Raw genomic sequence first — 144,179 nt, 5'->3', positions numbered from 1 at the left:
CTACCCCAAATGTTCACAAATTAACCTCTTGTGGTTTGAAAGTTGAGTGTAAAAATACCTAGAACCTGTTTATGGGGGTTCTAATTTAGTAGATCAAGGGGAAGGCACCAAAGCAATACTTTTTAAAAACATCCCAATATACTTGACCTAAATGTCCTTTTGGAGATGACATTAATTTCAGGCAAGTCCTTAATTTAAACTTTTTATAACTTCTTATTTTCACCCTGCACTATAACAATGAACTCCGAAAAAAGACTTGGAAAAAAATGAACCAAATATAAGATGGTTCTTCTTTAGAGGAAAACATAAAATTCACCCTTTACCTTCTGCCTAGCTTGCATCCTTATGAATTCTGTGCAAGCTCACTTTTACTTCTTGCCAGTTATTTTCCAGGAATACAATTTTTATTCCCACATATTTTTTTTTTGGACTAGAAGGATATCCACTAATTCTATCCCTTATAATAGGGTCTCTGAGTCCAGCCAATAATGAGAAGTCATTACCACTCCTAGAGTGAAAAGGACAAGGAGAAGAAATAGTGTGAACAAGGAGAATCAGAACATCTCTCCTCCATAAGTCTCTGCTTTTACCTGGGGCATGACATCAGGGCAGGTGTAGGGGGTTAAATTGTAGCCCCCAAAAGATATTTCCAAGTCCTAATCCTTTGTACCTAAAAATGTGACCTTATTTGGAAATAAGGGTCTTTCAAGGATCTCAAATGTTTTCAAGTATCTCAAATATTTTCAAGGATCTCACAATGAGATCATTCTGGATTTAGGATGGACACCAGTGACCAGTGTCCTAATAACAGATAAGAGAGGGAGATTTGAAACACAGAAATACACAGAGGAAAGAGCCATGTGAAAATGGAGGCAGAGACATTTGCAGGGACATGGATGGACCTGGAGGTTATCCTACTAAGTGAAGTCAGTCAGACAGAGAAAGACAAATAACATGTGATATCACTCATATGCAGAATCTAAAAAAATTATACAAGTGGACTTATTTACAAAATAGAAACAGACTCACAGACTTAGAGAATGAACTGATGGTTACCGGGGGGAAGGGTGGGAGGGAGACATAGTTTGGGAGTTTAAGATTGACGTGTACACCCTACTGTATTTAAAATAGATAACCAACAAGGACCTACTGTATAGCACAGGGAACTCTGCTCACTATTCTGTAATAGCCTAAATGGGAAAAGAATCTGAAAAAGAATAGATACATGTATATGTATAACTGAATCACTTAACTGTACACCTGAAACTAACACAACATTGTTAATCAGCTATGTTCCAATATAAAATTTAAAAAAAGAAAAGAAAATGGAGGCAGAGATTGGAGTGATGCTTCTACAGGCCAAGGAATGCCAAGGATCACCAGCAGCCACCAGGAGCCAGGAGAAAAGCATGAAACACATTCTCCCCAAGAGCCTCAGAAAGAACTAACCCTGTTGACACCTTAATTTCAGACATCTGTCCTCCAGAGCTGTGAGAGGGAATAAATTTCTAATGTTTTAAGCCACACAGTTTGTGGTAATTTGTTTTGAGAACCTTAGGAAACTAAGATATCAGAGAAGGAATGGGGAAGAAATATCCTGATCTCTTCCTTCTCCTGCTCTCTGATCTTGGTCACTGCAAAGCACTGGCCAAACTCAAATGGCAAGGGAGCCACAGAAGACACAGTCTGCAGAAAAGGGCATAAAGAGTCCTTTAATCTAGGGTGGGGTGTGGGTGAGGGCAAACTGAGAATATGAGCACCATACTTGAAATGAAGGTTATTATCAAGTTGACAAAAGGAAATATAGCAAGGGTAGCTGATAAATTGTTTCAGAGAAGACATAGACCATGAAGGCTAAACGTACTTACTTTGCTGTTGGGCTGTACTAAATCACTAAGGTAAAAGAGAGCTTTGGGCTCATCCAACCCAAGGGTGTGCCTGTTCTATGCTCAAAGAACCAGGCTCACAAATGTGTCCACCTTCACACAGTCAGTAAGTGAAAGAGTTGGGCCTGAAACTAGGTCAGCCAGATCCTAGTCAGTTTCCCATTTTCTGGTGTAATATTTTCCTCATCTAGAGAGTTTTCTTTCAGTTAAGAAGGCCAACCTGGTGCTTTAACTTTCTCTGTTTTTGAGATATTTTCAGAAATAGCAGCTTTTTTCAGATGGCCTCTCAAGCAGAACTCAACACAGTACCGCCAGAAACAGTTGCCTCGTTTTCTCAGGAGAGAGTGTTGCTGATTCAGAGGCTGCTTTCCCAGAGGGCTGTGTTGTGAGGCGTCCAGAGCTACGGCTTCAGTCAAGCGTGTTTTAGGGCAGCTCCGTAGCTGCCCATACTCTCTGATTCATTGCACACGTGCATTAAGCATCTAATAGATACCAGGCAATGGGGATGCAACACTGAATCAAACACAGTTCCTGCCCTCAAGGGTCTTGCAGTCTAGAGAGGAGATGAGCAAGTAAAGGCATGGGGTGGGGGTGGTCCATGGAGTGAGTACCTACCTCACCCAGCATGAGATTCAGGAGGGCTTCTGAGCCTTGAAGAGTGTAGAAGGCTGCTTTTTCCTCAAGCACCATAGAAGCTCATGGACAGAATTTTCCTCATTCTACAGTGTTTGTTTGTTTAACAGACTTTACTTTTAGAGCAGTTTTAGGTTCACAGCAAAACTGGGCAGAAAGTACAAAGAGTTCCCACATATCCCTTGCCCCCATACATACACAACCTACCCCACTATCAACATCCAGCCTTAGAGTGGTACATTAGTTACAATCCAAGAACCTACACTGACTCGTTCCTATCACTCAAAGTTCATAGTTTACATTAGGGTTCACTCTTGGTGTACATTCTATGGGGTTTGACCAATACATAAGGACATGCTTCCATCATTATAGTATCATACAGAATAATTTCACTGCCTTAAACATCCTCCATGCTCTGCCCATTCACTCCTCCCTCACTCCTCCCTATGCCCCAGCCCCTGGCAACCACTGATCTCTTTACTGTCTCTACAGTTTTACCTTTCCCAGAATGTTATATGTTTGGAATCATGCAATATGTAGCCTTTTCAGATTGGCTTCTTTCACTTAGTAATATGCATTTAATATCCCTACATGTCTTTTCACGGCTTGATAGCTCATTTCTTGTTAGTGCTGAATAATATTCCATTGTATGGATATGCCACAGTTTATTTATCCAGTCACCTACTGAACAGCATCCTGGTTGTCTCAAGGTTTTGGCAATTAAGAATAAAATTGCAACAAGGATCCGTGTGCAGATTTTTGTGTGCGCATAAGTTTTAAACTCCTTTGGATAAATACCAAGGAGTGTGATTACTGGAATGTGTGGTCAGACTGTTTAGTTTTATAAGAAACTACCAAACTTCAAAATCAGCTATCCTATGGTATATTTTTTAAATGACTTAATCTTTTTTTTATTTTTTTATTTTTTTAAACATCTTTATTGGAGTATAATTGCTTTACAAGGGTGTGTTAGTTTCTGCTTTATAACAAAGTGAGTCAGCTATACATATACATATATCCCCACATCTCCTCCCTCTTGCATCTCCCTCCCACCCTGCCTATCCCACTCCTCTAGGTGGGCACACAGCACCGAGCTGATCTCCCTGTGCTATGCGGCTGCTTCCCACTAGCTGTCTATTTTACATTTGGTAGTACATATAAGACTTAATCTTGAATCAAGCAGTACCTATATGAGGTGCACTCTCAGAAACTCCAGAAAACTTCCCTGATCAGCCTCTAGTTGGAAGATGCCTCTCCTTCCAAGCTTGTTTCATCTTTTTAGTCTGAGTCTTTGAACTCTGTCAAAATTGCAAACCTTTGTACAATTGGTAACAATTTTCATTGTCATCAATTATGTATAACTTGAATAGGAAAAAATGTTCTAAGAGTGCTTTGATTAAGCAAAATGCAGTGAAGTTTAAGGGGAAGAACAACAGTATATATAACTAACTGGTCTACATACTACTGCCCCAGGAGTATTTGCCATAACCAGGGAGAGAGATCTGTCCTGTTTAATCTAATAAGTGGGGAAGGAGCCAACATTTGGCAGGCACTGAACTAGAACTGGTGAGGGGGAGCAGTCTGTCCCCTTGAAGAGCTAACCACCCAGGCGTGTACAAACAAAATTTCAATATAACATAAGTACTATAATCCCAAAAAACATTTATCCTTGATTTTCAAATAGTCTGTTTAGTTTTCAGTTGATGTATCAAATCATGTGTTACAATCTTTGATGCAGAAAATATGGTTTGCTTGAATAGAGGCTTTAAAGCACCACAGAAGCTCAGTGGTGAGCATGACGGACTCAGCCTGGAGGGTCTGAGAAGTCTTCACAGAGGAGGCAAAATTGGGGTTTAATACTCAACAGTATATGTGACATTTCCTGGCACAGGGGAGAGACAGAGGTTTTAAGGCAGACAAGTCAGACAGATCAGACAGGTCAGCGTGTGCAAAGGTGTGAAGTGGGAAAGAGCTTGGTCGGTTTTGGGGTGCTGATTCGATGTGGCCAGAGGAAAAGGTACCCGAGCTGGGGGCAGGAGGGGTGGGTGGGAAGAGACAGGATGAAAGGCAGGCATGAGGCAGCACGTGAAGGGCTTTTACAACATGGGCAGGAAGCTGACCAGTAGGATAGCCACGAACCATATATGGCTCTTGAGTATGTGAAATATGGCCAGTGCAACTAAAGGGCAGAATTTTTTGTTTTATTCATTTTATTTACGTAAATTTAAAAATGGAAGTAGTCTAAAATAGATAGATAGGTAGATAGATAGATAGATTACATGTGAAATGATAATATTTTATATGTGTTGGTTAAATAAAATATATTACTAAAATTAACTTCACCTGTTTCTTTTCACTTTTTAAAAATGAGACTACCAGAACCTTTAATGTGTTAAGCTCACATTATATTTCTGTTGGGCTGTGCTGCTGTAAGCAGTTGGGAGCCATTGAGAGTTTTTGTGCAGGAAAAGAATGTGATTGGGTTGAGGTTTTATAATTACAGTTCTGATATTAGAGCAAAGGATGGCTTGGTGGGAGAGTGTACCTTGCAGTAAGGTGACCAGTTAGAAGGCTCTTGCTATAGTCCACATGAAAGCCGATAAGGACCTCAAAGAGGCAGTAAAGATGGAATGGGGGAGCTGAATTGAAAAGATATGTAGGAGGGGAAATTGGTATGGCTTAGTAATGGATTGGCTGTGGGGGTGTGTTGTACAGTGAAGAATTTGACTTTTGTCCTTGGTTTCCAAGAGGTAACCTTGAAGTCTTTGGACTTTCCCAAGTGTCTTTTTATTCATGATGGGCCCCTTGGATCACAACTGAGTTTATGCTAATACGGTGACTCATGGTGGGCCACTGAGTTTCGGGATAGGGACTGGCCATGCCAACCATGGTCACATGAAAGACCAATCACGTGATTAGGAGGTTGGGGCTTTGAGCCAAGTGATATCAGCTAGACCTCTGAACTTTGGGGACAGGAAGAGAGATTAGAGTGATTTCAGTCACACGGCCAATGATTCCAGCAATCATGCCTCTGTAACGAAACCCTAATAAAAACTCTGGACACTGAGGCTTGAGTGAGCTTCATGGTTGGTGATGCACATTGATGTGCTGGGAGGGCGATGCATCCTGAGGACACAGAAACTTCACATTTGGGACCTTGTCCTGTGGTTTCTTCTTTGAGCTGGTCCTGATTTTTATCCTTTTATCATGAACTATAATCAGAAGTACAACACTTTCCTGAGTTCTGTGAGTTGTTCTAGTAAACAATCAAACCTGAAGCGGTCATGGGAGACCCTCCAATTTATAGCTAGTTGGTTAGGAGTGCAGGTGAAGTGGTTACCCCTGAGCTTGTGGCTGGCACCTGAAGTGAGGATAGTCTTGTGGAAGAATGTGCCCTTAGCCTGTGAAATGTAACCTGTCTAGCTAGTGTCAGGATTGTATGGCAGGGTGAAAGAGAACAAGTCAAGGATGACTTCACAGATTAAAAATATAAGGAACCCAATGGGAGATGCAGGTCTGAGTCAGAGCAGGGGAAAGTGGATTTGGTGTTAACACCTGTCACCTTTGAGGTGTCTATTGTCTTCAGGGTTGAGATGTCTATAAAGCAATGCAGTTGGAATCCAGGAGCGAGTCTGGGCTGGAGGTAAAGATTTGGGGGTGCTCCATTGACAGGAGGTTGAAATAGGAATTTTTCTGCTTTGTTGTCCTCTAAGGCTCCTTGTTCCTCCATCCACTTCCCTCCCACTCTACAGATCTTCCTGTGCCTTTGTCTTTTCTACCCCACCCCAGTTATTCCTTCCTCTTCATGTTTTTCCCACTCTGGCCTGTACTGGCCCCCAGAACTGCCTTCCTGCCCTAGTGTTGAGCCAATGATCTGTAGAAGCTGGATAAACAGGTAGCTCTAAGCACACCTTCCCCCTCCCTGTGTACAGTTCATCCTCTTCTCTCACCGATTTTTATCTGATAATCTGCCTACATGACTCTTGCCCTTTCTACCTTTTCTTCTGGATGCAGAGAGCACAACTGTGAACCTTTGCAGGTGGAGTTTGTCTTATCACTCAGGCATAATATAACATGGTGAGAGTTCATGTTTTTAAATGCCAAAGACGTTCATTTTTCTTCCCAACAAATATCTGAGCACCTTGTATGTGCTTAGTGTTAAGGATATAAAGATGAAAAGACATATTTGTTTACAGTCGGAAGGAACTTGAACACTTACATGTTAACCAAATTCTTTTGATCATGTGACTATGTGTAAATTGTAATTGAGGAGGTAACCTAATATAAATCCATCTTAGAGCTGACAGAGGTTAATACATTCAAGATGAGTCATAAGTCTTTTTACTGTGTCCTCAAGAATCTGTCCATTAAAGAAACTGGATTTCAAAAAATAAAATATTTCTTCTTTTTTGGCTTTTAAATTAATGCCAAACATCTAGATTTTTAAAGCACTTTTCATATCCTTTCATTCATATATATATTTCATATACATGTATATTATTTTATATGTATATATATTCATATTTATGTACATGTATTTTACATATCATATACAACCTCCTTTTCCCTTGCTCTGACACTTCTGTGAATACGGGCATGTGGTCTAGGGAAAGAGGAAGAATTATTTTATTTTGAGACAAGCTCTACGAAAGCAGAATGAAAACAAATCTATAGAGGTTCCAAAGACGGGCACTTGTCAAAGGACTATGCAAGGATTGGCTCTATTCCTTGCTACTCTGTACCATTCAAAACCTGGTAGCATCAACATGACCTGGGAGCCTATTAGAAACGCAGAATCCCAGGTCCTAGCAAGACCTACTGAATTAGAATCTGCATTTTAAACAAGATACCCAGGTCATTCAAACGCACAATAAAGTTTGAAAAGCACTGCTCAGAGAGTTTCACATGGAGTTTTGTGAAATGCTATTACTATACAAGAGAAATTAGATTTCAATCCCCTTGTAAACACTGACTGCTTGTTAAAGACCCTTGGTGTGGTGGCCAGCATTTTTAATGAGCTGGCAGAGAAAATTGTCCACTTTTGGCTCGAGCACACTCTCCTACCTTAGGATATGGAGAAGAATCTTGAAAGAGGGACCTTTGCTCAGCACAGCTGTGCAGAGATGGGCTGTGTGTTGGGGGTGGACCTGAGCAAACTGAGCCCAGTTTCTTGATGCTCCAATTTCTTGGAATGGAGGTTGGGAAGAAATGTGGTCCCATGAGCAACAAGGCCCGCCCATGGCTAACTGAATGGCGGGACACTTTTAGAGCCCAGTGTTTCCCTCTCTTGGTGGTTTAAGAAAGCAACTTTCCCTGGATTCAGAATTCAGACATCCCCTCATTGGGTTTCAGCTTTTGGGGTTTTGCCTGGGTTTGAGATCTGTACCTTCTCCTGAGTTAAGTGCCTTTAGACTTGGGGGCTAAAGGTTTGGGTTTTCACTTGGAACTTGATCATATTGTAATTATTCATAGTCACCCTGGGGAAGCAGGAGCTCATGGAAAGTGCACCGGTTAAGAAGTATGGCTAGTAGTTCCTTGCTGTGCCCTTGTATTAGTTTCCTGTGGCTTCATTTATACACTACCACAAATTTGAAGGCTTAAAACAACAGAAATTTGTTTTCTCGCAGTTCTGGAGGCCAGAAATTGGAAATCAATCTGTCTGCAGGGTCGTGTTCTCTCTGAGGGCTCTAGGGAAGAACGTTTCCTTGACTCTTCGGTTTCTGGTTGCTCTAGGTGGTCCTTGGGTTTTGGCTGCACACCTCCAATCTCTGCCTCCTTCTTCAGATGGCTGTCACCTCGACCTTTCTGTGTCTTCCCTTCTGTCTCTTATAAGGACATTTGTCATTGGATTTAGGGCCCACCAGGATAATCCAGGATAATCTCATCTTGAGATACTTAACTTCATTACATCTGCAGAGATTCCTTTTCTAAATAAGGTTACATTCACAGGTTCTGTGACTATTTTGAGGGATCCACGAATCAATCCACTGCAGACGCTAACAAGCTCTGTGGCTCTGGACAGCTATCTATAAAATAAGATAAGCCTCAGGTTTCTCATCTATGAAATGAGATCTCTATTAACAATAGTGTTAATATTTTCTGACTCTAAGTCTTTTACTTGAGTGCTCTATCCCTAGGCAGAATAAGACAATTAAAGGGAACACCGTCAACTGTGTGTGTGTGTGAGTGTGTGTGTGTGTGTGTGTGTTTTAAATAACATCATCCTTATGGTTCACTGTTTTTACATTAATTCTTTAAACAAATATTTGTCTAGGACGCAATTCCCAGTAAGGTGTTGGACTACAGTGATAAATGAACAAAATATAAGATTCCTGTCTTAATGGAGCTTACATTCCACGTAAGCTTACATTCTCTCCTATTGGAGAAGAGACACAATAAAGAAGTAATCAATCAATACTCAAGCTAATTAGATAATGCTACTTTCCATGAAGGAAATAAGGTGACGGACAGAGGCACCAGACAGGATGACTGGGAAGGCTTCTCCAAAGAAAGAGTATTTAAGCTGAGATATTAAAAATGAAGAAAAGCCACGAATAAGGTGGTTCAAGAAACTGAAAGGAGGCCTGTATGACTGGAATAGATTTTTTGAAGCCTCCATGTGAAAAGTGAATTATGGAGAACAAAGCTAACAGTGTATGTGAAAAACCTTGAAGGATTTTGGTTGACAAGATGTCAGTAGTGTGCCTGGAGTGCCACTGCAGTCCCTGCGGTCGTGGGCTGCGCAGGCAGAAGTCTGGTCTCCACAGGGAAGATGTTGGTCCTGTGCTGCTCGGAGCACCCTCAGTGTGTTCCATCTGGGCACTGTGCATGGTCCAAGTAAAACTGGGTCAGTTAAGGACTATCTTTGTTTGTTTGTTTGTTTGTTTTTAAGCATCTTCCTCCCTCCCTCCCTCCCTCCCTCCCTCCCTTCCTTCCTTCCTTGCTTTCTTTCTTTCTTTCTTTCCTTCTTCCTTTCTTTCTCCCTCCCCCAACCCCGCCTTCTTTCTTTGTGTATTTTGGCCATACTGTGCGGCATGTGGGATGCTTCCCTGACCAGGGATTGAACCCGTGCCTCCTCAGTGAAAGTGCTGAATCCTAACCACTAGGCCACCAGGGAACTCCCAAGACCATCTTTGGACTGCGTAAACTTTAAAAAAATCCAGATCTGACTCCAAATGATTTGAACAATAATGTAATCTTTACTAAGTTTTCTTGAACTTACAATACAGATGTTTGTGTGGAGCATCACAGAAAAAGAAATCTTTAAAAATTCTCTTTAGACATCTTTTTCACCCAAGCTCCACACTCGTGCTAGCCTCTCAGCTTCTCTTCTCTTGATTGCTGTCCTTTCATACCCTCCACCCCAGTGTTGTCTCTCCCATCAGCCCCTCCGAAAAGCCAGGGCTGTCCATGTCTGCCCCTTCCTGCACTTCCCACTGGGAGTGTTTTTCCCTCTCTAATTTCTCCTTTCATGACAAGCAGCCCACCCACCACAAATAAACCTTTCAACTCATTGCACACACTTTAAGATGGCCGTGGAGGATAAATACAAGAGATATTTAAAAGGTATGATCAACAGGACTCCGTAACTGATTGGCTAATCATAACATACTCTAACATTTATTTTGCCCTTGCTATGTGTCACAGCCTGTGCTATTCTATGAAGCAGATGGTGTTCTTATCCTCATTCAAAAACGGGGAAACCAAGGCTCAGAAAGACTCCATGACTTGCCTAAATCCACAGAGCTGGAAAATAGCAAAGATGGGATTTGAACCCAAGAAGTCTGACTCTGGGAACTGGACATTTCACCCTTGTGCTGGGGTAGAAGGATGAGAGAAGTCTGTGATGATCTCCTAGGACTCAGGTTAACTAACTGGGATTGGTGAGTCCATCAACACAAGTAGGAAAAATAGGTTAAAAGGCAGGCCTTTTGTTTTTGGGGTGGTGTGGCTAGTGTAAGTTACTGTTACTCCTATGTTAAAACTCCCAGTTTATCTCTAAGGGTAATGTAAAGATTGCTTCTTTTCTGTTTTCCTGCCTTCTTTATTCTGCCTTTGTAGTAACTGTTAACTCTGATTTTTAGAATGCAATACACCAAACTCTTCCTAAAGAAATATAAAAAGATAGGTGGAGCACACCCAAAGAAGATTCAAAATCAGAAATGAAGCACTGATAGCGTCATAGCTTTGTCTGATCTATTTGGCCACCTTCCATCCTTAGCAATTGGAGTGGATGACTTGGGGGGGTACAATCTGGGGCTAATGGGGGTTCAGGCTCTATCTATGTGTCTGATGCAAACTATTTGGGTAGTGCCCAGGTGCTTCATGTCCCCTGGTTACTTAGGTTCTTGGCAGCCACACCTATGATTGGGATAACTCCTGCTCCCTTCCTCCCGACCCACATCAATCTTATAGTCATTGGGTGCTCCAGGGTTCTCACAGAATTTAACCAAGAACTTCTTCAGACAGCTCCTCTCCATGTTTAATGGGGAGCACCTTTTGAACAAGTTTCTTATTCATAGACTCACAAGCAAGAAAGCTGCCCACCCAGAATCAGTCTCCCTGGACAGCAGGTGCGGCTTTTGATACCACATTATTCTTGCTGGTTCTCTTCCCTGACCTCCCTCATCCTGGACTAAGGCTGCTTTTGCCCCTTACGGCACAGTCACAGTTTGTTTTTCGTATTCAAGGCCTGGTTTCCGAAAATATCAGAGGCTTGACTCACAAAAGAGAGACAGTTTTAGAATCCGTTATGATGATTTTCTAGACCAAAACACTGGGTTTCTAAGACACAGAAAATGAGGACCAGCAAGGGTCTTCTTTTGCTGTCTTCTGCTCTGGCTCTCCCCCAGGGTTGCTTGGACTCATCAGTCTCAGTGTATTTGTATCATCCAAATAAAGTCACTGACATAGAAAACAATCTTATGATCACCAAATGGGAAGGGTGGTGGAGGGATAAATTAGGAGTTTGGGATTAACAGGTACACACTACTATATATAAAATACAATGGATAAACAACAAGGGTCTACTGTATAGCACAGGGAGCTATATTCAATGTCTTGTAATAACCTATGATGGAAAATAATCTGAAATATATAAAAATATATGTAAATATATATAAATAAAACTGACTCACTTTGCTGTACACCTGAAACTAACACAATACTGTAAATCAACTGTACTTCTATAAAAAAAATTTAAAAATGAAGTCACTGATATTCATGTTATATCATCCATGCAGCAGTTTTACCCTATGGGTCCTCTGATATTAGAACAAGCCTTCCCTCTTGGTGCAAATGAGACCTTTGCTCTAGTTTTCTTCACAAAAATCTCTCCTCCTCTGTCTGCTAAGGCTGCAGTTATATTTTTCTCCCACTTCACAGTTGGGGAGAAAGAAACAAAGAGCTAAAGCTCACACACATAAACTCTTAATCAATCCTTCCTCCTATCTTTCCCAACAGAACTTGATTTTTCCCAGGTGTCACTCACTACTCTCCATGTATCAGTCATGACTCAGACGCCAGGGGCTCCAACTCTGGTCCTTATTCATTTAAACCAATCAGAACATGGCAGACCTAAGTCAGCAAATTCAGGCTAGCAGGAAGGACCTGTACTATATGCTTAGAGGAACGGTTTCTCTCTCCATTCCTGTTGGTTATGAGCAAAGAAACACATTGTCCCAGTTGCTGACCCCAAAGAGAATTAGCTTTAGGATGAAGCTTAAACTTGGATGGCAAAGATGAAAGTTAGAATGAGGCCATTGATAACATATTTAAGCCATTGAAACACCCAAACATTATAGCTTGTTCTACATTTTGTAAGCTAATAAATTTGCTTATTATTTTTGCCAGTTTGTGTCAGGATTACTGTTTTTGTTTTTGTTTTCTTGGTTTTTGGTTTTTTTGCTACCAAAACATCCCATCCTACCCTGTACTTTAATCTTCTCCACCACAGGAAATCCTATCACTCTCTCATCAGTTATTCAAGTCAGAGACTTAAGAATCATATTTGGTTTTTTCTTTTCCTGCACCACCTCCAAAATTTAATAAATCAGCAAGCCTGCTTTCTCTAACCTCCAGAATATATTCATAATCCATCCTATACCTCCATCTCCAATGCCACCATCTTAGTCTGTTATCTCTCACATAAAATCTACAATAGCTTTCTAACTGTTTCCCCTTCTCCCACCTTGGCCTTCCTATAATCTGTTATCCATGCAGAAGTCAGAATGATGTTTTTGAAACATAGTTCGTGTTATTCATTGTTTGAAACTTTCTAATGGTTTCTCACTTTGAAAAAAAATCCAAATATCTCATTGATTTAGTTGCAGTAAAGACTACACCACTATTAAAAAAATCTCAAAATACAGTGACTTAAATAAGACAGAAGTTTATTTCTCTTTTACATAAGAGTGAAAGACAGTTCTGCTCCATGAGGAGCAGAATGGCAAGACAATTCTGGCAAGACAATTCTGCTCCATGAGGTCCTTCGGAGACCCAGATTCCTTCCGTCTTCTTGCTCCATCCTCCCTTAAGCAAGCGTATTGTCCTTATTTGCATGGCTGGTCACGCAAGGGAAGGAAAAAGGGAGGAAGTTAAAGATAAGCATTTTCCTTTCAATCAAGTGGGGTGGGTGTTGCACACATCTCCTCTGCTCATATTCCTTTAGCAATAACATTGGTGGCATGGCTGCACCTCACAAAAAGAAGCCTGGGAAACTCTGTCTGGCTAGGTGTCCAGATTAAAGTCTTTTACCCAGGAGGAAAAGGAGAATAGATTTTGGGAGGATGACTTGCAGTGTGCCATGCTTATTGTGGCTTTCAAAGCCTACATAACCTGGCCCTTGCAGGCACTCCAGCATCATCTCCTGCTTCCTTCCTAGTTCACTAATTCTGAGCCACAGTGGCTTCCTTTCTGTCCTTCAAACATCCTGAAATCCTTCCTACCTACATCCACTTGCACTTGCTTTCCCTTTGCCTAGAACACGCCCAGTGATCCTCACAATCTAGGTTCCTTCTTATCCTCCAGGTAACAGCTTGAAAATGCCTCCTCCTTAGAGAGGCCTTCTCTGACCACCCTTCTACTATTGTCGTACCTCTTAATAACTAATGTCTGTAACTCTGCTTTATTTTATTCATTACACTGATACTTTTATGAAATCATTTCTTTATCTCCATACTGGCTGTCTCTCTCACTGGAATCAGAGCTCCAGCAGAATAGGGCTTTATTTGTCTGGTTCTTGTTTACTGAAGTTATTTGGTCAAGAACATCATGTAGACACAATGGGTGCCCAACAAACCCTTTTTAAAACAAATTGAGTAAAAAGATAAAAGGATCCTAAGCAATTTCTCCCCATCTCATCCTGTGCAATTATCATTTAGATCAAAATTTAAGACTTTGCATTTATTCCTCTTAAATTTATTCTATTAGACATGGCCCATTGCCCCAGTTTGTAGACCTCTCTTGGGATTTAATTCTGGATTGTTCACTGCCAGTGGGTCTGTAAGTTCTTCCCAGCATCCCATGTGAGCTGGCCATCAGCCTCCAGCTCTGGGTTAATGGACACTCAATGTTCCCAGCTCCTTTAATTTATGTTGCTTTTTCACTGCACTTCCCTTTTAATATGTGCTTCCACAATCTCTACACTTGTTTACAAAGCAAGAATTAAGTGTCATGGGCAAAAATAAACTCAAAATGGATTAAAGACCTAAATGTAAGGCCAGACACTATAAAACTCTCAGAGGAAAACATAGGCAGAACACTTTATGACATAAATCACAGCAAGATCCTCTTTGACCCACCTCCTAGAGAAATGGAAATAAAAACAAAAATAAACAAATGGGACCTAATGAAACTTCAAAGCTTTTGCACAGCAAAGGAAACCGTAAACAAGACAAAAAGACAACCCTCAGAATGGGAGAAAATATTTGCAAATGAAGCAACTGACAAAGGATTAATCTCCAAAATTTACAAGCAGCTCATGCAGCTCAATATCAAAAAAACAAACAACCCAATCCAAAAATGGGCAGAAGACCTAAACAGACATTTCTCCAAAGAAGATATACATATTGCCAACAAACACATGAAAGAATGCTCAACATCACTAATCATTAGAGAAATGCAAATCAAAACTACAATGAGGTATCACCTCACACCAGTCAGAATGGCCATCATCAAAAAATCTAGAACCAATAAATGCTGGAGAAGGTGTGGAGAAAAGGGAACCCTCTTGCACTGTTGGTGGGAATGTAAATTGATACAGCCACAATGGAGAACAGTATGGAGGTTCCTTAAAAAGCTAAAAATAGAACTACCTTATGACCCAGCAATCCCACTACTGGGCATATACCCTGAGAAAAGCATAATTCAAAAAGAGTCATGTGCCACAATGTTCATTGGAGCTCTATTTACAATAGCCAGGACATGGAAGCAACCTATGTGTCCACTGACAGATGAATGGATAAAGAAGATGTGGCACATATATACAATGGAATATTACTCAGCCATAAAAAGAAATGAAATGGAGTTATTTGTAGTGAGGTGGATGGACCTAGAGTCTGTCATACAGAGTGAAGTAAGACAGAAAGAGAAAAACAAATACCACATGCTAACACATGTATATAGAATCTAAAAAAAAAAATGATTCTGAAGAACCTAGGGGCAGGACAGGGATAAAGACGCAGATGTAGAGAATGGACTTGAGGACACAGGGAGAGGCAACGGTAAGCTGGGATGAAGTGAGAGAGAGGCATGGACATATATACACTACCAAATGTAAAATAGATAGCTAGTGGGAAGCAGCCGCATAGCACAGGGAGATCAGCTTGGTGCTTCGTGTCCACCTAGAGGGGTGGGATAGGGATGGTGGGAGGGAGACGCAAGAGGGAGGAGATATGAGGATATATGTATACATACAGCTGAATCACTTTGTTATAAAGCAGAAACTGACACACCATTGTAAAGCAATTATACTCCAATAAAGATGTTAGAAAAAAAAGAAGTAATGAGAAATTTAAAAAAAAAAAAAAAGAATTAAGTGTCATGGGGATTAATGAACCAGGCTTCAAGATACCTGGGTGCTAGTTCCAGTGTCTGTTGTCTTTTTAAAAATTACCTCAAGAAAGTCATTCCCCTCTTTGTGATCTCATTTTCCCATCTGTAAAATAGAGGGAAAAATTGCCTGTTATGCTTTCCTCACAGATTTGTTATGAATCAGATAACAATGTACATAAACATGCCATGGAACAATCTAAAATTGTATGAAATAGGAGGTAATATTCCAGACAGCCAGGGCTGACGATACGAGTCAGGGAGAGGCTTTGCAATGTGGGAAGATTGCTGGGGATCCAGGGACTGTTCTCTGGAGCTCTTCTCCAAAACCATCAGTCCTCCATCCTTCACTTACACAATAGGGTATCTTGTCCTTTCTTCCCCTGGTTTTCATGCTAAGCATGGAAACACCTCCTCAAAGAAGCCACCAAAAAATCCCTTTGTGCTAGATGACAAGACAGAGATCTTGCTAAGAAGGGAGATATTAAAATTCTGTTATAACCAGTTTAACACATACTAAAGTTCCTCAAAAATGCCAGAAGGGATTTCATTCATAACAAATAAAATAATAAAGTCTTTAAAATATTCTTTTCATATCTCCCTCAAGATCTTACACCCCAAATCTCCTTTTTCCCCCTCTCCAAACTCTCCTAGCTCATCTTGACCATTATCTTTTACCCTTTTCTCTCCGACACTCTGCTCATTCCATGTGAATCCACTGAGCCAGGCCAGGGTCCTCTAGGCTCTGCCCTCACTCATTACCTTGTTTTATATCACAAATTGCAGACTCTGAGCTGGCTGTTCCCAATATGGTATACACTGAAAGAGAAAGAGGTTAAGGGGTGCTCATAACACTGATATTTTCTACCTATCGCATTGATTTGTTGCCTTTTAGACTAAAAGAAACTGAGGCTCTGATATGGTGGAGAGGAAGGGAGCAGACCCAGAGGCGGTCAGAGACTGAGTAGGTTTCTCTAGTAGCTCAGCGTTCCATCTTCCCTACTACCTGGACAGGATGTCTTCCAGGCCCCCCCTGAGTTGTCCAATCCTGATACCTCTGTCTTGGATACATAGCTTATAATCCTTCATGGTTCTCATGAGCTTGGGGATCGTAATGGCTGGTCTAGGTGCTGATGAAAACACACACAAACAGCTTGTGGCCTAGAGACTGGTAACTTCTTTCATGTCTCAGTCACAACAGCATCAAAACCCTCTATGGATATAAATCCTCAGTTGGAGTGAACAGCTGAGGTTGGCAGCCAGTATAGGGCCTCAGGTGTTTCTACCTCCAAAATCTTCGGCCTCTCGCCCATGGCTTATAGGTGAACACAATCCCCATCTCCTGCCCTCCAAACCCCTCTAGGCTTACATGTCACTGAGAAAGGGACCAGTATCTTGGCAAGTCCCTTTCAAAAGTTTTCCAACCTCTGCTTTAGCGTATGGCTAGGAGGAAAGCCTCAAGGTGACTGAGGTCATCTGTCCTGGCTGAGCAGTGACCTGGATACGGAAGGGTTTGGGCATATTCAACCAGCATGGGAGTGACTGCTCTCCAGCCCTCCTGCGATCAGAGCTTTCAGAATATCATAACATGATCCCACTTTGGTTTAGTTCAGCTAATGATGGAGAACTTATTGTGTACCATGCACCATAGTGATCTGAAGGAGACAAAAAAAGCATACTTTCAAAGAACTTACATTTCAGTGGGTGGACAGACACAAAAAGGGATTCTTTTGAATTCACGTTGAATGCAGCAACAGGATGAACACTGCCGGGGAAGCAGGGAACTGGGGCTTTTAGCTCAGCATGGTGGGAGCAGGGATTCCTAGAGGATGTGACACCCAAACTGAATCTTAAAACATGTGTAAGGAGGTGCCCAAAGAGGGTGAGGAAGGCATTCTGCAATAAAGGCACAAAGATGCAAAACAACACAGTGTATTCAAGTGCTCCTAATGATTCTGCATATGAGAGCACAGCGAAGAAAAAGAAAAAAGAGAAGTTGAAGTAGAAATTGGCAGTGAAGCTACAATGGCAGGAAGAGTTTGGACCACAGAGAGCCTTGTGTACTTTCTAAGGCACTTGACCTTGTGTCAAGAAGACTGTGGAGAGCCAGAAAAGTTTTAAGCAGGGTGTGACAAAGTCAGACTGTGGTCTTGCCAGGTATGGTAATTTCAACTGTACTATTTATTTCAGTTTTCTGATTAGGAAATATTTACACATCTGGAATTTTGTAACTGAGGGTCATTATCAAGGTGTGATATGGCTTGTGTGAGAGTGTCCAGCTCTCACTCTTGGATGATCTATGTGCTGCTAAAATTTTTGCCTGGATCCAGGGGCTCCAGCACCCACCCAGTTCATGGCACACAGCCCAGTGCCCCAGCACCCAGTCCTCTGTGTGGGTCAGCACTGCCTACTGTCAGGGTGCCTTCTACCACAAGCCAGAGTTAAGTGGTTCCCTTTTATCCCTTACAATTCTTACAGTGAAAGACTTTAGGTAGACTTTTTTCTTTCTAATACTCTGAGGAGCATTTGGCAGCTTTATAAAAAACGAAACAAAACAAAACAAAACCCAGGTCTCCATAAGTCAAGAATTTAAAATATTTTATTTGGTTTCAAATTTCCTTGAGAGCAAAAAAATTGTGTTGATAAGTTTCTTGGAATGAGAGATGCATCTGCTGTGATGGAGAGCTGTTTGCCAGCTCTTGAAGACTTCTCCTTCTGAAGCACTGAAAGTGGACACAAGAGCCCTCAAATGCCTGGAGAAGAGGTTTCCTTTTGAAAACGCCCCAAGGCCTGCTCTGAATGACGAGAGTTTGGATCACTGTGAAAATCCACCCTCGCTCGTTGTATTGAGTTATTTAAATCTGAAGAATCTCTATGGGCGCTCTCCAAGTTCTCCTCATGGGGAGGCCTTGGACATGGTGTTTGCTTTGCTTTGAGAGAATCTCTCTTAATAAATGGATTTTTTCCCCTCAAGAAACTGCTGCTCTAAATTTGTTAAAACTTGTTCAGTATTTGTTTGAATTTCTGTGTCAAATGCTGGAATGGAAAGTGTAAATCTATGGTCAGATGGGTATGAGATATTGGTTGCCTAGAAGCAATTAATGAATTTTTTGAAAAGATATATTTAAAGTCACATAATCTAACATAAAAATTATATGTACAGATACATACATCAATAAACTCTCTATAGCATGTACAAATTTTTTTGGTCAACAAATGTCCTCTGTAGCATTAGAGGTTTGGGGTGGCACAGCCCTGTTTTCCCATGACCAATGCCACATTCATGTACACAAAGAGTACAAGTCAAATGAGGGCTCCGAGGGACAACTATCTCCCTAATTGCAGGGTTTCCAGTAACCTTGTAAGAGAATGCAGCTTTGGTCTGAGGCCAAGATGCCTCGTGATGACTCTACCCAAGTGTGCCCTCCCATGAGGGAAGTAAGCACAGAGGTGCTGGCCATCCTGAGGCAGGAAATGAAAGAGGAAGTGGGACCAGAAAAGAGAGCGTGGGGTCCGTGAACACTCACGCTTACACGTGAAATGTGGTCCAGTGAGCTGCAGGGATTCTCGGGAACCCAGTTAGTTCTCCTCTCCTGCTAGTACAGAAAAAAATAAAGAGGTGGATCGGGAGGCTAGAAGTCCCCAGTTCTGTGGAGCTTGGAGAGGAAAGGAGAAGGCACTTTGCCGAACATCAAGTATTTCTCTTGAAGCTAGCTAGAACTTCTGACAACGAAGTAGAAGGTGAATTATTAGGGGACAACACTGGAGGTGGGAGAGAAGAAAGGGGGATATTAGACTAACCCAGGAAAGAGATGAAAAGTCTTAACTAAGGCAGTGACGCAGAGACAGATTTCTCAATTTAGAATGAGCAGAGTATAACCAAGGAGATACACCGGTATGTGGAAGGCTCTGGTGAGAATTTTCACTGAACTGCAAAGAAAACAGCCCCCTAATGCCCTGGATAGGGATATTACACCTGAGGGGTGTTCAAGGCTCCATGACTGTAGGAGACGAATCTTTCAGCATGCAGTAGTGGATGCCCGTTGTTATGGTATTCTATCTGCCCAGAATCCCTTTTCCTACTCCTATTCATAACACCTCCCTCCCTCCTTTGGAGAAATGTTCTTATCCCACTATCCAGTCCATCACTGAGTCTCATCCTTCTAGTCATAAATGGACTTGCCATCTCTCTGGCCACAAGGATGAGCTCAAAGATGGGCACATGACTCAGTATGGGGCAGTCACAGCCTTTCCCCAGGATTGTTCCCACGGGTAAGACCCTTCACCTATCTGGGGCCATGTGAGCTGGAAAATTGTGACTCTTGGACTGCTAGTGACTATATTCCTGCCTTGTAGAGAAGGTCTGTCCTCAGTGGGAGAAAAATGTAGATATAAAAAGACAAACAGATGTGAGTGATAGACAGGGAGAGAATCTGAATACATCACAACCCAGATTTTCCCTCAGTTCCTACAGCTCTTCTTCCACCCCATGATCTATCCTAGGATCTTTCTGATACACAACCTCCATCTCTTCCTTTTTTTTCTTAAGCTAGCCTGAGCTGGGCTTCTGTCATTTGCAACCAAAAGATTTTTGACTAATACTGCTGCAAAAAGAAAGCAACTTCAGCTGGAACTTCAGTGGCTGTCTCTCTGGCATGAAGGAGTAAGAAAAGCCAGTTGCCTGAACCACTGCAGCAACACCAAGAGGCTATGGGAGAGAGGGGATGGTAGCAATGTCCATTATAAATGAATTCCATTCAGCTGAGCAAAGGGCTTTTATAAGAACAGTGCTAAAAAGAAGTTGGCATATCTCTCGTTCTGGCTTTGCTCTACTGGAGACTGATCATCTCAGGAAAAAACAAAACAAGCCAAGAATACATTGGTGCTGGGCTGCAGCACAAGATATGTAAACAAAATATAAGAAAACATCTCTTGAGAGCAAGGATTGTTTTTTATAAAAAGTGTTTTAATGTAAGAGACTATGAATCTTCTCTGCTTGTTTTTTTTAGAGACGGAGCGAAAGAGTGAGAGCGAGAATGAGAGAGAGAGAGAGAGAAAGAGAGAGAGAGATTGATTCATCTTTTTACAGTCAAAGGCCAGGGAATGGACGGTTTAAATCCTTTGGTTGCACAGTTCAGTGACATAATTTTTGCTTGTTAATGAGAAACTGACTTCACTGTAATTCTGTAGCATCTGAGTCTGAGCTGACTTCAGTACTTATATTTCAATGGTGTTAAAAAAGAACACATTAAAATAGCTTTAAATCAAGGGAGGAATGTGCTTCATTTCCACTTCGTACCAAGCAAGAAACATGAGGTTTTCCGCAAGTGGTACCCACAGAAGTCTACCCTGAAACTATAACGTGGAAAGATCTAAACTTGCAGAACATACAGAAGGACTCACCACTTCCAAATAAAGAACTCCTAATGCACTTAATTTGATTTTCCATAAGTGAATTAATACACAACTTTTTAAGGATACAACTCTTAGACACTGTGAGGCACACTTCAATACCTTGAGTCCTGGAAAGTTAGCACCAGAGGCGTTCCTTTATATGTGTGCCACTAGATGGCGTGTCAGGCTAACTCACTCCCCTTCTCTGAGCAACTTGCTAGCTACGCCTACACCTCCTGCCATATTTGGTGAGTCATTTCAGGCCACTTGATGAGCATTCAGGAAATGCTTAATACCAATTCACCAGAAATGTAACTTTCACCTAAATGGTGTGATGAGTATTATTAGGATGTCTCTACCAAGATTTTTTCAGAGACTGAAATCAGCCTACTTCTTTATTTCTTGAATTGAATGTATATAAAAATATGACTTTTACATTAAGCAAACAGAAATCAGTAGGGTTAAAATGTAAAATAGTTGATTTTTCCCCACAACTGCCTAATTCTACTCCATCCTATCGGTCTACTCCTTCCTTGCTTCTTGAATGAAATCTAGATCCATAATTTCTCTGGTTACTCTTGAATAATACATGGCATTCTGTTCACTTTTAACTCGCCCAAAGAGTCTTACTTCCATAATTAAAATAATAATTCTTTTATAATGATCAAACTGAACAATTTGTAAAGTTAAAGTTTCTTGCTCTCCCCTATTGTAGGCTTACTTTACTCTAGAAGCTTGCATTAGAGAGAAATGCATGTACCTTCTAGATTTTCCCCACTAAGCACTTCCACTGCTTCTTCCCTCAATCACTTATTCTTCTTGGACCCTCCAGGGTTGCTGTGTATATGTATGTAGATGTGGAGTTATTATGGAGAGAATGAGGACAGGTAAGGAGCAAGAAAGGTCTTTCTTGACTGGCATCAATACAATATGACATTTTACCAAACATGAATTCACAGTCAAAAACTACAAAACATATAAGGAAACAAGAAACCATGAGTGAGAGTTAGCAGAAGTAACAAACTTCAAAATTAGACCCACAAAGACTGCAGATATTAGAATTATTGGGTATAAAGTATAAAATTAGTACATTTAATATATTCAAAGAAATAAGAGGGAATTGTATACAACAGTAAGGAGCAAAACACTATCGTCAATGACCAAGCAGATTTGAAAAAGAACTAAATGGAATTTTTGTAAATGAAAAATTTATAAAAATTTATTAATTGAAATTAAAACTCAAAGGAAGGAGATTAGGGGAAACTAAAGAGAAAAGTCGTGAAGTGGAAGATAAACTTGAAGGAATTACCCAGAAGAGACCACAGAAAGATAAAGAGATGAAAAATACAAAAGATAGATTTAAGCAATATGTAGAATAGAATGAAAAGGTCTAACATACATTCAATTGGAATTCTCAAAAGAGAGTTTAAAGAGGAGAAGAAATATTTGACATGTTAATAGCTGAGAGTTTTCCATAATTAATGAAAAATCCACGGATTCAGGAAGCACAACAAATCCCAATGTGAATAAGTAAAAAGAAATCCACAACTGGTCACATGTTGATTAAGCAAAAAAAAAAAAAAAACACACTAGAAAAAAGAAGAAAATCTTAAAAATAGCCAGAGAGACAAGACAGATTACTTGCAAAGGAAGGATAATTAGATTGGTAACTGGCTTCTCAAAAGCAACAACAAAAGCAGAAGGGAGTGGAATAATATCTTCAGTGTGCCAAGAGAAAATAACTATTGATTTAAAATTGTGTACTCAGTAAAATTATCTTTCAAGAACAAGAATGAAGTAAAGATTTTGTGTGAAACAAATACAAACTGACAGAGTATCCTACCAATAGACCATCACTAAAGAAAACTTCCTTCGGATAGAATGGAGACGTTTTCAAAAGCAGATCTGAAATGCAGGAAGAAAAGATGTGTAGAAAAAACATGTAGGCAATTCTAAACAAACACTTTATAAGTCAAACACCGTATTTTATAAAAGCTGAAAAGCAAGATAGAATTAAAGCAATGGATAAAATAGCAGAAAGTTCAGAGGAGGTAATCAGAGTTACACTGTTTTAGTGTCTAACTTTAAATTAAATCTACATGTGAACATTTTAAAGTTAACCATTAAAAGAAGAAAATTGAGTCCAGATGCTTCAAGCAAGGACAAATTTTCCATTCAACCAGAACCCTAAAGTCTGGAACTCCCTTGAGAGGGCCTGGCCAAGAAGAGAGGATTAATTGTTCTCTGGGGGTACTTATCACTTCCTTTGCTAACAAAAGTTTTAAGTTGCCTTCTCTAAATTATGATGCTGTGGAATTTTTCAAATCTCTTCAGAACTTAAAATTTCTTCCCACAAATAGTTTCCTTCCTCCCTTCCCCAAGTGCCATTTCTAGCAGGCAAATGCTTGGACTCTTCTTGAAAATGAGCTAAGAACCATCCCATTGTCCAATCATCTTTCCTACTCCTCAACTCCTGAGTGTCAGACAGTCTGTGGAGAGTGGTGAGAATGGCCACAAAATGTATCTGGGCTGTAGCTTATTAAAATCTATAAAAACATACCTTACACTCTGTCAGTACTTGCCTCTAGTCCCACAGTATTCATTCCCCATTACAGTACTTAAAACAACCTGAGGAGGTCACGTACTGTATGATTTTTTTTCCCCTGCTGAGGTCATTTAATGTCAGATCATGATTAAACATAGTTGTGCTAAATCATGAGTTCTTCATAACCAATGTAGGTGAAAATGCTTTATTTAGTTTAAACGTTACAGACAAATTCACTTTGTATGTTTGACACTGAAGAAAAGTCATGGGCGACAGTGATACAAATATCTCAGTTTTGATGCCACAGACAAGGCACAAAAATAACTGGGCAGGTGACTCTCATGAAGCAGCTTTCTGACCTTTCTTTGTCCTGTTGTTCCTTCTATTCCCTTTTCCTTTATTCCCACAAGGAAAATTCTCATTTGATAGTGCCCAATACCTTTGTTAATAGAGTGGCTTTTCTGAAAGCCAAGGTAAGAGGCAAGTTTGTATCTCTTCTAGCCTCCCTAGAAGAAATGAGCCAGACGACATGGACCTGTATCCAGCCTCACCAAGAAACCTTAACATAACTATTAACTAAACTGCTGTATTGGCTCCCTCTATACCTGGCCCCTCTTAGTTCTACCTAAAATCCCCAAATGCAGTGAAGATGCCAGATAGTTAATTCCAGGCGGGTCACCCCCAAGCCCCGGAATTCTGAGTCTAGATGAATTTGTAGTTTGGATCAGAAATTCCTCTTCAGGAAGGACTCTAAAATCTGAAGCACATTTTTATCAAATCCTTTTCCCATCCAGCATGGCTAGTGAAAATGAAAGTCTCCTTGAGTAGAGCTGACTCCCTCTTAGAGCAGTATTTGAGGACCAGTGCTTAGGAGGATGAAGCAGCCACAGTGCCTGTCTCCATAGCTTCACCCCGGTGACGCCATGAGTGAGCGTTGCATCCAGGACTCTTCTCCCCAGATGCTGGGCTGATGCCACTCCACGGGTATTATAGGAATTGGAAAGAACCCTTGACAGACGGTCAGAAGGCCTGGCTCTATGATTTAAAAAATTACTTGACTATAGGCAAACCACTTAGCCTTTTTCAGCCTCAGTTTTACACTGTTTGATGGGACCACCACGTCCACCCTGCCTCTATCACAGGGGTCACAGTGAGAATCAAATGAGATAATGCACGTGAAAGTGGTCTGTAAACAGTAATACACCAGAAAAATAATACAAACTTTATTCTTACTACCCTCAGGCAGTGCTAAAGCTCAGGCTGCTGCTTAAAGCAGCTCCACACTATCCTTGCTTCTCTCTGTTGTTTAAAGCCCCTTACATGGAGCTTCACTGAGCGGCTTCCCAGGTGAAGAGAGGAAGGATACTGACGGGAAAAAACTAGGCACTTTTTTTCTTTAAGTACCTGGCCCCTATTTTGGTGACTCTGGATCTGTACATCTTATAAATCAATTTCAAACCCCTGTAAGATTGTGGCAGCATTTAAATCTGATGTTGGAAGGCTATATAACATAGATTTTATTGTTCTTGCCCATCCCACTTTGGGTCTAAAGGCGGAAGTAGGTGTTGACCAGCCAGGCTGACGATTTGAATGCTTCAAAAAGTGATTTATTTTTGCCAGTTCCCCAATGGTCTCTTTTCTTTCTATTCATGATCTAAGGTTTGCTCAGAATGACATCAAGGGAATGAGAAAACTACCTGTAATTCTTGTTCTCAGATCTGAGATTGTCACAACAGGATCTCTATTCTAGGACTGGAAACAACTGGAACAGCCGTCTGGGGCGTGCTCCCAGAGCTCCTTTCTCTCTGCCTCACACCGTTCTCCTACCCCTGGACCCTGGCGAGCCAGTCACCAGCATCGTAGCCAGACTGCCGGGGGGTTCGCCACTGCCAGCCCCAAGGGAGAAAGAGCGACCTCACCAGGACATTTGAAGAAAAAATGTCGAAGCCTGAGGAAGCCTCACGACCAAGTGTTTTGGGGCACATGATGAGGTATGATATAGTGTAAGATTTCCCAAATACATGTGATCATAGGACTCTCCTGAAATACGTGTTAAAAGTACAAATCCTAGCCCCAGACCCACCCCGTCAATCTCCCAGGCAGGGCCCAACAACACATTTTCAACAGCAATCAAGTAATTCATATGGTTAGGCAATCTGGGGAAACACTGATCCAACAGAAAAGACCCAATTAGGGTTTTGACTTCACTAATGGCAGCGATGGCTTATTTCTCCATATATCAAGAAAAGAGGGGGTGAGTTACAACACTATCTGTGACCTTAGCCTCTCTCAAAGGCTGCCTAAGGTCTCATCAGATTACTTATAGGAAGTCTTTCAGACTATTTAGAAATATTTACAGATGTGGCTAGGTCTTTTCAGCGTGGAGAGCCGTGGGCTAGAGGGGCAGCCACTTCTCATGCCCAGTTTGCACAGTCCCGTGCCAGGTGCAGAGCATGGAGATGAGGCCGATCATCTCTGCAAGACATTCTCTGCATTAGTGGAGGTGGACAGCAACACTCATGGCTGCAGAACTGAACCCCTGGAGAGCTCCCCCGTGAGCACTAGGTCCAGCAAATGCCCCCAGCTTCCTCGTAAGTCTCTGCATGGCCTAGAGAAGTTCATCTATGCCACCTGCATCCATGCCCCCTCATCCAACACGTCCCTGACTCAGCTGTGACTCACAGGCAAACACTCTCACGCATCATCCCACTGGGGCCTCTGCCTTTCAACCCTCCCCATCCTAACTCACCTCTTTCAGCTCAGACTTTTTAATATTGGCTTTTCAGATCACTGAACATATCTTTAAATAGGATGGATGGACAAACACACACAACACAAATATCAAAATATACCCATTTAAATTAAAAACCTTTAATTCTCTGGGTTTGTTGTAATTTATCCATAGCAATATTTCATATTATATGCATAAAATCTCCCAGTTCTTTCTTGGGCATGTCTTATTCCCCCTATTCAATGGCAGGGTCCCCATGGACGGAGACCAAGTCTTATCTTGTACCCCCAGTAACACCTAGGAAGGAAGCTCACATGTATAAGCACTTCCTATGCAGGACAGGCTACTTAGGGGAGAAGAAACAGAAGGATGTGTTGAGAAAAGCTGGGGTGCCGAGGATGGCCAGCTTTGCCTTTACTTGTCCAGTCAACCTTATCTCCTGTCCACATACCCAGAAATGACTGTTTTCTCTCTTGACTGGAGGCCTGGAGGTCCGAGTGATTTATGCAGCCCTTCGGAGGACAACCTGGTCCCATCTCCCCAGGTTATTTCAGTAGCCTGTTATCATCTTTGTATTTTTTATTGTCTGTCTGTAGTTCTGTTGTTTGGGGACTGCAGGTTTCCAATTTTAATAATTCTTTCCCATGGCTCCCTTCAACCTTCACCAAAATCATACATGCCCCTGACTAATAAAAGCAGTATTTTTGGTCTCTGCAGCTGGTGCTATGGGGCTCTTTGGTGGTGAATAGCCTGACACAGTGCTCAGTATAATGAGATAATAGCTACTGCAGCTACCCAAGATTCTCTAAAATGGCCTGAGCAAGTGGAAATCCAAAGCTGGTGACTAAGAAATGATGTTTTAATCATCTTTACCATCGGAATCGGGGCCCAAAAAGACAGACTAGACCTAAAGCTTTCAGAGGCCAGGGACACCAGCAAGTCTAAAACTCAGCACCAGGGTTATGGCTTGTGTCTTCCAGCCCTTGGAAGTGCCAGCACTGGGCTGAACTGTTCTCCTGGTTCCACTCACACAGGCCAAGGCCACTGTGAAGTCCTTTGGCAGGCCAGTTCTCCCCCAGGCAATGATATCAACTCATCCTTCTGACCCTCACCTAGCCACTTCTTTATTTCATTGCACACATAGGACTGGTTTGGAAATGCCATGAATTAAATGGATACCAGAGGAATGGTACTCTGAGAAAAGGGCCTAGCTCCAGTCAGACGGTTCTGGAGAGAGCAAGGAGATGCTGAAGAAGAAGCCTTTTTCAGAGGTTGTCCATGGATCCATAGATAGAGGATGGACCACTGCTGGGAGTAGAGGGATAGCGCCAAGCATCATTGTCCCCCAGTGATTTGACCCAACCATGTATCCCACCATAACAGTGTGGAACGAAAAGCTTTGACAAAAGTCTGTCAAAGAAAGTGGAGACTGAGAGATCCCTAAGGTTAGATGGAGTCAGGGTTTTAGGGCTAAACATTCAGACAAGAAGAAAAACCCAGTTTTTCCTTGAAGAGAAATGAACATTTAAAGAGTGCACCAACTTCTCATGCCTTGAGTAGGAATCAGCAATTTGGGCTGGGCTCAGGTAGGCAGTTCTTCTGTTGGTCTTGGCTGGGCTCCCTCGTGTGTTTGCAATCAGTTGAGAGTTGATAGGCTGCCAGTTAGGGTGATGGGGGTAACTGGGCCCCTTTCTCTCATCATGCAGCACGCTAGCCCAGGCTCATTCACCTGGTGGTGACTGCAAGTTTCCCAAGAGCAGCAAGAGAGGACAAGCCCCATGCACAAGAACTTGTCAAGTCTCTGTTTGTGTCACATCTGTTATTGGGCCACTGGCCAAATCAAATCACATGGCCGGTCCCAGATTCAAGGGGTTGAGAAACAGACTGCACCTCTTGATGAGAAGGGAAGAGTGGCCATTTTTCACACTCTATACAAATTAGAAAATCCAGAGAGATCTAGCTTTGGGATTTAGGCAAAATCTATCATTTAGGCAAGGGTGGGAATAGGAAGTGCTCCTTCCTGAGAAAGTAATATCTCTCATCTCCCAAGAGCATCTAGAGTGGCAGCCTGGTGAGGCCCAGGGATGCCTGTTCCACACTCAGGTGTCCTGGAATGACGAAGCTGGGATGGCAGGAACAACTCATGATAAACGAAGTATAAAACACACAGAAGATCCAGTGGAGTCTGTGGGGGAAATGGCCCATATTCAAATTATAATGAGACAATATATTCTTTTCTTCTTAGATTCCTTCTCATTCTTCTCTATTTTGCATTACTGTCTTCTCCTCTTTTTCTCCCTCTTCTCTTTCATGTGTATATTTTAATCATTTATCAAAAGGCACCTGATGACAACCTAATCAGAGTGCAGATGGAGGCAGGGCTCTGCGTGTGGCACCAACCTGTGGAGAGTCCAGGAGAGGGGAGGACAGGGAGAGCCCTTGATGTCCAAGACTCAGACGTCGCTGTGCCAAAAGAGAAAAAGCAGTTTATGTTCACAGGATGGAAGAAGAAATACCACTTTGACAGCTCTTGCTTTGTTCCAGCCACTCAAGAACTGTCATTCAGAACAGTACACTGAAGTCATTTCTGTGACTGTCCCACAGGTCACTGTCACTGAGCTCACCACAGGCCTGATTTCAGTGTAACAACAGTCAATGACTAGTGACTGGGAGGTAATGGGGCTAAAAGGTATATTTTGTCTGAAGCTATCTTCCGCTGTCAGTGAATCCCTTCTAATAGTAGTAATCAATTCTGTCTCTAAGCACAGCACAGGAGGTATAGAAAAGCAGACTGTCGGCATAGGCATTATCTGAAAGTTAGCAGTCCAGAGCTAACTCCCTTTCAGAATTGGAAAAGGAGTCCTGGTTTGGCTAAGGAAGGAGATTGGGCAGGATGAATCTGTGGGTGAGAAACTCCATGTGTGGGAATGTGCTCACACGTAGTTGTTTTCTTGATGAGCTTCTCAAACTAGTTAGATGGGCACTGAGGTTTGGAATCAGCCTCCCTTAAAGGCTGCCCCCCATCCCTTGCCAAAGCAAAGATCAGCAAATCTTCCAAGGTGGTGGCCAGAGAAGGTCCCGGGCCTGCTGCTTCTTGGATTTGTGTCTTGTTCCCGTTTTCTGCTTCTGATTTCTAGTCATCCAGAGAGTTGTCTTGAAAACAAACATCAGACCACAAGGGACATCCTGGTTGGAAAGTCACTCTGGGGGAAGAGCAGGAAGAGCCTGATTAAAGAAACTCAACCCAACACAACAGATGGTTCCCTGGGCAGAGTCCACACCTGTTCAGAGCCTGGCACACCCTGACTTTTAGGGCATTTCATGAGGCTTGTGACTACTGTCCCTAAGCCTTAACTGGTGCTGAAGCCAACATACATCTCATGAAACTTAGTCCCATGGCCACAGAATAACTTCTCACCCCTTTAAGGACAACTACAATGTTTACAGTTCCACAACAGTTAGTGCAGATGGTGTATCATAAACCTGATATCACCTGAAAGTTCCTTCCCTACTCACAGTACTTTGGTCATCACAGTTTTTGTTTTGGAGGGGTTAATAATCATGCCAGAACCTTTTTCTGTTCATGTTCTCTCCCCATACTACACACTAAAGAAAATGTCCAGCTTGGAATCATGAAAAACAAAATGGCGGGAGAGGCAGGGTAACTGAGGAGGGGGCAGAAGCATCCGGGCTTGGAGAGTGGCCTCTGGAGTACAAAGGCACCTTGGAAACCCACATCTGTGATTGTCCCCCAACAATCTCTGAGGTCACATTTGGGGGCTGAGGGATGGAACGGGCTGCTCTTGGCATTTAGAAAGAAAACAAAGTCTAAATAAGGCCACTTACACAAGAGACAATTAGCTGGGCAGGGACTGAAAGACTTCCTTCACATATACAGGGCATAGGATAGTTTACACTCAATAAAACGTCAAAGGAAAAAAGAAGTGAGCTGTCCTTCATGAACACCGATGGCTACTAACCTCGGGAATGTGGACTCTTTGGGGCATTTGATGCAAGTTACAAACCCTCACCCTAAAGGGGGTAAGGGATGGGGAGGAAGGCACATATAAGCATGCATAGAGCATAGATCGTCTGCACGCAGACCTCAGAAGCCCACCTAAAGGCCTGTGGTAGTAATGACCCCTAGAATCCCTGATGCTAAATGCTTCTTAAAGCTCGTCATTAATGCTCTCGAATACTCTACACCTACGCACCTGCTACTTCTGCCTTTTTTCAATGCTCCAGGGGCCCACACTCACTTACTTCACCTGGTCCTGGATAGAGGGAAGCGGGGGACAAAGCAGCCTGACACCTGCGTTCCCCAAGCAGGAGGACCCGCTCCCTCCACCTGGGCCCAACTGGGCGTCTGGGGCAGGGCCCTCCTTCTCAGCTCTCCCTCCTCCCCAGCCCCGCGGCTCCTGGACAGCGATCGTGCCCGCTGGCTCCCCGCCCGGACCCCGTGGAGGCTGCCTGGGCCTCACCGTCTTCTTGGCGGGTTCCTTCTTCCTCTTCTTCTCCGAGTTGCTGTGGTAGGGCAGGTCACGGCCGCGGTAGGACGGGCCCCGGCTGAGCTCGAGCTCGCTGTAGGGAGGCAGCGCGTCGTCGGGCGCGTCCTCCTCTTCGCCCTGCGGCGTTCCCTCCTTGTAGGTGGACGGCGGCGACCAGGCGTAGTAGGAGGCGCTGCGCGGGCCGAGCTGCGCGCTCAGCTTGGACGGCGTCTCGAGGCTGCCGCCGCGGCTGGCGCCCTCGGGCAGCGCCTGCCGCTCCACCCCGGCGCCCCGGAACGAGTGGTCGTACTTGGGCGCGGCGCCCGGCGTGCGGCTCACCAGGCGGGGCAGGTGTGCGTCGTCGGGCGGCCGCCGGCGCGGGGGGCTGTAGGACCAGCCGCGGTCCGCGTCGGTCAGGGGCTCCCGGCTGCGGCTCCGCTGTCCGTAGTACTCCTCCAGCGAGCCGTCCTGGTAGAAGCCCCCGTGCGCCCGCGCCTCTGAGCGCTCGAAGCGGCTCCCGCCCCGGGCCTCATGGTTGTTGCCGTCCGCCCTGCGGGACCGCGGGCCGTAGGAGTCAGCGAAGGCCGCCAGCTCGTCCATGGAGACGGCCGGTACCCCGGTGGCGAAGTTCTTCCGCGACAGCATCTCGGATTTGGAGCGCTGCTGGCTGCGGGCAGAGGAGGCGCTGGTCAGTCCAGGTAAGCCGTGCGCAAGGCAGGGAGCTTGAGCGGGGATCTACGGGCCCCTGTCATGTCTGGGGCCTCTGTCAGGAGACCGAGGTCCGAACCACGGCTCCGCTCCTGGCTGGATGAATCACCTCGGGCATCTCTCACGCCTCAGAACCAACAAACAACAAGCTCAAGGCGGCCATGCCCATCTCGAGTGTTAGTGTTAAGGATCAAGATGGGGTTGTGTGGATAAAAATACTTTGTGATCTACACGGTGCTGAAACACACATTGGGCCTTCTTTTGGCCATTATGATGTGACCTCTGGTTGACAGCCTCCTGACTCACTCCTCACACCCTCAAAGCCAGCGTGGGTGATGTGGGCCTGCAGTACACACAGCGGTGGCCCACGGAGTCCCTGTAATATTTGGTGACAAACAGAGGCCTTTTCCTTCCTCAGAGCCGAGGGCAAGTTACCTCTTGGGGTGGCAGGCAAGAGGGAGCCTGCAGTTGGTACTTTGAGAGAAAATCAATATCTACTGCCCTTCAAGATACAGGATAGGTGAGTGGGGAAGATGCTATCCGGAGGGCACTGGCTACACAAAACTGGACAGACAACTTGGCCGCCCCACATTCATTGGCCATGTAACCCAGGGTAAGTTCCTTAGCATTTGTAAGTTTCAGTTTCCCCAACTTAAAATGGGGACATTAATAGTACCTCCCTTTTAGAATTATGAGACTCAAATGCAACAGTATAACATGTTTGGCATTTGACCTTTCACAAAACAAATGATCAAAAATAATGGAGGTGGGGCTTCCCTGGTGGCGCAGTGGTTGAGAATCTGCCTGCCAATGCAGGGGACACGGGTTCGAGCCCTGGTCTGGGAAGATCCCACATGCCGCGGGGCAACTGGGCCCGTGAGCCACAGCTACTGAGCCTGCGCATCTGGAGCCTGTGCTCCGCAACAAGCGAGGCCGCGACAGTGAGAGGCCCGCGCCCGGCGATGAAGAGTGGCCCCCACTCGCCGCAACTAGAGAAAGCCCTCGGACAGAAACGAAGACCCAACACAGCCAAAAAGAAATAAAGAAAGAAGCTTTCATTAAAAAAAAAAAAAAAAAAAAAAATGATGGAGGTGATGGGTGGGGTTTTTTAGAGGTTATAGGATAAAACATGAGAAGAGCAGAGAAATGTTAACAAGGTTCATTAAGGGGTCTAGAGTACCCTCTTCAAAGAGCCTTGAGTGATTACTTCTGCACAAGGTGTCCCAAGTGTTCCCTTGCTTAATACATGTGGGAAAGGGATGTTCAACAGCCCACAGAGAGATGTGGCAGGATAACCTAGAAGGGCAGACAGAGATGCTGTTGGATCACAGCAGCCTCCGATGCACCCTGCCTCCCAGCTCCTGCCCCCTCACGCCCAGCACCAGCGTTGCCCTGCCACGGCTGTCTTCACCTGTGCCTGAAGCTCTCCAGATCCTCTTTGTTATACTCCATGGCCGAGGGCCCCCGGCTTGCCCCGCTGCTGCCTCGCATGACGCCTGACCAGTAGTCAGGATTGCTCTCCAAGTCCCCAGACACAGGGAACTGTTTGCTTCGCATCTGATGGTAAGACTGGCGGAAACTGCTGTCTTCCTCATGCAGGGAGCTGAGTTCCGAGATGGTGTTGTTATCTGTAGGGACAAAAAACCAGGCATGACAGAGCTTCCTACCCATAGAACAGAATGGGAACTCAGTTAACGGCTGAGACTAGAGGCTTTGGGAAACTCCCACCCGAGGGCCTCAATCCTGTCCAGGGTGGGTTGTAGACCTGAACTAGTGGTATTTGTGTTCTTAGCTCAGCAGGAACTGGCTCCAGCTAGAAGCCCACTTGCCTACAGAGAGGGAGGCTTCCTACTTGCTCTGTTCTTGGAATAGGAAAACAAATTGTTATTGTTCCACCTAAGGCAGGCTTCCCAGAACTTGGGCTCTCTACAGCTGGTGTCCTCCTAGTACATCAGCATCCTTGCTCAAATGTTTTTCTTCTTGTTGTTTAATTCGGTGATGAGCCATGATGATCCCAGGCATGAGGCAAAAGGGGCAAAAAGAGAGAGAAGCCACAGACCACAGTATCCTCCCTACTGTTGGCTGAGTCCCAAGATGGGGCCTTCAGAGTCAGTACTACACCCCCGCCTTAGAGGCACCCCATTCCAGCCTCCTGCAGTTGTGCCCCTCCCCACAGAGCGAGGAGTCCACAGGGCCAAGGGGATGTACACACCTAGTGGCCATCCACCCCCCTTCTGGATGTTCATCCAGGAACCTGGACTATCTTCCCCAAACGATACCAAGTCCATTTCCAGGGCCTGAGTAGACCTCTTCCACTCCCCAAAGAGTATGGGACCATGGGTGGCCAGGACAGCTGTTTGGAGGTGCGGGAAGAAAAGGGGAAGGTTGGGCTGCACTTAGGGCTTCTGGGCCTCCGCTTATACTCTGGTCCTAGCCCAAAAATCTAAAGAGGGAGGCGATGGTCACAGCCTTCTCATTTCCTAGGGTGGCCTAAGTAGCTTTTCACAAAAGCACTTGTGAATAAGGACCAGAGTCACGGTCTGGAAAGAAAAAAAAGAAAAAAGAAACTATTTATTTATAAAACTTTGAAATGGGTTGAATTTCACATTGCTTAAAATGTAAATCTAGCGAATCTATTTGTAATGTAACTGAATCCATTCGTTTTCTAAAAATCCTTTGAACTTCAAACTGTTATCAAAATCAACATTTATAAGGTGTAGGGCCTGGCTGCTGAGCAAGAGGTAAACCGAGATCAGATGTGGGAAGCACAAATGTGTGTCTCAGTTTCCCCTCTACCTCGTCTCCTCCCCATCCCCAACGGTCCTTAGAGGAGCAGAGAATTTTTGCTGGTTCCCACCCATGAAGGGAAGGGAGGGTCTACCCCCACAGCATAAACACAGCCTCCTTGTCCTCTTTTACCAGGACACAAGGCTGACCAGGAATGCCGTTCAGTTTGGTCATGTGATCAGCTGGTTTTGAATTATAATCTAATTATAAGCCTTTTCTGCCCCGTAAGGAGAATGGACTAGTTCGTGCCTATTTTAAAGGAAAACAACTCTGATCCTATTGATTAATCAAATCTAGAACCTTTCTTTTCTCATGATCTCAGTGAACTCCAATCTCCCGGGAACCATACAGAAGAGAACTTGAAAATGCACCAAGTGTGCTTATTGAAAAATGACATTATTTATTCAGACCTTTCCTTAAACTTCGGGGAATAATGGACAGTTTTCATTTCTCCAGATAGTAAGGGCTAGCTCTGTTTCACCGTTCATATGATGGATAGTCCAGGCTGTCTGCTGCTTTAAAATTTCTGCCACAGTGAACATGAACATGAACATTCCCCACTTCACAGACACCTAATAATGGAACTCTAGAGCAGGATAGGCAAACTTTTTCTGTAAAGAGCCAGATAGTAAATATCGTAGGCTTTGCAAGCCATACTGTGACAACTATTCAACTCTGCCATTGCAACATGAAAGGAGTCATAAGTAATACAGAAGTGGATTGGCACGGCTGTGTTCCAAGAAAATTTACTTGCAAAAACAGGAGGTGGAACATATGTGCCCTGGGAGCTGTAGTTTGCCGATTCCAGACTGAAATATCCTAAGAGCAACCCCCTATTTACAAGGGGCAGGCGAATGAGGATCACACTGGCTGGGAAATTCATGGGCCTGACCCTGAAACTCCCATTTCTTACAGAATCTGTTACTCCCTTGCCGCACCTGAAACGATGAGACTCATTTTATGATGCGATCTTCAAGAGTGTCCTATGTCCATGATCCACCCCAGGGTTTACTTTGTTCTTCAGGAATAGAACCTCTCAAACTAAAGAGAACTAGATTCCTACTTCATGCCTCTGCAGTTACAGTAATGTCAACCTGCAGGTTCAGGAGTGCTGGGCTCCAGTTCTGGCCGCGACACTGAGCACTGGAACTGGTTACTTTCCCTCTCTGCCTCCCTTGCCTCTTCCGTAAAATGAGGGAGGTAGATTCAACAGCCTCAGTCTCTTCCAGCTCCAACATCCTAAAGTCCTATGAGTTAGAAGGCTGTGGTCTTTGACTAGAAACTGCCGCTGCAGCTATGGCACTGTCCACAGTTGGCTCCAAAGTTTCTAGTTTAACAAAAGGGCACAGGACGGTAATCAGAAGAGCTGGGTTCTGGTCCTGATTCTATCACTTCAACCCTCTCGGCTTCTGTTTCCTCATCTGTCGACCCAGGCCACCCCTTGGACTCTAAGATTCCTTGGTCATTACCTTATGGCCAGCCAGCCCTTGGAGACCACTTTAATCCAGGCAGACAGAAGACATCACCTAAACGGGGATCCACCCTTTATTTTCAACCTCCGTTTTTCACTTTTTCTCTGAGCTGTGTGTGTGAGATTCACAGATTTCCTCCGTGGGCTCTTTCTCCTTGATCTCTGACTATCTCTGTCTCTGTCCCCGTACAGGGATCCATGACAACACTGTTACAACTAGCTTGTCAAGTGCAGTGACATCTGCATTCCTGACATTCCAATCTGGAGATGGTCTTTTTATAACCAGTGTGGTGGGCGGAGGCAGCAATGGATGCAACTCAGACAGGATGAAATTAGAATTGCAAACTGGGAGGGATATGTTGTCTTTAATCTGAATAAAGCTCCTCTAGTCTGGGACTGTTTCCCCAACAATGCCATCAAGTCTCTCGTTGATTCCAAGGCGAGGAGGGTTCAAAGAGAGAAACGTAGTGACCTCACTCCCAGGCCTGCCAGCACCCTCTGATAATTAGCCTGTCCGTGTCAGACCTGCCCTGTGCTGCCTCTCATGATAGATGGTAATTTGGAATCCAAATCACGAATCAGCTGTGTCAGCTGCAAAGTCTCCAAGGGCTGTGGGTGAGTTAAGGGTTGGGGCCCTGACACCTACAGACTCGGTAATTAAAACGTTCTTTTGACAAGAGCGGCAGTCTCTTTGCTTGCCCCTCAGCCTCTGCTGCTGGGCATCTCAAAGGAATGTAGGCCTCTTTTTTACAAGATTTCTTTGGCAGACTTGCTCTTTCACTTTCACTGATACGGCAAGTCGGGCAGCTGGACTGTCGTTCAATGCTAGGGCCTTTCATGTTGGAAAAAACTGATACTCAAGCTTCCACATCCTAAGTCATTATTTTGAATATATTTTAAAGGGAGTAGTAGGGAAAGGCTGTTTTAATAAAATATTTCCAACCCCAGGATTGCACGGCCCCAGCAGTACTGACTGCCCCATGGAGAGACACAACAGGAACCAAGATGGTACATGATTGCTCTATTCATTTTTTTTTTAATTCTATTATGGTTTATTACAGGATATTGAATATAGTTCCCTGTGATTGCTCTGTTCTTCATACCAGAATCCGTTTTTTCTTTCCTCTATGTACTCAAAGCTACTTTCTTTAGGGTGGTATCACCAGCACCCCTACTAGTTCTGACCCTGAAAGCTCAGGCCTGCTCACATATGGTCACCCCCAAATCCCCTTTAGCATGATGCACAGATCACATAAAACTAACAGATGCTCACATCTGCCTCTCATCCTTCTGGCTGGATCAAACTGAGCCAGCTCCTTCTCGACATAGTATAGGACCTTCATGGAGTCTCTCTCTTTGTCAGCTTGGATCCGGTAACCTTTGCGAACTGTTGAGAAATAGACAAGAAGGTGAGGTGAAAAAAATCAGGAGAAGGCAGCTTCCATTTATTTTACCAAGTAGAAAACATGGGTCCCACTAATAACAACTCTTCTTGAAATCACCCAGAAATAGTAACCTGTAGTTCTATATATGGAACCATACGCGAGATCCCCTTTATCAGATGGTTCCATTAGAATGGAGGATTGGCAGGTCAACAACAAAATTCTATTACAGTATATTTTTAGTCATTTGTTAACCTCTGCTTCCTACCTCCTGACCTCTTATAGCTCTACTTAAAGCTCATCTTCTCAAAGTTTGGGGGAGTACAGTCACACTAGAAAAAGACCACTTTCTAGACTAGGGCTGTAGATCACTCTACAGTCTGAGGATCATACCTTCACCTGGTGGAAGCACATGTAGCTTTAAAACAGATACCCAAACATCAGGGACCTTGACACAGGTGGCCTAAAAGCCTCTAGTTGCTTGGGAGGTTGTGCAAAAATTCCATAACTAGGTGATGCATGAGAGCTAATATTAGATTATAGGCTTTATACACATTAGTACAAAATAAAATGCAAAATACATGGATTACTAATTATGGATCCATTATTATTTCTTTAGCATTTTCCTCTTAGGAAAGGGACTACCATATTTTTGACATGATTAATTCAACCTGCTGCTATGTAGTTACAGGCAGGTGTTATTTTCAGGGCTTAATAAAAAACCAAACTAAAGCATGAGAGATAATACCATCTTCTACATTCCCATCACTCATATTGTCAGGGACAAAGGCTGTTGAAGCCCCATGTCACTTAAGCATCAGTCGAGTCCAATACCAGCCCCAAGGGTGATCAGACACGGGCAGGTCCAATCTTCACAGATAAGAGAAAGAGAAAACAAGAAAGAGTGAAAGGAATGGGATGGCGACAGAACAATAAGGGTAATAGACAACACTTAATTGGGAACTGAAATGTGCTAGGTACTGTGCTAAATGCTCTACATGGACATTGATTCCTCACAACTACATAAGGAAGTTAACTGTTAGTAGCCACATTTCATGGTTGAGGACACTTTGGTTCAGAGAGGTTTCATAACTTCCTCAGGAATAAGTGGTAGTTCTGGGTCTGGAACCATGTAGTCTGACTGAAGCCCAACCACACTGGGCATCTTGCCTCTCTGGAGTCTAGGAGCAGAGACAGTATGGAGAGATAGGAGAGGAAGACAAAAAGGAAGAGCCCAGAGTAGAAAATGCTGTTCGGTGTGCCACAGGCAGTGTCATCTGAGGCACGGTCCTACCTTACAGCCCGTCAGGACTGCACAGTGGGATGGAAGCAAGTGACCCACCTCCAATATTCTCTGTTCCCAGAGTAGGGCAGATACCATAAAGAAACCATATGACTGCATGCACCTCTGGAGAAAATCCTGCTTTCTGCACTCTGGTCATGTTACCCTGGCTGTGGACAGAGCCCCCCACACAAGCATGTACATGGTAGATTAAAATATCATCTTCCACAGACTCTAATCACAGCCCTGGCACTGAAGACTGGGAAGACGCCCACACATCCATTTGCAGGTGCACTGGTTTTCTATATGAGAACAGGATGGGCAGTCCACATTCAGCTCCAATTGTGGAATTACTTAAAAAAAATTAATCTCAACACATGCTTTTTAGTACACCTTCTCCTGGAGGTTAGATCCATAATCCCTACGCAGAAGCAATTATTAGCAGAAATGATTTTATTTATCAAGCTACACACTCTTCCATCTCTGCAGAGGTGTTTACATAGTACAGACAGTTCACTTAAAATGCAATTATCCCACAGAACTGCTATGTCTGTTCTGAGGCAGTTATGTCTGATGGATGAAACACAGGGCTGGGAAATGGGGAACTGGGAATCTTGTAGGCATGTCGCTGGCTTTACTGAGGGACCTCAAATAAGTGGTGACCTATCCAGGACTCAGTTTTCATGTCTATAAGATACAGCTAATACTTTTCACCTTTTAAATAATCTCCTAGGGAAAAGACAAATATATAAACCAAAAAGAAAAAGAAAAAAGAAAGGAGACAACAAAGACCAAATCAGTGGAGCCCTCTGAGTTCTCTGTAATTATTAGGGGCAGCTCAAATGACACCTCATCCAAAAGGCTTTCTTTTTCTCTAGCTAGAAAAAGTTCTCTCCCTTCTCTCTCTATCCCACTCCTAACTTACAAATCATTTACTTTGAACTTTCATCATGGCCCTTAATATATTCTCATTGGTTTCAAATGATTTGTATAAATGTCGAATCCTCCCAAAGATTCTTGAGGGAAAAGAGTGCTTATCATTCTAGCTCAGTGTAAAGCCCAGGATGGTGCTCTATGCATAGTATGCACTTAAATGTTTGCTTGTGCTGAACTGATGCCAGCCTGGGGCTGGGGGTAGGGTTAACGCTTTCTTTAGAAAGAGTATTTTCAGTAGTTTCCCTGTCTAGATTGTAAACTTCCTGAGGTCAAGGACCAGTTCTCTCTGTTTATCTCTGCAACCTGAGCACCTAGCATAGAACCTGACACATTGCAGACACTCAAAACACATGTGTTTGTACGAATGAATGAATGAATGAAAATCAGGAATAAAAACTACATTACAAAGAATTACAAAGTAAGGCAGAAAAGGCCATGTGATGGGTTTGTTGGAGAATTTTCACCAGGAAGGGGAAGGCTTGAATGGTAGCTTGAGGGAGCAGCAAGGTTTAGGTAAGTTTTGTTGTTTTATTGATGATTATTTTTCAGTAAAGAAAATGAGCATGTTTATAGGCATTAGGGAAGGGTCTACTCTACCTGCAGCTGTGGCTTTATCTAGGTGTTCTTAATATGTGAAGCACTGTGTAGCAAACATTCAGTAATACTGAGATAAAGGGGGGAAGAGTATTGCTATAGGGAACAATGTACCAGCTGTCCCCTGGCAATGAGAGATGGCTGCCATCCTGAGCAACAGCTGGAAACTGCTCCCTTAACTGCAACTTGGACCGGCGCTTAGATTGCTTTCTGTGTCATTATGACAAATTGCACTCCTCATTATGAGACAGATTTGATCATGTATGCATAGGCTATCATGCCCCTGAAAAGTTACAGTAACTATTCACAGCCTCAAATGACGATGGCAGCTTCGCCTTTCAGTACTGGCATTATAAAGAGACACCACTGTACTAGATACTTTCAGCTTTGATTTCTCAGTCACACCAGCTCATGACCTCAGAAATCTTAATCCCTCTACTTTGTCAAAAAGGACAGAGGCAGAGCATTGATGTTTAGACTTTAGAGGCATCATCCGTTTGGTTTCAGTAGCTAAAAAGCTAGGCACTTCTCCCTTTAAGAGGTGTTGGTTTTCCTTTTTTAATTGAAAGCTGTATATTCGATGAGTGGCACACTATAACTAATTCTCTCATCTGGTAGCACCTGGCTCTGTGTCACGTATATGCTCAGGAGCACAGAAAACCTTTCTTGATCCCTCCAAGCAGATGAGACTTTTCCTTCTCTGAGCTGGCATCAGAGAACAGTCTTATCATATGCTCCTATTTTTCACTCATTTTATTTCCATTCACAAGCCCCCAGAAACCACTCTGCTGGACCGTAAACCCCTTGAGAGAAAATTGGTATGCATTCATTAAATTTTTCTTGATTTGAAAACAAATAGAATGGTGTCAGGCCGATTTTTATCTGTAATTTGTCTGAAGATCAGAGAAGTCTCTGATGTGTGGCAATATTTTAATAAGAAATGTCCTACATTATTGGCCAAAGACCAGCATTTTTTGGAAAATGACTTTTTTCCTGGTGATATTTCAGTTTAGGGTCGATGGATGATTTATTTCTCTTTTGAAGTTCAGTCTGGTCCAAGTCCTTTGGTTGGTGTGGATTTTCATACTTCAGCTCCTCTAATTTATTAGCCTTGCCAACTTTGATTTTTACTGGAGAGGGACTATTGGGATATTCATTTTGATGCCAAACTATAATTTCAAAAATTCTTATTGTTAAAAGATTTGAGTTGATACTTCTGACCCAATTAAGGCTCAACTATTTTTCAGCTAATTTCCCCTTTAAAGCCAAATCCAATTTGTAAAACTTGCAAAAGAAGTCTGTAAGGCAGATATCCATGGATATAGCCTTGTTCTTCCTGTCCTATCTTAATAAGCTAAGGAAGGCTGTTTATGGATAATGGAACAGCTGCCAGATTCCACCCCCAGGGTGACAGCAGCTCAGTTGTGGGAGAAGTGATGCTTAAAATTTGCATATTCTCTGTATACATAGAGTAGGCATATATATAGACACACATCCTTATTAGTTTGAAAAATGACATTTCAGAACCCTACTTGCCTATTCAATTCTTTTGCAAGAAGGATGAGTGGAGACCAGGTAGATGTGAAAATAAAATGGATTCAAGCAAGGGAAAAGATAATTGCATTAATCAAGGTGGGAGAAGATGGTGGCAATGACTAGGATGGTTGAGTAGAGATGGACCAATTCAAGGTTCTTTTGAGGTCCAATCTGAAGGACTTGGTGACCAGTTGGATGAGAGAAGTAAGGGAGAGGAAGAGATAAGGATCAAGTCCCTGCTTCTGGTTTGGGCTACTAAGTAGATAACGGTGCCATCCACTGAAAATAAGAAATGTAGGCGTTGGTTTGAGGTTGAGAAACAGCAGATTAATTCCATTTCCTAGATAGAGGTTGAGCTGGAAATGCCTGTAATACATTAAGGTGGATATGTCTAGAAGGCAGGTGGATATATGGGACTGAGGAACAGGAGAGAGGATGGAGATAAAGACTGGCAGCCATCAGCATATAGATGATGACTGAGGCCATGGACTAGATAAGATTTCCCAGGCAGAGGACCTTGCACAAACAGGAACACCAACATCTGGGGGATGTGCACAGAAAGAACAGCCAGCATACAGTGAAAACTGTAGGAAAAACTACAAAGTACAGTGTTGAGGAGGGCAAAGAAATACGAGTGCGTTGTCAGGGGTGGCAAGTGCTTTTGAGAAGTCAAGGGGGCAAGCTTTGAGAAGCATCCATTAGAGTCAGCAATAAGGCGATCTTGGCAAGAGCTGATCTTTGGAGTGGTGAAAGCACTAGCAAGACAGAAGTTAGTTGAGGAGAGGAAATGGAGACATTAAAGATTCAAAACTCTATCAGGGAGTTTGGCTGTGAAGAGGATAAAGTGGATAGGGAAGTAGCATCAGAGGAATGTAGGGTTTTTGCAAATTGTTGTATTTTAATGGGAGAGATACGAGTGTGTTTTGAATGCTGATAGGAAGGAGTCGCTAAAGAAGGAAAGGCTGGAGACGTGAGGTGGGAATGGGGTGGGGTATGGAGATTCAGTAAAGAGAGAACCTTGACAAAGCTGAAGGGGATGGCTCCAGAGCAGGACAGGAGGAGACAATCATCTTTTTTTGTAACAGAGGTAACAAAGAAACATAGCAGGTAGCTGCTGTGAAGAATGGGAGAAGGAATCAGGGTGCCTCCTATCTCTTGCCCATTCGGTAACTAACTGGCTATACTATACATAGCTCATCAAAGATGCCTTTTCAACTACACAGAGTGTTCAAAAGAGTATTGTGTACAAATGTAATCTGAAAAATTACTGTTGCTAGATGATTACCCTAAAATTGAAGTAGCATAAAAATAAAAAATAGGCTAAATTTACATCTTTATAAATCAGCATTTCTTAACACTTCTAACATTCTTTAAAGAACAATCTACATGGAACAGTGGCTTAAACCATTTTTCTTAAAGGAGAAATAGCCAAATGCCATCAGTAATTCTGGCCATGGGACCATGAGTACAGAAATGTGCCCAGTGAGGATCATGAAGAACTCACTCCTGACTCAACGAGCCAGAAAATGATCACATGAGCCAGAATAGCTTGGCCAACACTGGTTGTGCATTCTCCCCTTTTCCCCTGCTAACAGAATCCTGACTTTGTTCATTTCCAAGGTGAATAGGTGTTTTGGCCTAACAGATGAGTCTTGGTTGGTCCAAGCCAATCTGGTTTAAGAATGGAGACAGGACACAATTCTTGCCAATAAAACTACGTGGAGAAGTCTGCTGGAAGGGGAAGAGGCTTCTGGAAAAGTTTTCCTCACTCTTGAGAAAAGGAGCACAAGGCAGGAGCATAACTTTTCCATCTCTGCATGCATTTAGTATCTGGGACTGTGGCAGTCATCATGGAATCTGGAGGGGAGCCAGCCCGGGAGGACAGAGGATGCACTCGGGATGCCAGAACAAAAGATGGAAAGAACTAGGTCCTTCAGTGATGCCACCTGAACTGTTCCATTAACCAACCCCAGAACCACCTTACCTTGGAATTTCCTGCTATGTGAAATAATATTTTTTTTTCTATTTTTTAAGCCACTTCTAATTGCAGTTGGTTAGTATGGCAGGATGGAGCCAAAATGACTGAACTGCATGCAAAAGCAGGAACTGGAAACAGGTTGAAAACAGGAGAGAAGAAGTATTTGCCATTCTATGAATAAGAGTCATTGTATTATGAGAATCTATTCAATAAAAAGTAAGAGGGAAAGGGTTCTGATGGGAAGGAAGGAGACAGAAGATTGGGGGGAAAAGGCAAGCTGCAAACAGAGCATGAGACAAGTCCTATTAATGCCTCTTTTGCCCACTCCATCCTTCGGGGAAATGGACTGTATTGTCTTTATCTCTCTAATACCCTGTGTGTCCTTGATCATTAACTTTTACTTCTCAGTCTGTGACTCATTCCCAATCTCAGACGTCAGAATTCTGCTAATAGTTCCTGAGAGAGAAAAAACACAAATACCAATTACTCACTGAGGATATCCACTCCTTCCAGGGTGGAGCATTGACAGTTCATTAAATGGACTAGACATTCGTCCTTGCTCCCCACTGAAGGCCATCCAGATACCTCCAGGGGAGAAATGTCTGTTTCATCAACCCTAGTGGCTCATTCACACCTAGGGATTTAAAAATCACCTCCTAAACATCCTACATACACAGTTCTAACCTTTACTACTCTGTAGTCCTGTTCAGATGCCTCCAGGAAAGCTACATTTTAATGCCTCTATACTCCTCTACCCCTGCCTATAACCTCGAATTCATCATGCCCTCAATGGGGCTAATCTTCATCCAAATAAACTCTCCTTACCAGTTATCTCATTTCTGTCTAGGATATGCACCACTAGACAACTGGGCTCATTCTGAAGCCTCCTAACATCTAACTGCTTGCTCTTTCAAAGCATCTCTCAGATTCATCCACTCATTTCAACGCCCATCATCTCCATCATAATCCAGACACTCACATGTCCCACTTCAGTCACACCTCAGCTCAAGGTCTCTGATTCTACTCTCGCCTACTTACCACTCGCTTTGTCAACATGTCATCTCTCCACTCAGCAACCTGCCTGCAGTGGCTCTCATTTGCTATGGCACCAAGCCCCAGCTCTTCTGGGAGGGGTTTCAAGGCCCTCCCTAATCTGGCTCCACCATATTCTTCCACTGTCTTCCAGTCAGACAGACAAGCTAGACACTGTCAAATACACACACTGTGTTCTCTTAGCTCTGGGCTTCCACCGTGCTGGCCTGTGTGTGTCTCTGCTTTCCTAATCCTTCTCATTCCTCCAGGCCCAGCTCTAATCTCCCCTCTTCCCTGAAGACTTTGTAACCATCCCAGCTCTTTCTGCTTTGAACTCCCAGTACCATACGCTTTAGCATCTAATTGTCCCACTAAAGGTCCATTTTCTTTCCCTGGCTGGGCCACACTGCTTGTTAGACAAACCTTGTCCTACACTTCTGAGTGTTCCTCATAGTACCTGGTAGAGTCCTGAGCGCTAAGTAGGGAAGAGATAACTATTTATTAATTGAATGATCAACATGCAAGGGGTACACCTTGCCTCTTTCTCTTATAATTTTAGTTATTGAGGAGCCTGGGAAGAAAGCAAGGGGCAGCTATGTCCTGCAGCCCTTGGAAAGCCTGGCATGCATTCCAGGAGATATCTGATACAGCTGGCAGGCTCCCATTCCCAGAATGGAGATAATCATCGTCCAAAGAAGCATCACCAAACTGATGGTTCTCATCAGTAAGGAACCAGAGTGGAAGCCGGACAGGAGCATGGGGCAGGGCAGTCGGGAACTAGATTTACCACTGTGGCTTCCTCCAGTGGAGTCACTTGGTGCCAGGGGAGGTGGATGCGGCTTGTCCATCAGCACGCCAGATGCGGGGGCTCCTCCCAAGGGGACAGAGGGGATGGAGTAAGGGCCGGGGACACCGGAGACAGAGGGAGGGTACCCGGCCTTTGCTGCTTTCCCTGCTTCATACACTGTGGAGGGAGATGAAGAGCAAGAGAGATTACATCATCCCACCCTCCACAACCCTCACACCAAAAATTCCTGAGGGTGTGCTTGAGGGAGCTCCTGGATGTATGCGCGGGCGCGGGCGTGTGTGTGTGTGTGTGTGTGTGTGTGTGTGTGTGTGTGTTCTACTAGTCCTGAATTGATTCATTGGAACCCCTCTCCCCCACTCTCTTGGACTCCTCCAGCGATGACATAAGGAATTACAGTGTTTAGTAGTACCTGGCAACTGCGTAATTAAGCAGTGCTGGGAGCTGTCACAGCAGCCTCCCCTGTGACAGCAGCAGCCCACTCTTAGCCACGTTGCTGCAGGCTGCCTCAGCCCCTCTGGAGGAGGCCTAGCACTGGGGCTGCCCAGGGCTGCTTCCAGGAGGCGCCTAACCTCTTCTAGAGAGGCAAAGCCAGCTATGTGCTGACACACGGCCCCACTCTGTGAGCTCAAAAGCAGAGCAAACAATCTGACTCCTCGCGCGGAAACTGCTGTGTCCCTAAGGATACGAAAGATACACATGGTGTCTCTCTCCTGCAAGATGTTTATGGCAGGGTGCCAAACTTACTGCCTATATGGGCTTGGCCAGGGAGGTAAAATTGTGAATCCCCAAAGGAGGACTAGTTCCTTTGTGGACCATTTTGTCATAGGAGTAAATACAACTCATCTGTGTCTGGATGGGACCCAAAGGCTGTGGTTTGCACACGCTGTTGGTAAACAAGAGGAGTTCTCTGCACGCACAAGGCATGACCAGAGAAGGTTTTCTCTAGTTTGGATGCCCGAGGAGAGGGCAAAAGCCTTACCCCGCAACCTCACCATCCTGAACCTGCCCTTCCTTTCAGCAATAGTGTCAGTGAGGATTCCAAATGCAGGGGTGATAGGTGTAAATCAGAAGCATGGAGAGGTGCCTGTAGGTGAGAAGGCAAACAAGAATGGTCATCTCAGGAAGCCGGGGGCTCCCAGCAGAGGTGAGTCTGGAACGATCGCTTTTGGGGTGGAAGGAAAGGTGGTGGAGAAGGCGCTCAGGGCACATAGCTGTCTGATGGAAAGGTGACGTTTCTTTTGATCACTCTACGTCTCCACACTCATCACTTTACTCACAGGCCTGCGGGCAGCAGCAGGAATCTGGGCAACAGGGGCAGCGGATGTAGCAACAGCAGCTGTGAGGGCAGCACTGGCACCAGCAGATCCCCACCAGGACGAAGAAGAGGAAGACTCCCAGGATCACCAGGCCAACAAACACCCACTCTGGAAGGACGCACAGAGAAACCCACACTCGAGGCGGCACCCTCTCATCAGTGTCTCCCTGGGAGACGAGTGAGTGGGAGGGACCTGGGGGAAGACAGTATCTCGTAACAGGGCACAGAGCCCCCAAACTACGGAGGAACTCTGAGAGTGAGAAGGGCAGACCCTCCCAGGGCTGGGGCGTGGAGAGCAAGGAAGGTTACCGGGGTCATACTGAGCACACATAATGACCAGTACCAAGTGATGGGGGAGTTTTAGGGCCCCTTCCTGGAGAAAGGGCTTACCTTACCAACTGTAGTGTCAGAACAAGTATGGGACAAGAGCAGAGATTCCTGGCTAGGTAGAGGGGAACTTTGCTTGCTGAGCTATAAAGTGGTGGGTTCTGTGAATTCGTATCTTTTGTAGCCAAGTTAATCTTGTCCCTAAAAGTGTTAAGTCCTGAGAAAAAGTTCTCTATGTCTATATGGTCTAAATCAGAACATATTTAGGTGGTCCAGGTCCCTTGTGTATTCATCTGCTTTCCCTACTGACTGCCTCTTAACATCTTTCCTGTACTCAGCATCAGGACTGAGATCAAAACCCTTTGCTAAAGAAAACTAGAGACATAGGCTCCGAAGAGAAGAAACTGTCCCCATTCCCCAAGAATGGTTTGATCACACTCCAGCTGACCACGCTACACAGCCAGCACAGCCACGGACTAAAGTGGCTCAGGACTGTGGTGGCTGGGAAGGCTCTCACGTGTATATCTGACCATGTTTGTTAACGTCTGCTGTTTTCACAGCTCTGCCAGAGGCTGAACGTGAATTTAATTCATTTGCCCATCCAAGAGATTAAGAGAAAGGAAACAAATCCATTTGGCTTAGATAAAAATGACTGTGGCCGTGGAGTGACCTGATGTCATGCTTTTGGGACTTGGCTATAGGATCCAATGTCCCACTGGGGGCCTGGGATGGACTGGAATGAGCCATGATTTCCTTTCAAAGCAAAAGATTAAAGCAATTCATTTTGATTGCAAACCATCTCCCAAAATTCCCTTTGCAATCAGCTTCAAGTACACATTGTTTTGTTTGAATTTTAGTTATTAAATATTCCTTCAGTGAAATGGGACATTCAGTTGGAGCTTGAGAATATGATATTTTGGTTATATAAAGGGTTTTGTGATAATGATAAAGTTATTTGACCTTTGTTTAGAACATAATTTCCTCAGAGAGAAAACAAACAACTTACGTTTCCTGAATGGTCCTCCTCACTCACCCATCAGAAACACATTCAAAATAACCAGGTCACCCTCTATTCAGGAAGGAAGTGAGAAGGCCTTGTGCCCAGCTAGAATGTTCTGGAGAGCATTTGGCCTGTGCCTTAGCACTAACATAATAACACAATGCGGCCTGAGATAGATATGGGCCCTGAGGATGAGATGAGCTGTGTGGTATGGTGGCTACAACTCGGGTCAGGCAGTCAAGGATAAAAGACTGGCAGGTTACCTTGGAGAAACAATGTTATCCATGAAAGGATTCTTGCAGTCAAAAGGGAGAGAAATTCAGGCGACCAGGACCAGATATGAAAAATACAGTAACTTTTCCTTGGGACTGCGGGATATAACATCTAGTATGAAGCAATGCAGTGTAACATTGTTTTTTTGTGATGAGCAAATGCGTACAAATTGATGGAACTCTGGATAAGGTGGATCACAAAGAAATATCTGTTTGCGTCCTTGGGATCAACATCAGTAAAAAGAATGTCTGTATTTGGGTTGGCCAGCTAATGGGAAAGGATCAGGAGAATTCACGGAAGAATAATTAGTGAAGCTCAACTGTGAAGGCTCTGGATGCTTCTTAAAACCTGAATCAAGTCAAAACCAATCGCCAGGATTATTTTGTTTCTCTCTTTTGCTCTCAATTATGAAGCAGCTCTTAACCCTTTGGCAGAAGCTCTCCAAAGCAAGGCTGAATCATATCCTTTCCTATTCCCTGCCTTTGGATATGTCCTCTCCCATAGTTCATTCTTGTTTCTCTCTAATCCTCCTTCCATGATGGGCTATAGTGCAGCATCAAACTGATGTTGGCTTGTCTAGCTGGTATGTTCAACAGAAGCTACAAAAAAAGACAGAGGTGTACATTTGGTGCAGGTGTCCTTGACATAGGGTCCATGGACCCCAGCGACTTAGGGGGCCAAGAAGCCCCTGAAATTGTATACAAAGCAATGTAGATCTCTAAATGTGTACTTTTCAAGGGAGAAGGGGTGCATAGCTTTCATAAGGTTTGAAAAAATGTTTTGATAAAGTTATAAAAGGCAATTCAGAGTAACATGGTTGTACACTAATGAATGGGTAAACATAAAACTTAGGGAATAAGGAATGCAGATTAATAACCACTCCGTTAAGGATACTTATAGCTATCTGGGTGCAGCTGAGGTACTGAGATTGCGAAAAGGCCTGCATACCTGACACTGAAGGACTGGGTCCCCATCTCAGCCTATTTTTAATTACCATTATTCTTTTAGGGCCTAGTAACAGAAGAAATACAATTTGAAGGCCCTTCCAATGGGCTTAATTCATCCTGAAAAATACCACAGACATATATAGACAAATGTACAAATAAATTGAAGGAGCAATTAGTAACTAATGCAGAAGCAAGACAGATGGAGGGATAGCAAATTAAGCAAATACAGAGTTAAATGACTGAATACCTGGCATAATCTCCACAGCAAAACTGGGCAAGAGATCAGCAAGCAGCCCTGTCCTGCCTAAAAGAAGTGGAAGGAAAAGAAGTAAAGAGGTTACTCCAAAGGAAAAACACAGCCTGAAGCCTAGCTCCAGTTAGCACCATCCCTACATGGGGCCATTGATCCATGCTGTCTGTGTCATGAGACGCACATCACCAAGGCTGGGCTCAGTCAAGAGAATGACCTTCTCCATCAGTCTTTGGCAGCCATCTAAGAACTCTGCACCTAAACCAGGCAGAGGCAGAAACAGAAATTTCTCTCCAACTATTATAGAAGGAGGAAGTCTCTGCTTCAAATATGAAAAACCCTGCTTGAGCAGACTGACGTATACCATCTCCATTCATTTATACATCCTACTCCACGTATATTATTGGAAAGTCAAACCCGTCTGTATCCAAACGTTCAACCTACATTTTCATACATCCATACACAGTCCCATGTCCATATAAAAACAAAAGTACATATTTGGTTTTAACTCAGAATTATCTCCCTACATGATTCTATTTATAGCCTAAAGATATTTCAATGATTAAAGTTTTCAAAGGCAAGGAAATGATAAAGCTAGATCAGTTATACACTCTTCGACACTCCTTCTGGCTTCAGAAATACTCTGTACATATGTATATGGTATGGCTTTTCCATATGGCACCCACAGCTGGCGTGGTATGGACCCAAGTGCCTTCTGCGTGATATGGCACAGAAGCTTAAGGGCTGGTGTCAGAACAGGTGCCCCTCGGGGCTCTGAGAAGCAAAGAGCTATGCAGGAAACAACACACTGGAAGAGTTTGGGGAGGAGGTTAGTCCTTTTAAAAACTAGCCTGGTTTATACAGAAAGAAGTGCTGAATGCTTCCACCATGTTCTCATATCCAGGTAAATATAAAGGCTGTAGTAGGACTTCTGCCCTGTACCAGGTTCTCTCTATCACAGTGCAGCCTTGCTAAGAAACAAGTTGCACTAGGAAACAACTAGCAAACTCGCTTCCTTTGAGGCTTGTGATGGCAAAAGGTCACTATGGTTCCTAAGCCTGCAACTGAATCTTACTTCACTTATGGGCATGACACATGCTTCTAGAACAGCTCTGTCCAGTAGAAATATAATGTGAGTAACCAGTAATTTTAGCTTTTCTAGTAATCACATTAAAAGTTTTTTTTTAAAAAAAAGATGAAATTACCTTCATAATATTTTTACTTGTACCAATGTAGCCAAAATATTAATACTTCAAAGGCTCTGTAGCCACACATCACTATTAGAAAACACACCTCTAGGGGTCTGGTCTCTTTGGCTCATTAGAAAACAACTTTTCCTGTTGAAGTTTGTTGAGGTGCATTAGAGAAAAAGTTACCCATGTGTGGTTTATATTTTGAGTCTAAAGGTCATAGTTGGTCACTGATCCTCTCCTCTATCAAATCACCCCATAGAAAAGCAGCTCTGCCAAAAGTCAAAGAAAAAGAAGTTCTTCCAATGCACTAGGAGAGGATGCTGCAGCAGGGGCAAGGTGTTAGGGAGTCAGGTAAAAGGGCTCTTTGCTCACTTTATTTTTCTTGGCTCTTCTCAACTATACAAGGCCAGTGTGGTAAAATGTGTCCCAGTCATGTTTCCTGCCTGGGTAATGGTCCCACATTTGAAAAGTTAATCAGTACCAGAGTACATTCCAAGGAAAAGAAAGCATGGAGTGGGCCACTGCGTTAACTCTGTTTTATTTTTTATTTAGTTATTTTTTTGGCCACGCCATGCAGCATGTGGGATCTTAGTTTCCCAACCAGGGATCAAACCCGTGCCCCCTGCAGTAGAAGCTGGTAGTCTTAACCACTGGACTGCCAGGGAAGTCCTGAAGTTAGCTCTGTTTTAGGTTTTGGCAAGAAGGGTTTCCTTCTTTCTGTCTTCCATCTTGTGCAGCTGACACGGTAAGAGTGGTTTGGTGCTTGCAAGGTCTCTTGGAAAGACAAGTGGGAGCCAAGTAGGTCATTGGAAAAGGGCATCTTGAAGGAGAGATGGGCTAGCCTTTGGCCTAAGCCAACATGAAAGGCTAGGAGGTTCCCCAAAGCTCACACGTGGTCTAGTCCAGTTCCCTAGGATAGGCGACCAGACAGGGATTTGGGGCCAAAGTCCAAGCAAGTGATTAAGAGCATGCATTTGTCTCACATGGAATGTTCTCTGTACAAATATCTCTTGGAAGCTCAACAAGGCAAGAGACAGGTGGTCAAGGATTTGGAAATTTGGGATCTTGGACATCTCTTAAAGGCATAATTAGTATTAATTACAGCCAACAGCCAATGATCAAGAAGTCAATATTAAAAAAAAAAGAAGTCAATATACTGTGCTTTTAGCAAGGCAGTTATCAGATGCTTACTTAATGGTGTTTTTTTTAATATGGACAATTAGTACTTCTAAATATATCTTATTGTATGTAGCAAAATGAGAAGCTTTTATTGTGTTTACTTTCTAGTTCTCAAGCCTACCACTGTTTTAAACATCCTTATATGTGCTGTAGCCCAAATCATTAATTACATTCATAAGAGAAATGTTATTGATGGTATAAGCTATCGATTTGTATACAATTTCTCACAGGAAATTAGCTATGTGATAATAATTAACTATAAAAAAATCCATACATTCAAGGAGGATATGGTACTCACACATATTATATAGAGCATGTTCTATTGGAGTAAGCAGTGCACTGGGAGTCAGGGTACTGAAGGCAGCTTTGACATTAGTTTACTTGGTGACCACTATGGACAGATTACTTCCTCTTTCTAGGACTCAATTTTCTCATTAGTCAAATGAAGCGGTTGAATGAAGAGATCCATAAATAGGGAGACCATACATCTTGGTTTGTCTGGGACAGTCCTGGTTTATGCCTGTTGTCCTGGTGTAATTATTAATAGCACCCCTTTTAATTCCAAAGTGTTCTAATTTGGACAATTATTTATATGGTCACCCTATCCATAACATTTTCAGTTCTCAAATCTGATACTCAGTGATCAGAGTTGCAAACTCAATTCCATATATTTATACGGACCAGTAGATAATGCACACAAGTGCAGCTGGTCAAATGTAATACAACTGGGAGCAGCTGGGCGTGTGGCAAGTGGCATATTGTGTCTGTAGGGGCTGCTTCTACGCACCTCTAGCCAATTGTTGCCTCACAGAAATGTGTCTTCAGGGTTGCAAATCTTCCTATTTTTCAAGATTAGCCAGATACCAGATTTTTATGTGAAATATCCTGATTTTCAAATGTTGGCAACTGGTTCATAGATTTTTAAAAATCACTGGACAAGCCATACAAAATATGTTTTGGGACTGTATAGAACCCAGAGGTCATGTGCTTGCAACCACTGCGGGGTATATATACACAGATATAATTATGATGGATGAAACACACAAGCTGGATATCCCCACATGCTGTTTAGAACAACACCTTGATGGTGTTCTGACACTACTTCTGCACACAGAATGTTAGTGAATATAAGCTGTAGGCACCTATGTTCAAATTAAAATCTGAAAGCAACAGTATGACACACCAAATTGTTAGCCCTTATTTCTGGGGCACTGGAATGGGCATCATGGAAGAACAATGAAGGGGCTTTCATTTTTTAGATTTTTTTTACACGTGTAATTGAAAAAGTTAAAATAAGAAACTTGGACAGGAGATTCACAAAGCTTGTCACTCCAACAGAAAGACGTACATCAAGCTTCTCATTCTCCCTGAAGCAACGGCCAATAGCTGACACTTCAGAAGATGGTGAAGCCTTCCCATAATGCACCCGTGTAGTGTTAGCCCCAGGGTGGTGTGGGTGACAGACTTTGGCAGTAAAGTGGGTAAAATTAAATGTCTTCAGAATTCAGAACATAGTAGGAGTTTGGGGATAGCAGATTATACCACTATGTTATGTCAACAGTAGAGAGGGAGAGAGAGAGCAAAGCTCTCTGGCTTTTATACCATGACCTATATTTTCCTGGAGCTAAAGGCATTTTAAAAAGTGAATTTATGCTGGAATCCTATATTTCTAAAAGTCATTTTGCTTCCAGCTTCTTGCTTAACAATTCCTAAAAACTGCTGTTGCCAGTTAGAAATGCTCTAACTTTTCTTCCTATTCTACTCTATTCTATTCTGTCACATCCAATGAAGGTCTGATGTTAGAGAGTCCAAACAATTGCAGTAAATACATTCCAGATTTCAGCAGCACTTTACCAACACTTGTGAATCACTGTCATTCTTCCAGGATTCAGTTAGAGTGGCAATTACAAGTCACTTTAATGTCTAAGAAAAGGATGGAAAACAGACCCAGCAAATAGAAAGCCACATTTACTCTTTTCAAACCCCAGCTCCAACTATGAGTAGAAAATACAGTTTTCATGTAAGCACTTCAAACAGTTTTCCCCAAACCTTGCAGAATCCGTTACTTTTAAGAAATTTCCACATGAATAGACCAAATGAATCAGGCATACTACTAGTTTGTACACACACACATGCAAGTGTCAGTATCATTCCATACCGTCACAAACATCATAGCCCAAAACATTCATGTATTTTGGGTTGAATGACGAGGGCAGAAACAATCATTTTGAATAAAACAACTTACAGATTTTACCTATATAATTCCCTATTTCAGCTGTTTTCTGCCACTGACACCTTGAAGTTATCCCCAACTGAATTCTTGGTACATATTCCTGAGAACAAGCTCACTTCTGGAATGTCTCCAATTCATTCATTCAACAAAGAAATGTATATTGTGCCTGGTGGAGACGCAGAGAGGAACAAGACTTGATCCCTATGCTTGAAAGCCTCAGGCTCGCCCATGCAGCTTGTCCAGCAGTGTGAAGCTAAGAACTCACCTTTACTTCTCTGCTTCTGGGTCACATGACTTACCAAGGTCAAAGGACTTTCTTCCTGCCAAGTCCCCTGTTTTCATTAGCTTTTTTTTTTTTTTGCATTTTTGACATCAGGTTCCCCCAGTCATGAGGCCTTCCCCCAGAGACACAGTCCTTGCCTGGTTTCCCACTCCTCTCCTACCCATGGCATTATCTTCACATATTTCACAACAAACCATGTCCCAGTGACATTTCCCCAAGGTTCTGATACCCTTTTCTTGGCCGGTCAGGCCCTCAATGCAGGATGTACTTACCTTCTTTACTAAGATAACCAGCTAATGAACTTCTCAATCTTCTGCTTCACTCAAATTCTTACCACACACAGTGTACAAGACTCTGAAATATGTTCCGACAGAGCCGTGTAAGAATACTGCCCCGAGAGGCTGCATCCTCCTCCATGCTCCCGGTTTCATGAGAGCACTTGTCTCTCAGCTGCCGTGATTCCTTTACATGTGCCTCCACTAGCAGGATGGAAACCCCTCTGCATCCCCAACAGCGTGGCATGAGGAGGCACCTCACCCGTCAGGACCTTGAACTTTTCCCAGTAGTAAATCCCCATTGTTTTCTATGCTGGGCTTCTGGCTGGACTTCTGATTTACTGCTCATGTTCGTGCCTTTTATCCAGCTCAAATGGACTCTTAATGAGCATATGAAGGAACCATTCATTCATTCAGCACTATTCTATGTACTGGAGAATGTTTAGTACCCCTGGACTCAGGGCTCAATGCCAGGAGCATCCTCTACTCACTGGAATATCCCCAAATGCCATCTTGCTATCTCAGGGGATTGAAGCACCACCTCATCCCACCCCTACAAGCTGAAAGCCACGAGGCTAGGGTATTTTCAAGGCAGCCATTACAGAGAGATACAATATGCGCCCCAAATTGGTTTTTGTCTCTAGTCTTAAAACTTAAATCCAAGCTCTGATCATTAGTCCAAGTTCTAGATGTAGGACAAACTTGTTTTCAGATCCTAGATCTGCTACTCAATTATTTGATGACAAAAGACACATTATTTAATGCATTGGACCTTATGAAAAGAAGGGAAAACAATACTTCCTTTGTCCTTGTGATGTCAACACTGCTGACAGCATAGTTATCTCCATTCATTTCTTTGAAACGTACTAACTTGGAGTCCTTTTCAGTTTTGCCAATATATCATACAAATGAACCTTCTGTTCAGGATGATCTAGAATGTTTTTCTTCCCCAGCTTCTTGAGGTTCCCTTCTTTTCCCTTCTGCTTAATGTACATCTCGGCTTCATCCCACTTCCAAGCTTTCCTAAGATGCCCTGGATCCATTTTCAGGGATGTACTGTATCCACCCCTGATCTCTCAGATCCTAACCCTCTAAAAGGTTTCTCTCCTAAGTCTTTGAGGAGAGCAGATGTTTTTCTCTGGCCCTTTTAAGTGTAAAGTTGTTTCTATGGCTGTTTGGAATCCCCCCAAATTGCAAATTTCCCAAGGGCACACACATCCCTGTTTTTATTCTATATTCCCATGGCAACCATGCATTCAATAAATAAAGATTATGATTATCCATCACAAATGTGGATATAGCCTCCTTTTCTTTTATATGTAAACTATGTATTTAAGCATTTCATGTGTGTACTTTTTCTTTTTTTGTCCCTTTCGTTTTAGCTCACTTAAAATTATAGTGAATAATTCTTACAGTGAATTCTCTCCACAAAATGAGTAGTATCAGACCATCTGCAATTAACTGTTAATAAATGCTTCAGGCTTTTTGGCAGTGATTATAAGCTTGGCCTAAGGCACTGACTTCTATTCACACAGAATTCTAAAATCAGATTGTATTGCCAGAAAGGATCTCAGAGGTCATCTAATCCATAACCCACTCCATGTTTTCAGGAACCTGAGGCTCAGAGAGCTTAAGAATCTTACCCAAAGTCACACAGCTGACTAATAAACCAGGAGTAGAACCTGGGTCTACTCACCCCCATCCCTATCTTTTTTCCCCAGTATCTCACTCCCCTTCAAGCTTTGCTTATTCTTAATTTAGAAACGTTAGACATGTGCAGCATTTCTAATCTCCTAGTATCTGCAGTGAGCAACACAGAAATTTGTGTCTGTGGCATTACTGCTCTACTTACATAATTAAAGTATAATGTTTGGATATAGGAGTGTTGGAGATGGTTAACAATTTCAGCACCTTTTAAAGCTGTGACCAGAAAATGATTACTGAATACATCATAACACAGTATGAGCTAATTAAAAGGCATTCACCATGCTGCTATAAACTAATAAACAATAATAAAAATGATTGCAAAGCACTCTGCCTTTGCAAAGTGCTATAGTGATCCAACCCCCTAGCCCTCAAGAGTGAGTAGATGCAAAGTGTTATTAGTAATATAACATGCTCAACTTGGCCTGAGATGAAATGACTAAGACAGTTAGATTTGATTCCAAAATGATGTGGAGCAGGGTGGGATTTAATGCGAGGAGGAAATTGAGTTTCTTGGTGCCCAGTGTGATTTCCTGAGCTCCCTGTGCTCCGACCATCAGACCTGCACAGACACTTCAGGTGCAAAGATATCAAGAACGGCTAGTTTCCTTAACCCAAAAAGCCCAGGCGGTCCACGGCAGACACGGAGGGGCACACAGCTTGGTAGGTCTCGGATTGTCAGAGTTCCTGCCCTTTCCTCCGTGGCCAGCCCCCTCTCGGTGTGAGGGGCTTGGGCATGGAGCATTTCCCAGAGCAAATTCTGAGGCACTGCACCGTGTGAACTCAGACCTGCACACTTGAATAGCGAGCGGCAGCTGGCTTTGGAGAAAAATGCCATGGCTGTCTCCTGACCGGCTTTCAAGGGCTGCCATTCTTTCTTTCCAGGGCTGAGCCGATTTTCGGCGACACCCGCTCTCCCGCGGGCCTCCAGGGCCTCCCCTCTGCGGGGCCCGTCCCCTCCCTCCCGCGCACCGGCTTCGCATTTTTGCCGCCTCCCGGCTCTGTCGACTACAATGCGGCCGGCGGGCTGACCCAGCTGCTCCAGCTCCCGCCTGGGTAACCACGGCAACCTCGGGCTTCAGGAATGCTCACTAATTGAAGGCCGAGTTTCCTCCCACAGTGATGAGCAACAAGTGAAGCAAAAATAGTGAGGCGGGATAAAGGCTTCGAGGGAGCAGGGGGAGGGAGGGGAGAGCAGTCACAGAGCGGGACTGGGCGGCTGGGGGTGAGGGGAGGGCAAACACCGCCTTCAACACCTCGTTTGTTCTCTTCACAACCCAGGGCAGTGAAGAACCTTAAAGGACATCGTTTACCCGTCAGAAACCTCAGCACACGTTTTCCAGTGAACAACTGTTACTGCAAACCGCCACCTCTTTGCTGGGCCCCTTTGCTTCTAGTAAATGAATGGAGATGTGCACATCCCGAGGTCCCAATAATTAGAATGCCAGCTAACATCTAGGGTGCAGCAGGTGAAGGTGAGCTGAAACTAATTGGATCCCAGCTCCTCTGGATCTTCTGTTCTCTTCAATCAAAAACAGAACTTTCCAGGTGATCATCTCTAAAGATGGGGTGACCATCACACCAGTATGCCTGTTGTCTTGACATAAATTATTAAAAGTCTCCCCTTTTCACTCTCAAGAGTATTCTAATTTGGACAATAAATTATAAGGTCACACTATCAAAAGTCTTTCCAGGCCCATCCAGATCCTAATCCAAGTCTTAGGTGTTCCCCAGACCCTTCCAGACTTCATCAAATGGCCTGTGTGACCTAATCCTTGTATTTAGGTTAGGTAGTAAACACCCTGTAATTAACTGAGAAATGGGGGCTTCCAACAGCTACCAAAACATAGCAACCAAAAGTCGGCATGCTGGGACAGAACACCCTGAAACCCACTAGCAGGAAGATTCCCACAGGGCTGATTAGGGTCACCACTCGCAAGGCACTGCACAGATGTCACTGAGAAAACATGAATCTATTAGTAATAGGATTGCCAATTAACAGATGGCTCATTAAAGCCTCTGCTCATGGAATGGGCTAAAAGAAAATCAGCTCTCTAGGAGGAGTCCCGGAACACAGAAGTCCCTAAAGAGGGTTCCCTCAAATTAGGGATGACATCCTAGCAATGAGATGTGGGGGATAGAAAAAGGTAGGAGAAGGGAACTGACATTTACTGAGTTCATATTATGTGTTATTTAATCCTCATACTAGGTCTTCCATGTAACTTTCATTTTCCCTCCCCCATTTTTACAGATGAGGAAACCGAGACTCGTCAACATTGACTTACTGAAGGTTATATTGCTGCACTGAGTCCACAGATATTTGACCCCAAAGCCCCGTGCTCTTCACAGTGGACCTTATCCAGTATCCAGATTGACCTTTGGTCAAGATCAGAGTTTTGCAACCTTGGTACTATTCACATTTGGGGCCAGATAATCCTCTGTTGGGGGTAGGAGGGCTGCCCTGTGCGTTGTAGGATATTCAACAGCCTCCTTGGTCTCTATCCACTAGATGCCATGGTACCCCACAAGACGTGACAACCACAATGTTTCCAGACATTGCCAAGTATCTCCTGGGGGGTCCAAAGAGGCCCCTCTTGAGAATCAGTAGCCTAGATATTTAATATCAAATATAGTTTTAATCTTTTCTTGTATTGTTCTCTCATAGCTTCAGAAATATAATACTTATCTTTACCAAAAGACAGTAATTTTCATAGGGACAAAACAGTGCCATTTTTAAATTTTGTATCCTCACTGTGCTAGGGACATAATATGCAAAAAAGACTGGTTAAAAGTTAAATCATAATTCAAATACAAATCACGCTTGAAGCAAAACTGACTCTATTGCATGGTGCCTATCAAAGAGCAAGGTTGCGATTATGCAGTGGAGAGGTCTGAAGGCCAGGGGAGGCTTCCTGCAAAGGGTAAAAGGCCTGATCCCTAGTCTTTGGAGCAACCACAAACCCCACTCCACTGCTCAGATGGTAGAAAGCTCATTATTGGCAGCCATTAACCAGAATCAGATGCTAGTTGATGCCTGGTTGACTTTTCTGCCTCCTCCTTCTCCTCCGCCCCTTCAACAGTTTTCTGGTTCTTCTCAAAACCAAGACCAACAGAGGCATCTAGGTAAGCTCAGGGCAGAGTAGGCCAGAGCTAGGAGAGAGGGCTGGGAGAAAAGCCAGTGGGGCTGAGGCCTAAAAAGCTCCCTCCCATTATAAGTTTTGTGTCCCCCCTTTCATGGGAGGCAGTGCAGTTATCTCAGCTCTTCAGGAAATCTGAAGATAGATAGGGTAGGTCCATCCTCCTAGAGGAATCAACTCCCCTTGACGTCTTTCATGTGAAGCCAAGATATCCGAAGTATAATCAAGTCTGCAAAGGAGAATGTGGGCACAGCCCAAATTGAAAGATGTTCCAAAGGAGTAACCCCCAGATTTATGGCTAGAGTGTGACTCGGTAATTAATTCCTTCTCTCCCTTTTGCCAGGAGTCAACTTTTCTTTCTTCTCCTCCAATTCTTTCCCCCTCTTCCTCTGTTTGTAAATCTTTGAGAGAAACAGCAACAGTCACTCTCAGAGATCAAAGTTTGAGCAGGCAACAAAGACCTCCGAGGAGGAAGCTGTTGCCATGGGAACTCTCTGAGCTGAAGCCCTTTTAATCGGCAAATCTCCTGGTTAGCAGCACAGGCTGGGGCTGGTAAAGAGGAAGAGAAGGGGGAGGGGCAGTCTTGGCAACAAGTAGCCTTTCTAAACAGCCAGAACTCCACCTGGGGGTGGAGGTAGGACAGGATTCAAATTGAGGCAGCACTGGCACGGGCGTAAGTGCCTGAGTATTTCTGCACAGCCATAGAAACAGACTTCCATCAAAAATCCCTAAAGCCCATCACAAATTCCAAGATGTCCCCTCCCAAGAATTCCCTGATTTCTTATTATGTTCTTAATGGCTTTTTAATATTAATGGGCAGAAAGGTTGATTTTAGACCAGAATAACACTTTCAGGCACAGTATTGTGAATAATGTGATTTTTTTAAAAAAAAACTAATGCATGCCTGTTTCTCCACCTCTTGTCTGGGTAATATATGTTTACTTCTGGATAAGTCACAGGAGGAAATGGAAGGAAAAATAGAAGCATGACAGGAAAACAAAGGTAATTCTGTGGCATTACCTTCACATTCTGTGGCATTATTCTTCACAGGGAATAATCAATCCCAACTTAGCGCCTACTCACAAGGACCTGCTGGGAGCAAGCCTATTTCTGGCCTCCTGAAATAGCATGGCACTTGGCCTAAAAAGAAGCAGAAATTGATGAATTCCACAAAATATTAACAGTGTGTGTTTTTGCCTGCCTGGCATTCTTTTCTTCTTCATTTGGAAACAAATGTCCAACTTCTCTTTAGGAAGCTAGTCCTTTACCCTTTTGCCTTCAATTCATATGGTTCATTTGGGGCTGGTGGTACCCTACATGCCAACCCCCAACAACAGGATGTTTGCTGACACTGTGGAGAGAGGCAGTTTATCCTCCTGAGAGCAAAGGTGTTAAAGACCTGCTAGGGGCCAGGTTTGGAGACAGCCTGCCCAAGAATGCAGCTAACACAGAGGAGATAGAGATTCTTTAAAACATAATCTGAACACTGGGACTCAGCCATGCTTGAAGCTAGGAATACCCTTGGACTTATTGGTTACCTGAGCCAAAAAGGTCCCCTAAGCCAGTTTAAGAATCTATCCCTTGCAATTAAAAGAGTTCTGAAGAACACAATAGTTAGCTCTGATGGTGAGAGTTTGAAGAGAGATTTTCTCCTTCTTCCGTTTTGTTTGAAATTTTTATAATAAACGTATCATTTTTTCTAAAACAGAAACAATATTAAAACAAAACAGGACAGCAGTATTTGGGGCATCACCCTATACAGAGAATTAATTCTGCAATCTGTGGATATTTTAGATAAAGTCAAAATAATAGAAAGGATGCTAAAGCCATCTTGTTTATCCTAATATTTTGGACAAGAGAACCTGTTCCATGTTGAAAGCTCATCAGAGAGGGAGTCTCTATAATCTCCTTCAACCAACCATAATTTCCAAAAATTGTTATTTACCATTAGGAAAGTCTTTCTTAGCTTTAATTCTGAACACTCTTGGCTCATGTCCTGTTATTCTTTTCTCGGTCCAGAGGCACAAGTGTTCATCCAGCCATATTTCCACTGGGGCCCTTTCCCTCCTTTATCTACTTGGCCCTTAAAAAACAAGCTACCACATGACACATCAGAAAGAAGGGGTCAGGCCCTTATATTGTGCATAGAAAGAAGTAAGAACAAGGCGAGCTGCTTTTAGATTTTAAAACAACAACTTCCCTACTTGAGCCTTCCTGAATGGTGAAGTCCTTTTCCTGCCAGCTGGAGCTGACCGAGGGAACTTTATTCCTATCCAAACAGTGGCATGGTTCCAGGTTATAAACAGACTGTTCCCGCCACTGATCCTAGACCAATGTCTAATCTCAGGGTGGCAGATTTCTGGACACTTCCACCTTCTGTGACTGTCTTCTGGTATGGCCCTACGATCCCAAACATCTGTCTAAATATTTCTAAGGTACCTGTCACTGTCATCTCAAAGCACCCTAAACACCACGTGCATTTCCAGCTTCAGAATGACTCTACCTTCTGAATCATCAAAAAGAGATTAAAGAGTGTTCAGTATAGTGTCTGCCTTTAGTGTTGAATCAGCGGTTATCCTCCCATTTCTCTGAATCACATCTTTGGATATTTCTGAAACCTCTGAAAGAAGCATCTGAAGCGATTTGTAGATGGTTCAGATGTATGGGGAAAAGAAGGTGGGTCATGCTCAGTGGGGAGGTATGCAGTCTGGACAAAAACAGCTATGTCTTTGAAGTGATGGCCCAGGTCAATGGTTATAGGCATTGGTTATAGGTTTCACTGAGAAATGAAATGAGATACTAAAGCAAATCTGGGACAAGTAAAAATCATTACCTATGGCCTAAAGCAGCAACATTTTTAAAAACATGACTTATGCAGGGGAGCATTCTATAGCTTCTTAATATAGACAGGTCGCGTGGTATCGTGGAAAGAGATAAGGCTGGGAATCAAAACACTTGGATTTGATCAAAGACACTTTTTTTGAAGGGGATAATAATTACAAAACCTGAACATTAATTTCTTCATTTGGAAAACAAGGGAAATAATGCCTGCTCTCCTACATTACAAGGTTATAATAGAAAAATTTTGTGAAGTCAAATTATTATCAGTGTACATTAATGTTAGTAGTAGATGTAGTAATGGCATCACTTTGGTGGATATTTATTGCTTTTTGGGGCATCTCACATCCATTCTCCCTTTTTTTTGTAACAGTGCCCCAATTTACTTTGGGGAATTAATTCTTCTCCATATCTTGATGGACTAGCCACCAAGAGCCTCTAATCTCCTAATGCTAAGCAGTGGACACCTACCCAACTGGACCAGCTGGACTCTCTCTCCTGAGACTGATTCTTGAGTGAGAAAATGCAAGATCAGAAAAAAAGAGATGAGTTGATTTTTTTAATGTCCATGGAGCCCTAAATACATTGTCTATTAATTCTTGCTTCATAGACCCTGGAGCATCTCTGGCAGGGCAGGAATGGTGCTGTGTTCATCAAAACATTTTTACTTTCTTCCCGGACACAAACAAAATAACAGGAGAAGTAACCCATGTCACTGACAGACCTGACCCCTAAAAAGTCCCCCATGAATGACCTTCCTTACTTTTTCTTTCTGTGCAGCCGGGAGCAAAGTTCTCCAATACAGCAAACTAAAACAATGGAGAAGCCTAGACCCCTACACCATACTTGGAAGGGAGCTCCCCAGGTAAAAGCCTCCTAACCCACATCTGACTATGACAAGATGACGTAATGAACTTCTATGGTGGCAAGTCACTGAGATTTGGGGGTTGTTTTTACAGAAGCTAGTAAGTGTTACCCTAATATATTATCCTTTTTGGAGACTGATTTTCCAGCCTTTCTTTCAATTTTGATATCCTTCCAATGAATTCCTTTCCTGCTTAGGTTAGCCAAAGTCTACTTCTGTTGCTTTCAACCATAGTCCCGGATGGTTCTGTCACTAGTAAAAATTCAAATACCCAGATAAAGAATCATGACCGATGAGATTAAACCATGTTATATATCACTTGAGACTGTAGACATTTATTGTATAAATACTTCATAAGTCAACAAATATATACTCAGCACTGACTAACATTTAAGAGGCACAAAGTAAATATTAGTTACAGATTCTGCCCATTTATCATTTAAAAAAAAACATTCATTCAAGCTTCTTTATTCTAGACACTCTGCTAAGCATTGCAGATGGAAAGATGAATGAGAACTGGTTCTTGCCTCTGAAGAGCTCATGTTCCAGTGCTATTGAGAAGCGTCCCATGTCGTAGGGGAAATCAAGACAAATACACATGCAGTACCCGTGTGGCCACTCACATGAAGTCAAACTAGAATATAAGACTGATATGGTTCTGTCCTTGACCCTTTTCATTTTCTATAATCTTCTTGGGTGACTCATCTAGTCTTTCATGGTTGTGACTATCATTCATGACTCTCAAATCTATTATCTCTAATCCTAGTTTCTCCACTGAGTTCCAGACCTATATTTCTAATTGTCAGCAAGACATCTCCACCTCGGTGTCCCACAGGCCTCTCATATTCCACATGTTTTCTACATCTGTGACTCTATTTCTGTTTTGTAAATAAGTTCATTTGTACCATTTTTTTTTTTTAACCAAACTCATTCTCCTGCCTGTCCAACCTGCTTTCCAAACTGTGGCCTCTCTCTTGGTTGACAGAACAGTTGGCTACCCAGCTAGCTAGAAAACATGGTGTCCTTTTGACTCATCCCTCTCTCTCATTTTTTTTAATGCATTAGTCACCAAGATCCATCACTTCTATCTTAAAAATGTTTCTGTGTTGTTTGTTCTCAGTTCATTACTCTGCTTCAGAATCTCATACCCTTTCACCCGTGCTGCTGCACCAGCCCCATAACCCATCCCTCTGTTCTAGCACTCCTCTCTAATGCATTGTCCACCCTGCTGCTAATTATTGTTTGAACCCTGAGATCTAATTTCATTCCTCTGTTATGGTTTCTTTACTGGTTCCCCAAAGTCTTCAGATGACGTGCAAACTTCTTAGTCTGACATATAAGACACTTCATAATCTTGCTCGGTCAACTTTTTCATCTTTACCTTTGTGAGTATAACGAGAAAACAAAATTCTTCTTAACTTTGCCTCTGATTTATCCCCTTAACTATCTTTCCTTACTAATTGGTCATTTGAAATTCCAACCAGTTTTCTACTCCGCATGTCGTGATCATCCTTGAAGAAGAGCTCAAGTTTCAGCTCCTTCAAGCCTCCATCAGTAGGTTATTCTCATTCTTGTGGAATTAGTCCTTTTAACCCTGACCTACTGCAGAAGACCACAGTTTATTCCTGCTGGCTTCCTTGTGAGTGAGCACCATCCTGTATGTTCTTGTAACCAACCTGTAACCCTTTTATCTCTGTCATGAGGACTGAATTACCGGGAGGTCATTTTCTCATTTATCAAGGTAGTCACATCACTCACATTCATCTACTTTTTAAACCAAGAATTTTAAAATTGAAATAAAACTCAAAAATAACCGAGTTGAACACCTTTTCCTATACGTAAATGCCTGATATAATAACTCATAAAAAATCTTCCACCTTCTTAAGGATATAGAAATTACTACTCCTAAGAACACTGATTATATCTTTAGATGTCTCTCTGATTGTTAACAGTTCTTTCTTTATCCTGAGATGGACTCGCTCCCTTTGTAACTTCCACTCCTGGTTCTAGTTTTACCTAGCCACACAGACAGAGTAGGTTTCCAATCTCTCTTCTATACAATTTCACTTCAGATATCTGGAGACACTTCCCATGCTCCCTTTCCCAAGTCCTCTTTCACTAGACCAAATCCTCCCAATTCCTCCTACCATTCCTCATATTAAGTTCAGTGGCTTATGGAGGTTGTAATTAGCAAACTGTGGACTCAGTTATCTTCCCACTGAGGTCTTAATCTCCTTGCGGATGACTTCAGAAATCAGGTTGCTCTCCCAGTCTCACATAAAAAGAATACCTAACAAATGGGCCTGCAGGATATAACCACCAAATAATTAGCATTTTTTAAACTGTGACAGTACTTTGAAAAATGCCATAAAGGGGTGTCAAGACCAAGACGACTCAGAATGTTGCCTTTGGAAGTAAATACAGTACTTCCTGCTTCCAGAAAATTCTCATAGATTTCAAACTAACCCCTTTAATTAACTAACAAAACTAGCATTGCCCTAAAAAGTTTACATGGCAAATTTACCATGCTTTGAACATTTCTAATTATTTAGAATAATATATTTCTAATTAATGTGGAATATAGCAGAATTACGTGTTACTCCTCACCAAGAACCCTAGTATGTATCTGTTTATCTCAAAGATATGCTGCTTCTACTGTGATGAGCTGATTTGCAGCATCCCCACTTTCCCGTTATGGTTCTTTTTAGGGTAACACTGATTTCTGTTCTTATCTTTTCTTCCATCATTGTTGACCATTTTCATCTGAGTCTTCCTTTCACCCACCTTGTGGTCCTGAGGACAGCATCTTTGCCCAAGTTGCTTTGTATGTTTCAATCCAGAGCAATGCCCTTCATACACTTCAGCACATCCTCAGATGACAAGGCTTTCACTCTATTTATTTCCCCACATTTGCAGAACTGGGACCAAATTATTTAAAGTGGCTTTTACCTGGCCTCCTTTTCCTGCACAGGCAATTACTTTGCTGCAAATGGTTGCACTGGCCAAATAACTGTGTTCACAATTAGCTAATTGCAGGCTCAATGAGCCACTTGTTCCTTCAAACAGCCATTAGAGTTGTGTTATTAGGCAGAAATTTATCTTTTTATTCCCTACAGAGTCACAGCAGATCCTGAATCTGATTGCCCTGTAGTCTTTTACAATGTCAATATAAACCTTTTACATTTTTATTTCCTTTTGAATATATGTCATATTTCCCAATCTTTTACAAATCACAGCAGTTAAGCTTCATAAACTGGACTCAAGAAACATGTATTTGAAATTAATTTAACTGTCTAAAAAGGGCTAATTATTATTAATTAAAGGGTTAATCATTAATAAATAATTATTACCTTAATCCATTTTGTAAACTATAAAATTAAGGCAAGCAGTACAGTTGATTTGCCAAAGTCATGATAGAGTAAAACTAAAAATCTTAAGCAAATTCCATTTTCTCCTGGGGCACTGAGTTTCCCACAGAGGGTAAAAATTAACCTTCAACCTCATTTGCCTCTAAAAGAAAGCACCTTAAATATTCCCCCAAATTGTTAAGACCTGGTTTCTTGGAAGCTACAAAAAAATGTAAAATGGCTTCAAGGATTTACCTTTTCTCCTACAATTAATGTTGTTTCTTTTCTTAATTTCTGTATGTTTTACTCTAATTTTCTTGTCCAGCCAACCTTTATAGAGCACGAAATATGTGCTCAATTTTCAGTTTCATACAAGGAGGTCATCTCCCGCTGATATTCCTCCAATCCACAAAAGAGAAAAGTAGCCAAAAGTAATGAGTTTTCATTTATGAAGAAATTAATATTAATAAGGATTACATTATATTTGCTTTGCGAATAACTTGGACACTTTTAGGTTTCAAGAAATTTGCCTTCCAATTAAACACTATTACGTCTCCCCCATAGCTCTTTTCACTGAGCACCTTTTATTATTAAAAGTTTACAGCCATCTTTCCTTAGGATTGTCTTAAGTGGAGATAATTGAATGGGAAAAGATTCCTTTGTCTCAGAAGATCCTAGCACACCAGTGAATTCTTATCTCTCAGCTGTCTCTACCCTGCTTCAAAGGCCTCTGGCATTTTCCTCAATCATTAGCATATGTAAAGAATAAGAGGAGACAGAAATCAGGGTTAAAGGTGCAAGTGGAAAGGAGGGGAAAAAACTAAGAAAGCAGAAGAAACATTCAGGAAAATGCTAAAAAGTGGGCCATAGACACCAAGAAACAAAATATAATAAATACAACTACTGCTCATAAAGAACATATTCTAAAACTGGTTTGTCTGTGCACCAAAGGTAAAGCCTGTGTGTGCAACCTGCTGATACACGCAGGGAGGAGAAGCGAGAAGAGGGAACAGTGCAAGCAGTCTAAGATGAAAATGTTACTGAGGGTTGTCACTTACCCAACACCAGCAGTTCCACCGAGTCCTCGTTCTTGCCCTCCAGGTCATCAGGGGTGGTGATGATACAGTAATAGAGTCCGCTGTCTCCCCACATGAGTTTTCCAATTTGAAGATCTGCATCTGTTATCACAAAGAGAAGGACCCGGTCCTAAACTCTGTCCTCTGAAGGAAAACACTAAACAGTGGAGGGGGGCGGGGCAGCCCTTCTGGGTGTCTGTACTGTTCTATTTCTTTACCCGGATGGTGTTTGACGAGATGTTTGCTTTATTTAAAACAAACAACGAAACAATAATAAAAGCTAGCATCCCTAAGGGGAGAGAATTAGAGCACCCCCACAAACTGGTCTAGTTCCAGTCTGGTTTCTGGAATAGAAGACTGCTTTCAACCACGCCTGCAGAGGCCCTTGAAAGCCAAGTAAATTCCAGAATTAACCTGGACTCCTGGAAATGAGCTGGGTTCACAGGAGTTCAAAATTTGGAACTTTTCCTTGCCCAAAGCTTTAGGGAGCAGGAAAAAGGGTGGAACTGATGTAAAACTACCTGAGGCTTGGGCCATGGCATCTACCTGGCTCTGCAACTTGTACACATACATCCCTTCTCCCAGCAGAGGAACTTCTTAGGGAAGTCTGTTTTCTGAGTTAAGGAAAGGGCAATAAAGGCTGGTGTCAAGGTGTGAGGTATTTGACTGAGAAAGCTTTCACTAGAACCCATTTCAATTCAGTTCTGATAATAAATTCCTCAGACTGGAGGTCAGGCTCATGAAAGACTATTTCCAAAGCTCATCTCTGTCTTCTCTTGATATTACAACCCTCCATCCTTCCTCTCCACGCCATCCCATTAAAGCAATTTGCTAGGTTTCTTGATACTCCCGTCCCCCATAAAATCAAAGTCTTGAGGGATTGAAAGGGTGCAAGGCTGACATCCTCTTGTATCTGGGAAGGATGGAACCAATCTTCCCTAGATTCAAAACAGAGACATTATTACCATGAACAATTGTGATCTCTCTGCCCCTGTAGAAATCTCCCAGGGTCACGGTTGAGCCCTGTTTGGAAGCTACCACTCGAACAGTCCTCCTACTGTCTAAACAATCCAAGTAGGGGTCCCATTCCAGGTTTCTTTTGCTGAGAGATTGGGCCCGGGGAGAGGACATGCCCAAGGATTCCCCCATGCGATCCTGGCAGTAGGACTTGAATTTCCACTGCACGACTGCAGGCTGATGTGAAGACGTGGAGAAGTGGCAGCGAAGCACAGTGGGCTGGAAGAGCATGGCCACCTTCTTCTTGTCGGGCACTGTGACCTGAAGGCCTCCAGCTATGGCTGCAAAATAGAATGAACATGTCCAAATGGTATCGGTATCCTGGACCTCACCTCACATATCATAGGTGTGCCTTTCCACCTTACCTCCCTAACCTGTCCCTCCCCTTGTTTTCTCCAGCACAATAAATAGCATCAATATCTACCTGGTTGCCTTGTCCAGAAACCTGCCTTCACTCCCAATGTCCAGTTGGTCACAAAGTCATGTCAACTTGACCTCTTAACATCTTTAATATTTCCTTCCCCCTCTTTAACCCCACTACCATTGCTTGTGTGTATGCTCTCCTCATTTCTTGCTTATAATTTTGCAATAATCTCTTGTCTGGTCTCCCTGCTGGCAGTTGCCCACATGCAGTCCATTCTCCTTGCTATAAGTTCAGGTTATCTTTCTAAATCTGACTGTTATGGCTCTCCTTCTTAAAACCCTTCACTCATCCTCCATGGCCTTCAGGATAAAACCCAAAGTTCTTGGCAAGGCATTTAAGGTGCCCCATCATCTATTTCTCCTCAGCCTCACGTCTTGCAGCACCTCCATTTGAGCACCAACCTCCGATGATACCAAACTAATGGTTCCCCCAAGTGGGACGTGGTATATCACACCTCTAGATCTTGGCATGTGATGTTTCTTGTTTATGGAATGCTTTTTCCTCACTTCTCTTCCTGAGAAGCTCTTTTCCATCTTTCAAAACCAATTCAAAGGCTTCTTGTCAAGCTTTCTGTGACCAGTCAATCCATTTGTCACTTCCTCCTTTGTGCCATCAGTATCCCCAGCATTCTCCTCTAGACATTTACTATAATAATTTTGTAATAATTTTGTACTTATTTTCATGCCTCCATCAGACTTGTCGGGTCAGGTAAGGAATTGTGTCTTATCTTGCTGTCCTGGGTGAAACCCATAGATTCTCAACAGCTATTTGATAAATGAGGACAGTGAAGCCAGGACATATGACTTCAGGAGGAAGTGACTTCCCTTCCAGCTGGTGACCAAGCAAACGAGACAGAGATTAAGGGGAAAAGAAGGCTTTGAGAGGAATGGAGAATTTTGGATCAAAAACAGTGGACTAAGTTCAAAAGCTTTGAAGGGTAATCCAAAAAAGGGTGGGGGGAGACTAGAAAGCAGATGAGAAGTTTAAGTGTTTAAAAAGATCAGTTTGAGGCTTGATGTCCAAGAAAGAGAGGGAAATTTCAGTGAATGAAAGCCCAGGGGAGTGTTTGAGAGGCAAAGGGCTTCTATGAACTCAATGGTAAGATCTAGAAATTCCAGGCAAAGAGAACATAACTTCTTCAGGTGAATGGGACAGTTAAAGAGCTTCTAGCTTGATCTGAGGTTAGAAGCAGAAGTAGAATCATGATGAGAGGCAGAAAAAAGGAATATGAATAGAAAGACATGATAGAGAGGTTCAGAGTTGAATCCAGGAGCCTGCCAAACCAGCTTCAGGTAGCTTGAGGCAAAGAGTTTCACCCTAGAATCGCAGGTGGACTTGAGACATACAAGAAAGGGCTAGTTTCCAGGGGAAGCCTACTGTTCTTCATTATTGCCCATGGTCCCGATGACATCCCACAAAGCAAACTCACTCTCACAGCTCAAACATGAACTTATTCATGAACCTGTCTTTATAGAAGCTCTCTTAACAAGGGCAAGATACCATATTTGTACCTACTTCTGATTTCCGGACCAGTGCCTCTCTTCCATGAAAGCACTGTGAAAACTAGGGTCTAATTCCTGTTAGGAAGAAAAGGTTTCTGCATTCTATGGAATTGGGAAGAGATTGCAACAGAGTATTTGAGATGTAGTGTTTCGAACCTAAGTGCTCGATAGCTACTATGGAATAAATGAAGGAATGGGTGAGCAAATGAATGACTATTAACATGGGAATTTCTAGGACTTTGCAGAGAAAACTGGTTAAATGACTCATAAACAGCATAGTATAGTAAGAGAGCATTGGCATCAAAAGATAGGGCTTTGAATCTCATCTGGCCATGTACTAATGGTGAGACCTTAATGAAGCCTCTTAAGCAATACTCACCTGTAAAATGAGCCTCATATTCCTTACTCAACAGAGTTGTTAACAAACCTTATCTCTCTCTCTGGGCGCCTGCAGAGAGTGAACTCTATAACGGAGAACCTTGACCATGACCAGTAGAAGGGAGATCTCAAATGCAAATCCTACCTCACCTTTCCTGCCTTTTGCCTCGCCTCCCATTCTCAGGCTCCTGAATCTCGATGAACATCCACCACTAATAGGTTTGATTACAGCCAAATTATGTAGATCAGCCCCATTGAGGGGCAAATAATTCCTAGAAAAGAACCCCAGCTCAGAAAAGAACCCTAGTTCCCAGGCTCCACTGCTTCCCTTCACCACCCCCAAATGTTGGTGTGGCTGATTCCATTCTTTCCAACTCACACACCTGGATGAGGAAAAGGCTTTTTTTTTAATAGTTTCTCCTTAAATTCTATTGCATTAATTTTTAAACTTGTAATTCTTCTTCAAAACCTTATTCACACTCCAGTTTTCCAGGTAACAAAATGGGACAGAGAGTTGAAGTGTCTTCAGTTAGCAGTGGTTGAGACTGGATAACCAATCACAGGCCTTGTTCCCAGCACAATGCTTGGTAGTTGACCAACCACCTTTCTTCTCTGCTACCTATTCAGGCTCTTCTTGGGAAATCACATTTCCTCGGCATTCCAAGATAAATGAAACCAGCAAAGGAGGCAGGTGCAGCACAAAAGTGTTGGGGGGGAGGGTTGTTTTTGGATTTTTTGAGAGAGTTAAGTATGGGGTTTTCTTCATTAGATGATTACTAAGAATAACCTCCTCCTCAGCTCTGTTCTCTGTTAATGGATTAGCTACTTGACCAAGCCATTCAACTCCCTTAATTATTATTTTTTAAAATTGTGCACTCCCTTAATTATTAATAGAGGTTAGTCAATTCACAGCTTCTATGACACACACATAAGTTCATGTTCCAAAGAATAAAGAATACGTTTTCAGAAACATCTGCCTTTTTACAGCATGATAATTAAAGGCATGGATTTTAGAGTGAGTCCTAATTTAGAATCCAAGCCCTACCACTTCCTAGCTGCATGACATAAGGCAAATTACTCAAGTCTTAGGAGTTTCAGTTTCCTTACTGGTAAAACCAGAATAATAGTAACTATCTTATGGAGCTGTCTGAGGGTTAAATAAGATTTTATCCTAAGCACTTAGGATAACACTGGTATACAGTAAGCACTCAATAAATGTAGTTGTTGCTGCTCCTGGAAGCTGGAAACAGAGGGTACCCTGAGTGTGTGTACACATACACAGAGATGTATACATACGCAGGTATAATGGAAACCTTGGGAATCTAAGCTAAGGATAGATCTGGATAGCTGGAGAGGACAGATCTAGGAATTTGGAGGAAATGTCAGTTTATTGGATCCTTGAGGACCATAAAAGTGAAGAGTTAGAGAGAAAGCTGAAGATGCCAATCCCTGCGTTAGCTCTAGAAGTATCAAAATGTAGGATGAATGCTACCCAGGTCCCAAGCCTGCCCAGGCCAAACCTATTAGGAACCCCATTCCCACTGGAGGGTAAGGTCTAGAATTGCTCTTCTGGCCCTAACCCTGGGTTCTGCGCGAGGGCAGGGGTTCCTACACCCACTGAGCCACATGTCTTTCCCTCAGCCCGTGTGTATGTGAGACTGTGTTTCCACCTGATTTGCAATCCACTGGTACCAAAGCCTTGCCCTGAGTTCCAGTCTGCTTGCCTGGGCCCTGATATAAGCCCTTCTCCTGAGGATTAGGTTTTGTTTCCTATATCCTCACACATGACTGATCCATATCTGAAACTGTAATCTTGCTATCCACCCAACTTCAAAAAATACCTCTCATGGGACACCCACTCCTACCCCAGATCCGGCCCTTCAGAGATAGCAGCTAATTTGGATGAGGACCAAGATTGACAGTTCCCCATGGACACTGAGATTTGGCCTGGGAACACCCTCCCTCTGACTCCAATTCCCCATAGATCTGCCCTGGGGCTAGATTAGTGTCCTGAACTTGGGTCCCACCTCTTATAGATTTTTTTTGTTTTTCTATGTTACCACCTGTCAGATGCCAAAAACCTAGTACTTCTTATGCTGGAGTCTATACAGGCTAATAAGAATACCTTTGAATGCCAGGTAAATAAATTAAAATTTTTCAGCCTCTTTGTAATGTTCACCTGTGCATTTGATCTAAGAAATCTTATTCTCCTGTGGTTCCAACTACCAGTTCTGTCTCAGACCCTCAACTTCATGAAACCTCATCTGCACATTTAACAGATACTTCAAATTAAACATATCTAAACTTTGTTCATCATCTTCTCTTTTCCCACCTCAACTCTTGCTTATAAACCAGTCTTTCTTGTCTCCCTAGCTCTTTTGCCAGTATACTCACTGTCCTATCATCCCAGATAGAACTCATAGCTTTGATCACCTCCTCTTTGGCTCTAACCATATTCAGTGGCCACTAATTCTAAATCTCTCTCAAATTTGACCCTTCTCTATTCCCATGGTCACTCCTAGTGGGAATAAATCAAGTTTCTATTCCTTCTACCAGGAAGTGATTATGAAACACTTACTGTATGTTAGAAATTATATTAAGTGCCATTCATGGAGTATCTTAATAAATTCTCTCCAAAAATCCTATAAAGTAGGTATTATCATTACACCCAATTTACAGATGAAGAAACTGATCCTCAGAAACTGTATGTATCTTGCCAAACACCTCAGGGTTAGGAAGTGACAGATATGAACCCAGGCTGACTGGCCCCAAAGCTCTTACTATCACTTTACACAAGTCCTCATTACATTTTTGGTTTCATAATAGCCTCTTCAGTGGTCTCCCTACTTCCAGCCCAATGTACTCTCCACATTTTTTCTATCTAGAATATTCTTTTTTTTAAAAGACAGATCCAATCATGTCAGGCTATAAGGCCTCCAATGATTTCCCATTCCTTTTAGGATAAAACCCAAATGCCTTGACATGGCATGTAAGGTCTTCTCCATGATTTGGGCCCATGCAAGTTCCAGGCATACTAAGATGTTTTCCATTCTTTGACTATAAATATGTTATTCTCCCATCCTGGGGAAACATCAGGGCATGTAACTGAGGAGTTTCTGGGAGGCAGACAGAGAGAAGCACTGAGTGTGTGTCATGCACACACATGAACAAGCACGTGCTGGCACAGTGGGAAGGCTGGGACTCTGAGTCCAGGCAGGGGTGACACCATAAGGGACTTGTGTTTTTAAGCTCTTATAAGAACATTTACAGAAGTATGGAAAGAATCCATGTTTCATCCTACAAAATAAAGCAAGTATGCCGGAAAACTGGAAAGAGTGAAGTAAGTGAAGTATGTCCTATATCATACTATATAGAACACATCTGTAAAAATTAGGATTCCTGACTGAAAGAAGCACCAGGAGACATATTGAAGATTGAAGATTACAGGTGGTTTTCTACATTTGCAGAGGAGGGAGTCATCATTCTTAGACCACCAGACCATTCCTTCTGTTTTTATTGTGCCCCTGATCCTCAGGAAAACTGCCCTTGGCTATCTAATTCAAATTCATTCAAAAACATGTTTTAAAATACAATGTTACATTCTGGGAACATAGATTTAAAAGACCAGTCTTGAGCTTGAGAAATTCAATATAAACTTGGTTTCTAACTCTAAGGTCCCTGAGGGCAAGGACCAGGATTGGTTGATTCTGTATCCTCAATATACAGCAAGCTCTATTTTATGGAATGAATATGTGGAATGAACAAATGAACAAGTGAATCTGAAGGGCCTTACTTAGCAGGTGGTCCTCAGTGCAGAGAATGGATTCTGGTCAATAACTAGGAAAGCTGCCTAAAAGTAGAGTGATGAGTGATAGCTCAGAGGATCAGCATCAGCTCCCATCTCAGCTAATCACCAGGGGTAGCAAGTCACCAGGCCAGGGAGGATCAGCTCCAAGTACAGACAATGCCTCACTGCATGTGGCAAAATAAGTTCCTGCCCCAATTCTCATGTAAAGAAAAGGATTCTATACATGACGAATTGTGTTCTTGCAAGGATAACAAAAGCAGTATCTACAGAAATGCTGTTCTTATTTTAGTACTTTCATTTTTTTCAAAGCAAGTTCCTTTTCCCCACTAGTTGTAAGCTATTCCTGCCAGCATCTTTGAGAGGCAGATCTATAAGCACAGCCCCATTTTAGAGAAACAAAGATTGCTGCTAAAGATCATGGAAAATTATCATCACCATAGACAGGCATCTTTAGAAATTTTGTATCAAGCTCACCCATCCCTTAACTCTTGAACTCCCAGAAGTGGGATTTGACCTCAGAATTGCCCATTCACCAGCATATCTTGGCTTTCAGACTCCTAAGTTTTTTCTTCATTCAGTATGACAATACACATCTTCCTTTTCCCGCCTTTAAGCTAGATCTTTAAGAAATTCATCTTTTTGTCCTCACATTTTTAACATACTGTCCCAATTTCCTAGGACATTGTTTTAGGAACAATAAATGGGCAGGTTTTCTAAGTGTAAGAGATGAATAATGAGTGTCCGAGCATCTCCACTAGGTTTGGTCCATGGCGTGTCCATCCCTTAGTAGCAATGTCAGCATGGGAAGCAAAGCATTTTGGGAAATGATGACCCACAGGCTCAATTTTTAAAGACAAAACACAGCTTGAACCTTTTTCCCCCAGAAGTAGAAACCATTCATCTTCTTGATATAGTTGGGTTAAATAATAAAATAAAAAAGCCTTTACCAAGAAGAGTAGACATTTCCTTGCTGTTTGCCTATTTTCTAAGCCTAGTTCTCCAGCTTGCCTATTAGTCCTGTAAGTTAATCAATTTCCTTTCAATTAATTTCTTTCCTGCTTAAATTGGACAGAATCATTTTCTCTTGTTTGTTACCATAGTACCTAATGGCTTGATCCATTTTAGGGTTAGGGTGACCAGATGTACTATTTTGAGATTATAAAAAATATGACAGCATTCTTGCATGTTTTCTCCCCAAGAGTCCTAAAAGGCATCAGTATCTCCCCCCTTTCCATGGGGCTAAAGTAAACACTGGTGCTGCCCTCGCCCAGGTGGGCATTGCTCATGGCCTAGTTATTATTTGCTGCCAATAACTCTAGTGCTTGTGCACACAGAGCTTGCCATTCATTAAGCATATGTTCTGTGTGTCCCATGGAGCCATGCTTTCCCATTCTCTGCCACCACTGCACAGATGAAAGCAAGAAGCATATCTCCTTTCTGTCTGATTGCCTCGTCTTCCAGAGATCTGAAATGAGCTCGTGGGTAATGTCTAGCTGGCCCACATGCTGTTCCAATACGACTAAAGCAGTACTAAAAGAGGTCAGTCTCTACCCTGCAGGGCCAAGGTACTTTGGAAGCTGTCCTGATTCATTCAGGTGGGTCAGACTTCTAGGATGGATCAGCCATTTGGACAGAGAAAGCTCCTGTATGAAAGCTCTTCTCCACTTTTATCAACTTGTTACCTGTATTTCCAGTTTAGATCTCTCACCCAAGCTCCAGACCCAAATATATAACTTCATTCTCCATCTGGATGTTATACAAGCACCCCAAACTCATCATTCTATAGATGGAGATGCTAACTGCCCCCTTCTTTTAGTAACAGAACTTCCCAGGTGTTAATCTGGCCAGCCAAGCCAGCTACATACTACATTTCCTAGCCTCCCTTGCAGCTAATTGTGGCCACGGGACTAGATTCAGGACATAGGTATGTGAGGAGAAGTGATGTGTGTAATTTCCATGTCACCTCTCTAAAAACAAACTACTTGCCCTGACCCTCTGCTTTCCTTGCTTCTACTTGTTGAAGAGTAACTATCACTGGAGCAGTCTTGGGAGCCACATGTTGGGAATGGTAGACTCAGTCCCACTGATCTCTACTGTTACAGGAGAGAGAAAAAAAAACAATTTTGTATGAGTTACTATATTTTAGGGTCTTTTTGTTATAGCATCTTAGGCTATACTCTAACTAATCTAATGAAAAAAACTGAACCCGTCTCTCCCTCCCTTACACGTTTCTCCTCCTATATTAGTTCATGTCCACAAATGGCATCCCTGCAAACCCAAGCCAGGTACCTGGAGGCATCTTTGATACTCCTGTCTTTCAGCCTCCACATCCAACCAACCCAGGACTATGGACTACTTCCTCCATGTCTGGTCACTCTGTCCACTTCTCTCATCTCCACTGCACCACAAGATTTCAGGATCTCATATCTTGCCTCTCTTTCTGCAAGGGTCTTCTAGCTGGTTTTTGCTGCAAGTCTGCCTATGTCTAATCTACCCTTCACACTGAGACGCAAATGATATTTCTAAAATGCACATCTGATCACAGCACTCCTTTACTCTCACCCTTTTAAAGACTCCCTCTAGGCATTCAGATGTACAAGGGCTCATTTCAGATGGGGCCACTCTCTTCCATTCCTCCTGCACCACTAAATTCTCCAGCCATACTAAAATATTTGTACTTTTTGAAAAACATCATATCCTCTTTTGATTGTTGGCTTTTGCACATGCTGTTTCCTCTGTAAATTTCCTTTCCCTCCATCCCACTCTTTCTCTAGTAACTCCTACTTATCTTTCCGGACTTCCTCAGCTATCACTTCCTGTAGAAGCTTCTTCTTGCTCTTATTACAGTCATATTACCCTAGAGAATCACATCACCTTGCCCGAGAAGTTCCTGTTTAGTCATCTGTCTCTGCCATTAATAACAAGCTCTCTCCTTCAGGCTTTTAAAAAGTCTGCTACGTAGTAGGTACTCAACACATTTGTTGAATGATTTAACTCAGTTGATAGATTGTATTATTTGTTCCCAGTTAGTTTTCCCTCCTCACTCTTAGATTGTTCCCTGTAGGTAGAGTACACTTACTACTCCAATGACTAGAGGCTTGGCCATGTGACATGCTTTGGCCAATGGAATGTGAGTACATGTGCCATAAGACTTGTCCAAGCAGAAGCTTAAAAGGCATTTGTGTGGTTTGGCTCTGTGCCCTCCCCCTACCCACCTTGAGTCCTCCACCATGAGAACAGCATGCCTAGATAGTGGCTGCTCCTTCATCCTGGGTGTTGGAATAAGAAGATTTTTGGAACTGAGCCAAGTCCACCAATTGGCTACAGTTGACCTGCAACTGACTGCAGCTCTCATATAACATGAGCGACTAAATGTTTGGTGTTGTGAGCTGTTGAGATTATGGGGTTGCTTGCTGCTGCATCAAAATACTGACTAATATTCCTATTTTGGGTCCATAATAAGTATTGAGAGCTTACTATTGGCCAAATATTGTGCTAGGAGTTGTACATAATTTCATTTTAATTATCACAACAACCCTATAAGGTAAGTTAGCTTCCCCACTTTAAAGCTAAAGAAAATAAGGTAAACTATTAAGTTAGTATTCAAATCCAGGTCAGTTTGAGCCTCATCCCTCTCCCCCAACAGCCCCCTGATGAGCCAAGGGGAAAGGAGGAGTGACGATGCAGGATCCCAGTTGAATGTGAAGGTTCTACTCCTATTTTAGAGAACCACTTCCTGCAGGGCTCTAGCTGCTGTAGGAGAACAGGGAAGCAGCATGTTCTTCTGAGTTCTTCCTTGTTTCTTGGCCCATAAAGAACTCTAGTTATCCAAAATGCCTTCTTTCATTCTCAGGAAGCCAAAAGCTGTCTTGAAGACCAAGATTTTAAGCCTACATATGCCACAGTCACATCCTGTGTAGCTCCTGGGTGCACAGTACCAGCCCCTAGTCCCAGAGGGGCTCTGACATGCCAGTAGTCTCTGCTGTCACAGGGTCACATCCACTGCTCTCCTGTGCCTCACTAGAGCACTCCTCATTCACTCTTTTCCTGTAGATCTTAGGATTTAATTAGAAATACTAAATGCTATTCTTTATCACTTCTCCCTGTAATATTTCCCTGAGTTCTATGAACTCTGAGCCTCACTACCCAATGCCCCATAATAGACACCATGTATGTTCCCTTAAATCAGGAGTTCCAGTTTTACCCACCTTAACCAGAAAATAATGTTTCACTTGGATTCAGGCATTTTGAAACAACCAAGTCATTTGTAAGTCAGTGACGCTATTTCTTATTATAATCAATAAGATACCATAGACTTAGGCAAGTCATTTACTCCCTTTTATGTATAGGTAGGTAATATCAGCCTTACTTACTTAGAAGGATCAAAAGGGATAATGTCCATGAAAGCCATTTAACACATAGAAAATCATTATAGTATCTAAATAAGCAAGAGCAACAATCAGATCATACCTTTCTTTATATTCCTGATTGGTGGTAAGTTGATATAAGAGCTAAAATAGTTGGAAGGGGTGAAGAGGTGAGTGTGTCCTGGAACAAAAAGTTGAGACTAGAAGGGACATTCTAGGGCCATGTTGGCTAGAGTAGGATTCATCTCATCTGGCCCAAAGCACTTGCCTTGCTTCAACAGTCCCCAGTATGACTACATTTAATTGTTCAGAGTGGACCCTATCCTGTCCACCAAGCACTCAGTGCTACTCCACTTGTTCCTCTGAAAATGCTAACAAGAGCTCTCCCTTCCCAGCTGCCATTTTTCATTCTAATCATTAGTGGTCAGGGAAAGGCTGAAGACAAATGGGGCTCCCTTCATGGCTCCTCACTAAGGATCTATTGCTTTGTAAGTTTGATTTCCAACTCATCAAAATTAAATGGAGAAAAGTTCAGAACCATAGAATCTTAGAGCTGAAAGTGACCTAAGACGTGACCTCATTCAAAAGATTATAATATATGCAACCCCATGTTCGCTGCAGCTTTATTTACAATAGCCAAGATATGGAAACAACCTAAGTGTTGGTCGCTTCATGAATGGATAAAGAAGATGCCATGTATATTTTTTATATGTGTGTGTGTATATATATATAAAATTTATATTTATATGCATGTACACACAATGGAATATTATTGAGCCATAAAAAAGAATAAAATCTTGCCATTTGCGACAACATGGATGGACCTTGAGTTCATTATGTTAAGTGAAATAAGTCAGAAAGACAAATACTGTATGATCTCACTTATACATGTAAACTTTAAAAACAAAAACAAAAAACCGAGCTCATCGATACAGAGAACAGATTGGTGGTTGCCAGAGGTGATGGGTGGGTGAAGAGGGTCAAAGGGTACAAGCTTCCAGTTATAAAATAAATAAGTCCCGAGGATATAATGCACAGCATGATGACTATAGTTAATAATACTGTGTTGAATATTTGAAAGTGGCTAACAGAATAAATGTTGAAAGTTATCACGAGAAAAAAATTTGTAACTATATATGGTGATGGATGTTAACTAGACTTATTGTTGCGATCATTTCATAATATATACAAACATGGACTCATGTTGTACACCTGAAACTAATATAATGTTACATGTCAATTATATCTCAATGAAAAAATAAAATAAAATTACATGCCAAAAAGAAAAAAACTGATCATAAGACCCAGATGCCATGGATATACAGTTAATTTGTGAAGAAGATGGGACTGGATTCCAATCCTCAAATCCAAGATCAGGGTTCTTTCCACTAACCAAGTCCTGGTACTAATACTACTAACGCTGTACTAAGAACTAGGTACTTGAACTAAGACCACAGCATGGTACTAGCATAGTGTTGCACTAGGACTACTAGAACTAATACCCAAATCTGTATAAACTAGACATTCAGCAGAATCATGAGTCTAAAATCTAAAGAGTAATGGGGATACTGAAACAACCCCCCTCTCCTAGTCCAGAGAGAAGCACCCAGGCTGAGCATGGTGGGACACGGAGAGGGCTGTGACAAGATGCTGAAAGAAGATGCTCCGGTATGAAAAAGGTCTCTTCCATGGAGGAAAGTAGAACAGAGGAGGGAGAAAAATTGAAAAGTATACAGGATCGGAAAGGAGATAATGGAAATTAAGGTGTCAGGAATCTCTAAAAGCAACTCTTCCTTCTCCAGGGCTAATTACACTTTAACCCTCCATACCCAAGCCCATCCTCTCATGGTCACCAGGCATCTACCTGAATGCAAACCAAACCAGCCACTGTGTCTGGATACCTCCCTGCCTGCTGCAGGCTGGGTTAGAAGCCACCATGAGGCACCCACAACAGTTAGTGCAGATCTCTATCATGGCCTTTGTACAGGGTACTCTATAACTGGGTGATCACAGTTCCATCACTGGAGTCTCCACCATCAAAACTGTAAGCTCCTTGAAGGCAGGGCTGTCTTATTAACCCCAGCACCATGCCTGGATGTGACAGTAATTCAGAAGCTGACTGTGCATGAATAAATGTATTAACTCAGCCATCACCTCTTCTGGGAGTTTGTTTCCGAGCTGCTCCACTCCCACCCCAGGTTTCAGGCATGTATGCCTCATCCGTGCTCTCGTAGCACCTGTGCGGCTCTCATGGCTCTTATCATAGGACCTCTTACCTCCATATCAAAATTACCTGAAAACTCATATGAGTCACTGACTAGACTGACAACTCTTTGAGGGCAAGGACTATGTCTTTCCTCTCTTTATTCTCAGCACCTATCATGATACATAGAAACCACAGGAATTGAATACAGACTTGAAGAAAGGATGAATAAATGAATGAATACAACCAAAAGGGTACCAAAAGAAATGCTAATAGAACAAGCACTCTTTGTCACAGAGACCCAAAAGAGTCTCCAGGAAAACGAATTGCCTGCTCCCAAAGTGTCGCCACAGCTCTGGCGTTTCTTGCAGCCTCTGCTGCCAGGAGGGGCTGAAACGCCATCCATATTCAGGAACAAAGACAGAGTGAACCCTCCTCAAGTCGTATTGCTAGATGGCACCTGTTGCTAAAATAGCAGCTGGTAAGCATTTTGTTTTGTGCAAAATGACAAGGACAACAACAACAAAACAATTTATTACAGGAAGCAGCATCACAATGACAATGAGAAATCATGAGGCTAAATATACAGCAGAAAAAAATACAGAATTTTTGTAATGAAAGACGAGGAAGGAGCTGCTAGAGTCCGAGGAAAAAAGCCTGAAGTGTTGATTAGAAATTGCTCAGCCAGCATGAAAAGAGAGAAACTAGGGGGTGGGGGGTGGGGGGGGGGGAAGGGGAGGAGAGGAAGAGAAAAAGAGAGAAGAGAGAGAAAGGGAGGGAGAGGGAGAAGGAATGTGGTTTTTTTCCTGGCTCTCTGACTCATTTTTAATCTGTCCTTTCCTTTCTCCCTCCCCTTCCACCACCCCCTCAAGAGAGAATTCATTGATTGGGCTGGACTAAAATGTCTTACCTTTTGTCTCCTGGTTGCTCTGTGAACGATGAGTCTGAATCCATCTCATCCTTGACTGTTCCTCTCTCTTCCCTCCCTCCCTCTCCCCAGCCGCCATTGTTAGCTGCTTCACTTTGCTGAGGCTGAGGCTTGTCCACGGTGGGATGCGGGGGAAGGGGAAACTGGGACCAGGGGATGCCAGTGGGTGATCAGTGGGACCTCTGGAGCCAGGCTTACTTGCAGAGCCTGGAAGTCCCAGCCCTCTGACAGCTGGGATGGCCCTGATAACTAACCTGTTGCCTGCTTCCAGGCAGGAGCAACCTCTCCAGGTGCGGATGGGAGAAGGCACAGACCAGATGAAGCAGCACCTCCCCTCAAGACAAAAACAACCCCCACACACACACACACCCCACAAAGCTCAGAGAGGGAGCTCAGGAGAGTGCAAACAGGACTGGCCCGGGGTTTGGGAGGACTGGGTCTAGTGCCCGCTCCAACACAAACTTGCTGTGTGTACATTGCCTCTCTGGACCTCCATTTGTATAAACTGAGAGGACTGAATTAGATGGTCCCAGGGACCATTTCATGAAAAGCTGTCAGCCATCTATCAAGGGCTATATGTTCCCGTTCTGCCCCATGCCCTGCAAATCCCTAGAGAGCTTTTTTTGGGTATACCCCAGGGTGTCTGGAAGAGCACCTCTGACTTGGGGACCCCTCCCCAGATGCCTAGCTGACTTCAGGGAGGTGGTGATAGAGGTTCAAGGCCAAAGTTCCCCTCAAGTATGATAATTGAGAAGTAGAGGCAAATTAAGGACATTCAGAATCAGTGAGGGTGGAAGTAGAAGGCACTGGGAGGCCAGGGGAGTGGGGAGGCATGGATCAGGCAATCCCTGAAATTAGAGATGATTCATATTTGAATAATGTGGGAGGGATGAGCTCAGAGAAGCCAAGAGAAGAGGCTAATTCTGCTGAGGGACCCCTCCCCAAACCTAAACCCCGCAGGGGGCAAGAGCCAGTGTTAGGGACCCTTCATTAGGAATAGAAAAAAAAACTGAGGCAATCTATATTCTTATTTGAAGCTCAGGGACATAGTGGTTTTGTCTTTCTTCTTAAATGTATTTTACCCTCTTTCAATCACTTGCCTTAGATATTTTTATCTTGTTCCTCTTTTCCTACTGACTTGATTTTTCCCAGTCTTCAATGCTCCCAGAGGGGACACAACTTTGTTCTTGGTGCTATTTTCCATTTTCTCTCCTGCCCTTCACTACCCCATCTTGTCTTCACCACTTTTCTGCTCCCTTGTTCCTCTCCTCCATCACTTGGTTCCACCTTGCTTTGAATTGTTGCCTCAGACCCAGTCCAGACCACCCAAGCCTTCCTAACCCCTCCACCTCCACCCAAGGCAGGGCTGCTCTGTGAATCTCTCAGGGCTGCCCATTCAGCCTGGCCACCTATCTCTCAACCTCACAGATCATCCTGTGGGAACACGTGTTAGGAACTAGAGCCTTTCCAGACCCCAGGAGGGTGGGGAGAAAGTTCACCAAAAGGTAGGGGGAAACACGGAGGTCTCAGCTAGAGGGAGTGACTCTAATGCTAAGGCAAGGCCCTACCTTCTGAATATCTCTGCAAATTATCTTTATTAGAGGGTGTTCCCACCTGTTTATGGGGGGAGGAAGGTTCTTCTCTTCTATGGGACCACTCCCCAAATGGTACCAAATGCGAGTGGGGCCCTCAACTCCACAACCAATCAAGCCTCCATCCCCATGTCCTTCCTCATCCCCGCTCCCCTGCACACCTGGGAGCCACTGAAGAATGCCCCTGGGGCTCCCGGCTTCTCTAGGGAAGGAATTAAGAAGACACTCCTTTACTTCCAACCCCCAGAAAACCAGTTCTCTTAATTAATCAGTTTCCTCCGAGCTTTCATTTTTTTTCCCAACCAGGCTTTTCCCAGGACTCACAGCATTACAAACTCAAGATAAGACCAAGGAAGAACCGTTGTATGGAAGGAGAAATGCACACTGGAAAGAACAATCTCTTATCTCGAATGAGTCAAAACACCTGCATCTCGATCCAGCTCACTTGACACCGGGTTTCTCCCCGCCTCCCCCATCATTCTAACACACACACACCCCTCCCCCCACTTACCACCAGCCTGCTAAGCAGCTTTAAGCACAATGGGGGGTAACTGGGGGTGCGGTGCGGTGGGCTAGGGTTAGAACAGTACCAGTACCGGAATACATATAAAGTTATCCGTCTCGGTAGAAAACGCCTCTTACCTGTTAGCCAGAAGAGAGCAACCCACGCCAGCACGACCCTGTCCATTTTCCCCAACTTCCCATCCAGATTAAGGAGTGAGGGAAGTGGGAAGCGACAGAGACGGGAGGATCGAGGTAACCGAGCGGCGGAGGCGACGGCGGGCGCGAGCGGGCCCCCGGCGTCCCTGGGCGCCGCCGCCCGCCGCCCGGGCCGCGCAGGCGGGGCCCCGGGCTGACCGCGCCGCCGGCGGCACGCGCGCTGCCGCGGCTCCCGTGGTCCGCGCGGCGCTCGGCGGCGCCTTCCCCGCCGGCTGGCGCACCCGCACGCCCAGGCAGCGCAGCCCACCGAGCGCCTTCCGGCCGCAGAGCGCGCCGCGCGGGGGAGCTCGGCCGCCGGCTCCCGGCCCTGCCGCCAGCCGCCCCGGGGCTACCAAAGTTTCTCGGTCACGTGCACGCCCCTGCGGCTCGCAGGTCAGCGCTGAGTGACAAAGTACAGGGGGGAGAGGGGGCGTGGGGGAGGCGGCAGGGCGGGCTGCGCGGAGCCGGGAGCGATCAGCGCGGCTGCTCCCAGCGAAGCCAGCGTTCGGGACCCGAGCCAAAAGCGGGGCTGGGGACTCTAGGAGGGGGAGTCTGGGTACGCACGTGGCCAGGGCCATTCTGAACTGGGACAGAGGGACCTGCGGGGACTTGGCATAACTTGTTGGCAAGGGTGTGCGCTTTCGCTGACCCCCCTGCCCCTCCGTTCGGTTCCCTTTTTGACAGTGCAAGGAACCGAGGGGCTCAGCAGAATTGGAAAAGGTAGGCGGGAATCCCGCGTCGAAACTTTCTCCTGTTAAAACATTATGAGGTTAAAGCATTATGAGATAAGGGCATGCAGCTCTTTAACAGAAAATATGTAAAACTAGAATGAAATGAACAATTATACGGCTCACATTTGTCCAACACTTAATCGCTTCTCGGCCTTTTGGCTAAAATCAGGCGCATTTGTACAACACTTTACAGTTTGCAGGGCGCATTAACATGGATTACTCCATTTCTTAAAAGGATTTTGTGTGTGTAGGAAAGCATTCTAAATGTATGTGTTTCGAGACAACCGAGAAATGTGTATGTTAACGAACATATTAAGCATCTACTAGGTGCTAAGAACCAAGGCTACAAAGATGAGGAAGACAGACTTCCTGCCATTAAGGGGCCTCATCTTGGGTCCAGGAGAGGGAGGAAGATCAGTACATTGATCACAAAACGCATACTGGTAGTAAAACAGAGCAAATGCGATGATGGAGATCTGGAGAAAGGGCCCTCAGAACATGAAGGAAGGAGCAGTTTAGTGGGGACTGGGGGAGAGTGGGCAACACCACAGTAAAGAAGGGGTAACATCTCAATTGGTATTTGCAGAATGGGCAAGATTTGTGCTATTGAGGGATTGGGGGTGGAAAGGGGACAGGGCAGGGGGAATTCTGGGCAGAGGAAAGAAAGGAGACAAGGCAGAAAGGTAGAAAATTCCTCTGAAAACAGAGTGGTTCTAGGCTTGAGGAGAGTCCCTGGAGAGAGACTCTACATGCTTAGGAATGAACGAACGTATATGTTAAACGGGGATGAGATGTGAACATCAAAATGGTGAGAACTGACTGGTCTTTCATGGCTGCCTGACATCGCAATTCCCTTCTTATTTTCAAGGAATCCCAACTATGGAAGCCAAAAAGTCTAGAGCAGTCTCCCCAACCGGGGACCCTCTCACTCAGAGCTTTTTGAACCTGGAGCACATGAGGCAAGAAGCAGAGTCAGCGGAGAATCAGTTTTGCTGCTGAGGTGGGCAGCTGGCGTCCAGTGTTCACAGGCCAGCCATGGCAGAGGTCAGGCCATCAGACTACTGTGATGTGTGGTTTTTGGCTGTCCTCTTGGTTGTGTAGCCTCTCTGGGTTCCAGCTCACTTTCTACACCTGGCTCGTCAGCCTTCCTGGCAATTCTGTGAGCCACCGCATATCCTCTTGTAAATTCTCTCTTTGCTTATTTTGGCGAGAGATGATTTCTGAAGCTTGCAATTAAGAACCCTGACTAATATGCTGTGTGAGAGAAATTTGGAGGATTATTTTCTTTCATATACAAAAGAAGGAAGGAAGGAGGGAGGGAAGGAAGAAAGGAAGGAAGGGAGGGAGGAAGGAAGAAAGGAAGGAAGGAAGGAAGGGGAAAATTGAAATAAAGGAGATACCTAACATTTGTGGGTTTCCTATTAGGTTCTAGACACAGTCCTAGATGTTTCACAAGCTTTCTTGGTTAATCCTAATGAGGAAACTCAGGCCCAGAGAATTTAATTATCTTCTTAAGATCAGGTAGCTAGCAAGTGGCAAAGGTAGGATTTGAACTGAGATCTTTTGGCTCAAAGCATATTCCCTTTGCACTATAAAACTGACATCTAGACCAGAGGGTTGATATGATGATGTATTTGTATCATCTACAAATTATTTACACACATTTACTGTGTGTGTGTATATGCACATGTGCCCACGCACACAGAGCATAAAAGAGTTTGAATAGTGTTTAGTATTTAAGCATACATAATGATGGTATTTTATGCAAAACTTGGACATTAGAGTTGAGAAATTGGACATGGGGGATGGACTGAGCTAAGGGAACCTGGATGTGCATGGAAAGTGGAAAGTGAAAGCCCACAGAAGTGAGCTTTGAATGTGTGCTTGGAGTTTGTATGTCAGCAAGGAGTCAGGGCACTTGGGGAAAAGCTTGTGCCAGAGTGAATCACAGAATGCATGGGCCTTGTCCACCATCCAGGGAATTTATTTTCTGTGTAGCACCCTGCATGTCTATCTTCTAGCTAGAGAGATAGTTGATCAGCATCTTCCTGAGTGGGTGGAGCCTGGGCCATCCCTAAGGAGATGCTAAACTGGACTAAATCATGGTGCGTACCCCTCCCTAATGCACATTATTACCAAGGTGATGGAGGGTTAAGAGGAACTTTAACGGTACACCTGATGATTCAAAACATGCAGCCTAAAGGATGGAGGTAGGAGGAGGGTGGGACAATGGTATTATTTTGCTGTATTGGTGGAGGTAGCAGGATATGACACCAGAACCCTGGTGCTCTTCCAAGTGTGGTTTTTGAACTTTGGCATCAGAATCACATAAAAGTGTTTGCTTAAATGCAGATTACCAGTCTCTACTAAAAACTATGAGATCAGAAATTCTGGGTGGGGCCTGGAAATCTGCATTTTAACTGCCTTCCTCACATTCTTCTGAAGCTCACTAATGTTTAAGAAGCATTACTTAATCACTTTTTTGTTTTTCTGGGAGGCTGTTGAGTTGATGTTTGCAAATGAGCCTCAGATTCAGATCTGGTTAAGCTCCAGTTGTCCGTTTATCCTGGCCAAATAGGACAGGACCCCCATAGAGATGAATTTTTCACCGCCAAGGGAAGGGTCTGGATCCCCAACACTTCAAACTTTCTGCTGCAACCAGAGACAAAATGTCAGAATATAGGCCTGTGTGGGACCAGATCAGGATTCCCAGGAAGCCACAGCTGGAATTGTATATGATGGGGAGTGGGTGTGGACTGACAGGAGGCTTTGCCAAAGTTGCACCCTTTAGAACAGAATTAGGACATGGAGAAAAGAGAAGTGAACCACCGCAAGGAGACAGGCTGGTAGCTGGTAGCAACCACATAGTTATAAATATAATGCAGCTGAATCCTCTTTAAGACATGATTTCATTGCAGGCACATAGGCATGCATGCACATGAATTCTGCTGAATGTAGATCTTTTTAAAGCACACAGATAATATCACATTTCTACTTCTCTCTGATCTGTTCTTCCAGGAGGAATCTATGAGGTGTGACTTTAAAACAGATACCATGTTTCTTACCTAAGTTTTGTTCCTCTTTCCTTCCCTTGTGCTACCTTTTCAGTTTGTTAATGTTCCCCATCCCCCATATCTTCAAAACCACCTTTAATGAATTATAATTTTTTTAAAAAATCTAAATTAAAGTGATAAACTAAAATAAATAAACAAACAAACAAATACTGGAGACTCTAGGCACCCTGTACTGGAAACTGGTAACATTTTCAATCTGGAAGCCCTTTCATATTTCAGAATAAATTGTTTCATTAAGAAAATGCTTTAAAGAAAGGAAATGCAAATATAAAGCACATGATGCCAAAGATTTTTAAAAAGCTGTACTGCCAAGAACAGTGGTAAGTATATAATAAGTAAAAGATTGGGAGAATGTACTGAAAATTTCACATACTTGAAGCAGATTTAACCCAAGAGCGTGCTGTCTCAGGCTTCAAGTCAAACTGCGGAGGTGCAGGGGGGGCAGAATTCGATGATGTCTGCTTGCCCCGTCCTGAGGCCAGACCCCACCAACGGTGGGCAGCCCCCACCTGAGTTAGCTCGCTATGCTTTCCCCACAGAGGTCTATCCAAGGATAATGTGCAGACCAAAAGAGCAGAACATCAAACTATATTTAGGGCATGGTCTCAAATATGGAAAATGTATTTAAAAGAGATAATGGAAACAACAAGAGTAATAATGGTTATCTCAGGTAGGATAGTCATTCATTTATATTTTCTTCTTTAGATTTTCTACATGTCTGATAGTTCTACAATGTAGAAGGAGTTGCTTGGACAAAAGATACAGCTGTGCCACAATTTACTCAGTCTCTGGGACATCCCTGGAGGAAGGAGAGAGTCACCTAGAAGGGGTGACAGGTATTTTGTCAGGACTGTATCTTTAGCCAGATACAAAGCCCCCAAATGTACACCTGCACTCTTCTGTCTCAATCATGAGCTGTTAATCAAGTTAATTATGAGCAGTTGAAGCCCTGGCAGCCCTTAGTGACTGACAGTTCAACCTATAATTTCTCTTTGAGTTACAGAGCCGAAGATGAAGTAAGGCTACTTCTCTTTTAGGAGCCCTATCTCCAGTTTCTGCTTTTGTTGTTTCAGTGTTAAGCCTCCTTTGGAAACTGGCACAGCATCAACAGCCCCCCAGATTAGCAGCAGAGCAGATTCCAGTGATCAAGCAGCATCCTTTAGCCCAAAGGGGGAATGATGAAGGGGGCCTGTCTTTCTGTATTTTATCAAGGCTTTGGGTTCTAGGTCTTGGCGATTAAGCCAGAAGATTGCTTCTCAGCCCTAAGCATTCTCCTAGAGGCCTTCTCCCCTGGCACGGGTCAAAGACAGAGCCCAGGAGAGGGAAGTGAGCCAGAATAAGTATGTCATCCAATGACCTCATCCCCAGAAAACAGGCAGGTAAGGCAGCTGGAACAACAGAGTCAGAACACTGAACAGCACGAAGGGAAGCAGCTCTAGCAACGGAAGGGTCATTTGCGGGCTCTCGAAAGCTAGTGTTAAAGAACAGCAGCCTTGATCTTTGTGTTGGAGTTGTGGGGTGAGGCTCTCTCTTGAATCATTAATTCTGTACTCCTACCCAATTCTGAGTGGGTGTCCTATACATAGAGATGATCAATATATATTTCTGTCTAATTAATTACAACCTGTTCCAGGGCCTTCTTCCCTCTTCCTCATCTTCTCTTCTCTCTTTCTTGAATTCATTCATTTATTTATTCCATACACATTCACTGAGCACCTACTGTATTGTAGATACTATGCTGTCTAGAAATTCAAGATGAGTAGGAATTCAAAGATGGATGAGTCACAGCCTCTTCTGTCAAAGAGCTTACAGTTGAGTTGTAGCCGTGTGTGTGTGTGTGTGTGTGTGTGTGTGTGTGTGTGTGTGTTGGGGTGGGGGAGAGACAGACACATGGCCTTTAAATGTGATAGTGTGACAGGGCCCATATTAGGACATGTTCTAGGTATGGTTTGGGAACAAAGGGAGAGGGGTCAGTTACCCGTCTGGAGTGCTGGTCAGCGATATCTTCATGAAAAGGTGACCCCTGAGCTAAGTCTTAAACATGATCCGGGCAGAATTTCTAAAAGCAGAAATGGAGCAGGAGGTAGTACAGATGCATAAGCAATGGGCCGAGATGAGCGTGGGGCCTGCTGCCAGGAATATGAGTCAGCAATGAGGCTGGAAAAGTTGGCTGAGGTCGGACCAAGGTGATCCAGGCTATCAGGTCTGGACTGAACTCTGCAGGTAATGGACCACCCATAAGGATATCTAAGCAGAAGAACAAGATCAGACCTGTATTTCAGCCAAGTTATTGTGGCCACAGGATGTAGGATGTATTGGTGGAAAGAGAGACAACAGGCAGAGGCCTCTTCCATGGGAGAGCTCATCACAAGAGCCCAAGAAGGAACAAGTACCAGAACTAAGCTATAGCGTGGCAGTAATGAGAAGCAAATAGTATGTAAAAGAGACATTACAGGGAGACACAAGAAGTAGAATCCACATGACCCGACAACAGGTTGCATGTATATAGACTGAGCAAGCCAAGGAATCAACCAGACTTCAGGGTGAGTTACTCAAGAATGTGGTGTGCATTCAGGCAATATCTAGAGATGATGGGGAACTTGGAAATTCCCCTTTTTTGCTTTGGCAAAGCACCGTGTAATAAACATCCTTGAGCACCTATAATGAACAACTTGGAATACTTATGTTAAAGAAGCAGGGATCTCACAGAGGTCAGAGCCGCTCATGGGCTGTGTGGCCTGGGGAAGGCACTTTACCACTCTGAGCCTCGATTTCTCACTCTGCAAAATGGGGATGATCATTGAATCTATTTCATAGGGTTGTTATGAAGAGGAGAGATGAGATCACACTGTGCAGTGTTTAGCAGGGAGTCTGACACGGTAGCTTTCAATGAATGTTAGCTATTATTACTATTATTATTAGCACGGGTTGGAGGATGCACTTTAACCGTACTGTCAGGGCCTTAATTTAAACTAGCATCAGGACAAAAATAGCATGAGGAAAAACATTTTCCGAAAATGCTGTTTCTTTTGGGGTGGTTTCATAACACTCATTCAGCTGAAAATCACACCTCATACTTAATATTAAAAAAAAAAAAGTAGAAGCCATCCAAATTTCCAATGGCTTCTCACCCCTTTAGATTGAAATCGAAAATCCTCACAGTGACCTTATAAGCCCTGTATGATTTGGCCCAAGCTCCCTCTGCAATATCCTCTCTGCTCTCCCCCTTGCTCACTTCACTCCAGCCACAGACTTACTTTGCTATTCCTTAAACACCCCTGACGTGTGCCCACCTTGGAGTTTTTGCACTTTCTATTCCCTTGGTCTGGAACGCTCTTTGCCTGACATCTTCATGGTTTGCTTCCTCACATCCAGTGTTTGCTTCAATTTCATTTTTTCAAATAGAGGCTCTTCTGACCACCCTAAAATTGTCCCCTCCATCAGTCCCTATTTCCTTATCCTGTATTATCTTTCTTCATTGGACTTATTGTCCAATAAGATGTTCGGACATCTTATTATATACATAGTTGTTTATTTCTTTATTGTCTGCCTTCCTCATTATTAGGTTTGTTCTGTTCAATTTATTATTGTGCCTGAAATAGAGCCTAGCCCTCAGCAGACTCTTAATATTTATTAAATGAATGAAGCACTTCCTCTTAGAAACTCTTCTCTTAGTTTCCGTGGTTTTCTCCCTGCTTCCTCAGACATTCCTTCATCCTTACCTTTACTGGGTTTTCTTTTTCTAACTGACTTCTAAATGCTGGTGTTCCTCAGGACTCCATCCTGGATCCTTTTTTTCTCTCTTCACTCTCAGCCTAAGCAATCGCATCTATTTCCATGAATTTAAGTACCAGCTTTATGTGGCTTACTTCCAAATTCTATCTCTAGCCCAGAACTCCAGACTTAGCCGATTGCCTGCTTGACATCTCCACTTGACTGTATAATAGGCATTTCAAAATTAACATGTCCATAACTGGATTCTAGATCCCCCCCCGGCCCCTGCCATGCATACCCCCAACAAAAACCTGCCCCCCTCTAGAATTTCTGAATAGGAAGATCAATGTGGTTGGAAAAAGGGAAGAACTGTTCTGTTTACATAGGACTTTACTTAAGTAAAACTGGAAAAAAAATCAATTGTATCAAAGAAGGAGAGGAGCAGGTAATAGAATTATGAGTGTTGGACCCTCTTTGGCACTAGCACAGTCCTCGCTATTTTACAAAAAGACACCACTTGCCACTGGGTTACCCGAGTCGAAACTCTAGGATTCCTCCCTTTCTCTTACTTCTGCAGCCAATCCATCAGCTAGTTCTGTTTTTCCACAAAGTACAATTGAAACCGTCCTCATGTCTCCATGTCTGCTCCATGTCTCTGTTCTAGGTCATCATCATCTCACGTGGACTCCTGAAGAAGCCTCCTAACTCATCTCCTCGTGCCCATTCTTGCTGATTTGAACCTGTTCTCCGACTAGCATCAAGAGTGACCTTCTTAAACTGTAAACTATATAATGACACTTTAAAAAAATCCCTTAAATGACCACCCATGTCCTTAGAGTAATACTTGAACCCCTGACACTGGCCATGCCCAAATCTCTGCTGGTCACTCTATCCTCAGCATGCACCCCTCTCCACCTGACTAGATACACTTCAGCAACACCAACCAGTCTTCCATCTGTTCTGAGGATTCAACAAATTCTTTATTGCGTGAGGCCTTTTCATGTGCTGTTCCCTCTGTCTGGAATGCTCTTCTTTCAGCTCTTCGCATGACTAGCTCCGTACCTTTGCATCCTTTCTCATTTTAAATGGCACCTCCTCAGAGAGGTTTGCCTCCGATCACCTATTTAAACATTTAACAGTTAAATCAAAATATTATTTTGAATTTTTAAAGTAAGATAAAGCGATCTTGGCCAAGATGGAGTAACAGGACATGAATTTATCCAGCAGCCTGAAACAACTAAAAAACTGGTTAAAATATATGAAACAATGTTTTCAGATACTGGACATCAGGAAGCAGAGATGAGTCATCCTTGAAAGAACAGAAACAGGGTGAGCCCTGTGATTGCCCCAGGTTGCTGCCCAGAGAGAGAATCCAGAATGCAGCATTAAGAGGGGTAACCTAGGCAGAGTCCTGTGGTCTCCCTGGGTTAAGGAGATGGTGTTGGGTGTCTGGTAGGCCAGGGTGACTAGAGTTCACAGGGCAGAGTACCAGACAGAGAGAGCAGCACAAAGAAAAAGCTCTGGAAATCTGCTGAGGATCTCCCTTGGAGCTCCAGCTGAATACTGATCAGTGCATGTGTGGGAGGAAACTATACAGTGCCAGGGAAAGAACAACGTGAAAGGATTAGAAGGAACAATCCTTGAAATTCACACAGGGCTAGAAATAGTCTGTGTTTCCATTAGCCAAAGTGGAAAAACCTCCAAATTCATGGGTTGTCAGGAAGAGTACTCAGAAGGGTGTTATATCAGCAGAGGAGAAAATTAGTCCTAAAGGTTGCTCTGATTCCGAATAACAAGGCATAAAAGCAAACCTCAAAAGGAGGAAAAACTAGACTAAAATTGTTTCCAAATAACATAACACAAAGCACAAGAATATTTATAAGAATACAAAAATATGCAGCATTCAACAGGGTAAAATTTACAACCATCATCCAACCAAATATTGCCAAGCTTACAGAGAAGCAGGACAAAATACAACCCATAATAAGGAGAAAAATCAACCAGTAGAAACAGACCCAGAAATGACACAGATGATGAAATGAGTAGGCAAAGACATTTAGTAGTTATTATAACTATATTCCTTATTATAACTACATTCCATGTTAAAGCTAGAGGACAGATAGACCATGTTAAGTAGAAATATAGAAGATATAGAGAAGATTTAAATCAAATTCTGGAGATGAAAACTAAATGATTTGATACAAAAAATACACTGGATGGGATGAGTAACGAATTAGACACTGCAGACGAAAAGATTAGTAAACCTGAAGAAATAGCAGTAGAAAATGCAAAATGAAATGCAAAGAACAAAGACTGAAGGGAAAAAAATGAATAGAATATTAGTGAACTATGGGGCAACTTCAAGCAGCCTAAGGGGGTCGTGAGGAAACTTTTGGGGGTGGATATGTTCATTATCTTGATGGTGGTGATGGTTTCACAGCTGTACACATGTTAAAGCTCATCAAGTCGTATGCTTTAGATATACGTATTTAACTTACTGTACTTCCATCATGTCTCAACATTGGTATAAAAAAGCAGTCTGGAACTAGAATCCCAGATAATAACATGGGAGATGGCAATGAGGTGGTGGAGCAGTGGGTTGGGATACTAAATGAGGGGAAGCAATAGCTTTCTAAGCTTCTTGTCTATTTGGGAAGAATGGGTCTATTTGTCTAATAGGTAATGGGTACCTATTAACTGTATAAGTTGTTATAAAAATATATTTTAAAACAAGTGTCTTAAAAATATGGGTAGCTACTGAATGAAGCAAAATAGAATGCATAACTTGAAACCAATGTAAGAGAAAGTAGGGCAAAAAATAACTGATCAATCCAACTAAAGCAGAAAAAGGAAAAATAAGAAAACTAGAAAGATAGTAAATAGAAATTGAAAATACTTGAATGAAGCTTTTTATTCAAGAAACTAGAAAAAGAACCACAAACTAGCCTGAAGTAATAGAAAGAGGGACTCTGTAAACTTAAAGCAGAAATAAAAAGGAATAGGAAAACTGTAAAGTTCATCAATAAAACCCAAAGTTGTTTTATTTTAAAGATCAATAAAATAAACTTTGGCAAGTATTAAGAGGAAAAAAGACAAGGTATAAACATTAGGAATTATGTATATTTTAAATTACAAGCAAATATTTTATGCCAATAAATTTTGTTTTTTAAATCAACTTTATTGAAGTATAATTTACACACAATAAAATGCACACCTTTTAAATGTATTATTTGAGGAGTTTTGATAACTATATGCCACCTGTAACTACTACCACCACAATCAAGGTATAGAATATTTCTGACAACCCAGGAGTTCTCTTGTCAGTTCTCAGTCAATCCCCTTTGTCTACCTCTTGGCCCTAGGTAACTGCTGATCTGATTTCTAAATGATAGTTTTGCCTTTTATTGAGTTTTGTATAAGTGGAATCATACAGTATCTATCCTTTTACGTATGCCTTTTTTCATTCAACAAAATTATCTTGAAATTCATCCATGTTGAATATCAATAGTTCATTGCGTTTCATTCCTGGATAGCAGTCTACTATGGATATACCACAACTTTTAAATCAGTTCATCTCTTAGTGAACACTTGGGTTGTCCAGTTTGGGGCTCTTATAAATAGAGCTGCTTTGAAATTCATTTCCAAGGGGATATATTTTTTCATTTCTCCTAAATGAGTGGAAGTTCTTGGTCCTATGATAAATGTATGTGTAACTTTGTAAGAAACTGCCACTGTATGAAAATTCTAGTTATGTCACATTCTTGCCAACATTTTACAGCAATATAAATGAAAACCTAAATGAAATAGACAATTTTATAAAAAGTAATGAATTACCAAAATTGGTTGAAGGAAAGGTAAGAAACCTGAAAAGACTAATAACCATACAAAGTATTGAAATGGTAATCAAAGGTCAACCCCACCCTCCAAAGATATACTATGATCAAAGAGTTTTACTAGTGAAGTTCTACCAAACTGTCCAGGAATAGATAATTCCATCTGTTGTTCAAAGTGAACAGAGAAAAAAGATAGCAGTTCATTTTATGAGGCTATTACAACGCTGATACCAACATTTTGTAAGGATATCAGGAAAAAATCTGTAACTTAATATCACTTCAGTCAAGGAAGCAAAAATCCCACATTAAGTATGCTTTAAAAAATAAGCAATGCCAAGCATGATCAAGAAGAGATTATAGTAGTAGGAATGGTAGGATGCTTTAACATTAGAAAAACTTAGCAATATCATTTATTGAGCTAACCAATTAAAGGATAAAACCATACGGTCATCTGAAAAGATGCACAAAAAGCATTTAATAAAATTTCAACTCCTGTTCTTGATTTTAAAACATATACATACAACACGTATACACATACTCAATAAACTGAACACAGATAGGAATTCCTGCTGGAAGCACATATTACTAGAAAATCCAATAAAATCGATTGGCACTATTTGAACCAATCTGAGAGTTCAGCAGGGTGACTAAATACACAAGATTAACAGTAAAATCAATACCTTCTCCACACATCAGCGGTAACTAATTAGAAAATATAATGGAAAAAAGAAATACATATAATAGTTCCAAATATATTCTAGGAATAAAACAACCAATAAATAAATAAATAAATAAATAAACCAGACCTTTATGAGGAAATCTATAAAACTTTATTCAAAGACATTATTTAAAATCTCAGCCTCTTACTGTACGTTTCCTTACAAACACTTAAGAAAAACTGCGTTTTTAAAAACCATGTTCTTTGAAACAATAATGTCAGTTAAGAATGGGGAAAACCCAAATCAAATCATACTGGTGGTTTTCGTCATCTTACCCGCCTCCCTTACCCTTAGATTATAAACTTCTTGAGGGAAAAGATCTTGTTTGTCGCGTTCTTCACTCTGTCCCCCCATCCAATACCTTTCACAATTCTCAGCACGGATTTGGCCCCTTACAGTTGTAAAACATCGAAGAACCTGAAACACTTGCTGGTCCTCTTTCTCTCTACCTATTTTGATGGATGTTACGCAATAATATACGGAAATTGCTCCAAGCCTTCCACGTGACAAGACCTCCGCCAACGACTCATCCCAGCCAATCACAATGCTCCTCAACTGTGACCTCTCCCCCCCCCCCCCCACCCCGCCCCCATGGCCGCACGAGGGGAAATCTTACCATCTCTGGCTGTTTTTCTCCTGGCGAGGCCAATGCGCCTGTGCACCATGCCCTGATTGGCTGAGAGCTGCGGACCTGCGCGCGCAGGCCTCCGCCTTGGTTACTAAGAGCGTGAGCCGGCCGAGGGCGGCTGAGGGTGGTACTGTCTCTGGCCCGCTTCGAGGCCTGTACCGCGCTCACCATGCCTAACCGCAGGGCCAGTCGCAATTCCTACTATTTCTTCGTGCAGGAGAAGATCCCCGAACTACGGCGGAGAGGCCTGCCCGTGGCTCGCGTCACTGATGCCATCCCCTACTGTTCCAGTGACTGGGCGGTAAGGCTGGAGGCCGGTGAGCCCGGGGTCGCGCAGTTGAGCAAATGGGAGGGAAAGAAGACTCGAGGAGGCCAGTGACCCCTGGGCCCCTGCTGGAGGGGGAGGAACAACCCCCCCGCCCCCCCCCCCCCCCCCCCCCCCCCCCCCCCCCCCCCCCCCCCCCCGCCCATCCACGGCTCAGGGCAACCGACGCCGCTTCCGCCTCCCTGTAATGTGCAGGCATCTACAGGCGGGGCCCTGGGCAGTAGGCCCTCACTGCTGTGGCTTGTCTCCCCCTTCTGTCTCCTCAAGCTCCTGAGGGAGGAGGAAAAGAAGAAATATGCAGAAATGGCTCGAGAGTGGAGGGCTGCCCAGGGGAAGGACTCTGGGCCTTCGGAGAAGCAGGTAAAGTTAGCCAGAGAAGAGCAGTCACCTTCCTGGCACATAGGCATGCTCAGTAAATGCTGGATGAGTGAATGGGTGAATGTCAATGGTAGACGACTGGGTGATTTGGGTGAGTGCAAAGAAGAGTTTTTCATTTTTTTCCTCATGTCAGGGAATGACTGCAAAAAAATAGCAGGCTCCGGTACTAGGGCACACCTTGGTATCATTTGATGGTGAAGGCCAGGGAAAATCCCGTTAGGAAACCTGCACCCAGTAGACCGTGATCAGCAAAGGGAGCGTTGATATTTAGGGTTTGTACTAGATGACCTCTAAGGGTCTCTTTCAACTCCTTTATGATTTAAGAACCCTTTTTCAAATGTTTAAAAGTAGTTTGGTCCACTCTCTCTTTTTGAATGACACCTGGAACGAGGCCAGTTCCTGTGTTTAAAGTATGGAAATAACAAGATTTGTGGATGTTGGTGAATGTTTGTGTCTTACAGGTAAGAGTTGTATAAAGTTTATTTGGGTTAAGTTCTGTGTAGCAGAATGTTAAAGCACTAAATAAAATTTGTTGCTGATTCATACCAAGAAAAGGCAAGGTAATTGTGGAATTTCCCCCCTCCCTCTGTGTTCTTCCCATTCTTACATAGCAAAAATTCTGTTCTTATTATAAACTGTTAATATTGGATTGAAATTCGAGAGAGTTTTGCTTGTTTTAGGTTTGAGAGATTTTTATTTTATGGCTTTATGTTGGAGTAGAAGCTCTAATCAGTTGAATTTGTACTTGTGAGCCATAATTTTTTTTTTCTTCTAACTACAGTGTCTTAAGACATCTCCCCTCAAAATGAAAGCCGTGTTGTATGTATACGTCATTGAGACTTGGAGCCAGCACAATCTGGTTTTTATTTTGAGTGAAGAACAAATAATATTAGAGTACTTTGGGAAATGAATTTTTTTTTTAATAAATTTATTTATTTATTTATTTTTGGCTGCATTGGGTCTTCGTTGCTGTGCACGGGCTTCCTCTAGTTGTGGTGAGCAGGGCCTACTCTTTGTTGTGGTGCATGGGCTTCCCATTGCGGTGGCTTCTCTTGTTGCAGAGCACAGGCTCTAGGCACGTGGGCTGCAGTAGTTGTGGCTCGCAGGCTCTAGAGCGCAGGCTCTAGTTGTGGCACACGGGCTTAGTTGCTCCGTGGCATGTGGGATCTTCCCGGACCAGGGCTCGAACCCGTGTCCCCTGCATTGGCAGGCGGATTCTTAACCACTGCGCCACCAGGGAAGTCCTGGGAAATGATATTTTTTTGGCCACTGGACAGGCATGTATTGTGCGACCCAATAGGATTAGTTTAGATTATCAGTAGTGAGCAAATGGCTTTCAGCAGTAATTGGAGTGGTTATTTACCACTCAGCCTTTTGATACAAAATATTTATAGATTTTTGCTATTGTTTGCCTTTGGGTGTTGGTTTTATTGACGATTATTTATTTATATACTCATTGGGTTTATTGGCCTGGAGAGGTTACCAAAGTAATCTGTGGGTTGTTTTGCAGTTATTTTGCTAAATTTAAATATATGGTATAAAGTGCCCAGCGAGAGTTTAAGTATGTGGTCAACGATTACCTTTTTCTTTAGAAACCTGTTTCCACCCCACTGAGGAGGCCAGGCATGCTTGTACCAAAGCAGAATGTTTCACCCCTGGATATGTCAAGCTTGTCTCTAAAAAGTGATCAAGGTAGAGTAATCCTAAAGTGTTTTCTTAGATAAATTTGGGTGCTTAAAAATACTGTGATATATTGATCAGTAAACATGTGTTCTGTTCATTTTGATTCTGCATTTCAAAGTAATTGACTACAGGTGTTTGAACATGATGGCACTAAAGTTGTAAAAGATCGGGTAATGTGCATTCGTTGAAGTAACACTGGAGAAATTTTTTTTTTTTTGGCAAAAATCTGGTCTCTTGTTTTCTACCACTTCATATGTTATGAAACGTACTTTTTGGATTTAAGTGTTTATAGCTAGACACTTACATACACTTGTTATAAAGGTAAAGATAAATTGAGCTAGCCTAGATAAAAACATAGCTAATCAGAGTCCTTGCTATTCCTTCTGGCTGTTTTTCATTAAATGTGTTCTTTGTTAAAAATTTAATCTTCAGCAGTCATAAGTGTGGCCAATCCTGGTAAATAAGACCTCCTTACATTCTCACATTTCTTTCTTCCTTTAGAGAATTTATAAGTGGTCTTGTGTATATTGGTAAAAAGTAAAGAGTGAACTAAATTGTCCATAGTTTATATCAGAGTTTTTCTACACTGATTGTACTTGGTTTTATTTCCCTAGCCCTTATATTTTTTGAGTATGGGTCACAGCTTTTCTTAAGTCATTCCTGAGATTCAGGGCTTATGTACAGCTAAATTACGTAGAGCTGGCTGCAAGTTTGAATAATTTTGTTACTTCATGCACAGAGTGGTTACTACTTTAATCCTTGATAAGTGTAATTATAAAAATTGATTAATTTACCTGGTATAGCTGATTTATTTTCTCTTTTCCAGCTCATTTAGGGATATAGGAACACAAGGAGAAAGGTTCTAAAACTTTTGGTTTTGTCAAAGGGGTAAATGCGAAATGCTCATCTGTTCGTGTTGTCTTTTTATTATTTTTTTTTTAAAGCTCTCCTTGGAGGCATTTTTTATTTTTTGAACATTTTTAGCCATGGCGAGCTACCTCCTCACTGTGAACAGCGCTTCCTCCCTTGTGAAATAGGCTGTGTTAAATATTCTCTCCAAGAAGGTATTATGGCAAATTTCCACAGCTTTATAAATCCTGGTAAGTGGCCAATTAGAGTAAATGCTAGATCTTTAAAAGTTATGTTTTTTATATTGACCTTATTTGATAATAGTATTTTTATTAAAAGCTGTTGTGTAGGTAAGTTCTTAAAATGTAACAGAGGACTTCATAATAATTGGATGAAAAACTATTAAGAACTAAGTGTTGACACAGAGTTTTTGGTTTAGTCTTTTAACCTCAAGTAAGCATTAGAGTTGGGTGGATAGAATGCTTGAAAAATGTGTAGCCTGCTATTTGCTTATTTGCGGTCTTACACCTTAGAATTTCCTGAAAGCTTCTTATACCTTTGCTCTTTTCTTTCTTTACCCCATCCTTCACCTCCACAGTCACTAGTTTTTAACTTGCTATTGCCTTATAACCTTGAGCAAAGTACTTATCCTTTCTGAACCTATTAGCTCATCTATAAATTGGGGATAATGCCTATTGGAGGCCTGTTCTAAGGAATACATGAGAAGGTATGGAAATAGCCTAGAATTTAATAGGCTCTCGGGTATTCTCACTATTTTTTCTTCCTACTACTCCACCCCATCAAAAGCAATTAGTAATGAAGACATAGGATTTGATTCAATTCCCAAGTTGGTAGATAGTAGTTAAGGGAGCACTATACCTTTAAAGGTAAGTGGGAGGAATGTGTAGGGAGAAGAGTAAAGGAGAAGAGGTTGGGAAAAGAAGAATTTCATCTGCAGTTTTATCAATTGCTTTAAAATTCATTAGGACAGTCCAGTACTTTTCCTTGTTTTCAGATAACAAGAAAAATTTTCCTACTTACACTTAAGAGAGTTGCTGCTTAGGACATGTCAAAAAACTACTTTTTTCTGTACGGGTGTAAAGCATTAAAAAATAGAATTTGGCGACTTTTTTCCTCTGAGAAATACGTAAATACCTTGCTATATCAAGGGCCTCATGAATCCCTGTGGCCTGTTCGTGGACCCCTGGCTAACATTCCTTTAGCACAAGTTTTCTTTACCTAGTATTTCTTTCTCTGTGAGAAATAACTTGCTTTTTAAAGTAGCTTAGACAATATACCGAGATTCTTTGATAGTCATAATACCTTTGGTTAGGAAAAAACTCCTCTATGAGGGTTTAATCTTCTGTAATTTTACATAGCAATAACAAGTACCTATGTTATGATTTGGTTATCCTGTGGAATATTACTGTAGCACAACCAGAGAGTTTCCAAATTTCTGCTTCTCTCAGTAAAATATTTTGTATTACAGGTGAAATTCCACGAGGATTTCGGTTTCATTGTCAGGCTGCAAGTAAGTATAAAGTAATGGGGTAGAATATAGGCATTGAATACGTGCGTTCCTGGTTAAGATGCTGCTTTAAACAGACACATAAAACATTGATTGGGGGGAAGAATAACCTAAATTATTGTCGGAGAATCTTCATAGAAGTGGTAGATGGTGTATGTAATCCTTAAAAACTTTAAAATTATATAGAATGAAAGGATAATATCTTTTTCCCTTTATGGAGATTGTGTTTTTATTTTCTTCTTTTTTCTGCTTATATCCTTTGGCTTGAAGATCAGCGGCTTTTACTGGCCAGGTGCATAGGTAGGTCTTTTAACAGGTATCAGGTTACCTAGATTTAGGGCCATTCACAGGAATATCCGTTCAAAATTAAGGGATAAAAAGTTGATACTTCAAAAAATAACAGAATGTTAAACAGCAAAACAGCTATGAATTAATTTTTCAGATGAGGAAAACGGGTTTCTATTTTAAGTATTTTGCAACCAAAGGATGTGACTGTGTATATCTAAGCTCTTGTTGTACTCTTTTCTAGAAACTAGATTTTAACCAGTTTCTTATTTGATTAAAATGAAAATCATGATAATAGGTTTGCTTTTTAAGTTTTATTCAAAATGTCAGGTTTTTTTCTTAAAAATGTAGGCAATTAGCCGGTAGAAGGGTTTGAAATTAGAAATAAGTTTTTCAAATCTGCCATAACAAGCAGCTGTTTTGTAATACTTATAATATTGTTCTTTATAAATGAAGAGAATATTTTAGACTCATTTTTGGTTATGTCCTTTGAGTTTTTTCCAGTCTTAGTGAAAAATATGTACTAGTGCTTTTTTGTTTGCCTGGGATCAGGGCTGTAGGCCTTGGAACAAGGAGTTTAAGGCAATTTTTTTTAGTAAGTTTGTAGCTTTGAATGAAAAAAATTATAGAATAAAAATTCTGTTGTAACTTTGAGGTGTGAACCTAGCTAATCTCAAGTGTTACATTGTCTGAGGTTATTTGATGAAATAGGTAGTGGTAAAAACCAAAAATAGAAACTTAGCTGGTGAATTAATTTCACATTTTTACTTAAGTTCTTTTTCTGGTTTGTTCATCTCATGAGTGCATTGGAATCCCTATGTGCCAGACACTCATTTGTGAGAATGTCCCTTTACTGTTCATTTTGTTTCTGATTAAATTTTTTAAAAAATCATTTTTAAAGGCTTATTTTTACAGTCTTTCCAAATTAACTGATTAACAGAAAGTGTGGTTCTTTTTTTTCTAACATCTTTATTGGGGTATAATTGCTTTACAATGGTGTGTTAGTTTCTGCTTTATAGCAAAGTGAATCAGCTATACATACACATATATCCCCATATCTCCTCCCTCTTGTGTCTTCCTCCCGCCCTCCCTATCCCACCCCTCTAGGTGGTCACAAAGCACCGAGCTGATCTCCCTGTGCTATGTGGCTGCTTCCCACTAGCTATCTGTTTTACATTTGGTAGTGTATATATGTCCATGCCACTCTCTCACTTTGTCCCAGCTTACCCTTCCCCCTCCCCATGTCCTCAAGTCCATTCTCTACATCTGTGTCTTTATTCCTGTCCTGCTAGGTTCTTCAGAACCTTTTTTTTTTTTCTTAGATTCCATATATATGTGTTAGCATACGGTATTTGTTTTTCTCTTTCTGACTTACTTCACGCTGTATGACAGACTCTAGGTCCATCCACCTCACTACAAATAATTTCATTTCTTTTTATGGCTGAGTAATATTCCATTGTATATATGTGCCACATCTTCTTTATCCTTTCATCTGTTGATGGACACTTAGGTTGCTTCCATGTCCTGGCTATTGTAAATAGAGCTGCAATAAACATTGTGATACATGACTCTTTTTGAATTATGGTTTTCTAAGGGTATATGCCCAGTAGTGGGATTGCTGGGTCGTATGATAGTTCTATTTTTAGTTTTTTAAGGAACCTCCATACTGTTCTCCATAGTGGCTGTATCAATTTACATTCCCACCAGCAGTGCAAGAGGGTTCCCTTTTCTCCACACCCTCTCCAGCATTTACTGTTTGTAGATTTTTTGATGGTGGCCATTCTGACTGGTGTGAGGTGATACCTCATTGTAGTTTTGATTTGCATTTCTCTAATGGTTAGTGATGTTGAGCATCCTCCCATTTACCATTGGAACAAAAAGAATAAAATACCTAGGAATAAACCTACCTAAGGAGACAAAAGACCTGTATGCAGAAAACTATAAGACACTGGTGAAAGCAATTAAGGATGATACAAACAGATGGAGAGACATACCATGTTCTTGGATTGGAAGAATCAACACTGTGAAAATGACTATACTACCCAAAGCATCTATAGATTCAGTGCAATCCCTATCAAACTACCAATGGCATTTTTCACAGAACTAGAACAAAAAATTTCACAATTTGTATAGAAAGTGTGATTCTTAGAAACAAACCTATTAAGGAGTCTAGGAATGTTTTCTTGAGTTTTTTTTAGACTAACTAAAACTGAGCACAATGTTTTTCATTCAGGAAACCTAAGATCCTTGGAGCTCACCAATTTAAACGTGTCTTAAATTGCCAATTTGATAACCCTGAGAAATGTGCCAATTAAATAAGACAAATAAGTGTATTAGAGTGACAGCTATGTCGACATAATAACTAAAAATGCCCAGGCTAGTGTAATCAAGCTGATATTTAGGAAAAGACCGTGTTTCATACAGTAACACACTGAAGCAAGTTTACATGTGGTTACAATTTGATTAGAAGTTAAGGAACGTGCATGTAGATGTTTCAAATGCTCCTGTGCTATCTGGCCTTCTAAGAAGTACGTACAAGTGAAATCAAGCGAAGGCTTCATGGGCATTATGGTTTAGCACATAATATCGCAGAATTTCAAGATTGGAAGAGATTTTGATACAGACTTCCCCCCCAACCAGTATGTTCCTCTGAAGGGGAGTGCGGGTTCTGTATGTGCGTGTTGGAGTGGGGAGCGGGTAGGAGGTTTGGGCCCATCTCATGCTCCCACACTTCCCCAGAGGAACTCTGCTTCTATCTATTTCACTAATTAATGATTTTTGAGAGAGAAGCTCTGCTTTAAAAGGAGCAAAGCCTTAGAAACTGCTTTCAGCTTCCTGTACAAAAGGTCTATCAGCTTTTAAAATGAAGCTTCATACACACACAAAAAAATCATAACATTCACTTAAGGTAGAAAGAATATTAATGATCAGCAGTGCACCTGCTGATCAGTCAGCTGAAGAAATAGCACGTTGCTGTTATCATTGAAGACCCCTATATTTTTCCCTGATTTCATCCTCTCTCTTAAGAGAACCACTGTTCTGAATTTTGTGTTATTTCCTTTGTTTTATAAATAATTTTATGATAAATACATATTTAAATGGTGTATTTAATTCTGCTTGAACTTTTATATAACATATTGTGTATATTTCTTTACTTGTATTTTTTTTAACTCAACAATGTCTTTTCCCCGTTTCTCCATTGGATTGTTTTTCATCTTTATTGGTTTATGGAAGTTTATAATATATGTTTTTATTGATTGTTTTAATTGTGTGCAGATACCTATTTGCAGTTTGTGCCTTGCATTTTTTTACTCTTTATGGTGTATTTTAATGAACAAGTTTTTACTTTTAGTTCAGTAAATGTATCTTTTCCGTCATGGTTGTGGGGTTTTTTGGTCTTATTTAAGATTTCCCTTCTACTTGAAGGCCATGAAGATATATTTATTTTCTTCTATAGTTCCAAGTTCTTATTCCACCTGGAATTGACTTACGTATGATGTGAGGTAGAGATTCAGTTCCGTTTTTTTCACATGTGGATAATCAGTTGTCTCAGCATAATTTATTGAATAATCAATTTTTCCCCATATGTAGTGCCACCTGTATCATATCATGTTTCATTTTATGCATGAGTCTTTCTGATATCTTCTGTTCTATCGACCTGCTTGTTTTTTGGTGCCCATGTCATATGTTAAACACGATATTTTGATCATATTTACTTGACTTTGTTCTTTTGGAATATTATGGTTATTCTTTTTGCTTTTCCACATACAATTCAGAATCAGTTTATCATGCTTCACAAAAAGCTTGTTGAGATTTAGAATCTCAGGATTTGGAATCACAGGATTCTAATCTCAGGATTTGGGTTTTTTTTAAGGGGGTGTTTATATATTTTTAAAATTTTAATTTTTATGCAATTTTAAAGATTACTTTCCACTTACAGATACTACAGAATATTGGCTATATTCTCCATGTTGTACGATACATTCTTGATCCTGTCTTACACCCAGTACTTTGTACCTCCCACTCCCCCACCCCTATATTGCACCTCTCCCACTGGTAGCCACTGGTTTGTTCTTTATATGTGTGAGTTTGCTTCTTTTATGCTATATTCGCTAGTTGGTTTTTTTAGATCCACATATAAGCGATGTCATGCAGTATTGATCTCTCTCTGTCTGGCTTCTTCACTTAGCATAGTGCCCTCCAATTCCATCCACGTTGCTGCACATGGCAGAATTGTGTTCTTTTCTGTGGCTGAGTAGTAGTCCTATGCATATATATATAGCACAGCTGCTTCTTTAATTTTTATTTTATATTGGAATATAGTTGATTAACAACATTGTGTTAGTTTCAGGTATACAGAAAACTGATTTAGTTATACATATGTCTATTCTTTTTCAGATTCTTTTCCCATATAGGTTATTACAGAGTATTGAGTAGAGTTCCCTGTGCTATACAGTAGGTCCTTGTTAATTATCAATTTTATGTATAGTAGCATGTATATGTTAATCCCAAACTCCTAATTTATCCCTCCCCCCACCTTTCCCCTTTGGTAACCATAAATTTGTTTTCTAAGTCTATGAATCTTTTTGTAAGTAAGTTCATTTGTATCATTTTTCTTTTTTAGATTCAACATATAAGCAATATCATATGATATTTGTCTTTGGCTTACTTCACTTAATATAATAATCTCTAGGTCCATCCATGTTGCTGCAAATAGCATTATATTATTCTTTTTTATGGCTGAGTAATATTCCATTGTATATGTGTACCACATCTTTATCCATTGCTCTTTTGATGGATATTTAGGTTGCTTCCGTGTCTTGGCTATTCGAAATAGTGCTGCAATGAATATTGGGGTGCATGTATCTTTTTGAATTATGGTTTTCTCTGGATATATGCCTGGGAGTGCGATTGCTGGATCATATGGCAGCTCTATTTTTAGTTTTTTAAGGAACCTCCATACTCTTCTCCATAATGGTTGTACCAATTTACATTCCCACCAACAGTGTAGGAGGGTTCCCTTTTCTCCACACCCTCTCCAGCATTTATTGTTTGTAAACTTTTTGATGATGGCCATTCTGACCAGTGTGAAGTGATAACTCACTGTAGTTTTGATTCACATTTCTCTAATAATTAGTGATGTTGAGCATCTTTTCACGTGCTTTTTGGCCATCTGTATGTCTTCTTTGGAGAAATACATCTTTAGGCCTTCTACCCATTTTTTTTTTAACATCTTTATTGGAGTATAATTGCTTTACAATGGTGTGTTAGTTTCTGCTTTATAACAAAGTGAATCAGTTATACATATACATATGTTCCCATACCTCTTCCCTCTTGCGTCTCCCTCCCTCCCACCCTCCTGATCCCACCCCTCTAGGTGGTCACAAACCACCGAGCTGATCTCCCTGTGCTATGTGGCTGCTTCCCACTAGCTATCTATTTTACGTTTGGTAGTGTATATATGTCCATGCCACTCTCTCACTTTGTCACAGCTTACCCTTCCCCCTCCCCATATCCTCAAGTCCATTCTCTAGTAGGTCTGTGTCTTTATTCCCGTCTTACCCCTAGGTTCTTCATGACCTTTTTTTTTTTTCTTAGATTCCATATATATGTGTTAGCATACGGTATTTGTTTTTCTCTTTCTGACTTACTTCACGCTGTATGACAGACTCTAGGTCCATCCACCTCACTACAAATAACTCAATTTCGTTTCTTTTTATGGCTGAGTAATATTCCATTGTATATATGTGCCACATCTTCTTTATCCATTCATCTGTCGATGCACACTTAGGTTGCTTCCATGTCCTGGCTATTGTAAATAGAGCTGCAATGAACATTTTGGTACATGACTCTTTTTGAATTATGTTTTTCTCAGGGTATATGCCCAGTAGTGGGATTGCTGGGTCGTATGGTAATTCTATTTTTAGTTTTTTAAGGAACCTCCATACTGTTCTCCATAGTGGCTGTATCAATTTACATTCCCACCAACAGTGCAAGAGTGTTCCCTTTTCTCCACACCCTCTCCAGCATTTATTGTTTCTAGATTTTTTGATGATGGCCATTCTGACCGGTGTGAGATGATATCTCATTGTAGTTTTGATTTGCATTTCTCTAATTAATGATGTTGAGCATTCTTTCATGTGTTTGTTGGCAATCTGTATATCTTCTTTGGAGAAATGTCTATTTAGGTCTTCTGCCCATTTTTGGATTGGGTTGTTTGTTTTTTTGTTATTGAGCTGCATGAGCTGCTTGTAAATTTTGGAGATTAATCATTTGTCAGTTGCTTCATTTGCAAATATTTTCTCCCATTCTGAGGGTTGTCTTTTTGTCTTGTTTATGGTTTCCTTTGCTGTGCAAAAGCTATTAAGTTTCATTAGGTCCCATTTGTTCATTTTTGTTTTTATTTCCATTTCTCTAGGAGGTGGGTCAAAAAGGATCTTGCTGTGATTTACGTCATAGAGTGTTCTGCCTATGTTTTCCTCTAAGAGTTTTATAGTGTCTGGCCTTACATTTAGGTCTTTGATCCATTTTGAGTTTATTTCTGTGTATGGTGTTAGGGAGTGTTCTAATTTCATACTTTTACATGTACCTGCCCAGTTTTCCCAGCACCACTTATTGAAGAGGCTGTCTTTTCTCCACTGTATATTCTTGCCTCCTTTATCAAAGATAAGGTGTCCATATGTACGTGGGTTTATCTCAGGGCTTTCTATCCTTTTCCATTGAACTATATTTCTGTTTTTGTGCCAGTACCATACTGTCTTGATTACTGTAGCTTTGTAGTATAGTCTGAAGTCAGGGAGCCTGATTCCTCCAGCTCTATTTCTTGTTCTCAAGATTGCTTTGGCTATTCTGGGTTCTACCCATTTTTTGATTGGGTTGTTTATTTTTTTGATATTGAGCTGCATGAGCAGTTTGTAGATTTGGGAGATTAATGCCTTGTTGGTCGCCTCATTTGGAAATGTTTTCTCCCATTCTGTGGGTTGTCTTTTTGTTTTGTTTATGGTTTCCTTTGCTGTGCAAAAGCTTTTAAGTTTAATTCGGTCTCATTTATTTATTATTTTTATTTTCATTACTCTAGGAGGTGGATCCAAAAAGATATTGCTGCAACTTATGTCAAAGAGTGTTCTGCCTATGTTTTCCTCTAAGACTTTTATAGTATCCAGTCTTACATTGAGGTTTTTAATCCATTTTGAGTTTATTTTTGTGTATGGTGTTAGAGAATGTTCTAATTTCTTTCCTTTACATGTAGCTGTCCAGTTTTCCCAGCACCACTTATTGAAGAGACTGTCTTTTCTCCATGATATATTCTTGCCTTCTTTGTCGTAGATTAATTGATCATAGGTGCGTGGGTTTATTTCTGGGCTTCTATCCTGTTCCATTGATCTATAAGTCTGTCTTTTTGCCAGCATCATAGTGTTTTGATGACTATAGCTTTGTAGTATAGTCTGAAGTCAGGGAGCCTGATTCCTCCAGCTCTGTTTTTCTTTCTCAAGATTGCTTTGGCTATTCAGGGTCTTTTGTGTTTCTGTACAAATTTTAAATCTTTTGTTCTAGATCTGCTGTTGGTAATTTGATAGGGATTGCACTGAATCTGTAGACTACCTTTGGTAGTATAGTCATTTTGACAGTATTGATTCTTCCAGTCCAAGAACACAGTATATCTTTCCATCTGTTTGTTTTTCATCTTCGATTTCTTTCATCAGTGTCTTATAGTTTTCAGAGTACAGGTCTTTTGCCTCCTTAGGTAGATTTATTCCTAGGTATTTTATTCTTTTTGATGTAATGGTAAATGGGGTTGTTTCCTTAATTTCACTTTCTGATCTTTTGTTGTTAGTGTATAGAAATGCAAAAGATTTTGTGTATTAATTTTGTATCCTGCAACTTTACCGAATTGATGAGCACTAGTAGTTTTCTCATAGCATCTTTAGGATTTCCTATGTATAGTATCATGTCATCTGTGAACAGTGACAGTTGTACTACTTCTTTTCCAATTTGGATTCCTTTCTTTTTCTTCTCTGATTGCTGTGACTAGGACTTCCAAATTATGTTGAATAAAAGTGGGGAGAGTCGACCTCCTTGTCTTGTACCTGATCTTAGAGGAAATGCTTTCATGTTTTCACCGTTGAGTATGATGTTGGGTTTGTTATGTTCCCTCTATGCCCACTTGGTGGAGAATTTTTATCATAAATGGTGTTGGATTTTGTCAGAAGATTTTTCTGCATCTATTGAGATGATCATGTGGTTTTTCTTCTTCAGTTTGTTAATGTGGTGTATCACACTGATTGATTTGTGGATATTGAAAAATCCTTGCATCCCTGGGATAAATCCCACTTGATCATGGTGTATTATCTTTTTAATGTATTGTTGGATTTGGTTTGCTGGTATTTTGTTGAGGATTTTTGCGTCTATGTTCATCAGTGATATTGGCCTGTAATTTCCTTTTTTGTGGTATCTTTGTCTGGTTTTGGTATCAGGGTGATGGTGGCCTCATAGAATGTGTTTGGAAGTATGCCTTCCCCTGCCATTTTTTGGAAGAGTTTCAGAAGGATAGGTGTTAACTCTTCCCTAAATGTTTGATAGAATTCACCTGTGAAGCCATCTGGTCCTGGACTTTTGTTTGTTGTGAGTTTTTAAATCACAGTTTCAATTTCAATACTTGTGATTGGTCTGTTCATATTTTCTATTTTTCCTGGTTCAGTTTTGAGAGATTGTACCTTTCTAAGAATTTGTCCCTTTCTTCTAGGTTGTCCATTTTATTGGCATACACTTGGTTGTAGTAGTCTCTTATGGTCCTTTGTATTTCTTTGGTGTCTGTTGTAACTTCTTTTTCCTTTCTAATTTTATTGATTTGAGCCCTCTCCCTTTTTTCTTTTTGAGTCTGGCTAAAGGCTTATCAATTTTGTTTACCTTTTCAAAGAACCAGCTTTTGGTTTCATTGATCTTTTCTGTTGTTTGCTTTGTCTCTCTTTCATTTATTTCTGCTCTCATCTTTATGATTTCTTTCCTTCTGCTAACTTTGGGTTTTGTTTGTTCTTTTTCCTTTAGTTGCTTTAGGTATAAGGTTGGGTTGTTTATTTGAGATTTTTCTTGTTTCCTGATGTAAGATTGTATTACTGTCAACTTACCTCTTAGAACTGCTTTTGCTGAGTCCCATAGGTTTTGGATAGTCATGCTTTCATTTTCATTTGCCTCTAGGTATACTTTGATTTCCTCTTTGATTTCTTCAGTGATCCATTGGTTGTTTAGTAGCATATTGCTTAGCCTCTGATTGTTTTTGGTTTTTACAGTTTTTTTTCTTGTAGTTGATTTTTTTAAATATCCTAGTGTTATGGTTGGAAAAGATGCTTGATATGATTTCAGTTTTCTTAACTTTACCCAAGCTTGCTTTGTGGCCCAGCACGTGATCTATCCTGGAGAATGTTCCACATGCACTTGAGAAGAATGAGTATTGTGCTGCTTTTGGATGGAATGCTCTATAAACATCAGTTAAGTCTGTCTGGTCTAATGTGTCATTTAAGGCCTGTGTTTCCTTACTGATTTTCAGTCTGGATAATCTATTCATAGATTTAAGTGGGGAGTTAAAGTTCCTCACTCTTAATTGTGTTACTGTCGATTTCTTCTTTTATGGCTGTTAGCATTTGCCTTATGTATCAAAGCACTCCTTTGTTGGCTGCATATATATTTATAATTGTTAAATCTTCTTGGATTGATCCTTTGATCATTATGTAGTGTCCTTCTTTGTCTCTTGTAACAGTCTTTATTTTGAAGTCTATTTTGTCTGATATGAGTATTGTTACTCCAGCTTTCCTTTGATTTCCTTTTGCATGGAATACCTTTTTCCATCCTCTCACCACTTTTAGTCTGTATGTGTCCCTAGATCCTAATTGGGTTTCTTGTAGACAATATATATATAGGTCTTGTTTTTGTATCCATTCAGCCAGGGTGTGTCTTTTGGTTGGAACATTTGATCCATTTACATTTAAGGTAATTACCCATATGTATGGTCTTATTGCCATTTTGTTAGTTGTTTTGGATTTGTTTCTGTAGGTCTTTTTTCTAACCTTTCTCTTTTGTTCTCTTGTGATTTGATGACTCTTTAGTGTTGTGTTTGATTTTTTCTTTTTTGTGTAAATATCTATTGTAGATTTTTGGTTTGAGGTTACTATGAGGTTTTGATATAGCAATCTATATACATACAAGATTGTTTTAAGCTTCTGGTCTCTCAGTTTCAAATGCAGTTCCAGTGTCCTGCGTTTGTACTCTCCTCATGTCAGGATTGCTAGTTTTGATACCATATTTGTAGGTGGATGATTTCCTACCTTTATTGTATATTTACCTTTACTGGTGAGATTACCCATTTGTAATTTTCTTGTTTCTGGAAGTGGTCTTTTCCGCCTAGAGAAGTTCCTTTAGCATTTGTTGTACAGCAGGTTTGGTGGTGCTGAATTCTGTCAACTTTTGCTTGTCTGTAAAGCTTTTGATTTCTATGTCAAATCTGAATGAGAACCTTGCTGGGTAGAGTATTTTTGGTTGTAGGTTTTTCCCCTTTCATCACTTTAAGTATATTATGTCACTCCCTTCTGGCTTGCAGAGTTTCAGCTGAACCATCAGATGATAACCTTATGGGGATTTTCTTGTATGTTATTTGTTGCTTTTCCCTTGTTGCTTTTAATATTTTCTTTTTTGTCTTTAATTTTTGTCAAATTGGTTAATATGTCTCGGCACATTCCTCCTTGGATTTATGCTATATGGTACTCTCTGCACTTCCTGGACTTGGGTGACTGTTCCCTTTCCCATGTTAGGGAATTTTTCAGCTACTATCTCTTCAAATGTTTTCTCAGGTCCTTTCTCTCTCTCTTCTCCTTCTGGGACCCCAATCACGCGAATGTTTGTGCATTTAATGTTGTCCCAGAGGTCTCAAACTGTTTTCATTTCTTTTCATTCTTTTTTTCTTTATTCTGTTCCATGGCATTGATTTCTACCATTCTGTCTTCCAGCTCACTTATCTATTATTCTGCCTCATTTATTCTGCTGTTGATTCTTCCCAGTGTATTTTTCATTTCAGTTATTGTATTGTTCCACTCTGTTTGTTCTTTACATTTTCTAGCTCTTTGTTGAACATTTCTTCTATCTTCTTGGTCTGTGTCTCCATTCTTTTTCTGAGATCTTGGATCATTTTTACTATCATTACACTCAATTCTTTTTCAGGTAGATTGCCTATCTCCACTTCACTTAGTTGTTCTTCTGGAGTTTTTATCTTGTTCCTTCGTCTGGAACATATTCTTCTACCATCTCATTTTGTCTAACTTTCTGTGTTTACAGCCCCATAGGCTTCAGGTTTGTGGTTCCTCTTCTGGTGTCTTCCGCGTGGTAGTGAAGCTAGTCTAAGAGTCTTGTGCAGGCTTCCTGGTGGGAGGGATTGGTGCCTGCCCACTGGTGTGTGGAGCTGGGTCTTGTCCCTCTGGTGGGCAGGGCTGTGTCAAGGGGTGTGTTTAGAGGCAGCTCTGGGCTCAGGAAGACTTTAAGCAGCTTGTCTGCTGATGGGTGGAGTTGTGTTCCTGCCCTGTTAGTTTTTTTGGCCTGAGGCATCCCAGCACTGGAGCCTGCGGACTGTTGGGTGGGGCCAGGTCTTGGTGTCAGAATGGCGGCCTCCAGGACAGCTCACACCAATGAGTACTCCCCAGCACCTCTGCCACCAGCACCCTTGTCCCTGCAGTGAGCCACAGCTGCCCCCACCTCCCCAGGAGATCCTCCAAGACCAGCAGGTAGGTCAGGCCCAGGCTCCTATGAAGTCACTGCGTTTTGCCCTGGGTCCTGGTGCACATGATACCTTGTGTGCGCCCTCCAAGAGGGAGTTTCTGCTTCCCCCAGCTCTGTGGAGCTCCTGTGATCAAGCCCCGCTAGCCTTCAAAGCCAAATGCTCTGGAGCTCCTTCTCCCAATATCAGACCCCTAGACTGAGGAGCCTGACGTGAGGCTCAGAACTCTCATTCCTGTGGGAGAACCTCTGCAATATCATTATTTTCCAGTTTGTGCTTCACCCACCTGGCAGGTATGGGGTTTGATTATATCGTGAATACACCCCTCCTACCATCTGGTTGTGGCTTCCTCTTTGTCTTTGGAAGTAGAATATTTTTTTCTGATCGGTTCCAGTCCTTTGTTGCTGGTTGTTCAGCATTTAGTTGTGATTTTTGGTGTTTTTGTGGGAGGAGGTGAGCTCAGGTCCCTCTACTTTGCCATCTTGTCCTCTGTCCAGAGAAACTAATCTCAGTATTTTGAATCATCTTTAAATCTTTTGATCATTTTGCGGAGAACTGACAGCTTCATGATATTGATTCTTTATGTTAATATGGGGCTACTCTTTTACTTTTTAGATGTGTAGTCATTTATAATAAAGTCTTATAATTTTCTCCAGAATCTTAATGTTATTAGTTATAGCTTATCATTTTTCTTGCTATTATACAGGATAGCTCAAAATTATATTTTCTGATTGTTTACTTTTGTGTTTTGGTTTTATCCCACCTTTGCCAAACTCTTGTTTTTTTAACAGATTTCCTTACATCTGTGAAATGACTCTTCTAATCTGTATCTTTTACTTAAAAAATTTTAAACTTGTTCTGTCTTAGTGTGCTGGTTATGAGCTCTAGTTTTTAATCTTTCACCAATGAGTGTTCTGTTTGCTGTAGTGTTCTTTTCTCTTTTTCTTAGTTTTGGTATGTATTCTTTATTAGGATAAAGAAATTCCCTTCCGTTTCCGGTTTCACTAGAGATATCAGTTGCACATTTTAATGAATACTCTTTCTGGATCTCAGATGATTTGTGTCTCTTGTCTATGTAGTGATTTGCTAATCATAAACCAACCTTACATTTCAGGAACAAATCCAACATCATCACTGTATGACTCTTAAATAAATTGCTGGATTTGGTTTGCTAATATTTTGTTTTAGGATTTGTGCATTCGTGTTAAAGCCTGAGGTTAATCTTAACCAGTTTTATTATGAAGGCTATTTTGCCATCCTAAAATGGGTTGAGGAATGTGTTTTCAATTTTTGAGTTTACATTTGGTTCTTTTTTATGGTTCTGTTGAAGTTATCAGTATTTTTTTCATTTCCTTGAACATAATAAGCCTCATTATTTTAAAGTTTTTTGTCTGATAACCCTATTACAGGGATCTTTTTTTTGGATGTATTTTTATAGTCTGTTGGTTATCTTGATGTTCAATCAAGTTTTCAGTTGTCTTATTATATCTGGTCATTTTTGAGTGCTGAACAGTACATATGAAAACTTGTTACTCCTCTCCAAAGATTTATGATTGTTTCTGGCAGAAATCTGGAGTAACTATCCATCTCAGGTTGCTTTAATCTAATTTCAGATATTGAGATAATTTAAAATTGGGTTCAGACTTATGAGAGTGAGTCTCGTTCTAGTTGGTCTTTACTTAAAAAAAAGAGGAGGAAGGTGGACATATTACCACCAAAGAATCATCAGTAAAATTTATAATTGACTTCACAGCATAAATAGTGGAGGCCAGAAGACAATTGAATATTTTTTAATTTATAAATTTTTATATATACACAGGTAATATTGGAGTAATATTTTTAATTCTTCATAGCTCTAGATCTGTTGAAAATTTCTCAGTTTCTCAGCCTTTATATCTCCTCTTCTAGAGTTGATAAATGCCCAAATTACCAACAAACTCAAGTGCCAGATTCAGCTCTCCAGGATTTCATCCTTTCTAAGATTTTGGGCCCATAATTCCTCACTACATTTATATCTCTGCAGTGCTTTCAAGCAGGCGTTTCATATGTTCAGCTTTCCCTAGTCAGTCATTATCAGAAATTGAACTCTTGTTGCATTTTTTTTGGCTGCACATTGCAGCTTGTGGGATCTTAGTTCCTTGACTAGGGATCGAACCCAGGGCGCCAGCAGTGAAAATGCCAAGTCCTAACCACTGGACCACCAGGGAGTTCTGAGCATTCTTTTTTATAGTTTCCAGTTTTATGCTGAAATTCATAATTTGATTATGAATTTTTAAAATTGATTATGATTAGTTAAAATCTGTGTCCAGTAACTTCAGCATCTGGACTACCTTTGGATCTCTATTAACTTTGTTTTGGTTCTCATTTTTTTTCATTGTTTACCTGGTTATTCACATAGACTATTTGGGAAAAAATGATTTAATGAGGTTTATAGTGATGTTTTCTTCCTCCAGAGAGGATTTATGTTTCCTTTTTCTAGACACCTGGGGTCTCACAAACCAGGCCCCCAAAGCTGTCAGAAGCACACTCTCAGCCATTAAACTTCCTCTTCTGGAATTAGCAAATGACTCCAGGGGGAAAACTGCCCCCAGAGCTAGACTCACCTCTCTGGATTTTATAATATTTTGCATCTTGATCTAATAATTCCTTGCTACTGAAGGTGCTCTTGACATCCTAAATTTTTGTGGGAAGTTTGGTCTGAATTACTTGGTCCATATTTTACTGGAAGTAGAAGTATTCATCGTACAGTCTTTTAAAAAGCAGTCATTACTATCAAGGTCTCCAGCCTTATTAATAAACCAGATTCATGAAAGGCCACATAGGAATAGTGAAAACACTATATAGGCTCTTTCACTTAACAAACCTCGGTTTGAGTCCTGACTCCACTGTTCACCAGCTATTAACTTACTGCTAACTTCTGTGTTTCTCAGTTATCTCTTCTCTAATATGTGTATATTATCTACCTCATAAGATTATGGGATAAAATATGTAAAGTACCTAACCATAAGCAGGCTTGGTACAAGTGCTTAAATATGAGTTATCCACTACTCCCTTCCTGTACCCTTACTTCTATACCTACTCCATAATATTTGTCTTAGTCAGATTTTTAACTCCTACCTACTTTTTATTTCCTTCAGGTGATTCTAGTCACAAGATTCCTATTTCAAACTTTGAATCTGGGCATGACCAAGCAATGGTGTTACAAAACCTTTATAGATTCATTCATCCACATCCAGGGAACTGGCCACCTGTCTACTGCAAGGTAATTTCAACATAAGAATTTCTTTTAAGTCATTACTTAGATACCAAAAGATCCATGAAAGATACCCAAAGAAATAACTTTTGCCTCTGTATTAGCTGTGTGTTAAAATATATATGTTCGTTCTTATTTTGAATATAATTAGGTATAATGCTTTTTCTTCTAAATCTCTCTGGTATTGGAGGGATTTTGAAGACTGCAAAAACTGAAAGTATTTCAGCTTTGGTCGATCTCATGTTTTTAGTTCCTCCTTCTGAAATATCTTCAATTGTTTTTACTCCGAAGGATGGATTTCTCGTCTGTACACCTATCCTCGCCTCCTAGGCAAGAGAATTGTTTGTTCAAAATTGTTTTTGTAGCAGTCCCTTGATCTTCTTTTTGTAATCTTTATTATTTGTTTTGTCTAAGTTCTTCTAGGCTAGGTGTCATAGAATTGGGTTTTAACCTTACTGTTTATTAGTGTCACCATGAACACAAATCACCTTATTTATCTTTTTCTGAACATTGGTTTCTTCATTTGCTTACCCTAATTCTCACTTGCTGTTCATAAAGTATATTAACATTGCTTTATGAACATAACTGGTTATTATTAGCAGTATTTTCTAGAATATGTTGCTCTGTTTTACAGTTCTTGTTTAGTTGTCACAGACTCTTCAGTCTCTCCCTTCTCACCATCCTTACCCCTCCTCCCTCCCCTTCCCCCAGTTTGAAAGGACCACATTAATTAAAAGTAACAGAAGATAGGAGAAAATAAGTAAATTTTTTTTCCCCTCTCCAGTCTGATGATAGAGCCAGAGTCAACTGGTGTTTGAAGCATATGGAGAAGTCATCAGGTAAGTTAAACTGGGTCACTGCTCAAATGCATTTTAATATCTGTGTTTCCATTTTGATGTACATGTTCTGTGTACCTAAACTTACTAATTGTATGTGTGTTTCTGTTTACCAATGGAAGGAATCAGGCAAGATCTAGAACTTCTCACTGTAGAGGATCTTGTAGTAGGGATCTACCAGCAAAAATTTCTCAAGGAGCCCTCTAGGACCTGGGTTCGGAGCCTCCTAGATGTGGCCATGTGGGATTATTCTAGCAACACAAGGTATTTATAGTGATTTTGTGATAGTGATGCTGACTTTTTTCTGAACTGAAAAAATATGGTATGATTAGTTTTTGCCTTTTTAAACAATATTTTCCTATGAAACTTTGGAATCATTGTATTTCCTTGAATATAAGATTTAATTGATTGTAAGGTACATTGTTACTTCGTCTATCAATAAAAACAAAAAACTACCAAATAAACTGACAGTGCTTTATCACTTAGAATTTCTGTACTGATGAAAGAATATTTTGTATTTATTTGTATAGACATTTTATTACATAGAATTCTTGTAGTTATAAGAAATATAGATGTGAAATAAATTGAAAGTATTTTTTTATTTTGAAATAATTTTAGGCTTACAGAAAAGTTGCAAGACTCTAGTACAGGGAAGTTGTATATACCATTCTCAGATTCTCTAATTGTTAATATTTTTATATATTTATAACTTTTTCTCTAAATATATATACACTGTTTCTTTTTCTCAGCCTCTTGAGAGCAAGTTGCTATCATGATGCCTTTTCACCCCTGAGTATCAATGTGTTGTTCCTAAGAACAAGATCATGTATATTGCCACAATACAGTTATCAAAACAGGATATTGCCATTGATACAGTACTACTGTCTAATCTAAAAGCTATATTCATATTTTGCTAGTTGTTCTAATAATGTCTTCTATAGCCAAAAAAAAAAAAAAAAACTTTAGGATCCAAGCCAGGACGACATGTTGCATTTAGTTATTATGTCTCTTTAGGCTCCTTTAATCTGGAATAGTTCCTTAGTCTTTGACTTTCATGATCTTGACCTTTTTGAAGAGTATAGGCCAGTTACTTTGCAAAATGTTTCTCAGTTTGAGTTTGCCCATATTTCCACATGGTTAGATTGAGGTTATATATTTTTAGCAGGAGTACCACAAAAGTGATCTGTCTTCTCAGTGTGTCATATCTGGAGGCATCTGATGTCAGTCTCATTACTGACAACTTTGATCATTTGCTTAAGATAGTGTCTGCCAAATTTCTCTATTGAAAAGTTACTCTTTTTTACCTTATAATTAATATTCTGTTGGGAGATTCTTTGAGATTTGGTAGATAATCTATTCCTCAAACTTTAATCTGCTAGTTTTAGCATCCATTGATGATTTTTGCCTGGGTCGATTATTACTGTATTTGTGAAATGATGGTTTTCTAATCTGATTTTTGCTTCTACATTTATTAGTTAGCATTCTACTGTAAGGAGCTTTTCCTCTTTGCTGACTTTTTTTTTCATTTATTTATGAGTATGGACTCATGTATTCCTATATCTTATTCAGTGGGCCATAATCTCTTATTAACTTATTTTTATGCTCAGATTGTTTCCTTTGTGGCCAGTGGAAGTCCCTTCAAAGCAGTGGTCTCTTTGTTTGGGTTTTGTTGTTGTTGTTGTTTTTTACATTGCTGCCTCATTCTTTGAGTGCTTCTTTGCTTTCCAGCTCCATATATTTCAGGTTCATCTTGTACTTTTCCCTGCTTCAGCTTTGAATTAGCCATTTCTCCAAGGAGCCTTGATTCCTTTTAGAGGAAGACTGTGCATTTAGGAGATAGAATCTTGGTGCTGGGTGTTCATTCCTATTAGACTGTCATTGATTCTAGTTCCCCTTAGTGGAAAGAGCTAGTAAATATATGTGTATACATACCTTTCATAAACATTTTTATGCAGCTAGGCTCACCTGCCTGCTCCTTCCTCTCTCTCTCCCTCTGTCTTTATCTCACCATGAGTTCGTGCTGAACCTACAATTCCAATTTAAAACCATAGAGTTTTCCAGTTTTCCATTTTTTTATTGCCCTTCTGAGTGGAAAAACCTGGTGCTCAACATTTTTGTTTGTCCAGTCCTAGAATGCATTAAGTTGTTTTAGAATTAAGTGATACCACTATTTAAAAAAAGGCGTATTAACAGTTTAGAATCTTCTTTCAGTTGTTTTAGTCTGAAGGTAGTCAAAATACTTTGTTCAGAAGTTATTGGAGTTGGTTCTTTTTTTCTCCTTCAGTGTGGTTAAATTATTCATTTGAAATATAGTTAAGTCTGTTTGCTTGTTTTATTCCATTTTTGGTTTTGCCCGTCTTTGTTGGTTTATTATATTTTGAATGTGGAATGTATTAGCATAGTTCAAACAAAGTATATTCAGAAGTATCACTCTTCAGTCTAGCTCCATAAAGTTCCTTGGGTTGCATTAACTTTATAAATTAACTTGGAAAACTGAAATCTTTATATAATGTTGAATTCTGTCCAAAGGCAAGAGGTGTCTTTCCATTGTTCAGATCTACTTTTGGGTCTTTCAAGTCTGTTTTAAAATTTTTTTCACACAGATTGTGCCTATCTGGGACTGGTGAATTTTTGTGGGGCAGTTCCCACAAAAATTTCTCTGTTTCTTCTATGAAAATTGAATTGATTAGGCTTTCTAACTTTAATGGGATCAATTTTGGTAATCTGTAATTCCTTAGGAAATTATGCATTTTATATACGTTTCCAAATTTGTTTAAAATTAAGTCTGCAAACTAAGTAGTCTTTTATAATTTTTAAAATTCCTTGTTTCACTGGTTATTTATCTCATTGTTTCTTATATATTTGTGCTTCTACTTTTTTCCCCTAAATCATGCTAGCGTAGTGCACTGTCTGTTTTTTTCAAAACAACAGTTTATTAGATCTGCTAATTTTCTGTTCTCCTCCTCATTCATTTCTGCTTTTATATTCTTGGTACTTTGTGGTTCTTTTTTTTAGATTTTTGGGCTCGGTATTTAGTTAATTTGGGGGTTTTTTTTTATTGGTAAGTGTTTAGTACAGTGAATTTTCTCTTAAACATGTCTTGCAGTGCATCCCATAAGTTGTTGACATAGTATTTTGTCATTTTTTTTAAAAATTCTGTAGTTTCAGCTCTCTTTAACCCAGGAGTTAATATGAGGCTTTTAAATGTCCATGTGGAAAGCCTTTTTGGTTTTTGTTAGTAAATTCTAGTGTCTTTGCATTGTGATCAAAGTATTGTTTATAATATTTCTATCTTATGGAAGTTACTAGTGTTTTGCAGTTTTTTGCTAACTAAATATATAATCAATTTTTGTGAATGTTTTGTGGGTATGTGAGAAGAATATGTGTTTATCAGGGTGCAACATTTGACAAGTATCCGTAAGCTCTACATTATTATGTTTAAATTGCTTTATCTCTATTTATATTTTGTCTACTTGATCTGTGTTATATTGAGAGTGCTGTGAAGTCTCATTACTACTGTTTCCGTATATGTCTCATTATATCTCCTATAGCTATAAGTGGCTGTTGTGTTATTTGATGCCTTTACAGAAAAAGTTTGCTGAATCTTGATCTAGTAGATTGATCAAGGGCTCTTGGGAATGGCAGTAACTCTGTTCTTGCATGTTTAAAATTTTTTCTGTTGGTTTACATTTTATTTCCTTGAGTTTCTAGAAAGTACAGCTGCATTGTTGTATTGCTTTATGTTGCTTTTTAGAAGTTTGTTCATTTAATTCTCTTGATCTTTTAAGTTATTTTGATCTTTTTGCCTGGAGACCTTAAGAATGGTTTTTCATCTTTAAAGTCTAATAGTTTTACTGGAATGTTTCTCTGAGTATATTACTGCAGGTCAGTCTTCCCAGGTGTTTGGCAGGCCCTTTTAGTATGCAGAATCAGGTCTAATTTCTGGAGATTTTTCTTAGATTGTAGTTTAATATTCTATTCCATTTAATTTTTCTTAAGGGTGTCCAATATATGTATGATTGGTCTTCTTTACCTTTCATTATGGTGACTTTTTCTGACCCTTGTTTCTTCTTTCTTTAGTCTCTTATTCTCATGGTAGTTTTCTGTTTTCTTCAGTTTCCCTTATTAACTTCTCATTTGAATCTGTTCTTCCTTAGGCAGTTTGTAATTCAGTTCTTTTCCTATATGATTTTTATTTCCTGAGTTTTGTCAACTCTTTTCTTCTTTCTGTTCTTAGTTTTGAAGTTTCTTATTCAGGCCATGTTTTCGTATCGTCAAAATTTTTGTTTAAGGATATTTAATTCATATATTAATAACAATGTAGAGTGTTAAGTTATAGTGTTGTTTTATAGTTTTCGTCTTCTTCATGGGTTTTTTGGGGGGTTGGGGATGGGGAGAGTTATCAGCTATAGTGATTTTCATTTTCTGTTTACCTCTTGCAGTGGCTTTCTGTTGTTCCTTTGCATTTCTTGGACAGGGCTGTTTATTTGGGGTGGTTTGAGATTTGTAGTTCAAGTGCTTCCTCTTCTGTCAGTGTAGCAAAGTATGGTTTCTTTGAATGCTTTCAGGGTGGTGGCAGTGTGGTTGTGGGTCTTCCCATTTTTTTCCTGCTTTCTTTGTCCTGCAGTCCTAAGTTTCCCCCTCTGTGCTTTTTTTTCCCCTTCACACAGTCTCTAAAGGACTCCTTCCCTTCCTCTTGCCCTCTGCTGCCCAGAAACAATGCCTTCCAGGCTGCCTTCTAGAGTCTTCAGGCACTTTTAAGTCAGTTTCCTGTAGCCAGTGCTCTGATCTACCAGGATTCTGAATATTTATCAACCGTCTCATTGTGGGAATGGTTGTAATTTAATCTTGGGCTCTCAATTTCCTTTCTCTCTCTTCCCCCATGTTTTCTGGGCTCCACCCTGTCTATAAAGCTATATAGAGGCTTGGGTGTGAACTTGAGAAATGACTCCATTGGAAAGTAAGGATTTTCTTTTGGTAATTGAGTCTTGTAGTCTTATAGTTATGCTTCTCTTAGTTATTTATGCTGCAGGTATATACTTTGTTTTGTTTAATCTTGTTAGGCTTAAAGTTTATGGATGATGTGTTAGGATATTTGGATTTATGTACCATTGCCTCAGCTACTGGCTAAAGTATTCCTAAAATTTCACATTCAGAATCATTCATTGTCCGTGTTTTCATACATTGTTGTCTCTGTGCCATCCAGGGTGGTGATGTAGCATTTCTTAAAAGAGAATTGTACTATTGTCTCTGGATTTTCTCCTGAGCCACTGACAGACACCTTTTCTGCAAGTTTTGATGCTGGTTCTTTCTTGATCTTATCAGATGATACCAGTAGAAGGTTTCAGAGACAAACCAATACTTTCTTAATGGTTTATTGACTAAAGTGTTGAAGGATTACAGTTGTTTGGTTATCCAGAATAATACTCAAAGATATATGCAGAACAGAAACAGATTCACAGATACAGAAAACAAACTAATGGTTACCAAAAGGACGAGGGTGGAGGGAGGGACAAATTTAGGGATATGGGATTAACAGATACAAACTAATATATATGTAATAGATGAACAACAAGGATATACTGTATAGCACAGGGAATTATACCATTATCTAGTAATAACCTGTAATGGAATATAATCTGCAAAAATACTGAATCACTAAGCTGTATACCTGAAACTAACATAATATTGTAAATAAACTATACTGCAATAAAAACAAAAATAAAATACTACATACCACTGCTTTAAAAAATAATACATTTGTACATGTTTAGGCAATGGCAGCTATTTCTAGACTGGCCAATAGCAGTTGTAGAATACCTTAAATTGTATGATGCAGTCCAACAAATGCATTCAGTTAAAATGTGAAAAAATCATGTTTTAGAATAGAAGAAATGGTGTTGAGTCTCAGAGTACGTATAGGCTGCAACAAGAGTAGAGTAGCTTTGGTGTAAGACATTTTTGGAGGTCTGTGCCATGGGATTTTATTAAAGATAGAACCTGTTACATAGTACTTTAAGAACTTTAATAATAACTGCTTTGGAAAGGATGGGTCTACCTTTTCCTGAGCTTCATAATATTGTAAGATTCCAATATATAGTATTTTACAAGGGAGTTTTGGTTGTAGCGGACAATAGGAACTATTGTTAGAATCTGTTAGTTAATATAAGCAGATAGGACTCGTTTCAAACACTGCTCTGAAACTTCTACTTAAAGGACATTAAAGTTTGTAATAAATTTTTGGTAAATGTTGTCTCTAGCTCTAGGAGAAATGGGTGGGTTTTATATTGGTGAAATAGAATACAGTTACACAAAGAGTATCAGAATCTTAAATAAGCAGGCTGTTAATGACTATCATGTTACTTTGAAGGCTAGAGTATAACCTTTATAGATACCCCATTCTCCTTGTTGCTTCCTGTCATAATTGTCCTTGGATTAATTCACTGTGACCTGCTGACTGAAACAAAGCAGCTTTTATTTAATCAACGAATATTTATTGAGCATCTCCTCTGTCCCTGTGAGCGGAGATTTGGGTTGAAGGAGGGACCTTTCCAAGAGAAGAAAATGGCCAAAACACTGACTCGGGAATGAAAGCATAGAGACCGTTTAAGAAAAAAACAGTGAGTCAGTTTGACTAGAGCAAAGAGCATCTGTAACTGTCAGATGACAGTGGTTCCTGAGAAAGGGAAAGGCAGGGTTATCCTTGAAAAGGAGAAGAAACTTAACCCTGAAATAAGAGGAAAAGAGATCACTGAGACCTTTGGAAATCAAGAGGAAAAGCGTGTAAAAGGCCTTTATGCTGCACATTATTTTAGTGAATGAGGTGGTGGTGAAACTTTGGGAGTAAGTTGCGAACTTAGCAGACATTCACTTACAACCTTATGTTACTACTTTGGAGTGCAATTTCATAAAAGAAACGTTGGAAATGCATTAAAGTTGAAGCTATATTTCAGGCTGCATAATGAATATTAATAGCATAACAGTGTACAGAGCTGTTCTGATAATCGTTAGATTTTTAGAATATGAATCTTCCTTTGCTAGAAAATACACTCATATTTTGGGATGATTTGGAGGAAGAGGACCAATAAGTATAAATAAAAACACATCCAAATAATGTCATTTTTAATAGTATAACTAGATTTAGAGACGTTTTTCCCTGGAGTCAGACTTTAATGGGTTTTTTGTTGTTGTTGTTGTACTTTGTTTTAATACTGTGATACATTGTTAGTTTTTTAACTGCTTTCATTTAAAATATGATCTCCAATGGAAAATGTGTATATGAAGTAGGTACTCTTGGAGATTAAGTTCTGAACAAGGAGCAAAACTAACTGGAAATTTAAAATTACTTGATTCCGCATGGGCATGTAAGGACTTAGATTTAGTTTTTTTGTTTTTTTATTGGAGTACAGTTTACTTAAAATGTTGAGTTAGTTTCAGATGTATAGCAAAGTGATTCAGTTATACATATACATATATCTGTTCTTTTTCAGATTCTATTTCCCATATAGGTTATTACAGAGTACTGAATAGAGTTCCCTGTGCTATACAGTATGTCCTTGTCGATTATATATTTTACATATAGTAGTGTATATATGTTAATCCCAGCCTCCTAATTTATACCCCCCTGCCACCTTTGCCCTTTGGTAACCATAAGTTTGTTTTCTAAGTCTGTGAGTCTGTTTCTGTTTTGTAAATAAGTTCATTTGTATCAATTTTTTTAGATTCCACATATAAGCAGTATCATACGATATTTGTCTTTCTGCCGGGCTTATTTACTTAGTATGATAATCTCTAGGTCCATCCATGTGGCTGCAAATGGCATTGATTCATTCTTTATGGCTAATATTCCATTCTGTATATGTATCACATCTTCTTTATCCATTCCTCTGTCGGTGGACATTTAGGACATGTCGGTGGACATGTCTTGGGTATTGGAAATAGTGCTGCAGTGAACATAGGGGTGCATGTATCTTTTCGAAATATGGTTTTCTCTGGATATATGCCCAGGAGTGGGATTGCTGGATCATATGAGAGCTCTAATTTTAGTTTTTTAAGGAACCTCCATATTCTTCTCCATAGTGGTTGTACCAATTTACATTCCCACCAACAGTGTAGGAGGGTTCCCTTTTCTCCACACCCTCTCCAGCATTTATTGTTCATAAACTTTCTGACGATGGCCATTCTGACCAGGGTGAGGTGATACCTCATAGTTTTGATTTGCATTTCTCTAATAATTAGTGGTGTTGAGCATCTTTTCATGTGCTTTTTGGCCATCTGTATGTCTTCTTTAGAGAAATGTCTCTTTAGATCTTCTGTCCATTTTTTGATTGGGTTGTTTGCTTTTTTGACAGAGCTGCATGAGTTGTTTGTATATTTTGGAGATTAATCCCTTGTTGATTACTTCATTTTCAAATATTTTCTCCCATGCTGTGGGTTGTCTTTTTGTTTTGTTTATGGTTTCCTTTGCTATGCAAAAGCTTTTAAGTTTAATTAGGTCCCATTTGTTTATTTTGTTTCTATTTTCATTACTCTAGGAGATGGATCCAAAAAAATATTGCTGCAACTTATGTCAAAGAGTGTTCTGCCTATGTTTTCCTCTAAGACTTTTATAGTATCCAGTCTTACATTGAGGTCTTTAATCCATTTTGAATTTATTTTTGTGTATTGTGTTAGAGAATGTTCTAATTTCATTCCTTTACATGTAGCTGTCCAGTTTTCCCAGCACCACTTATTGAAGAGACTGTCTTTTCTCCATTATATGTTCTTGCCTTCTTTGTCATAGGTTAATAGATCATAGGTGTGTGGGTTTATTTCTGAGCTTTCTATCCTGTTCCACTGATCTATAAGTCTGTCTTTTTGCCAGCAGTGTTTTGATGACTATAGCTTTGTAGTATGGTCTGAGGTCAGGCAGCCTGATTCCTCCAGCTCCGTTTTCTTTCTCAAGATTGCTTTGGCTATTCAGGGTCTTTTGTGTTTCTGTACAAATTTTAAATCTTTTGTTCTAGATCTGCCATTAGTAATTTGATAGGGATTGCATTGAATCTGTAGACTACCTTGGGTAGTGTAGTCATTTTGACAGTATTGATTCTTCCAGTCCAAGAACATGGTATATCTTTCCATCTGTTCGTGTCATCTTCGATTTCTTTCATCAGTGTCTTACAGTTTTCAGTTTTTTGCCTCCCTAGGTAGATTTATTCCTAGATATTTTATTCTTTTTTGATGTGATGGAAAATGGGATTGTTTCCTTAATTTCTCTTTCTGATTTTTCACTGTTAGTATATAGAAGTACAACAGATTTCTGTGTATTAATTTTATAATTAATCCATTTTTTGGATTCCTTTTATTTCTTCTCTGATTGCTGTGGTTAGGACTTCCAAATCTATGTTGAATAAAAACGGAGACAGTGGACAGCCTTATCTTGTCCCTGATCTTAGAGGGAATGCTTTCAGCTTGTCACCGTTGAGAATGATGTTAGCTGTGAGTTTGTTATATATGGCCTTTATTATGTTGAGGTATGTTCCCTCTATGCCCACTTTCTAGAGAGTTTTTATCATAAATGGGTGTTGAATTTTGTCCAAAGCTTTTTCTGCATCTATTGAGATGATCATATGGTTTTTCTTCAGTTTGTTAATGTGGTGTCTCACACTTACTGATTTGTGGATATTGAAGAATCTTTGTGTCCCTGGGATAAACCCCACTTGATCATGGTGTATGATCCCTTTAATGTATTGTTGGATTCAGTTTGCTAGTATTTTGTTGAGGATTTTTGCATCTATGTTCATCAGTGATATTGGCCTCTAATTTTCTTTTCTGTGGTATCTTTGTCTAGTTTTGGTATAAGGGTGATGGTGGCCTCATAGAATGAGCTTAGGAGTGTTCCTTCCTCTGCCATTTTTTGGAACAGTTTCAGAAGGGTAGGAGTTAACTCTTTTCTAAATGTTAGATAGAATTCACCTGTGAAGCCATCTGGTCCTGGTCTTTTGTTTGTTGGCAGTTTTTAAATCACAGTTTCAATTTCAGTGCTTGTGATTGGTCTATTCATGTTTTCTATTTCTTCTAGTTCAGTCTTGGAAGGTTATATCTTTCTTAAGAATTTGTCCATTTCTTCTCGGTTGTCCATTTTATTGGCATACTGTTGCTTGTAGTAGTTTCTTATGATCCTTTGTATTTCTGTGGTGTCCATTGTAACTTTTCCTTTTTCATTTCTAATTTTATTGATTTGAGCCCTCTCCCTTTTTTTCTTTTTGAGTCTAGCTAAAGACTTATCAATTCTGTTTATCTTTTCAAAGAACCAACTTTTAGTTTCATTGATCTTTTCTGGGGTTTTTTTTTTTTTTTTGGTCTCTATTTCATTTATTTCTGCTCTGATCTTTATGATTTCTTTCCTTCTACTAACTTTGGCTTTTGTTTGTTCTTCTTTCTCTAGTTGCTTTAGGTGTAAGTTAAGGTTGTTTATTTGAGATTTCTCTTGTTTCCTGAGGTAAGATTGTATTGCTATAAACTTCCCTCCTAGAACTGCTTTTGCAGTGTCCCATAGGTTTTTGATCATCCTGTTTTTGTTTTCATTTGTCTCTAGGTATTTTTTGATTTCCTCTTCGATTTCTTCAGTGATTCATTGGTTGTTTAGTAGCATATTGTTTAGCCTCTGTGTGTTTTTGTTGTTTTACAGGTTTTTTTCTTGTAGTTGATTTCTAATCTCCTAGTATTGTGGTTGGAAAAGATGCTTGATATGATTTCAAATTTCTTAACTTTACCCAAGCTTGCTTTGTGGCCCAGCATGTGATCTGTTCTGGAGAATGTACCATGTGCACTTGAGAAGAATGTGTGTTCTGCTGCTTTTGGATGGAATGCTCTATAAATATCAGTTAAATCCATTTGGCCTAATGTGACATTTAAGGCCTGTCTTTCGTTATTGATTTTTCTGTCTGGATGATCTGTCCATTGATGTAAGTGAGGTGTTAAAATCCCCCACTGTTAATTGTGCTGTCAATTTCATCTTTTATGGCTGCTACATCAAGGTTCTCCTATGTTGGCTGCATATATTTTTACAGTTGTTAAATCCTCTTCTTGGATTGATCCTTTGATCATTATGTAGTGTCCTCCTTCGTCTCTTGTAACAGTCTTTAAAGTCTATTTTGTGTAATACGAGTATTGCTACTCCAGATTTCTTTTGATTTCCATTTGCATGGGATACCTTTTCCCATCCTCTCACTTTCAGTCTGTGTGTGTCCCTAGATCTGAAGTGGGTCTCTTGTAGACAGCATATATATAGGTCTTGTTTTCGTATCCATTCATCCAGTCTGTCTTTTGGTTGGAGCATTTAATCCATTTATATTTAACGTAATAACTGATATGTAAGTTTTTGTTGCCATTTTGTTAGTTGTTTTGGATTTGTGTTTGTAGGTCTTTTTTCTGCCCTTCCTCTTTTTGTTCTCTTGTGATTTGATGACTATCTTTAGTGTTATGTTTGGATTCCTTTTTCTTTTTTGTGTGTATATCTATTGTAGACTTTTGGTTTGTGTTTACTGTGAGGTTTTGAAATAGCAGTATATATATATATACACGATTGTTTTAAGTTGCTCGTCCCTTATTTCAAATGCATTTCCAATATCCTGCATTTGTACTCTTCTCTTCTCACAGTTGCTGGTTTTGATATCATATTTGTGTGTGAATGATTTCCTACCTTTACTGTATGTTTGTTTACCTTTACTGGTGAGCTTTCCCATTTGTAATTTTCTTGTTTCCAGTTGTGGTCTTTTCTTTTCTGCCTAGAGAAGTTCCTTTAGCATTTATTTGTAAAGCTAGTTTGGTAGTGCTGAATTCTCTTATTAGCTTTTGCTTGTCTGTAAAGCTTTTGATTTTGCCATCGAATCTGAATGAGAGCCTTGCTAGGTAGAGTATTCTTGGTTGCAGGCTTTTCCCTTTCATCACTTTAAATATATCTTGCCACTCCCTTCTGGCCTGCAGAGTTCTGCTGAAAAATCAGTTGATAACCTTATGGGGATTCTCTTGTATGTTATTTGTTGCTTTGCCCTTGTTGCTTTTTTTTTTTTTTTAAGCATTGTAATTTATTTTTCATTGAAGTAAAGTTGAATTACAATGTTGTGTCAATTACTGCTGTGCAGCAGTGACTCAGTTTTATACACACACACACACACACACATTCTTTTTCACATTCTTTTCCATTATGGTTTATCACAGGATGTGGAATATAGTTCCCTGTGCTATCCAGTAGGACCTTGTTGTTTATCCATTCTATATATACACCAGTTTGCATCTGCTAATCCAAAACTCCCACTCCTACCTTCTCCAACCCTCCTCCGCCTTGGCAACCACCAGTCTATTCTCTATGTCCCTGATGTTTTTTCTGTTTCATAGATAGGTTCATTTGTGTCATATTTTAGATTCCACCTATAAGGGATATCATATGGTATTTGTCTTTATCTTTCTGACTTACTTCACTTAGTATGACAATCTCTAGGTCTATCCATGTTGCTGCAAATGACATTATTTCGTTCTTTTTTATAGCTGAGTAATATTCCACTGTATTTATGTACCTTATCTTCTTTATCCATTCATCTGTTGATGGACATTTAGGTTGTTTCCATGTCTTGGCTGTTGTGAATAGTGCTGCTATGAACATAGGGGTACATGTATCTTTTTGGATTGTAATTTTGTCTGGATATATGCCCAGGAGTCAGATTGCTGGATCATATGGTTATTCTATTTTTAGTTTTGTGAGGAACATCCTATACTGTTTTCCACCGTGGCTACACCAACTTACATTACCACCAACTGTAGGAAGGTTCCCTTTTCTCCACACCCTCTCCAGCATTTAACTGTTTGTAGACTTTTTAATGGTGGCCGTTCTGACTGGCATGAGGTGGTACCTCATTGTAGTTTTTATTTGCATTTCTCTATTTTACGATGTTGAGCATCTTTTCATGTACCTATTGGCCATCTGTATTTCTTCTTTGGAGAAATGTCTCTTTAGGTCTTCTGCCCATTTTTTGATTGGGTTGTTTGTTTTTTTGTCTCCTTGTTTCTTCTAATATTTTCTTTTTGTCTTTAATTTTTGTCAGTTCTATTACTCTGTGTCTCAGCATGCTCCTCGGGTTTATCCTGCCTGGGACTCTCTGCACTTCCTGGCCTAGGTGACTGTTTCCTTTCCCATGTTAGGGAAGTTTTCAGTTATTATCTCTTCAAATTTTTTCTCATTCTGGACTCCTATAATGTAAACATTGGTGCATTTAATGTTGTCCCAGAGGTCTCTTAAACTGTCCTCATTTCTTTTTATTCTTTATCCTGTTCCACAGCAGTGATTTCCACCATTCTGTCTTCCTGCTCACTTATCCGTTCTACTTCATTTATTCTATTTATTTCATCTAGTGTATTTTTCATTTCAGTTATTGTTCAGCTCTGTTTGTTTATCTTCTAGCTCTTTGTTAAAACATTTCTTGTATCTTCTTGGTCTGTGCCTCCATTTTTTTTCTGAGATCTTGGACTGTCTTTACTATCATTACTCTGAATTCTTTTTCAGGTAGACTGCCTATTTCCACTTCACTTAGTTGTTGTTCTGGGGTTTTATCTTGTTCCCTCCTCTGGAACATATTTCTTTGCCATCTCATTTTGTGTAACTTTCTGTGTTTGTAGTCCCACAGGCCGCAGGATTGTAGTTCCTCTTGCTTCTGGTGTCTGCCCCTGGTGGGTGAGGCTGGTCTAAGAGGCTTGTGCAGGCCTCCCAGTGGGAGGGACTGGTGCCTTGATTTAGATTTAGTTTTAACTTAAGCCTTCATTTTGGAGTTAGTTTTATGAATCATATTTATTGAATCACTTTTTGTAAAAGCAGTGGGAAATTCTTAATCTTATTTTTAGATAGCCTTCCATTCAGTTAAATAACAAGTGCAGATAATGGACTTTTAACACTTACTGTTTAGTGTGTTTATAATTTCTAAGTGAAGATTTTTGCTAAGTTCAGAGAAGGTTTCTATTATGCAGGAAGTGCTGTTCTGAGTCTCGAATGACTTATGCACTCAGGGGAAAGATATACAGGTTTATAGTGGCTCTCATCATGAAAGTATGTTGTTGGTCATTTCCTCTCCAACATGCCCTCCTGAGGTCTTCACTCCAACATCCACTTCTCAGTGACACCTTTCCTGCCTACCTTATCTAAAATGTCACCCTTCTCTTGCATTTCATGTCTTTTTCTTGTTTTTTTCCTTCTTAGAACTCATCTAACTTATTATGGTATTATGCCTACATATTTTTTGATATGACTTCCCCATTAAAAAGTAAGTTTTGTGTGCATAAGAGTTTGTGTTTCATTCTGTACTGTATCCCTAGTGCCTAGGACAATGCCTGGTAAGTAGTATGTCCTCAGTAAATGTGTGTTTAATGAGTATATGTTAACTATAGTCTATATATAGATTTTCTATATATATATATAAATCTATATATAGATTTTCAAGGTAAAATCTGTCTGTTATAGCTGTGTGTTGGCAATGCATCATGAATTTGCATCAGAGGAGGTAACATTAAAAACTTGTTTTTAAAAAAATCTACTTTTTGTATGTTAAATTAGAAACCTTGATCTTTGAGTAATAGTTGAAATCATTTAAGAAACTGACACTAAGGTAGAAATCTGGCACATAAAAACCCATAAGCATTGCTGCTTCAGTTAGATGAGGATATTAAAGTCGTTTTTTTTGTACAGGTGCAAGTGGCATGAAGAAAATGATATTCTCCTCTGTGCTTTAGCTGTTTGCAAGAAAATTGCGTAAGTTGGAGAAAGGAGTTTCTTCCTAATGCTCTATTCTGCACTGAATTCTTTGCAACTTTGCTTGTTGTTGCTTTGGCATTCAGGGTGCATCACTGTTTACCTCTATTTCCACAAGTGTCTTTTAAAACAAATGTTTTTTAAATCATGTTACTTGTATTCTTCTGCCCATGTCACTACTTGTCTGGTGTAGTTACCACCTGAGCAATTTGAGCCTTCAGAAACACTTATTGAAAATTTTTTCTTCTAGGATCCCTGTAGGAAAGTGAAGTTCCCTACTGTCATTAAGAACAGCACTTCCTTGTGAAGGTGCTCAAAAAATATAGACCCTTTTCTCCTCATTTTGTAGGGAAAGTACCTGCAGCCTCAGATCTGTGGAAGCTCTGGTAATCCCTTTACACAGCTGATGATAGTTGGTTCTGAGGATGAATACGTGTTTCTAAGTTTTAGCCCTATTGCTGGTGTTGCCTCTCCCTGCCTTAAATATTTGAGAATTCTGGTGCTCTTTACCCTCATTCCCATTCACTTATAATGAATCTGAAATTTTATTTGGTAATCAAAGGATTGCTTACCAGTAATGACCAGTTTTATGATATGTACTGCTACCTATTCCCATTTTTTCTCCAAATCTCTAAATTTATTTTTTCCCAATTTACAACAATATCTCACATGCTTTGTCAGAAATTTTTAAAATGTGAATGCTTTTAGAATGAATTAGATAAGATCCTGATAATAAGCATTTTAAATTCCTTTTTAAAGATACTGCATCAGTAATTCTCTGGCCACTCTCTTTGGAATCCAGCTCACAGAGGCTCATGTACCACTTCAAGATTATGAGGCCAGCAATAGTGTGACACCCAAAATGGTTGTATTGGATGCAGGGCGTTACCAGGTAAGGAGCTGACTTTTGGGGGCTGCTAGTCTCAAGATCAGGCCTTTGTTTGGTTCTCTCTTCTGTTAAAAATTTTTTTTGATCCTTCATGGAATGTCAGTTTTTAATCCAGTTGGATCTTACAAAAAATCCTTTTCCTTCCTTGTATATTTTCCTACTATACTTAACAAAGAAAATTAAAATTAGCATTAGTGTTTATACAAAACACATCCAAACATTTATTCCAAAAATTATGTGATACACATTTTTGAAGTAGATATTTTAAATATAAGACCTGATTCAGGATTTGATTAGAGGCTATCTAATTTCCCTACCACTCCTCTTCCCTCCTTGGTATTTACTTACTAGTAGGCCTCTCTACACTACCGAGAGCATAGCAATTAAGAGTATGGGCCCTCAAGTTAGAATTCCTAAATTTCACTTCAGGCTCTGCTACACATAGGCTGTGTGACTCTCTGCAAGTTATTTGAACTTTCTGTGCTGACTCCTTATCTGTAGAACAAGAATAATAATAAGGGCTAGTAGTCGTCGTAGGATTAAATACAGCAGTATATGAAAGTACTAAGATCTCTGACTTAGTAACATTTATTATCTACTATGTTCTATTTTTAAATAGTTAATAAAATAGTGAAAAGGGAACCCCAAAATGGAATGAACTATTGATAAAACAACTATTAGGATCAATCTCAAAGGCATTACTTACGCTTAGCAAAAGCAGCAGTCTCAAAAGGTTATGTAATGTATGATTCCGTTTATATGACATTGTTAAATACAAATGATAATGTGAAGAACATATCAGTGGTTCCCAGGGGTTAAGGGAGGAGGGTATGACTGTAAAGGGATAGGAGGTTTTTGAGGTGATAGGATGGCTCTGTATCCTGATTGCAATGGTGGTTTCACGAATCTCTTCATTTGTTAAAACTCGTAGAAATGTACACACCAAAGAAGTCTGTCTTACTCCATGATAATTTTAAAAATAAAAAAGAGAGCTCTCCTTATAATCTCTGGGCAAGACTCTTCTCTCTCTCCTGTCTACTGTTAACCCTTAACCCAATGGTTCTCCACTAGGACCTATTTTGTGTCCTTCAGGGGACATTTGGCAACACTTGGATACATTTTTGGTTGTCACAGCTGGGGAGGGGGTGCTACTGGCATACAGTGGGTAGATAGATACCAGTAAGCCTGCTAAACACCTGACTATGTACGGACAGCCTCCTGAACAAAGTATTATTTAGCCTAAAATGTCAATAGTACCCAGGATGAGAAACACTGCCTTAGCCCCATCATCACCATCTGTGTTGAGACTACCAGATTTAGTCTCATTACCCCTCTTTTCATTGTTCGCATCAGTCACTATGGAAGCTCAGGATACCTAGATCCTTGCTCATCTCCCACACTCATCTTGTTAGGCTGATTCTGTTTTTCAGCCTTCCCCAACTCCTGAAAAACTTTGTGGGTCTTCTCAATCTCAGTTATCAGCAAAATCTCATGTCTTCAACCTCCTCTTGGGAAGGTCTGTTTTCCTCCTTGGTTGTAACTAAAACTTGGCTCTCCTCGAAAGATACTGCTTCCCTGTTAGCGACACTTTTTTTTTTTCTCATTTATCACGGGCTTAGATTTGAAGTAGTTGTCCTTGTTTAACTTTGTGGCCTCTAGACTTCTTTCTGCCTTCTCCCTAAAATCCCTAGGCTTTGAATCACATGCCACTCAGGCTGTAGTACCTGATAACCCCTTCTTGGAGTCAATAGGCCCCTGAGTTGGTCATCCTCATTCTTAGAGCAACACTGAGCCAGGAGATCAAACAATATTCCTGGCAGAATTCTTGATTTCAGTTTCCCCATAGATGATCCTTCCAGCTGCCTGACATTTCAGTTCCTGATTTGCCCTTCTCCAGTGATCCTGTCCCCTGCCATACATCAAGTATCCACTCCCATGATCATATTCTAGGCCCCAATGGCATCTCCCCATAACCTCAATTTCAAGCATCCTACTCTCTGACTACCACTGTCTTTCTCTGGTACATCAGTGCCAACAATTCTTTGAGCTCTCCTGGGACCTTCAATTCATTGTATGCCTCCACTGTTCTGCCCTCCTTCACAGGGTCACTGCATGGCACAACTCCAGGGGTACCAGTCACACACAGACAGGTGCTGCAGCCTTGTGTCTCCTCTCCCCACCTTGCCATTCACCTCCTTCCTTCCCAGCTTAGATTCCTTGCTCCATTATTTTCACTCACTTGCACTATGAACTCCACTGGCCCTTCATTCTTCATCATAGTTGGTTGGCAAACACTAACCCTGATTAAATCAACTCCTCACCTCCTCTGTTATACATTTGAAGCTAACCGAGGCTGAAAAGAAGCCACCATACTGACTGGTGTTATTAAATATTCATCACCACCAACCTCAAGTGAGCCCTTAACCTTGCCTGGCAGTTGTCCATTTCTCTAGTTTGATTAATCTCCCACTCTCCTAGACAGTTATTTCTCACCTTCTCTCACTTCAAACTTCCATCACCTCTTCCTTCATCCTTGTTGTAGCTGATGCTCGTATTCCCTCCTTCTCTGAGAAAATAGAAGCAATCAAGAGGTTTTCCATATATTCCTACCATTGCATCTACCATATACTCTACTTTAATGCATGAATTGTCTGTGTTTCTATCTAAGACCAATCCTTTTATTTCTCTATTAGATCTCATTCTCTTACCTACGTAAGGACATGGCTCTCATAATTTCATCAGGGTTTCTCTCTGTTCTGAGTCATTCTTATCAGGAAACCTGCTATAATCTCATATTAAAAAAAAAAAACAAACCCTTTCTTGACCCTGTAATTTCCCCCTCAAAGATTGCCCTCTGCTCCCCTTCACAGCAATACTCTTCAAAAGTTGATCAGACATTGGAAAAGTGGGTGTTAGTTTGTATTTAAAGAGTAATTTGAAGTAGATGATCCAATAATAAGAAATAAACATGTTTTCCCCTGGTTTTTTTTTGTTGTTGTTGTTGTTACTTATAGAAGCTAAGGATTCACCGTCCAGGATTCTCTCATTTCAGCTCTTCTAATCAGGAACAGAGATCAAACACACCCACTGGTAAGCATCTTATATTTAATAAGAAGGCACCTCAAAGAGTTTAGGGTCTTTTTATGATCCCGGGGTATGGTACTTAAACAGATGATCTAAGTTGGCTTTAGGGTATAAGAATCTTGTTGAATTGGGAGTTTTACTTGGCATAAGCACTTAATTTGGATATGTAGATTTTTGTATCACTTTGATAAAATTTAATTTATTCTTCAGAATTTTGTTCAGGGCATTTAAAATAAAACCTGTTACTTTTGTAGCAGCTGTAGTTTTATAGTTTTGATATGAAGGTGTCTTTGGGGGAAATGGGAAAGTTTAAAAAAGCTAGTGACATGAAATTTCAAGTGGTCCCTGAGGAACTTCAATTAAGGTTTCCAGGACTTAAAAAGAATATTCTTGTTCAGCCTTTTTGCCTTTACTCTAAGAACTATCTCCCCTATTGACGATCCGTTTAATCATGGCTTAGTGAAAAGGCCTGCAGTAGGATGAGTCAATTGAGGGATCTCTAAGACTATAAAATTGCTATATTTCTTTCCTTGTATTTTTAATATCCTAGGTGACTACCCATCTGGGGTGAAAATTTCTGGCCAAAACAGCAGTGTTCGGGGAAGAGGGATTACCCGCTTACTAGAGAGCATCTCCAATTCCTCCAGCAATATCCACAAATTCTCCAACTGTGAGACCTCACTCTCACCTTAAATGTCCCAAAAAGATGAATACAAATCTTTCTCTTCCTTATCTTAATGATGATACTTTTTTCAATTTCTGGAAGAACAACAGACCCAACTTCCCTTCTGACTACAGTCATATTAAACAGATCATATCAACAATAAATGTCACTACTATAAAAACTACTTAATTTGTAAGGAAATTCTGTTTCATAGATTAAAAATAATTGTGGTTGGAGAAGATCTTAGCATTTTTGCTTTTTTCTTGAGGGCTTGTTCTACTTTCTGACTGTATTATGGGAATGCCATTAAAGTTTTGAGCCCTGTAAGAATAAAACTAGCTTTTTCAGTGTTGTGCTTTTGGGAATGTTATATTTTGGTATCTTTTCTCCACAATAAAAGTATTAAGTATCTGTTATGAAAGGTTTTAAAATAGTTTTAATCTGTTTCTTTCCATTATGGAAATGTGGAACTGTACCCTTGAGACCTGCAGCTATTTTCATTGCAAATATCTAAGAAAATCAGCCTTTAACAAAAATAAAGTTTTGCTACTTAGTCTTTGAAATATGCTGACTTTGGCAAAAGTCATTTGAAGGATGAGAAGCCAAAAAGAGATTATGTAATGTTCTCCAAATGACATGGCTAGATAGTGACCAGATTCCAGGTCCACTTGACCACAAAGCTCTTTGCGTATACTAAGCAGATGTATATTGAGTCAAGTATGTGCCCTGTTTGTGACTGACTTAAACTGGCTCATGTTCGCTACTCAGGCTGTGATATAGCCCTGGAGTAGGAGAAGACATGTAGTAACCCTTTTTACTTGGAACCACAGTAAGACCATACATGGCAGTGGCAGAGACAGCATTCTAATTTAGGTCTGTTTGGCTCAAAACCCTAGAGAATCACTTGGTGTCTGTCGTAGGACTCTGGTTTATCTTAATACCCATATTCTCCTTTACTGAGTACATACTTTGTGGATACATACACACACACACACACACACACACACACACACATATCGTAAAATCCTTAATAATCACTCTGAGGAAGGAGGTACCTCCATTTTACAGACACACACAGAACTCAGATTCAGGTCGTATAGTTACTTTATGGAGGAATTGTTAACCAGGTCTGACTCCAAAGACCATGTTACCCATATCCACACTTTCACCTCCTTTTCATCTATTTCTGATAATCAGATCTTTAAACAAAGAATAGGTCATTGAATGTAAGTTTATATACTGCATTTTCTACTAGCAGATTGGTTTTTAAATCTTATATATAAGCTTTGAGACCATTTTATCTTTCTTCAAAATCACCATGATAGTAATTGGGTTGGCTTCAAAAGTGGAGGGAAAGGGCTTCCCCGGTGGCGCAGTGATTAAGAATCCGCCTGCCAATGCAGGGGACACGGGTTCGAGCCCTGGTCCACGAAGATCCCACATGCTGGGGAGCAGCTAAGCCCATGAGCCACAACTACTCAGCCTGCGTGCTACAACTACTGAAGCCCGTGCACCTAGAGCCCATGCTCAGCAGCAAGAGAAGCCACTGCAATGAGAAGCCTGTGCACTGCAATGAAGAGTAGACCCTGCTTGCTGCAACTAGAGAAAGCCCACGTGCAGCAGCGAAGACCCAATGCAGCCAAAAATAAATGAATAAAATAAATCTATTTTTAAAAGAAGTGGAGGGAAAGCCTAAAATTATAATTCAGAGCTATGACCTCAGGTACCTAAGACTTGTTCTGTGCCATATGACTTTAATCCTGTGTTAATCATTCAACTTGTATTTTAAAATTTTTGCTGGTTGTGCTGTACTTTTGAGGTATATGTCAAACCAAAACAATTTAGTAGGCCCCACGTCTTTATTTTAGGAGAATAACTGGTCTTTCCCTTCAGAGATAATTAAAACTCTAAACTATATTAGTAGTAAAATTCAAATGGCTGTCTTCTCAAACTCCTGTCTCCTCTATTTTCAAAATTCTTTTGGCAGTAAATTCAAAAGTATTAACTACCCTTCAAGAAGACCTGATGAATGATAACATATCCTGGTTGAAGGTGATTTCTGCTGCAACTCCAGTAGCATTTTCTTTGTGGTATCTGACAATACTTACAGCTTTTAATAACTGTTGCGTTCATGACCTATCATCTTTTCCCCAATTACAAACTTTGCGGTGCCCATATTTCTGTATGAGGAAGGTGTTCAGTACATGTTAGAATAATTGTCATTGGAAGTAATGGAGAGGGTATGCCAGGATTTCATTTCCACATCAAATGATAAAGTATTCCATGAGTAAAGGAGCCCACCTTTCTTATGAACTTCATTCCCATTCCTTTCCTCAAAACTAAATGATTAACTTTGTTTAGTGAGCATGTTTTAAGGCTTTAGTAACAGCTGGGTTAAAAATACAAAGAAGAATAAAGATGTTGCCCCTGCCTTCGAGAAACTCAGTTTCATAGGGGCAGTAAACAATGCAGTACTAAAAGTGGTAGACACAAAGATCAATGGAATAGAATTGAAAATCCAGAAATAAACGATCTATATCAATTGATTTTTAACAATTGTGCCAAAACCATTCAATGGGGGAAATGACAGTCTTTTCAGCAAATGGTACTGGGACAACTGGATATCTACATTCAAAAGAGTGAATTTGGACCTTAACCATTCACAAAAATTAACTCAAAATGGATGAAAGACCTAAATGTAAGAGCTAAAACTATATACAACTCCTAGAAGAAAATATGAGTAAATTTTCATGACTTTGGATGAGGCGATGGTTTCTTAATAGGACACCAAAAACACAAGCAACCAAAGAAAATATATATAAATTGGACTTCATCAAAATTAAGTCCAGAAAAAGTGTCCTTGTGTGTGTTAAAGGACATTATTAAAAGGACAATCCACAGAATGGAAGAAAATATTGGGTTGGCCAAAAAGTTCGTTTGGGTTTTTCCGTAAGATGTTACTGGAAAACCCAAACAAACTTTTTGGCCAACCCAAAATTTACAAATCATTTATCTAGCAAGGTCTAGTGTACAGAATATATAAAGAACTTTTACAACTCAACAATAAAGAGACAATCTAATTTTAAAGTGTGTTAGGTGTCTCTCAAGGTCTTTTGAACATATTTTAGATTGGGTTGTTCATTTTTTTATTGTTGAGTTTTGAGAGTTCTTTGTACGAGTAAGGTAACAGTCCTTTAAATAAACAACCTAATCTTACACCTAAAGCAACTAGAGAAAGAAGAACAAAGTCCAAAGTGAGTAGAAGGAAATCATAAAGATGAGAGCAGAAATAGGAAGAAAACAATAGAAAAGGTCAATGAAACTAAAAGCTGGTTCTTTGAAAAGGTAAACAGAATTGATAAACCTTCAACCAGATTCATCAAGAAAAAAAGGGAGAGGGCTCAAATCAATAAAATTAGAAATGAAAAAGAAGTTACAGTGGACATCACAGAAATTCAAAGGATCATAAGAGACTACTACAAGCAACAGTATGCCAATAAAATGGACAACTGAGAAGAAATGGACAAATTCTTAGGAAAGATATAACCTTCCAAGACTGAACTAGAAGAAATAGAAAATATGAACAGACGAATCACAAGCACTGAAATTGAAACTGTGATTTAAAAACTGCCAACAAACGAAAGTCCAGAACCAGATGGCTTCACAGGTGAATTCTATCAAACATTTAGAGAACAGTTAACAACTTTCTGAAACTTCCAAAACATGGCAGAGTAAGGAACACTTCCAAGCTCATTCTATGAGGCCACCATCACCCTTATACCAAAACCAGACAAAGATACCACAAAAAAAAAATTACAGGCCAATATCACTGATGAACATAGATGCAAAAATCCTCAACAAAATACTAGCAAATTGAATCCAACAATACATTAAAAGGATCATACACCATGATCAAGTGAGATTTATCCCAGGAATGCAAGGATACTTCAATAACCACAAATCAATCAGTGTGATACACTACATTAACAAACTGAAGAATAAAAACCATATGATCATCTCAATCAATGCAGAAAAAGCTTATGACAAAATTCAACTCCCATTTATGATAAAAACTCTCCAGAAAGTGGGCATAGAGGGAACATACCTCAACATAATAGAGGCCACATATGACAAACTCACAACTAACATCATTCTCAATGGTGAAAAGCAGAAAGCATTCCAAGATCAGGAACAAGACAAGGCTGTCCACTGTCTCCCCTTTTATTCAACATAGATTTTGAAGTCCTAACCATGGCAGTCAGAGAAGAAAAAGAAATAAAAGGAATCCAAATTGGAAAAGAAGTAAAACTGTCACTGTTTGTAGATGACATACTATACAGAGAAAATTCTAAAGATGCTATCAGAAAACTACTAGAGCTCATCACTGAATTCGATAAAGTTGCAGGATACAAAAGTAACACACAGAAATCTGTTGCATTTCTATATACTAACAATGAAAAATCAGAAAGAGAAATTAAGGAAACAATCCCATTTACCAGCACATCAAAAAGAATAAAATACCTAGGAGTAAACCTACCTAAGGAGGCAAAAGACCTGTGCTCTGAAAACTATAAGACACTGATGAAAGAAATCGAAGAGGACAAACAGATGGAAAGATATACCATGTTCTTGGACTGGAAGAATCAATATTGTCAAAATGACTATGCTACCCAAGTTAATCCACAGATTCAGTGCAATCCCTATCAAATTACCAATGGCATTTCTCAACTAGAACAAAAAATTCTAAAATTTGTATGGAAACACAAAAGACCCTGAATAGCCAAAGCAATCTTGAGAAAGAAATACGGAGCTGGAGGAATCAGGCTCTCTGACTTCAGACTATACTAAAAAGCTACAGTAATCAAGACAGTATGGTACTGGCACAAAAACAGAAAAATAGATCAATGGAACAGGATAGAAAGCCCAGAAATAAACCCACACACCTTTGCTTAATTAATCTATGACAAAGGAGGCAAGAATATACAATGGAGAAAAGACAGTCTCTTCAATAAGTGGTGCTGGGAAAACTGGACAGCTACATGTAAAGGAATGAAATTAGAACATTCTCTAATACCATACACAGAAATAAACTCAAAATGGATCAAAGACCTAAATGTAAGGCCAGACACTATAAAACTCTTAGAGGAAAACATAGGCAGAACACTCTATGACATAAGTCACAGCAATATCTTTTTGGATCCACCTCCGAGAGTAATGAAAATAAAAACAAAAATAAACAAATAGGACCTAATTAAACTTAAAAGCTTATACACAGCAAAGGAAACCATAAACAAAACAAAAAGACAACCCACAGAATGGGAGAAAATATTTGCAAAAGAAGCAACCAACAAGGGATTAATCTCCAAAATATACAAACAGCTCATGCAGCTCTATGTAAGAAAACAAACAACCCAATCAAAAAATGAGTAGACGATCTAAATAGACATTTCTCTAAAGAAGACCTGCCGATGGCCAAAAGGCACACGAAAAGATGCTCAACACTGCTAACCATTAGAGAAATGCAAATCAAAACTACAATGAGGGCTTCCCTGGTGGCGCAGTGGTTGAGAATCTGCCTGCCAATGCAGGGGACACGGGTTCAAGCCCTGGTCTGGGAAGATCCCACATGCCACGGAGCAACTGGGCCCGTGAGCCACAATTACTGAGCCTGCGCGTCTGGAGCCTGTGCTCCGCAACAAGAGTGGCTGCGATAGTGAGAGGCCCGCGCAACGCGATGAAGAGTGGTCCCCGCTTGCCACAACTAGAGAAAGCCCTCGCACAGAAACGAAGACCCAACACAGCAATCAATCAATCAATCAATCAATAAGAACGTGAATTTCTAAAAAAAAAAAAAAAAAAAAAAACTACAATGAGGTTATCACCTCACACTGGTGAGGTGGCCATCATCAAAAAGTTTACAAACAATAAATGCTGGAGAGAGTGTGGAGAAAAGGGAACCCTCCTATACTGTTGGTAGGAATGTAAATTGGTACAACCACTATGGAGAAGAGTATGGAGGTTCCTTAAAAAACTAAAAACAGAACTACCATATGATCCAGCAATCGCACTCCTGGGCATATATCCAGAGAAAACCATAATTCAAAAAGACACATGCACCCCAGTGTCCATTGCAGCACTATTTCCAATAGCCAAGACATGGAAGCTACCTAAATGTCCATCGACAGGAATGGATAAAGAAGATGTGGTACAGACATAGAATGGAATTTTACTCAGCCATGAAGAATGAAATAATGCCATTTGCAGCAACATGGATGGACCTAGAGATTACCATACTAAGTGAAGTAAGCCAGACAGAAAGACAAATATCATATGATATCACTCATATGTGGAATCTAATTTTTAAAAAGTGATACAAATGAACTTATTTACAAAACAGAGGCAGATTCACAGATATGGAAAACAAACTTATGGTTACCAAAGGGAAACGTGGGTGGAGAGGTGGGAATCAGGAGCTTGGGATTAACATACAGACACTACTATATATAAAATAGGTAACCAACAAGGACCTACTATATAGCACAGGGAACTCTACTCAATATTCTGTAATAACCTATATGGGAAAAGAATCTGAAAAAGAATGAATATATATGTGTATATATATAACTGAATCACTTTGCTGTACACCTTAAACCAACAACATTATAAATCAACTATACTCCAATAAAATTTTTTAAAATATATGAGTCCTTTATCAGATGTGTCTTTTGCAAATATTTTCTCAGTCTGGCTTCTTACTCTTTTCATATTGTTT

General features: G+C 40.9%; 2 protein-coding genes across 4 annotated transcripts; one reads left to right on the top strand and one right to left on the bottom strand.

Annotated features, from left to right (window-relative positions):
• Positions 1-26,373: 26,373 nt before the first annotated feature.
• ILDR2 (immunoglobulin like domain containing receptor 2) lies at positions 26,374-84,536 on the bottom strand. Of its 2 annotated transcripts, XM_061183146.1 has the most exons (10): positions 84,344-84,536; positions 68,448-68,780; positions 67,465-67,584; positions 49,350-49,406; positions 46,518-46,664; positions 45,220-45,396; positions 36,966-37,079; positions 32,846-33,062; positions 30,721-31,393; positions 26,374-29,442 (listed from the first exon to the last, which is right to left on the bottom strand). In XM_061183146.1, exons 1-10 carry the CDS (start codon positions 84,387-84,389, stop codon positions 29,407-29,409), a joined length of 1,920 nt encoding a protein of 639 aa, XP_061039129.1. In that variant the 5' UTR covers positions 84,390-84,536; the 3' UTR covers positions 26,374-29,406. The 2 variants fall into 2 exon arrangements, with proteins under 2 accessions (XP_061039129.1, XP_061039130.1); XM_061183147.1 differs by lacking the exon at positions 49,350-49,406.
• A 12,732-nt stretch (positions 84,537-97,268) lies between these two features.
• Positions 97,269-137,436, top strand: MAEL (maelstrom spermatogenic transposon silencer). 2 transcript variants are annotated; one of them, XM_061185771.1, is made up of 12 exons: positions 97,269-97,400; positions 97,692-97,784; positions 99,395-99,494; positions 100,430-100,585; positions 101,824-101,865; positions 117,043-117,167; positions 117,943-117,997; positions 118,117-118,258; positions 132,708-132,770; positions 133,530-133,662; positions 136,674-136,749; positions 137,294-137,436. In XM_061185771.1, the coding sequence occupies exons 1-12, from the start codon at positions 97,269-97,271 to the stop codon at positions 137,434-137,436; spliced, it is 1,260 nt and encodes a 419-aa protein (XP_061041754.1). The 2 variants fall into 2 exon arrangements, with proteins under 2 accessions (XP_061041754.1, XP_061041755.1); XM_061185772.1 differs by lacking the exon at positions 97,692-97,784.
• Positions 137,437-144,179: the final 6,743 nt, after the last annotated feature.

Source organism: Eubalaena glacialis, chromosome 3 (assembly GCF_028564815.1).
Source record: "Eubalaena glacialis isolate mEubGla1 chromosome 3, mEubGla1.1.hap2.+ XY, whole genome shotgun sequence".
Taxonomy (NCBI): domain Eukaryota; kingdom Metazoa; phylum Chordata; class Mammalia; order Artiodactyla; family Balaenidae; genus Eubalaena; species Eubalaena glacialis.
Note: the sequence above shows the minus strand (reverse complement) of the source record. Positions and strands in the feature narration are given on the sequence as shown.

Coding starts and splice junctions, on each gene's coding strand:
- MAEL (XM_061185771.1), top strand. CDS start 97,269: ATGCCTAACCGCAGGGCCAGTCGCAATTCCTACTATTTCTTCGTGCAG. Junction 99,495..100,429: donor GTCTCTAAAAAGTGATCAAG/GTAGAGTAATCC, acceptor TTTTTTTTAAAG/CTCTCCTTGGAGGCATTTTT. Junction 136,750..137,293: donor GAGATCAAACACACCCACTG/GTAAGCATCTTA, acceptor TTAATATCCTAG/GTGACTACCCATCTGGGGTG.
- ILDR2 (XM_061183146.1), bottom strand. CDS start 84,389: ATGGACAGGGTCGTGCTGGCGTGGGTTGCTCTCTTCTGGCTAACAG. Junction 68,781..84,343: donor TGCTCTCTTCTGGCTAACAG/GTAAGAGGCGTT, acceptor TCTATTTTGCAG/CCATAGCTGGAGGCCTTCAG. Junction 33,063..36,965: donor CAGAAGGATGAGAGGCAGAT/GTGAGCATCTGT, acceptor TTGTCCCTACAG/ATAACAACACCATCTCGGAA.